We start from the raw sequence: 144,179 nt of genomic DNA on the forward strand, positions 1-144,179 counted from the left end.
GTTTTGTTTTGTTCGCGACAGGGTCTCACTCTGTCACCCAGGCTGGAGTGCAGTCTCACAATCACAGCTCGCTGGAGCTTTGAACTCCTGTCGTCAAGCAATCTTCCCCCTCAGTCTCCCAAAATGTTGGGATTACAGGCGTGAGCCACCGTGCCAGGTCTAAGGTTTTCAGAGGTATTGTTGCCTCTGCAGAGGAACAGGGTCCTTTTTTCAACAGATTCTACATCTTTTTACGCCGGGAAATGAAACCTCACTCTCCTAGTTTTTCCCTGACTGTCTCATTCCTTGAGTCTCCCATTCATCACCTTGCACTTGGTTCTCACAGAGCCTTTACCTGAGAGGAAAGGGGACACTGGTCAGAAGAGGGTAGTTTGGGGTTCCAAGTGGGCACCAAGTTTCCATCCACAAATTTGGAGGCTCAAGGTTGGCTTAGGCATGGTGGTGGAAACAGGAGGTGTCCGAATGCATAAAGAAGATTTTTTAAAATTATATATAATTTTTTATTTTTAATTTGAAAGGTAAATTAACATTTAAAATTTTTAAACTTATCTCCAAAGTAAAAATATTAACCCATATTGGAAAATAATTTCTTTTTGGTACACAATACTTGTGTATAGCCTTCTTTCAAATGCTGAAAGGGCACCCAATTTTCTGGATTAAAAATAAAATATTACTTTTTGGTGGAGGGTAGGCAGGTGATTTTTATCTTAAGGCCTAAATATGGAAGGGCAATATAATGTAGGCACAATGAAAACCCAGAGATTTGTTAGTGTACAGTATGTCTTTTGTTTCTGCTTATAAAACTCTAATAAAACAGAGATAAGAAATTAAATGTCAGTTTTCTCAATCTATATGTGAAATCACCAGGAACAAAGTAATTTGATGAGAATCAAATTATAGCAGGTCTTCTGTGAATTTATTTTCTAGCAGTATCTATATAAATGTAGTAAACTTTTATACTTTCTTGGAGGACAACATTACTAATCTGACTTCCATCAAAATACAATTTTAGGTATTGTATTCCTTATTTTTTTCTTCAGTTTTTGATTGTTTATGAGTTTATGAGTTTACAATAGACTTGGACCAAAACACAACTTCCCTCCATGTGAGTTAAGATGGAAAAAAATAAAAGCAACTTAAGAATTTTTTTTTTCAAGTCTCAGTGGAAAATGTATCTAACCTGGCCTGGATCTGCAGGAATGTATTGATTAAATGTTAGTTATATCATGCCCGTAATCCCAGCACTTTGGGAGGCCGAGGTGGGTGGATCACGTGAGGTCAGGAGTTCAAGACCAGCCTGGCCAACATGGTGAAACCCTATCTGTACTAAAAATATAAAAAATTAGACAGGCATGGTGGCATTTGCCTGTAGTCCCATCTACTTGGGAGACTGAGGCAGGAAAATAATTTGAGCCCAGGAGGCGGAGTTTGCAGTGAGCCAAGATAGCTCCTCTGCACTCCAGCCTGGGCAACAGAGCAAAACTTCATCTCAAAAAAAAAAAATTGTTATAGAACTGTATGAAAAACAAAAAGTAATAAAAATGATGTTTTAATCTATGTCTCATGAAGTTAATCAAAAATTGGTATAAGATTCTTTTTTATATTTTTATATTTTTTAAAATTAAAAACAATGGATACATGGTACCCCAATTATAGAGAGTGACAGCACTTGTAAAATGCAGTAAATATCACTGAGAAAAATAATAAGAATGTCAGAGGGAAGATGAAATGAAGCCAAGTGCTAATAAGTACAATATAGCTTAAATTAAAAGAAAAGATTAACCGGAGAAAAATTTCAAATGATAATTTTCTAGGAAAAGGAAATAACTCAGTTCTTGTCAGATTAATTTACAAAATGATGAGGTTCAGTGGAAAAAAAAAAACAAAAAAAAACAAATTCAGGGGGCAGAAAAGCCCAGTGATTAAGTTCACAAATTCTAAGTTAAAAATACCTGGGCTGTAATTCTAGATCCGCTACCTATTTAACAGAAGTGTAGGCTTGAACAGCACACTCAACTCCTCTTAACCTCATTTTTTCTGTCCTATATAAATGACAATAATAGTATCCCATAGAGTTGAAGAATCAAAAGTGTGTGTGCATGCCTTTGTCTGGGTGTTAGGGTGGAAGAGGGTCTGGAGAAAGAGCACTCAGAATAGCGTTTGGTCCAGAGTAGCTATTATGATTGAATGTAACAGTTTACTGTTATTAGAACAGGGGTAAAATTCTACATAATTATACTTTTTCGTATCTTATTATGTAAAGGTGCATCATTTCTCGGCACTACTATATTATAGTGTCTACATAGTTTGGAGTAAACTTCCTGGAAAATACATATTTATGTAACATATGAATTCCTCATCCCATGTTTTACTAAATGAGTGAGCTCGTTTCCAGAAATGTAAAATTGGTAGGATTGCTTTGGGGTTTGTTTGAGCTGAACACAAGTACACTCAGAAGCAGAGACTAAAACATACAGCAGGTCCTCGGTCATTACGTTTAACGTCACTTTGTTATAACATTGATGGAAAAAATCGATTTCTAGCAGGGGCCAATGTCGAGGTGGAATTGGCACGTTCTTTCCATGTCTGTGTGGGTCTTTTCTGGGTACTCCCATTTGCCTCCACTTCTCAATGCTCTCTGTGTTGGGTGAATTGGCGTGTCGTGTCTACATAGGCCCTGTCTGAGTGATTGTGGTTGGGTGTGTGAGTGCGCCCTGTAGTGGGATGGCTTCCCGTAGAGAGCTGATTTACACCTCATGCCCTGAGCGGCTGGGATGGCCACCTGTGACACTGAACTGGAGTAAGGAGGTAAATATCTTGTTTTCATTAATCTTGATTCAATATATGTATAGTTTATTTAAACGTTTAATATTAGAAGTATTTGGTCTTGTTTTAGAAGTTGGCGATGTTTTTGTAACCAGAAATATGGTATGGTAATTTAACTCATGTTGATATCAATTCATCTGTAGTAAAACTGGTTTCATTGTATGTTGTTTCACTTTACATCGCAGTTTTCAATAACCTGTGGACAACGTTGAGGACTCACCTGTACGTGACTGTAAGTGTGGACAAGTAATGAAAACTGATCAGCTGAGGGAGGAAAAAGATAAAAGTGGATGACCAAAACGAAGGTGAGGTGAGAAACAACATGTGAAAATAATAGAGAAACAGAGAAAAGCACCCATATGCATGCACACACACACACACAAAGAGACAGAGACAGAGACAGACAGAGAGACAGAAAGAAAGATACGCTAATTCCTGATGACTTTCCATTCAACAGCTCCAGAATCTTTTGGGGACTGCCTATGTTTCCTGTCTTGGAGTTCCCTGAAATACCCCCAATACACTGCCTATAAGTTAAGGTTAAGTTACTTTGAATTTGTTTTGCTGTTGTTTACAACCAAAAAAATACTGTCTAAAACTGTTTGAAAATATAAACTGTATAAATTATTAAATATTTGGTTGTGCTTATGCATTTGCCAGAAGAAATAGAAAAATGCACTTGAGATTTGTATTGAGACATTACAGTGGTTTATTTAGAAGGAAATGGATTTGTCATTTGACCATGATAGAAGCTATCCAATCAAAAAGTTTCAGGGAAGAGTATGGTGTGTTCATTGCAGAATGAAAGAAAATCAGCAGTTAAGCTGATTTTGTTATGATAAGCTCAATACATTTCACAAGAAGATGATTCAGTGCTAGAAAGTCTGGAATACCATTGGCTTTTCTTTCCAAGTAGCCATGACCACCTATAAATGATTAATAATTTCATTGTAGACAGTTACAGAGATTGTAACTGAAAATAGCTACAAAAAAGACAAAGATTCAGTGGTACTGAAGCCCAGTAATATTTGCCAAATGCACCCCATCTCTAATTGTCATTCATAGGCTGAACTTCCTCTCTTATAGTTTCTTTCCTTTCTCTGCATTTAAAATTTCCTTCTTTTTAAAAGTTGAAAATGAATAAGAAAAAGCTGAATAGGAATGAAGAGAGAACCAATTTTGTTTCATTAAACATAGTAATAAAGAAAAACAGTTGATAGTTGAAAAGCGGATGCCCTAAAATCTGCATTATAAAAATGTTTTACCTGAAAAATGATCTGCTTCATACAGATCAAGAATTAGGGGGAAAAATGTAATTTTTAAAGGAAAGGAATTAAAGCAAATCACTTATTTAGTTGTCCCTAGAAAGCCCCTTTAAACTTGGTTCCTCTTTTAGTCTTCCCTGTTTGGGAAAATGACACTATTGAGTATCCCTCATCACCAGCTAGGAAAAAGGCATGAGGCTCCTCCCTTCTCTCTCATTCATGACTCCTCCTTTGTATTCACTCCATGAATAAGAAGTCCAAAGAAATCTCACACTCACCTGTTGCTCTGTGTCTTCTCTGCTACTCTGCTGGTCAAGCCTCCCCCATAACTTACGTGGATTACTGCAGAAAATACCATATTTTTTCTCTGAACTTCACTCAGGCCCCATCCAATCTACATCTCTGCCATATAATACCGGGATAAGCTTTCAAGTTGTAAATCACACCATGTCCCTGCCCTAAAACCTTTCACTGGCCTCCCAAAGATAATGGGTAAAAATACCAGAAGACTGTGCAACAGCTAGCCCCTGCCTACCTGTTCAAACTCAAATGCATTGCTTTTCTCCCACTCCCACTCTCCCTCCTCAGCTCTCACATGTGCTATACTTCAACTCACTAGCCTTGTGAACATTTCTAAAAGTTCCTAAAAGAAGGCAACCATTGCCCCTGGCAGGACTGATTGTTTATCCTACAGGTCTCAGCTGAAGTTCACCTCCCAAACACCCTGTTTAAATTGGCATCTTACCCCAGGTCATTCTCTAGCGTTACGCTGTTTCCATTTTAGAACTTAAACTAAATATTTAATCTGTATCTTTGCTTATTATCTGTTCGTCGTCGTCGTCGTCGTCGTTGTTGTTGTTGTTGTTTTACTAGAATATAAGGTCCATACAGATAGTGGTCATGGTTCTTTTACTCACCTTGCAGCATCCCTGACATGAACGAATCTAAGATTAGTATTTTTAAGGATAGAGTTCTAACAACGTCCACATTAAAAGAAGAAATGAAATTCTGACTCTAATTTTACTGTACTTTAAATTTAATATCAATTCAACAGAAACACCCCAATTGACTTGGTTAAAAAATAAGTATTCAGGCTACATTTACTATCTTAGATGGTGGTTCTCAGTCCTTCAAACACTATGTTAGATTCTGATTGCCATTTTAACTAATTACCACAAATTTTGTAGCTTCGAACAACACTATTTTTCACTTGTTTATCATATTACCTTATATGTCTGGAAGTCAGAAGTATGAAATGGGTTTCTTCTTTCTTTATTTTATTGATTGTCATTTATTTTCTGTTTTATTATTTCCTACTTTTATTTTTTCTCAGCATTGAGGTGTAATTGATGAATAAAAATTGTTTATATTTATGTTGTTTGACTAATATCTCCTCATTTGTACAACGTGACATTTCTATAAACATGTACATTGTGAAATGACTACAGAATCAAATTAATTAACATATCCATTACCTCACATAGTGAACCTTTGTGTGGGATGGGAACACTTAAGATCTACTTTCTGGCCGGGCGCGGTGGCTCAAGCCTGTAATCCCAGCACTTTGGGAGGCCGAGACGGGCGGATCACGAGGTCAGGAGATCGAGACCATCCTGGCTAACACGGTGAAACCCCATCTCTACTAAAAAATACAAAAAACTAGCCAGGCGAGGTGGCGGGCGCCTGTAGTCCCAGCTACTCGGGAGGCTGAGGCTGGAGAATGGCGTAAACCGGGAGGCGGAGCTTGCAGTGAGCTGAGATCTGGCCACTGCACTCCAGCCCGGGCGACAGAGCGAGAATCCGTCTCAAAAAAAAAAAAAAAAAAAAAAAAAAAAATCTACTTTCTTAGCAAATTGTAAGTATACAATATAGTATGTTAGTATATTATAGTATATTAACTATAGTCACTATGCTCCCCGGAATTTATTCATCCTGTGTAACTGAAGCTTTGTACCCTTTGACTAACAGATTAGCATTTCCTCCACCCCGAAACCCCTAGCAACGATTATTCTACACTCTGCTTCTGAGTTTGACTGATGTTTTTAGATTCTACATATAAGTGAGATCATGCAGTGTATTTTTTCTCTGCTTGACTTATTTCACTTAGCATAATGTCTTCTGGGTTCATTCATGTTGTCATGAATAATAGGATTTCCTTCTTTGTTAAGGCTGAATAATATTTCACTGTATATATATATATGTATATGTAAATATATATGTATATACACATATTTTTTAAATTTATTCTTCTGTTGATGGATACAGGTTAATTCTGTATCTTCACTATTCTGAATAATGCTGCAATTAACAGGGGAGTACAAATATCTCTTTAAGATACTGATTTCATTTCTTTTGGTTATATACCCAGTAGTGAGATTGCTGGATCATGTATTTTTAATTTTTTGAGGAACCTCCATGCTGTTTTTTATAATGACTACACCAATTTAAATTCCAATCAATAGTATACAAGGGCTTTCTTTTCTCTACATTCTTGCCAACACGTTTTATATTTTGTCTTTTTGATGACAGTCTTTCTAACTGATGTGAGGGCAAATCTTATTGTGAACTGGATTTGCCTTTCCCTCATGATTACTGATGTTGGGCATTTTTTCATATATATATATTGGCCATTCGGATGTCATCATTTGAGAAATGTCTATCCAGATCCTTTGCCCATTTTTTAAATTGGGTTATTTCTTGTATTGCTATTGAATTCCTTATGTTTAATATATTTTAGATATTAACCCCTTATCAGATGAGTGCTTGCAAATATTTTCTCTTTTTTTTAGGTTGATTCTTTGACAATTGTTTCCTTTGCTGTACAGAAGCTTTTTAGTTCAATGCAATCTCATTTGTCTGTTTTTGCTTTTTATGCCTTTGCAAAAATGAGCAAATTACTTCTTGAAGTCATAGGCAAAATATTGTTGCTCAGACCAAGTGAAATAAGCCAGACACAAAAAGAAAAATACTGTATGATCTCACTTATATGTCATATCTTAAAAAAATAAAGAGATAGAGAATAAAAACAGTTGTTATTAGGGGCAGAGGAGAGGGGAGCATAAGGAGATGTGCAGATCAAAGAATACAAAGTTGCAGATATGTAGGATGAACAAGTGTATGGATCTAATGTACAACATAAGTACTGTTGTTAATAATACTGATGGCTTCAGGATTTTTGTTAAAAGAGTAGATTTTAAGTGCCCTTGCCAAAATAAAATAAAATAAAATAAAAATAAAAAGCTAACCTTGGGCCGGGCACGGTGGCTCATGTCTGTAATCCCAGCACTTTGGGAGGCTGAGGTGGGTGGATCATGAGGTCAGGAGATCAAAACCATCCTAGATAACATGGTGAAACCCCGTCTTTACTAAAAATACAAAAATTAGCTGCACATGGTGGCAGGCACCTGTAATCCCAGCTACTAGGGAGGCTGAGGCAGGAGAATCACTTGAACCTGGGAGGCAGAGGTTGCAGTAAGCGGAGACTGTACCACTGCACTCCAGCCTGGGAGACAGAGCGAGACTCTGTCTCAAAAAAAAGTAACCTTCTGAGATGATGAATGTGTTAAATTGCTTAATTATAGTAACCATTTCACTATGTATATGCATATATAAACATCGTGTTGTACACCTTAAATATATACAATAAGAAAGAAACTTTTCCTCTATGTTTTCTTCTATTAGTTTAAGGTCTTAAATGTCTTAAATCTTTAATTCATTTTGAGTTGATTTTGTGTATAGTGTGAGACAAGGGTCCAATTTCATTCTTCTTCATGTGGATATTCAGTTTTCCCAACATCATTTATTAAGGCACTATACCTTCCCGTTGGTATTCTTGAGACCTTTGTCAAAGATGAAGTGACTGTAAATGGATTTATTTCTGGGTGGTCTATTCTGTTCCAATGGTCTATATGTCTGTTTCTATGCTAATAGCATACTGTTTTGAATACTATAGCTTTATAATGTATTTTGAAAGTAAGCAGTGTGATGCTTCCAGTTTTGTTCTTCTTGCTCAAGATTCCTTTGGCTATTGGGAGTTTTTTGTGGTTCCATATACATTTTAGAATTGCTTTTTTTCTATTTCTGTGAAAAATACAATTGGAATTTTGATAGGGATTGCATTGAATCTGTAGATTGCTTTGGGTATTATGAATATTTTTTAAATATTAATTTTTCTAATTCATGAACATGGTATATCTTCACATTTATTTCTGTCTTCTTTAATTTCTTTCATCAATATTTTATAGTTCTAAGCATACAAATATTTCACATCCTTGATTAAATTTATTTCTAAGTATTTTATTTTTTGATGCTATTGTAAATGGGATTTTTAAAATTTTTTTTCATACTTTGTTGATGAATAGAAACACAACTGATTTTTGTATGTTAATTTTATATCTTGCAATTTTATGGAATTCATTTATTAGTTCTAACAGTTTAGTAGAGGCTTTGGGTGTTTTTATATAAAATGTGTCATCTGCAAACAGATAATTTTACTTCTTCCTTTTTTATTTGGATGCATTTTATTTCTTTTTCTTAATTGTTTTGGTTATCAATACAATATTGCATATAAATGATTGAAGTCAGTTTCACTGGGCTAAAATCAAGGTGTTAACATGCCTGTATTTCTTCTGAAGGTTCCAGGGAACAAATTCCTTTCTTTGTCTTTTCCAGCTTCTAGAGGCCTCCTGCTTTCCTTGGTTCATAGCCCCTTCCTTCATCTTTAAAATCAGCTACATAGTATTTTCTCTCCTCCCTGACCTCTGTTTTATTCCTTAAATCACTCTTGGATTCTGATCCTCCTTTCTCTGTCTTATAAGGAAACTTGGGTTTGTACTGTGCTCACTTGGATAACCCAGGATAATCTTCCCATCTCACGTCGGCAAAGTTCCTTTACCATGTAAAATAATGTATTCACAAATTCCTGGAATTTACACCTTGACATATTGGGGGCTAGGAGGTTGTTATTTGGTCTATCACAGCTGGGATTTCAACACCTCAGCTATCTACCACAAACACATTAAGGTACTAGTATTTAGCTAGCCCAAAAAGTAGAAACATAAGTTTTACTTATCAGGAAAAAATTAATAGAAATCTTTAATGCATTGTTTTCACATCAGCAAAAGAAGAGAATTGTACTATATTATTGCAATCGGCTCTTATTATTATAAAATTGGAGAATTTGAATGTGGAAAAATAAACCCGATGATACCAAATGTTTTGCAGAACACTAAAAAATTACTTTTCAGATGTTCTGTTTTTGACATTTTTATTTAATAAAAGCAATTTTTAAATGGCTATCTTAAAGAAATTAACTTATTTCAACTTAGTATTTTCCAGATTGTGATTTTAAAATGAGATTGGAATACTAAAGTTCCTTTGAATGTTGATGGAAAAGATGTATATTTCGCTTTCAACAGCCATGTCTATATATACTAGAAAGTAACACAGTTTGCATCTGAAGTATATATTAGAAAATGCCTTTGAAATCAAAGTTTCTGGCTAGTAAGTGTCATGGCTTTATTTGAATGTTATTTACTCTTTTACAAGCCTTAAATAAAACATTGCAGCAGGTGGTAAAGCTATGTGACATTTCTGTTTTGTTTATATTATTTATGTAATCATCACTTTCTAAATCACAAAGCATTTTGAATCTCATAATTATAACTTGTAATATAATGGATAGTTTGCAACTAGAAATGGATAGTTATAGTTCCAAAACAATCTCATAAATATGAGCATATTTAATTTTGTCCTGCTGACCCAAAAACCCACCCTAATTCAGTTTGAAATGAGCCAGACATTTCAGAATATACAATCTCATTTTTTAAAAGTTCTGTTGAGATGTAGTTTACATAAAATAAAATTTACCTGTTTTTGGTGTATTACTCAATGAATTTTAGTATACTTACAGAGCTGACCACACATGACCAGAGTTTAATTTTAGAACATTTTTGGCTGGGCCTGGTGGCTCACGCCTGTAATCCTAGCACTTTGGGAGACAGAGGTGGGCATATCGCTTGAGCCCAAGAGTTCGAGATCAGCCTGGGCAACATGACAAAACTCTGCTTCTACAAAAAATACAAAAATTAGCGGGCATGGTGCCATGTGTCTGTAGTCCCAGCTAGTTGGGAGGCTGAGGTTACAGCAAGCCCAAATTGTGCCACTGCACTCAAGCCCAGGCAACAAAGCAAGAGCCTGTCTCAAAAGAAAAAAAAAAAAAAAAAGGAACATTTTTAGCACTAAAAATAAACCTCATGCCAACTTGTAATTACTCTCCATTCTAACCTCCAATCCTAGGCAACAAATAATCTTTCTCTATATATTGGCCTTTTTTTTGAACATTCCTTATAGATGAATCATACATGTTCTTTTGTGTCTGACTTCGTTCACTTTTTGAGTTTGTCTATGATTTATTAGTGCTTTATTCCTTTTTATTGGTAAGTAATATTTTGCTGTATGGTTAGATCACATTTTGTTTATTCATTCATTAGTCAATGAAAATGTTGGGTTCTTTCTACTTTTTGGTCATTATGAATAATGCTTGTTCGGGTGAGGGAGAACGGACAAAATGGAGGAAGGTGAACAAGATGGAGCATTACCTGTTGTTTCCAGGTTCTTCATCGCCAACTTACCCGTGAGCGGGAAAATGCAGCCCATGCAGGGGAAAATGCAGATCAACTGAGCATGTGCCGCATGACCTCAATCTGAGGAAACTGAAACTTACCCGGCCATGCCTATGGAGACACCCCTATCACGCCCTTATCCAGCCCACTGCCCTCCCCCTTCCAGTACCAATGCATAAAGTCCACTGCCGGCAGGAGCTGGCATGACTTCTTTGGCCCCCAGCACTTGTGGACCGAAGAACCTCACCAGAGAGCGCCGGCGCGACTTCCCTAGCCCCATACCTGAGGACCGGGGAACCTCACCCGAGAGTGTGTGCATATTTGCAATAAAGGGCTGCCGCTTTCTTATGTACTTTGGCCTCATGTTTAATTACTTAGCTCTCCTAAATTAAGTTATATTAAATTAAATTAAGACAATGCTGACATGAATGTAAGTCTTTGTGTGAACCTATATGTTTATTATTTTGGGTAGATTTCTAGAAGTGAAGTGGTGGTGTCTTATGAAAAATCTTTGCTTGATTGTTTAAGAAACTTCCAGCCAGGTGTGGTGGCTCATGCCTGTTATCTCATCACTTTGGGAGGCCTAGGCAGGCGGATCACTTGAGGTCAGCAGCTTGAGACCAGTCTGGCCAACATGGTGAAACCCTGTCTCTACTAAAAGTATAAAAATTAGCCGGGCATGATGGCACATGCCTGTAGTTCCAGCTACTTGGGAGGCTGAGGCAGGAGAATCACTTGAACCTGAGTGATGGAGGTTGCAGTGAGCCCAGATCACACCACTGCACTCCAGCCTGGGTGACAGAGCAAGACTCCATCTCAAAAAAACAAAAACAAAAACAGAAAACTTCCATACTGTACTGCAAACAAACTTGTTTTAATACAGAAAAATGTTTTGCATATCATACATTTGTTCTCAGCTTGTAAGTATTCTTTTCCAAAATAAAATTCTTCAGAAATGATTTTATTAAAACATTAGGTAGTTTTTTCCCCCATGATTTAAATTTGAAACTGTGTTAGCCACAATGTTATATTAAGTTTTTGTGTTTTTTGTTTTTTTTTAAGACGGAGTCTCTTTCTGTCACCCAGGCTGGAGTCCAGTGGCATATCGCCACTCACTGCAAGCTCCGCCTCCCAGGTTCACGCCATTCTCCTGCCTCAGCCTCCCAAGTCGCTGGAACTACAGGCGCCCACCACCACACCCAGCTAACTTTTTTGTGTTTTTAGTAGAGACGGGGTTTCACCATGTTAGCCAGGATGGTCTCGATCTCCTGACCTCGTGATCTGCCTGCCTCGGCCTCCCAAAGTGCTGGAATTACAGGCGTGAGCCACTGCACCTGGGCTATATTAAGTATTTTTTTAAAAAACTGATTACCTCAAAAATATCAATGCACTCCATTTGATGTTTTTTGTTTTCTTTGTTTTTTTAATTGTTTGATACATAATAGATGTATATATTTGGAGTACATATGATATTTTGACATGTCATATAATGTATAATAAATCAGGGTAATTAGGGTATCCATTACTTTAAATATATATCTGTCTTTTTGCTGGGAATATACTGGTATTATTCTCTACTAGCTATTTTGAGTAGGTTATTGTTAACTATAATCACTCTATTTAATTTGTCAAACACTAGATACACTCTTCTCTCTGCCTGCGTGTTTCGTTTTTGTTTTTGTTTTTTCCAGACAGAATCTCCCTCTGTCACCCAGGTTGAAGTGAAGTGGCACAAATTCAGCTCACTGCAGCCTCTGCCTCCCAGGTTCAAGCAATTATCCTGTCTCAGTCTCCTGGGTAGCTGGGATTACACTGTCTGCCTGCATTTTTGTATCCATTAATCAACCCCTCTTTATTCACTCCCCTCCTCTAACCTTTCTCAGCCTCCGGTAACCACAAAAATATCCTCTATCTTCATGAGATCCACTTTCTTAGCTCTCAGGTATTAGTGAGAAAATACGATAGTTGTCTTTATGTTATTTCATTTGACATAATGACCTCCAGTTCTATCCATGTTGCTACAACTGACAAGATTTTATTCTTTTTCTGGCTGAATAGTACTCCATCATGTATATATACCACATTTTCTTTATTTATTCATCCAGTGATGGGTAATTTAGGTCGATTCCAAATATTAGCTGTTGTGAATTTTTGGCTACAATAAACATGAGAGTAAAAATATCTCTTCAATATATAAACTTCCTTTCTTTGGCATGTATATCCAGTAGTGGGCTTGCTGAATCATATGGAAGTTCTGCTTTTAGCTTTCTGAGGAATTTGTATCCTGTTTCCCATAGTGATTATACTAATTTACATTTCCAACAACAGTATATGAGTTCTCCTTTTATCTCCATTCTTGCTGGTATTTCTTATTTTTTTTCTCTCTGATAGTAGCCATTCTTATCGAGGTGAGATGATATCTCAATTTTTTAAATTTACATTTCTTTGATGATTAGCATTGTTGAGCATTTTTTCATATTCCTGTGGGCCATCTGTATGTCTTGAGAATGTCTACTCAGAGGTTTTTTTTCTCATTTTTTAATCAGACTTTGGCATTTTTTTGATGTTGAGTTCCTTACATTTTCTGGTTATTAACCTTTTGTCAGATGGATACTTTGCAAATATTTTCTCTCATTCTGTAGGTTTTCTCTTCACTTTGTTGTTTCCTTTGCTATGCAGAAGATTTTTAGCTTGATGTAATCAAGCATTTTTCCTATTTTTCTATTTTTCCTTAGCTTGCCTGGGCTTTTGAGGTCTTACTTCTAGTTTTCTCTTTCCTTAGCTTGCCTGGACTTTTGAGGTCTTACTTAAAAAATATTTATCCAGAGCATTGTCCTTAAGTATTTTATCAATGTTTTCTGCTAGTAGTTTTATAGTTTCAAGTCTTAGATTTAAGTATTTAATCCATTTTTGTTTCATTTTTGTATATGGTAGGAGATAAGGGTCTAGTTTCATTCTTCTGCATATGGCTATTCAGTTTTCCCAATACCATTTATCAAAGAGATTATCCTCTCCCCAATGCATGCTCTTGGCGCCTTTGTCAAAAATGGGTGGAATATAATGTAAATGTATGGATTTTTTTCTGGGTTCTCCATTCTGTTTCATTGGTTTATGTATCTGTTTTAATGCCAGTATCATACTGTTTTTGTTACTATAGCTTTGTAGTATCTTTTGAAGTCAGGTAGTGTGATGTCTCCCACTTTGTTCTTTATGTTCAGGATTGCTTTGGCTATCTGGGGTCTTCTGTGGTTCCATTTGATAGTACATGAAATAAAGTTAAGTAAAATATCTTAAAGATTTCTGTTTGTGTAAAATATGAATGATGTATTTTGAAGTTAATCTCTGAAATATTCTAAAACTCTTATCATAAATATTCCACCTGAATATCTTGCCAAAATTACTGAAATTTCTGTTTTTCTACATGAATGACTTGCCTATTAGCAACTCTTTTCAGACTTCTCATACTGCTTATAACACTAAATGGAAAACCAAAGACTTTAGTATATTTAATTAAATTCCTGGATTTCCTAATATTTTATGCATATATGTGAATTCTCATGAGATGAAAAAAAATTACTGGACTGGCAAACCTGAATTCAAGATTGGGATCTAGTACTTTAAAATCTAGATAACTTTAGGTAAGTTATTTAACAACTCATAAAATTTACTTCTTGATTAGTAAAGTAAGGCTCATAACCAGTTAATACCAAAATAGAGAAGTGTTCAAGATTATCTAATTGATGGCCATACTCACCTCTGTAATAAAATTTTGAATCTAATATTGTGAATCTGTTGACCCTGCGTGATGCACAGGAAGGGATTTGGCATTAAAATTCTACCCAATGAAAGGCTTTAAGACAGATACTGATTCTCTGAACCCAATATGTCCTCACATTTGGAGGATTTGAAATCTCAACATGAAAAGTCACCTTCCAGGACCCCATTGACCCCAGGACACAATGTGAGGAAGTTCAGTGCAGTGGTTACAGTCATGAGTCCTGAAATCAGATTGTTTTGTTTTGATAGCTGGCTCTGTCACTTTTCACCCAGGTAACTCTGGACAAGATACTTGATTTACATTTGACTTCTTTATTTATGTGTAAAGTAGTTAATAACAGTATTTGTCTAATAAATGTATGTTGTGGATTAAACCAAACAATACACATGAAGTTGTAGCGTGTACAGTATGAGGAACTTGTAGAATACATGCTGAAGCTTTTGTTATTGTCTATCATGTACCTATCAATGAAAACCCATTAACTCAGTATATATTTTCATTGTAGCCTGAAGAAAATGAAATTATAAGAAATTTTCGAGGGAACGGAGCAAGATGGCCGAATAGGAACAGCTCCAGTCTCCAACTCCCAGCGCAAGCGACACAGAAGACCGGTGATTTCTGCATTTTCAACTGAGGTACTGGGGTCTTCTCACTAGGGAGTGCCGGACAATCGGTGCTGGTCAGCTGCTGCAGCCCGACCAGCAAGAGCTGAAGCAGGGCGAGGCATCGCTTCACCTGGGAAGCGCAAGGGGGAAGGGAATCCCTTTTCCTAGCCAGGCGAACTGAGAAACACAACACCTGGAAAATCGGGTAACTCCCACCCCAATATTGCGCTTTAAGCAAACGGGCACACCAGGAGAATATATCCCACACCTGGCCAGGAGGGTCCCACGGCCATGGAGCCTCCCTCATTGCTAACACAGCAGTCTGCGATCTAACCACAAGATAGCAGCGAGGCTGGGGGAGGGGCGCCCACTACTGCTGAGGCTTAAGTAGGTAAACAAAGCTGCTGGGAAGCTCGAACTGGGTGGAGCTCACAGCAGTTCAAGGAAACCTGCCTGTCTCTGTAGACTACACCTCTGGGGACAGGGCACAGCTAAAAAAAAAAACAACAACAAAAAGGCAGCAGAACCTCTGTAGACGCAAACATCTCTGTCTGACAGCTTTGAAGAGAGCAGTGCATCTCCCAACACAGAGGTTGAGATCTGAGAACGGACAGACTGCCTGCTCAAGTGGGTCCCTGACCCCTGAGTAGCCTAACTGGGAGACATCCCCCACTAGGGGCAGTCTGACACCCCACACCTCACAGGGTGGAGTACACCCATGGGAGTAAGCTTCCAAAGTAAGAATCAGACAGGTACACTCGCTGTTCAGCAATATTCTATCTTCTGCAACCTCTGCTGCTGATACCCAGGCAAACAGGGTCTGGAGTGGACCTCAAGCAATCTCCAACAGACCTACAGCTGAGGGTCCTGACTGTCAGAAGGAAAATTATCAAACAGGAAGGACACCTATACCAAAACCCCATCAGTACGTCACCATCATCAAAGACCAGAGACAGATAAAACCACAAAAATGGGGAAAAAGCAGGGCAGAAAAGCTGGAAATTCAAAAAATCAGAGTGCAAAGGAGCACAGCCCATCGCCAGCAACGCATCAAAGCTGGTCAGAGAATGACTTTGACGAGAGGAGAGAAGAAGGCTTCAGTCCATCAAACTTCTCAGAGCTAAAGGAGGAATTACGTACCCAGCACAAAGAAACTAAAAATCTTGAAAAAAGAGTGGAAGAATTGACAGCTAGACTAATTAATGCAGAGAAGGTCATAAACGAAATGACAGAGATGAAAACCATGACACGAGAAATACGTGACAAATGCACAAGCTTCAGTAACCGACTTGATCAACTGGAAGAAAGAGTATCAGTGATTGAGGATCAAATGAATGAAATGAAGCGAGAAGAGAAACCAAAAGAAAAAAGAAGAAAAAGAAATGAACAAAGCCTGCAAGAAGTATGGGATTATGTAAAAAGACCAAATCTATGTCTGAGTGGGGTGCCTGAAAGTGAGGGGGAAAATGGAACCAAGTTGGAAAACACTCTTCAGGATATCATCGAGGAGAAATTCCCCAACCTAGTAGGGCAGGCCAACATTCAAATGCAGGAAATACAGAGAACGCCACAAAGATACTCCTCCAGAAGAGCAACTCCAAGACACATAATTGCCAGATTCACCAAAGTTGAAATGAAGGAAAAAATCTTAAGGGCAGCCAGAGAGAAAGGTCGGGTTACCCACAAAGGGAAGCCCATCAGACTAATAGCAGATCTCTCGGCAGAAACTCTACAAGCCAGAAGAGAGTGGGGGCCAATATTCAATGTTCTTAAAGAAAAGAATTTTAAACGCAGAATTTCATATCCAGCCAAACTAAGTTTCATAAGTGAAGGAGAAATAAAATCCTTTACAGATAAGCAAATGCTTAGAGATTTTGTCACCACCAGGCCTGCCTTACAAAAGACCCTGAAGGAAGCCCTAAACATGGAAAGGAACAACCGGTACCAGCCATTGCAAAAACATGCCAAAATGTAAAGACCATCGAGGCTAGGAAGAAACTGCATCAACTAATGAGCAAAATAACCGGTTAATATCATAATGGCAGGATCAAGTTCACACATAAAATATTAACCGTAAACGTAAATGGACTAAATGCTCCAATTAAAAGACACAGACTGGCAAACTGGATAAAGAGTCAGACCCATCAGTCTGCTGTATTCAGAGACCCATCTCACATGCAGAGACATACATAGGCTCAAAATAAAGGGATGGAGGAAGATCTACCAAGCAAATGGAGAACAAAAAAAAGCAGGGATTGCAATCCTAGTCTCTGATAAAACAGACTTTAAACCATCAAAGATCAAAAGAGACAAAGACGGCCATTACATAATGGTAAAGGGATCAATTCAACAGGAAGAACTAACTATCCTAAATATATATGCACCCAATACAGGAGCACCCATTCATAAAGCAAGCCCTTAGAGACTTACAAAGAGACTTAGACTCCCATACAATAATAATGGAGACTTCAACACTCCACTGTCAACATTAGACAGATCAACAAGACAGAAAGTTAACAAGGATATCCAGGAATTGAACTCATCTCTGCACCAAGCGGACCTAATAGACATCTATAGAACTCTCCACCCCAAATCAACAGAATATACATTCTTCTCAGCACCACATCACACTTATTCCAAAATTGACCACATAATTGGAAGTAAAGCACTCCTCACCAAATGTAAAAGAACAGAAATTATAACAAACTGTCTCTCAGACCACAGTGCAATCAAACTAGAACTCAGGACTAAGAAACTCAAGCAAAACCACTCAACTACATGGAAACTGAACAACCTGCTCCTGAATGACTACTGGGTACATAACAAAATGAAAGCAGAAATAAAGATGTTCTTTGAAACCAATGAGAACAAAGATACAACATACCAGAATCTCTGGGACACATTTAAGCAGTGTGTAGAGGGAAATTTATAGCACTAAATGCCCCAAGAGAAAGCAGGAAAGATCTAAAATTGACACTCTAACATCACAATTAAAAGAACTAGAGAGGCAAGAGCAAACACATTCAAAAGCTAGCAGAAGGCAAGAAATAACTAAGATCAGAGCAGAACTGAAGGAGATAGAGACACAAAAAACCCTCCAAAAAATCAATGGATCCAGGAGTTGTTTTTTTGAAAAAATCAACAAAATTGACAGACCGCTAGCAAGACTAACAAAGAAGAAAAGAGAGAGGAATCAAATAGACGCAATAAAAAATGATAAAGGGGATATCACCACCGACCCCACAGAAATACAAACTACCATCAGAGAATACTATAAACACCTCTACGCAAATCAACTAGAAAATCTAGAAGAAATGGATAATTTCCTGGACACTTACACTCTCCCAAGACTAAACCAGGAAGAAGTTGAATCCCTGAATAGACCAATAGCAGGCTCTGAAATTGAGGCAATAATTAATAGCCTACCCATGAAAAAAAGTCCAGGACCAGATGGATTCACAGCTGAATTCTACCAGAGGTACAAGGAGGAGCTGGTACCATTCCTTCTGAAACTATTCCAATCAATAGAAAAAGAGGGAATCCTCTCGAACTCATTTTATGAGGCCAACATCATCCTGATACCAAAGCCTGGCAGAGACACAATAAAAAAAGAGAATTTTAGACCAATATCCCTGATGAACATCGATGCAAAAATCCTCAATAAAATACTGGCAAACCGGATTCAGCAGCACATCAAAAAGCTTATCCATCATGATCAAGTGGGCTTCATCCCTGGGATGCAAGGCTGGTTCAACATTTGCAAATCAATAAACGTAATCCAGCATATAAACAGAACCAAAGACAAGAACCACATGATTATCTCAATAGATGCAGAAAAGGCTTTTGACAAAATTCAACAGCCCTTCATGCTAAAAACGCTCAATAAATTCCGTATTGATGGAACGTACCTCAAATAATAAGAGCTATTTATGACAAACCCACAGCTAATATCATACTGAATGGGCAAAAACTGGAAAAATTCCCTTTGAAAACTGGCACAAGACAGGGATGCCCTCTCTCACCACTCCTATTCAACATAGTCTTGGAAGTTCTGGCTAGGGCAATCAGGCAAGAGAAAGAAATCAAGGGTATTCAGTTAGGAAAAGAAGAAGTTAAATTGTCCCTGTTTACAGATGACATGATTGTATATTTAGAAAACCCCATCATCTCAGCCCAAAATCTCCTTAAGCTGATAAGCAACTTCAGCAAAGTCTCAGGATACAAAATTAATGTGCAAAAATCACAAGCATTCTTATACACCAGTAACAGACAAGCAGAGAGCTAAATCAGGAATGAACTTCCATTCACAATTGCTTCAAAGAGAATAAAATACCTAGGAATCCAACTTACAAGGGATGTCAAGGACCTCTTTAAGGAGAACTACAAACCACTGCTCAGTGAAATCAAAGAGGACACCAACAAATGGAAGAACATACCATGCTCATGGATAGGAAGAATCAATATCGTGAAAATGGCCATACTGCCCAAGGTGATTTATAGATTCAATGCCATCCCCATCAAGCTACCAATGACTTTCTTCACAGAATTGGAAAAAACTGCTTTAAAGTTCATATGGAAACAAAAAAGAGCCTGCATTGCCAAGACAATCCTAAGTCAAAAGGACAAAGGTGGGGGCGTCACATGACCTGACTTCAAACTATACTACAAGGCTACAGTAACCAAAACAGCATGGTACTGGTACCAAAACAGAGATATAGACCAATGGAACAGAACAGAGTCCTCAGAAATAATACCACACATCTACAGCCATCTGATCTTTGACAAACCTGAGAGAAACAAGAAATGGGGAAAGGATTCCCTATTTAATAAATGATGCTGGGAAAATTGGCTAGCCATAAGTAGAAAGCTGAAACTGGATCCTTTCCTTACTCCTTATATGAAGATTGATTCCAGGTGGATTAGAGACTTAAATGTTAGACCTAATACCATAAAAACCCTAGAAGAAAATCTAGGTGGTACCATTCAGGACATAGGCATGGGCAAGGACTTCATGTCTAAAACACCAAAAGCAGCGGCAGCAAAAGCCAAAATTGACAAATGGGATCTCATTAAACTAAAGAGCTTCTGCACAGCAAAAGAAACTACCATCAAAGTGAACAGGCAACCTACAGAATGGGAGAAAATTTTTGCAATCTACTCATCTGACAAAGGGCTAATATCCAGAATCTACAAAGAACTCAAACAAATATACAAGAAAAAAACAACAACCCCATCAAAAAGTGGGGAAAGGATATGAACAGACATTTCTCAAAAGAAGACATTCATACAGCCAACAGACACATGAAAAAATGCTCATCATCACTCACCATCAGAGAAATGCAAATCAAAACCACAATGAGATACCATCTCACACCAGTTAGAATGGCAATCATTAAAAGTCAGGAAACAACAGGTGTTGGAGAGGATGTGGAGAAATAGGAACACTTTTACACTGTTGGTGGGATTGTAAACTAGTTCAACCATTATGGAAAACAGTATGGCAATTCCTCAAGGATCTAGAACTAGATGTACCATATGACCCAGCCATCCCACTACTGGGTATATACCCAAAGGATTAGAAATTATTCTACTACAAAGATACATGCACACATATGTTTATTGCGGCACTCTTCACAATAGCAAAGACTTGGAATCAACCCAAATGTCCATCAGTGACAGACTGGATTAAGAAAATGTGGCACATATACACCATGGAATACTATGCAGCCATAAAAAAGGATGAGTTTGTGTCCTTTGTAGGGACATGGATGCAGCTGGAAACCATCATTCTTAGCAAACTATCACAAGAACAGAAAACCAAACACCGCATGTTCTCACTCATAGGTGGGAACTGAACAATGAGATCACTTGGACTCAGGAAGGGGAACATCACACACTGGGCCTATCATGGGGAGGGGGGAAGGATTGCATTGGGAGTTATACATGATATAAATGATGAATTGATGGGTGCTGACGAGTTGATGGGTGCAGCACACCAACATGGCATAAGTATACATATGTAACAAACCTGCACGTTATGCACATGTACCCTAGAACTTAAAGTATAATAAAAAAAAAAAAAAGAAAAAAAATACAAAAATTAGGTGGGTGTGGTGGCGAGTGCCATAATCCCAGCTACTTGGGAGGCTGAGGCAGGAGAATTGCTTGAGCCTGGGAAGTGGAGGTTGCAGTGAGCAGAGATCCCACCACTGCACTCCAAAAGAAACAACAAACAAAAAAATTCAAGAGTCGCACTGAAAATCTTAACAACCTGCTTCTACTACTCATTGTTGTTTTAATTTTTATTTTGACCTGATTTTAGACTGATAGTAAAATGCACAAATAACACAAAGTGCCCCCTATGTCTCTCACCCTACTTCCCCAATGCTAAATTTTCAGAGCCATCCTTGTTTTCTCTATAAAAGAGCAGAATTCTCCTTTTAGAGATTTGGAAATATTATTAAACGTTAGAAAATTCAGTACCTGGCATGTATAAAATATTAAATAAATATTAGCCATGCTTAATTATTTTAAGTCCATATGACTCAAGTTTTGGTAGAAATATAGGCTAGAAAAAAAAAAAAAAACAGAAAGCAGGTCTCTGTGATTCGACTTGGGCTTATAGAACAGACTGTACTAGTCTGTTCTCATGCTGCTAATAAAGTCATACCCAAGACTAGGTAATTTATAAAGGAAAGAGGTTTAAAGAACTCACAGTTCCACATGGCTGGGAAGGCATCACAATCATGGCAGAAGGCAAAAAAGAAGCAAAGGCACATCTTAAATGGTAGCAGAGTAGAAAGCCTGTATAGGGAAACTCCCTTTTAAAACCATCAGCTCTCCTGAGGCTTACTCACTACCACGAGAACAGGATGGGAGAAGCCAGCCCCATGATTCAATTCTCTCCACCTGGCTCCATCCTGGACATGTGGGAATAATTACAACTCAGGGTGAGAGTTGGGTGGAGACACAGCCGAATCATATCAATGACTAATCAGGGTTATGCCGAGAACCTAATGAAAACCTGTCTGAGGCCAAGTTCCCTGGAAAGCAGATTTGAGAGAGACATTTGTGTAGAGAACATTTATTGGGTAACTTCCTAGGAACCAACGACTGTGGGGGAAAGGCTGAATTGGATAAAGGGAGTTGAGATATGAGGCAGTCACAACAAATACCTCAGCTAATCTCAAAGGGGAGCTGAGAAGCTGGGGTGACCCTTCAGAGTTGCCCTAAGTTGAGGCAGGAATATGGAGTTTTAATACCTTTCATTGGCCATTCTTCAGATATGAGTTGTCCCCAAGGAGAGACATCAGCTTGACAAGTTATTAATTCATTCTCCTGAGAATAAATTCTAGAGAGAATCAGCTGAGAGGCATGATCTGCCAACACTCCCAATAGCTAGGCAAACTTCAGTTTTGAGGGAGGATTTGGGTCACACACAATAGTCTCCACAACCAATTATTCATGAGAAATTTTATGTAGGCAGAGCTAATTCATGGCCAGTGAATCAAAAATACATAATCTATTTGGTTAAGCAACAGAAACTAAAAACCCTCATTCTGAGCAAACTATCACAAGGACAGAAAAGCAAACACCACCTGTTCTCACTCATAGGTGGGAATTGAACAATGAGAACAGTTGGACACAGGTTGGGGAACATCACACACCGGGGCCTGTCATGGGGTGGGGGGAGCAGGGAGGGATAGCATTAGGAGATATACCTAATGTAAATGACAAGTTAATGGGTGCAGCACACCAACATGGAACATGTATACATACGTAACAAACCTGCATGTTGTGCACATGTACCCTAGAACTTAAAGTATAATAATAAAAAAGATAAAATTTAAAAAAAAAAGAAATTTTCACGAAACTTAGAGATGGCATATGGCCTTTACAAATTCTCTCACTCTTTCTTCTCTCTCTCACTCTCGCTGTCATTCTCTGTTTTTTTCTCTGTCTCTGTTTCTGTCTCTCCTGTTTTCTCCTACTCACCTCTTATAATTTAGCCAATACATCACCTTATGCTCTCTACCTTGTTACATTGATGCCCAGGTGTAAATGTGACATTAAGCATGATATGAAAGTTACTAATATCTGAAAAATGAAAATATACTGGTACCTATGATTGGTGTGGTGTAAAAATTAAATACAATTATAAATACATACAACATATATTTATGTATAATATTTAGCATAATGCCTGTCAAATACTGAATGGTTGACAGAGATACTTTCTGTGTGTCTCTGTATTATTTACAAGCACAGTGACTGAAACATCCTGTTCAGTTGTTTGTGACAGAGCAAATATACCAACTAGAATATGAAATCTAAATGGTCATAATCACCATGCTAGTCGTCATTTAGCCCTAGCAAGTCTAAATACTTAGTGCTCAACAGAGCCAGAACCATTGATCTATGAGTATTGCCCAACTTTTTCTCTATGTTTGGCAAACTTTTTCTCCAAAGGACCAGATAGTAAATATTTTAAGCTCTGTAGTCTCTGTTGGGACTATTTTACTCTGTCATTGTACAGGAAACACAATCATAGCAAATACATAAATGACTGGGTATGGCTGTTACAACAAAACTATTCTCAAAAACAGACAGCAGTCAATTTGACCATAGTTTGCAGATCCTGCATGGATCCCTAAAAGATTACATGTATTGTTATCTACTTGCCTTCCATCGCAAATTTTCTTCCTTAATTTCCAAATATATTTTTTTAATTGAAACTCATTTCAAACCTAGCTAATATTGTGTTTTCTAAGCTGCCTAATAAAAATAGAAAAAAATCTGTATCTGAATCCAAGTTACCTATTTTAGAGCTGGAAAAGTCATCTAGATTAATTTTAAGATTAGGAATAATCTACGTAAAGAAAAGTGTATGTATCAAAGGCTTTGCCAGCTCTGCAGAAACAAGTTTGAAAAATGGCTGGAGGGTAGGATGGATATTTAGATGTCCTCAGAGGCAAGTTGGGAGACAAATGTGTGGCAATGGTTTGGTGCAAAGCAGCTGGGAGAGGTGGGGACTATGGCATGAAGAATGCATTGGCCATGTAAAGGGAACAGCTGCTACCACCTGCTGATTGTTGTACTGACAAAATTTGGGTTTATTTTGCCAGATAATCTTTTTTTATAAAAGCCAAAACATTTTTTCTTTTTGAATTTTAATGTTTCACATTTGTGAAAAACTCCAATTGTGAATTAGTTCAAAACAAAGAAAAAAGAAATGTTCAGACCTAAGAAGCAACTCTAGGGAGCAGCTGCCAATTAGCAACCTCTGCTCAAGATCAAAGTCCTCATGTTATTGGTAAGAGATGAAAGAACACAAATTGTCATTTATTTCTGCTGTTGTTATTGTTGCTTTCTATTTCAATAGGTTTTTGAGTAACAGATGGTGTTTGGTTACATGAATAAATTATCTAGTGGTGATTTCTGAGATGTTGGTGCACCCATCACCTGATAAGTGTACACTGTAACCAATGTGTAGTGTTTTTTCTCTCATTCCCTCCCACCCTTTCCCCCAAGTCCCCAAAAATCCATTGTATCATTCTTATACCATTGTATCCTCATAGCTTAGCTCCCACTTATGAGTGAGAACATGCAATGTTTGGTTTTCCATTCCTGAGTTACTTCACTTAGAATAATGGTCTCCAAATAAATTGTCATTTCTTAAGTAAGGCTGCGATTTGATCTCTGACCCCACTGTCGAAATGCACTGTCACTAGCACATTGTCTTTGATTTTGGAAGAAAACTGGGCTGATTATGTAGCAATTATGGGTGCTGACTTTGCGTTGGACAGACCTCATCTGGAAATGTCAACTCCGGACCCTGTTATGTCTCAGCTTCCTCACTTGTAACATAAGATAAATGAATGCAAACCTCATAGGGCAGTGGTAAGGATTAAATGGAATAGTGAAGGAAAAGCATTTAGCCCAGTTCCTGGCATAAGGTAATCACCTGATAAATAGAGCTACTGTTAAATGTTAGTTTGGAATTAAATGTTGATATGAGGTAGGGAGAAAACTGCAGGTCTAATTAGCTTCAATGGATAAGTGTGACTATGCACATATATGTATTTTGTCTTTCTAAGTCTATAAAATAAATATCTCCAAAAATTTTTACATAGAACTGTTTCTAAAATTTTTTAGCTTGCAATCAAGAAAAAATAACAATATGAGTTTCTGTAGAAGTGTCCAAGGACAAGATTGTAGCTCTCCATGTCCAAGGACAAGATTGTAGCTCTCCATGTGAAATCAAATCATATAGGAGTGCTTCTCTACCAGGTAAGCATTAAACATTGTGTATCTCAGTTTCACCTTTAATATTCTGACACAACCTGGATGAGGAAGAAACTATAACTCAAAATAAGCAAAGAGACAAACATAATTTACTATAAAATGAAACCAAACAAAATTGTCATGTTGAGGAAACATGCAGGTTCTTGTAAATTGTCATGTTGAACAACAGCTTTAATGATAGACTTCAAATAAAATGAAGCCTTTGAGAAGACCTCTTTCTTCTCTTTTGACTACCAAAGAAAATTCCTAGTCTTGCACTAGGGAACTGAGTTTCCTGTTCATTATATTTTCAGAACCAGAAATTGTTTCTATTGAATAATAGTTTCAACTCCAGGCTGCCATGAAAAAGCATATGTCACTAACACACTATAATAAAAAGATTTTGTAGATGATAGAGGATATTATCTGAATTAAATGAAGAAAGGTTTCAAAAGAATATAAATTATTATGTTCAGGTTTCATTTCTTAAAATCAAATGTATAGCACACTATATAGAGGCAGGATATGAACAAGAAGATTCCTGGCAGTACTAGCAGAAAAAAAAAATCTTTTTACTAGTTCTCTTTAAACCTCAATTTCAAACAGTGATCATTTCTTATAAATCAATATGACCTATTTCTAATGATAATCTCTAAAAGCAATAGAGTAGGTGCCAAATTGGACACACAAATTTTTACCCCTCTTAATTGCATTAAAATTTCAAATAAATTGAAATTTTTTAATATTTTATTTAAATACTTATGCAGGCCATGATTTGTTCAGTACTGTAACTGAGACAGAGATGATAATGTATGAGTCACTCAAAAATAGTGAGAAAGCTGTGTTAGTCAAAGTTCTTGCAGGAAACAAACACTGTGATATTATAAGTAGAAAGGGATTTAATAGAATGATTGGATGATCATGAAGTTATTGCAAAGGCTAAGAAACATAATGTAGTCTGGGTCCCAGGCATTTCAGAGCACAAAGATCTGACCTGATATGAGAGCTACTACCTCTGCCCTTGTCAGGAATGTGGCTCACACAGTTCTCAGTGGCTGCAACGTTGGTGAATGGAAAATGGAACAGAATCTGGCCACCACCCTTACTAAAATGCCCCTAGACATACATGAGACTGAAGAAGGGGCACTGGAATGGAGCACTGCTACAGAAAACCTACTTTTCTGTAGTCTTTTCTGTGTGGAGACATAAATGAAGCAACAAGATGAACATGGCTTCACATGTGCCTCTCAAATTCCACACGAGTAAGTCAAATGGTAGGAATCCAATTTGCACCTGGAATACTACCTAGACCAGGTAGTAGACGCAAAGCATTTCATTGTTTCAGCTGCTGTGGTACAAGAAAGGAGAATAACAGGAAGTGGGAATGAAAGTTGAATACCATCTGACAATATCCAAGACAAAGTTAAGGAGCCAGCTAATCCCAAGAACAAAATATTAGCCATACCCAATAATCCTTCAGTTGCCCCCACCTTATTTCATTTGTCTCTTTGTTCCTTCTGATAATTAATCCTTTTTTTTTCCTCAGCAATGTTTTCTGTGTCCTCAGTAACCCCATATTATAATAGAGGTCATTTACCCTCAAATTCTTCATTGAATCCTTACTCTACCTTCTTGTCTTGTCTCTGTATGGCCACACTGCTTATGAGGAAAGCGCTCCGTGTTGCAGTTCTAAGGAAAGCATTCATTAGTCCAAGTTTGAAAAGTTACAGTGTCAGCATTCCCTTGAATTTTCAATGTCTCTCTCATTCCATTTTTCCTTTAAAATATCCTGATTCCCAACTCTGATGATAATGAGATCTAAACACACTTTTTACCCCCTCTCATTACTGACCTTCTGCCTACTTACATTTGTTGAGGACTTCAGCATCTGGACCATAGGTTTCTATCCTTGAATCTGAAATATCTCTGAGTTATTTACATAGATTGTGAATGACATTTCTTATATTGCTGAATTCATCATCTTTTCATTCTCCAACTTTAGTGACTCACCACCACTCTATTTCAACACATTCCAATATCAAATTCCTTCTTGATGAGTTGACATTTTAATCAATACATAATATCTTTCTTTGTAGCTTGTAACGTATTTTTGTTTTATAACCATTTTGTCTGATACGGCTCCATTGTTTGGGGAAACACTCAGGTTTCACACCAAGAAAATTAGCAATATGAACACAGGTGGAGTGGATTAAGGAGTAGAAAGTTTAATAGGCAAGAAAGAAGAGAACAGCTCCCCTGTACAGAGGGAGGAGGGCTCTGAATGGAATAACCCTGCCTGCCAGCAGAAAGCTGGTGGTTTTATTGGGAGGCTGGAGAAGGTGGTGTCTGATTTGCATAGGGCCCAGGGGATTGATTTGACCAGGTGTGTCATTCACATAGCCAGCAAAAAAACTGACCCTCCCACTCTAACCTTTTAATATGTAAATGTGGTTACCTGGCTGGTCGCCATGATACCCATACACGTGGCCTCTACTTGGCTGGCCACCATGATGTCCGCACCCTTGACAACAAAGAAAAAGTAGCGGAACCACCACATTGGATGGACCTGGCTCTTAGCCACTTGCATTTACCTGTTTTTCCAGGCTGCTTTCTGTTAGAAAAGAATTGTTTTGGGGACTGATATTTTTATTAAAAGAAAAAGCCTTACAGAGGACTCTTTTTACCCTTTTTAGCTGCCTAAAATAATTTCTTAGTATTCCTGTAATAATAGGATACCCACTCCAGATCTCTTTTGGTTACTAATTGCATGAAACATCTTTTTAACATACTTTCACTTTCAACCTATTTGTTTCTTTGAATGTAAAAATGAGTCACGTGTAGATAGCATAAAATTACTACCATTTTAAAATTCACTCCATCAATCTCTGCTTTTTATAACAGAGTTTAATCTTTTTACATTTAAAGTAATTACTGATAAGGAGAAAATTAATTCTGATATTTTGCTATTTGTTTTCCATTTATTTAATATGCTAAATTCCCCCCATTACCACCTACTTGTTGTATTTAACTGCTTTTTTTTTTTTTTAGCATACTGTTGTGACTTTCTTGCTAATTTTTTATATATTTGAAATTATTTTCTTAGTGACTACCCTGGAAATTACAATTAAATTCCTAAACTTATAAAAATCTATTCTTAATTAATACCAACTAAGTTTCAATAGTACACAAAATTCTGCCTCTATACAGTCCATTTCTCCTCTTTTGTGTAGTTGTTACAATTACACTTTTATAGATTGTCTGCCAATTTGCAAATGTATAATTATTATTTTATGCGTTTTAAAACATACAAAAAGAAGGGAGTTACAAACCAAAATTACAAAACATTATCTTTGGTATTTATCTATATAGTTACCTTTACTAGTGTTTTTTATTTCTTTGTGTTGCTTTTTTGCTGTCTGGTATTCTTCCATTTCCACTGAAAGGACTCCCTTTAGTGTTTTTTATAGGGTAAGTCTACTACTGACATACTCCAACTTTTGTTTTTGGCAATGACTGAATTTTCCATCATTTTTGAAAGGTATTTTGCCAGATGTAGGATCATTGGTTAATTTTTTTTTCTTTCAGCACTTTGAATAAGTTTGCCACTGCCTATGGCCTCCATAATTTCTGCTGACAAATTCGCTATTAACCTTATTGAGGATCTCTCGTACATGATGAATTGCTTCTGTCTTGCTGCTTTCAAGATTGTTTACCTGTGTCTTTGGGCAATTTAATTACAATATGTTGTAGTTTAGATCTCTGTGTTCATCATTCTTGGAGTTGATTGAGCCTCTTGGATGTATAGATTCGTATCTGTCATCAAATTTGGAAAGTTTGGCCAATATTTTTTCAAATATTATTTTTGCCTCTTTCTCTCCCCTCTCTTTCTGATATTCCCATCATTTTTATGTTGGTGCATTCAATGGTATCCCAAAAGTATCTTAGGCTCAACAGTTTTTCTTCATTTTACATCTATTTCTAATACTATATAATTTTAATTTGCCTATCATCAAGTCTACTGATTATTTGTTCTGCCTACTGACATCTGTAATTCAAACTCTGTAGTGAACTTTTTTATTTCAGTTATTTTATTTTAATCCCAGAATGTCTCTTTGGTCCTTCTTCAGAAATTTTGGTCTCCTTATTAATATTCTCATTTTCTTTATAAATTATTTTTTCAATTTTTTTATTATAATTTAAGTTCTAGGGTACATGTGCACAACATGCAGATTTGTTACATATGTTGTGTTGGATTGCTGCACCCATCAACTAGTCATTTACATTAGGTATTTCTCCTAATGCTATACCTTCCCCAGCCCCCCAGCCCCCAACAGGTCCTTGTGTGTGATATTCCTCACCCTGTGTCCAAGCATCCTCATTGTTCAATTCCCACCTATGAGTGAGAACATGCAGTGTTTGGTCTTCTGTCCTTGCGATAGTTTGCTCAGCATGATGGTTTCCAGCTTCACCCACGTCCCTGCAAAGGACATGAACTCATTCTTTTTTATGACTGCATAGTATTCCATGGTGTATATGTGCCACATTTTTTTAATCTGGTCTATCATTGATGGACACGTGGGTTGGTTCCAAGTCTTTGCTATTGTGAATAGTGCTGCAATAAACATATGTGTGCATGTGTCTTTATAGTAGCATGATTTATAATCCTTTGGGTACACACCCAGTAATGGGATCGCTGAGTCAAATGGTATTTCTAGTTCTATATCCTTGAGGAATCACCACACTGTCTTCCACAATGGTTGAACTAATTTAAACTCCCACCTACAGTGTAAAAGTGTTCCTATTTTTCCACAACTTCACCAGCATCTGTTGTTTCCTAACTTTTTAATGACTGCCATTCTAATTGGTGTGAGATGGTATCTCATTGTGGTTTTGATTTGCATTTCTCTGATGACCAGTGATGATGAGCATTTTTTCATATGTCTGTTGCCTGCATAAATGTCTTCTTTTGAGAAGTGTCTGTTCATATCGTTTACCCACTTTTTAATGGAGTTGTTTGTTTCTTGTAAATTTGTTTGAGTTCTTTGTAGATTCTGGATAGTAGCCCTTTGTGAGATGGATAGATTGCAAAGATTTTCTCCCATTCTGTAGGTCACCTGTTCACTCTGATGGTAGTTTCTTTTGCCGTGCAGAAGCTCTTTGGTTTAATTAGATCCTGTGTGCCTATTCTGGCTTTTGTTACCATTGCTTTTGGTATTTTAGTCATGAAGTCCTTGCCCATGCCTATATCCTGAATAGTATTGCCTAGGTTTTCTTCTAGGGTTTTTGTGGGTTTAGGTCTAACATTTAAGTCTTTCATCTATCTTGAATTAATTTTTGTATAAGGTGTTAGGAAGGAATCCAGTTTCAGCTTTCTACATATGACTAGCCAGTTTACCCAGTACCATTTATTAAACAGGGAATCCTTTCCCCACTTCTTGTTTTTGTCAGGTTTGTCAAAGATCAGATGGTTGTACATGTGTGGTGTTATTTCTGAGGCTTCTGTTTTGTTCCATTGGTCTATTTATCTGTTTTGGTATCAGTACCATGCTATTTTGGTTACTGTAGCCTTGTAGTATAGTTTTTTTATTTGGTTTTTGTTTTTTGTTTTTTGAGATGGAGTCTTGCTCTGTCACCCAGGCTGGAGTTCAGTGGTGTGATCGTGGCTCACTGCAAGCTCCGCCTCCCAGGTTGACACCATTCTCCTGCCTCAGCCTCCCGAGTAACTGGGACCACAGGTGCTTGCCACCATGCCCAGCTAATTTTTTGTATTTTTAGTAGAGATGGAGTTTCACCATGTTAGCCAGGATGGTCTCAATCTCCTGACCTTGTGATCTGCCCGCCTCAGCCTCCCAAAGTGCTGGGATTACAGGCATGAGCCACCAAGCCCAACCACCTGGTAGTATAGTTTGAAGTCAGGTAGTGTGATGCCTCCAGCTTTGTTCTTTTGGCTTAGGATTGTCTTGGCAATGTGGGTTCCTTTTTGGTTCCATATGAACTTTAGTTTTTTCCAATTCTGTGAAGAAAGTCTTTCTCCTGCCTGATTGCCCTGGCCAGAACTTCAAACACTATGTTGAATAGCAGTGGTGAGAGAGGGCATCCTTGTCTTGTGCTCGTTTTCAAAGGGAATGCATGCAATTTTTGCCCCATTCAGTATGATATTGGCTGTGGGTTTGTCGTAAATAGCTCTTATTATTTTGAGATATGTTCCATCAATACCGAATTCATTGAGAGTTTTTATCATGAAGGGCTGTTGAATTTTGTCAAAGGCCTTTTCTGCATCTATTGAGATAATCATGTGGTTTTTGTCATTGGTTCTGTTTGTGAGATGGATTACGTTTACTGATTTGCATATGTTGAACCAGCCTTGCATCCCAGGGATGAAGCCGACTTGATCATGATAGATAAACTTTTTGATGTGCTGCTGGATTCGCTTTGCCAGTATTTTATTGAGGATTTTTGCATCGATGTTCATCAGAGATATTGGTCTAAAATTCTCGTTTTTGTTGTTGTATCTCTGCCAGGCTTGGTATCAGGATGATGCTGGCCTCATAAAATGAGTTAGGAAGGATTCCCTCTTTTTCTATTGATTGGAATCGTTTCAGAAGGAATGGTACCAGCTCCTCTTTGTATCTCTGATAGAATTCAGCTGTGAATCTATCTGGTCTTGGACTTTTTTTGGTTGATAGGCTATTAATTATTGCCTCAATTTCAGAGCCTGTTATTGGTCTATTCAGAGATTCAACTTCCTGGTTTAGTCTTAGGAGGGTGTATGTGTCCAGGAATTGATCCATTTCTTCTAGATTTTCTAGTTTATTTGTGTAGAGGTGTTTATAGTATTCTCTGATGGTAGTTTGTACTTCTATGGGATCAGTGGTGATATCCCCTTTATCATTTTTTATTATGTCTACTTGATTCTTATGTCTTCTGCTTCTTTATTAGTCTGGCTAGTGGTCTATCTATTTTGTTGATCTTTTCAAAAAACTAGCTCCTGGATTCATTGATTTTTTGGAGGGTTTTTTGTGTCTCTATCTCCTTCAGTTTTACTCTGATCTTAGTTATTTCTTGCCTTCTGCTAGCTTTTGAATTTGTTTGCTCTTGCTTTTCTGGTTCTTTTAATTGTGATGTTAGGGTGTCGATTTTAGATTTTTTCCTGCTTTCTTTTGTGGGCATTTAGTGCTATAAATTTCCCTCTACACACTGTTGTAAAAGTGTCCCAAAGATTCTGGTATGTTGTATCTTTATTCTCATTGGTTTCAAAGAACATCTTTATTTCTGCCTTCATTTCATTATGCACCCAGTAGTCATTTAGGAGCAGGTTGTTCAGTTTCCATGTAGTTATGCAGTTTTGAGGGAGTTTTTTAATCCTGAGTTCTAATTTGATTGCACTGTAGTCTGAGAGACAGTTTGTTGTGATTTCTGTTCTTTTACATTTGCTGAGGAGTGCTTTACTTCCAATTATGTGGTCAATTTCAGAATAAGAGCAATGAGGTGCTGAGAGGAACGTACATTTTGTTGATTTGGGGTAGAGAGTTCTGTAGATGTCTGTTGGGTCAGCTTGGTGCAGAGCTGAGTTCAAGTCCTGGATATCCTCGTTAACCTTCTGTCTCATTGATCCGTCTAATAATGACAGTGGGGTGTTAAAGTCTCCCATTACTATTGTGTGGGAATCTAAGTGTCTTTGTAGGTATCTAAGGACTTGCTTTATGAATCTGAGTGCTCCAGTATTGGGTGCATACATATTTAGGATAGTTAGCTCTTCTTGTTGAATTGATCCCTTTACCATTACGTAATGGCCTGCTTTGTCTCTTTTGATCTTTGTTGGTTTAAAGTCTGTTTTATCAGAGACTAGAATTGCAACCCCTGCTTTTTTTTTTTTGCTTTCCATTCACTTGGTAGATCTTCCTCAGTCCCTTTATTTTGAGCCTATATGTGTCTGTACATGAGCTGGGTCTCCTGAATACAGCACATTGATGGGTCTTGATTCTTTATCCAATTTGCCAGTCTGTGTCTTTTAATTAGGCCATTTAGCCCATTTACATTTAAGGTTAATATAGCTATGTGTGAATTTGATCCTGTCATGATGATGTTCACCAGGTATTTTGCCCATTGATTGATGCAGTTTCTTCATAGCATCGATGGTCTACAATTTGGCATGTTTTTGCAGTGGCTGGTACTGATTGTTCCTTTCCATGTTTAGTACCTCCTTCAGGAGTTCATGTAAGGCAGGCCTGGTGGTGACAAAATCTCTTAGCATTTGCTTGTCTGTAAAGGATTTTATTTCTCCTTCACTTATGAAGCTTACTTTGGCTGGATAGGAAATTCTGGGTTGAAAATTCTTTTCTTTAAGAAGGTTGAATATTGGCCCCCACTGTATTCTGGCTTGTAGGGTTTTTGCAGAGAGATCTGCTGTTAGTCTGATGAGCTTCCCTTTGTGGGTAACCTGATCTTTCTCTCTGGCTGCCCTTAACATTTTTTCCTTCATTTCAAGCTTGGTGAATCTAACAATTATGTGTCTTGGGGTTGCTCTTTTCGAGGAGTATCTTTGTGGTGTTCTCTGTATTTCCTGAATTTGAATGTTGTCCTGTCTTACTAGGTTGGGGAAGTTCTCCTGGATAATATCCTGAAGAGTGTTTTCCAACTTGGTTCCATTCTCCCAGTCACTTTCAGGTACACAAATCAAACATAGATTTAGTCTTTTCACATAGTCCCATATTTCTTGGAGGCTTTGTTCATTTCTTTTCACACTTTTTTCTCTAATTTTGTCTTCTTGCTTTATTTCATTAATTTGATCTTCCATCACAGATACCCTTTCTTCCACTTGATCAAATCAGCTATTGAAGCTTGTGCATGCATCATGAAGTTCTCATGCCATGGTTTTCAGCTCCATCAGGTCATTTAAGGTCTTCTCTACACTGTTTATTCTAGTTAGCCATTCATCTAACCTTTTTTCAAGGTTTTTAGCTTTATTGTGATGGGTTAGAACATGCTCCTTTAGCTCGGAGAAGTTTGTTATTACCAACCTTCTGAAGCCTGCTTCTGTCAACTGGTCAAAGTCATTCTCCGTCCAGCTTTGCTCTGTTGCTGGCGAGGAGCTGTAATCCTTTGGACGATAAGAGGCACTCCGGTTTTTAGACTTTTCACAGCTTTTCTCCTCATGTTTCTCCCCATCTTTGTGGTTTTATCTACCTTTGGTCTTTGATGTTGGTGACCTACAGATGGGGTTTTGGTGTGGATATCCTTTTTGTTGATGTTGGTGCTATTCCTTTTTGTTTGTTAGTTTTCCTTCTAACACATTCCCTTAGCTGCAGGTCTGTTGGAGTTTACTGGAGGTCCACTCCAGACCCTGTTTGCCTGGGTACCACCAGTGGAGGCTGCAGAACAGCAAATATTGCAGAACAGCAATATTGCTGCCTGATTCTTCCTCTGGAAGCTTCATCCCAGAGAGGCCCCCACCTGTATGAGGTGTCTGTTGGCTCCTAATGGGAGGTGTCTCCCAGTTAGGCTACACAGGGGTCAGGGACCCACTTGAGCAGGTAATCTGTCCATTCTCAGTGCTCAAATGCTATTCTGGGAGAACCACTGCTCTCTTCAGAGCTGTCAAACAGGGACATTTAAATCTGCAGAAGTTTCTGCTGCCTTTTGTTCAGTTGTGCCCTGCCCATAGTTGTGGAGTCTATAAAGGCAGTAGGCCTTGCTGAATTGTGGTGGGCTCCGCCCATTTTGAGCTTCCTGACCCCTTTGTTTACTTACTCAGGCCTCAGCAATGGTGGACGCCCCTCCCCCAGCCAGGCTGCAGCCTCGCAGTTTGATCCTACACTGCTGTGCTAACAATGAGCAAGGCTCTGTGGGTGTGGAACTTGGTAAGACAGGCACGGGAGAGAAAATCCTGGTCTGCTGCTTGCTGAGACCATGGTAAAAGTGCAACATTTGGGCAGAAGTGTCCCATTTTTCCATTTACAGTCTACCATGGCTTCTCTTGGCTAAGAAAGGGACATCCACCTACCATTTGTGATTCCCAGGTGAGGTGACACCCTGCCCTGCTTTGGCTCACTCTCTGTGGGCTGCACCCACTGTCCAACCAGTCCCAGTGAGATGAACCAGGTAATGCAGTTGGAAATGCAGAAATCACCTGTCTTCTATGTTGAACATGCTGGGAGCTGCAGACCGGAGCAGTTCCTATTTGGCCACCTTGGAACAGAACCCTGATTTCTTTATATATGGTTTTCTTTAGCAATTTTAGCACATTTAAGACAGTTTATTTAAAGTTTTTGTCAAGTAAGTCCAATGTCTGTGCTTCATCAGGGATAGAAATTAGATTCTTTCTAATTTCTCCAATTTGTGGGCCATATATTCTTATTTCTTTGTCTTCTTTATAAATTTTTGTGGAAAACTAGACATTTTGAATATTACAATGTGTTAATTATAGAAATCAGTTTCTTTCTATTCCTCATGTTGGATATGTAGTTTTCTGAGAGTTGTGATTATTCATCTAGTGACTTTTCTGTACTGTTTTTGTACAGTTTATATTCTTTGTTATGTATGGTTTCAGGAATCTCTGTTCCTTTTGCCTGTGGTTAGCTAGTGTTTTTAAGACATTTTCCTGAAATCCTAGAATTAAAAAAAAAGAAGAAGAAGAAGGACAAAACAAGATAAAAGGAAGAAAGAAAATGAAGGAAAAAAATTCTTCCAGGCTTTATAGATTGGCTCTGTGTTGGGGCAATGCTTCAGTGGTTGGCCAGGCCTTCACAATGCTTCCTTATCTTTTACTTCTTGCTTGCTCTGAGACTAAATTTCAGCCAGAGGTGAAGGTCTTCTCGGGTCTCTTCTGAGTATCCTTTTTCCTTGGGAATGTATGTAGCTTTATAAACTCCACAGTATACTGCCACTTTTCAATGCCCTAATTTTCTCCAAATAACTCTTTCCACATTTTCCCCCCAAGCTTTTAGAGTCTCTATTATTTGTGTCAACTGAACTCTCTCACCCCAGATGGCATGAAGTTTTTTCATTTGATTTATAATGTTTTGGAGAAATGTACTCTGCTCAGCCATTTTTCTGCCCTAATAAGAGAGTTCTGAGTTGTACAAAACAAAGGTGAGTACCTTGAGTCTGTTCTCCAGGAAGCTACATGACAGGTCAAAACTACCAAACAAAGTAATAATATTTATGTTTAAGAATAAGTTGTATTATTCTCCCCTTTCCAGAACCAGGAACCAGGGTCTTTTATTGAGAATGCAGGCTGCTGGCTTCAAACCTGCTATTGAGTCAGGGTAGGTGGGAGGCAAGGGCAAGTAAAAATAATGCAAAGCTTTTGTGCTTTTTTTAAGTAGGCTTTTTCTAGAATCAGCATTTGCTAGGTTGCTGTAAAACAAGAAACCATATGTTTTAATACACTTTTTTAAAGAGTTCTGTGACACAGTTATAATAATTAAGAAGTGCAACTCAGTTTCCTTAGTTTCTCCTAATTTTCCTTTACCTAAACTTTGTCTTTATATTATCGTATGCTCCATTCACTCTCAAATGTATCTATTATTCATATCCACCGGCTCATAACGTATGTGTCTCCTCCAGTCCTGACCTTTTTCCTGAGCTTCATATTCATACCATCAACAAATGAACCCAAAATGACCAAGATTCAACTCATAGCATACCACCTGTAATCTACACACCTGGCCATTATCTGGGCTGTGTCTAAGCTGTAGCCTCCACTCCTAATACTTCCTGCTTTACACATCTGCATCATGAAATCTAAACTTTACTCTTGTCTCAATACATTTGTTTTTATTTCATCATGCTGAAATTTTATCTGTTTATCTCATCCAATATACTATAAGCCATTCATATGTGATTACCCAGTACCTAACTCAATATTCAATATTGATAATAAATTGATGAACTGTATTAACTACTGAAAATTGTAATACTCCAGTCATATCCATAGGTGGCAGTAAGTTCCTAAAATTATGAGGAAAGTGGTCTGTGTCTAGACATAATTAATCACAGAAGTTAAAATGTTAAAATGAACTGTTCTAATTTATATTTTGGTCTTTTCATGCATAGTAACTCCATAAGGTTTCACTTTTCAGAAATATTAAGCAAGGAGAAGAGAATACAATCCATTAAACTAGGAGCTCTTTGAAATGTTTTTCTACCTTAATTTCTCAGTTTTCAGACTCACCTACAACACTACCTCACTCTTTTCAGCCTTCTCATTTTAGTATAAACTCAGTGCCAATTTTATCTAGAAGAAACTGATATAAAGAGTTTTCAACCAACATTTACAGCAAAATACAAGTTCAGTTTAAGTAATTTGAATTTCTATTTTTCCCAATTCTTTGTATATTCTATAAAAAGTGTACAAAGCAATATGGGATTTTTAAAGATAACCTTGTTTTGATAATGAACAAGTTATTTTAATGTAAACACAGCAGTTTCCTCAGGAATCCACTTTGCTACAAAATTACAAGTATGCCTATATAGATATACCCTGTAAGTAACAACTAGTTTATAAAATGAAATGTCATATCACCAAATCTGAGACTGTATTTTTCCACTTAAATTATCAAATAACAATATGGCATCCATATTCCATCTGGGTTTACTAATTTATCAAGGCCTACTGAAAATTTCTATTTCTGAAAAAAATCTTCCTATAGACTTTAAAACTAATATTCTTTGGACCTCAAACTTATTTTCCATAGAGTGGGCTTTGTTATCCACTCACAGATACACTCTGAGATTAGTGTATCTGTTGAAGATGATTTTTCTCATAAAAGATTTTATGTATAGGTTCTGGATGTGGTTTCTATATATTTGGTAGTTCATGAGCAAATCTGTGAGGTTGGTTTAATATATTTTTGGTATCTTAGCTCTTTATGTTGACAAGGGAAACTCTGCCTACCCCTTATGTGTTATAGGGCTTTTCCTTAAGTATGCCTTAATTAATTTCTAAGAAGTTATTTATTATACCACTAATGTATCATATCATAATCAAGAATAATTTAAAATTAATAACAAAAATGAACACAAGATTTCTATCTCTCTTGTTTCCCATGTGTATTAGTCTGTTTTCACACTGCTATAAAAAACTATCTGAAACTGGGTACTTTATAAAGAAAAAAAGGGGCTGGTACAGTGGCTCACGCCTGTAATCCCAACATTTTGAGAGGCCGAGGCGGGTGGATCACCTGGGGTTAGGAGTTCAAGACCAGCCTGGCCAACATAAATCCCATCTCTACCAAAAATACAAAAAAATTAGCGGGGCACAGTGGCAGACACCTGTAATCTCAGCTACTTGGGAGGCTGAGGCAGGAGAACTGCTTGGACCAGGGAGGTGGAGGTTGCAGTAAGCTGAGATCGCACCATTGCACTGCAGCCTGGGCAACAGGAGCGAAACTCCATCTCAAAAAAAAAATAGTTTAATTGACTCACAGATCCACATGGCTGGGGAGGCCTCAGGAAACTAACAATCATGGTGGAAGATGAAAGGAAAGCAAGGCATGTCTTACATGGTGGCAGGAGAGAGAGAGAGTGAAGGGGGGAACTGCCAAACACTTTTGGCACCCACTATCACGAGAACAGCAAGGGGAAAACTGCCTCCACGAGCCAATAACCTCCCACCAGGTCCCTCCCTTGACATGTGGAGATTACAATTCAAGATGAGATTTGGGTGGGGACACAGAGCCAAACCATATCACCAGGTAACCAATTATTGCCGCATGATATAATTTGCCTTCTATTCTCAGACGCTGATTTGCCAGGGAAGGTGATCACACTTCCCAAAACACTCTCCTGTCACCTTAGGCCTCAGGGAAGAAAGATAGGAGAAGGAAATAAATATTTATATTGCAACAACAGGATCTCTTTTCCTCTGCCTCTATGACAGGTTTCAGAAATGGAAGACAGAGAAGAACACTTTATAAAAACACATGTGGTTAATAATCATCTATATACGGGTGATTGCAAAAGCTTGTTCAGTGCTAACCACTACCCTGAGTCAAGACCTATAAGTCCAAATGCTCACTGGGCAGCTGCCCCATAAACCTCAGGAAACCAATGTGTTCCATCAGGACTTCTACACCATTCACACACCCACTTCAACATTTCTCTTCATGATTTTGTATTTGAGAGATCATTCCTTTATCTCCACTGAAACAGGAGCCTGGAAGACATCTTCTGCCCTCTCTACTTCACCCCTGTAGCCATTCAGCTTTTGAAACGTGTCCTTTTCCCTAATATCACTCCAATCTATTCACTTGTTTGCCTTCTCTGATAATACATTATCGTATATCACTATTGCATCTCACCAGGTTGATGAGGACACTAACTCACCTTCTCTTCATTTGTGCTCTCACACCTCTTTAAGCTCTTTCAGTGGCTCCACAGATAACCTACAGGAGTCTACAGCATTGGCTACTCTTTAACCTTATTTCTCTTTAAGTCTCCTACTCCAGTACAGCCCTCCAGTCACAATAAACAACGTGAGATTATGGACACTGACCAATCCCTCCGCATTTCCTCACAGTATTGGATCTCTGGTCTCAAGTATTTATCTTCTTCACCTTTACCTGGCTTTCTCCTACCTAAGCTTAAGCCTCAGCTGTAACATCTTGTTCTCCTCAGAATTTTCTTGACCCACTAAGAAGGATTTTCATGGCATCTATCCTTAACATTCTCACAGCTCTTTTACCCACTGCATTAAAAATCTCCCTTTCCCTGTCTAATCCCCAAGCTGCGTGGTCTGTGAAGATGACTGTTTCTGAGTCAACGTTATCCCCAGGGTTGGCTGAGTGCCTGAGACACCACTGATACTCGACACAAACTTGCCTGATTTAATTGAATCTAGCAAAACTATGAATTTTACTGATGTGGAATGATAGGTCCGTGTCTTCAGTGGACGAAATTATTCAGCAGATTCAAAAGACAGCTAGGAATAAAGTCCAGGCCAGAGCTCCAGCAGTCAGAGCTGCCTGTGGGGCACCAGCTGCGAGACCTGGCTTCAGATGCATGAGGGCGCCAAACTGCCTGCTAAAAAGCGGAACTGCTTTGTCCTCTCAGTTAAATTGTTCCTTTCAAATACTTACTAAACAAAGAGAAAATCTAGTTAATGCATATGATCTTTCCAAATTGGCTCTAATTGCCTCTAGGCACTGTTAGGCATAGAAAATTTTCTATAGTTAAATGCATTTTCAAGAGTCTGGTTGTTTCAAGTCACGGTGTAGTCTATTCCAGACTACATTTTCTCAGCATTGCACTATTTCAGTAATACCACCTGGTCATGTAAAACTTCAATTATGGTTTCAGTAGCAGTGGAAAAATTAATTACATTAAAATACTTAGATGATCTAATTCTGAAGGGTTCAGTTAGAGCTTAAGTATACATGAATATATGAAGAAGAGTTGAAGTAAATATCAAGGTATGATGTTTTGTGGGAATAAAGCAACATTTTAAAGTCACTTTCCTATAATCTATAAAATTTGTGCTAATTAAATCTTAATAAGTTTGCTATCGTGTGGGTGGGGTGTACTGAACATGCTAGATGGTTAAATATATCAAAAATATGAAAGAAATATTTCAAAATAATGGAGGGCAGCTATTCCCATGAGCTTACAAATTATATTATAAAGCAAGAATTACTTTAAAATTAGGTGTAAATAACCTTAAATACATAGGGGAATTTGGAAAGCAAGAAATAAAGCTTCTCAAATAATTGGAAATATGAATTATCTCATAAACTATATCAGGATAAATGGCTTAACATTTGAGAAGAAAATAATGCTGAATTTCTAATTTATTTCTTACACAAAATAGAGCAAGATCAAAACCTCAAATATAAAAAAGTAAAATAACCAAAATAACACAAAGAAATTTTTTTTAATTCTTAAATTCAGAAGATGTTTCCAAGTCAAAAATTAAGCCCGAGCCAGGCACAGGTGGTCACACATATAATCCCAAAACTTTGGGAGGCAGAGATGGGAGGCTTGCTTGAGGCCAGGAGTTCCAAGAACAGCCTAGGCAACACAGTGAAACTTCATCTCTTCAAAAAGCAAAGCAAAACAAAAAATTAGCCAGGTGTGATGGTGCACTCTTGTAGTTGCAGCTATTTAGGAGGGTGAGATAGGAGGATGGCTTGAGCCTGGGAAGTTAAGGCTGCAGTGAGCTGAGATTGTGCCACTGCACTTCAACCTGCACATCAGAGTGAGATCCTGTCTAAAACATAAAGAAATAAAATAAAGTCCAAAGTTCAAAAGAGAATATTGTCACTGCAAAATTTGGAAACATTTAAATATCAAACAATATCATAACTAATATTACAAAGGCCACAAACAAAAAACAAAGAAACAAATGCTTTCAAAATGTCTATTCCCCAAAATTTACCTATGAATTTAGAGCTAATCTAATAAAAATACTAGTAAGTTCAACTGAGGATGTATTTATAGTTTTTTTGTTTGTTTGTGATTTTTGTGTGTGTTGTGTATTGTTTTGAAGCCAATCAATATTGAGGTAAATATGAAGTTACTTTAATAGATTGCTTATTGCAATTCATGGCATATAGAAACTGTTTCTAATGTTTTAGTTGTCTCCACCTGGTCATGTAAAACTTCAATTATGGTTTAAACAGTAGTGGGTTTATTAAATTAAATAAATTTAATAATTAAATTTATTAATTAAATTAAAATACAATACTTACATGATTTAATTCTAATAAGTTCCAGGAATTAATATTATATATTTAAAAATTAGATTAAAACTATCTATATTTTGGAAAGTATTTTAGGAATTAAAATAATATAAAATTTCAAATGCACCATCAAGTAACACATTTAACTAAAAGACATGAATCAGAATTATTTTAAAGAGAAACACATCAGATGTCCTGTTCTACCTGTGGATGTTCAGAGGTTTGCTGCTTTAAACATAAATCAGGCCGGGCGCGGTGGCTCAAGCCTGTAATCCCAGCACTTTGGGAGGCCGAGGCGGGTGGATCACGAGGTCAGGAGATCGAGACCATCCTGGCTAACACGGTGAAACCCCATCTCTACTAAAAAAAATACAAAAAACTAGCCGGGCGAGGTGGCGGACGCCTGTAGTCCCAGCTGCTCCGGAGGCTGAGGCAGGAGAATGGCTTAAACCCGGGAGGCGGAGCTTGCAGTGAGCTGAGATCTGGCCACTGCACTCCAGCCTGGGCGGCAGAGCGAGACTCCATCTCAAAAAATAAATAAATAAATAAACGTAAATCAAACCTGCACATCTCCCTGTATCCCTGAGCCCTCACAACTCACCCCTCCTACTGCCTTGGGGTTTTGAGGATCCAGGGGATGGCTAGACCCTCTAGGGCCACTGCCCTGGGCTGCATACAGAATAGTAGGCTCTAAGAGGTCACCTACAAAAAGCTGGATTTCAGACTCTAACTCAGCCATTTTTACTTATTGTGATCATTTGATTTTCTTAGATCATTGAGCTTTCTCTCAGTTGACAGAGTTTCCAATCAACTCTCTTGAGCTATTTTTTCAGCTTTGATGAAGGAAATGGTGTTTTCCAATTGTTTCTCCAAGTCTTTGGCCGTCATTCTGCAGAAGTCAATGTTTAGATATTTGCATATACCTCGGGGCGTTTCTATTTCTAAGCAGTTAATTCCCTTCTCTATTGATTTTCTGCAAAGTTGCATTTCGTGTTCTTGATGTGGTTCAAGCAGTGTCTGGTGTTTTAGCTAAAGCTTTTGAATCTAGTTTTCAAACTGTGCACTGTCACACTGTGTTTACTCTGCTTAGAGAATTTTGACTTGAACTACAATTGCTTCCTACATTTGATTTTATTCACATAACCTTTTAAATATTCTTTTTTTCTCTCAAGTTTCTTTTAAATGAAACATTTAACAGTATTGATGAGTTTCTTCATATTAACTTGAGACTGATACTCTTGTTCTTCATTTTATGACTTACTGTTTTAGTCTGGTTCCTTTTGTCTCATTTATATAATCTTCGCTTCACACTTTGGCACAGTTTAGACAGAGGTTTTAAGTAGCTCTATTTATCATTTACAACCTGTTCTCTTATGTGCTAAAGTTTGCAAGCATTTCTTTCTGCTCCTTCAGTTCTTACACTCTTTCTTGTTATTCACATGCAGGGAATAAGCACCTTTATAGGCTTTCCTAAAACTGTTCATTTTCATCAAAGTTATTAGTTACACCCCTCTGATGTTGTTCTACATACAAGCTTCGGAGATGCATATATTGTTGGCCTCAATCATGGGACTGGTGGAATTTTGATGTCTCCTTGAGTGACTATATCTGTCCTTGAAAATGAGCCATCATCACTCTATAAATGACATTTTAGAGACCTTTCCTGCCTGTTCTTTGTCAAGGTCTACTGTATCTTCCAGTGAAAATGTGGACCTGTTCACATCTTTAATAAAGCAGTTAATATGTGCTGACAAACACAAAATTTCAAAAGTTCAGAGGACTGGTCTCCATTGCAGGTGACTTGAGGGCTTCAAAGGCATGTATATTCAGTCTAATCTTTAAGCTAACATGACTGTATTCTGCAACATGGGCAGAAAATGTTTTAGCTAGCTTGTATTCCCTCAGTGTACATCAGCAATATACTATAAAAACATCCAAAGTTGCACGTACCAAGATTTCCAAGGGAAGATTAATCCAGACAACATCATCAGAACACTGCAGATGCTCCAGGACTAGCCAGAAAGACATTGTTATGGTGACGGTAGGTCCTCTCCATGGCTCTGTGTGGGCACTGCAGTTCTGCCTCTGACCAACAACTGGTGAACTATAACTGCCTGTCTGGAATATTGTGAGCATTCTACCTCAACCCAAGCCAAGTACCTGACACCAGTGCTGACCATCAGTGGAGCTGAAATTAAAAAGAAGCTTGTGGTATAAACTAGTGCTCATGAATTTTGGTCCAGTTACTGCCAAAATAGAAAGGGTTATTATTTGTATAGTACATTGTGTGGATGGAAAGAGCTGAATACAGCTAGAACAGATTGAACAGATTAGCCCATGAGCTGTGACCAGAGGCTACACCTGATCCTACAGAACCCAAGGGATCCAATCAACAATGTCACAGCCCATGCTCCATACATGAGCTTTTCAAGGTATAATTGTAGGGCAGCCTGCAGTAGTAGATTCATGTGCCCATGTCCCTGGGTAAGGCTCTTTCTTCTCTGGATTTGAAAGTTCCTTCTACAAGATGTAGATGGCTTATCCATCTTGTTTACTAAGATCATAGCAATTTCCCTCCTCTGGGAGGAATCACCTTCCTTCCTTTGTGTTTTGTCAGACACTGAGGAATTAAAGCCTTCAGCAAAAGTATTACTTTGCTTGGGTTTCAATTGTAAGAATTTGAGAGAAATCAGCCAGCCCTGAAATGTCTTCACATTTCATGGATTTCCAGTGTTGCAGCGTGTCTCAGTATAATCCAGCAGTTCAGAGTGTGGGAGACTCTTATGTTTGACCCAGTGACTCAAGCTCCTTCCATCATTTGAATCTATCATCTTCAGCAATGGCTATGTAAATCTCAGAGTGACCTGGGGATAGTTTCCAAATCACCTAGCCATCTTCAGATTTGGGGCTGCCTTTGGGGAGGAAGCAATCTTATTTTCTTTCTTTCAGTCGCAGTCCCCAATTCCCTTTGGCCATCACTTGTGACTTTGCTATAAATAACTCCATTCTTTTTTTTTGCCATGAACAACTCCATTCTGCTTTTTTTCTTGAGAAACAAAAACAAACAAACAAACAAAAAACAGGCTCTTCTTTTGTTTTTCCTCTTTTGTTTTTCCTTTTCTTGTAATAGGTTTTATATTTTAAAGCCATAACTGTTTTTAAAAGTTAAAGAACAAAAACATTGTTCAGGCCAAGAAAACAGCACTATAAGACAACTGCCAGTCAGCAACTTCTGCTGAAGAGGTTCTAGATGAGGGAATGGTGGATCAGAAATCTTCATGACTTTGGTAAGTCTGGCATAGGTTCTGTGACTTCAGTGTCCAAATGATAGTTCAATAATACAATGATTTCTGATTTGAGATGTCTGATCTGATTGTGTGAAAATTCAGAGCTTAGATTTTATGGCTGGGAGGACCTTTCCAGAGTCCTAGCTGTGGGTCCCATTGTGTCTCTGCTCCCTTATTTCTAACATAAGGGTATAAATATGTATGTCCTAGGGTTATGGTGAGGGTGAAATGGGATTGCAAAAGAAAACCACTATCCCCATTCCTGCATGTAGTAATCACTTGATAAACTGAGCTATTACTAAATTTTAGACAGGAATGAAAATTTAAATGTGAGCTAGTGGGAAAAGAAAGTACAGGCCTAATCAGCTTCATTGGATAAGCATGACTAGGCACTACATGCTTTTCTTTTCTCCATGGGCCTAAAGAAGAAACCTCTCCAGTTTTATGGCATGAATCAGAAATATGTGCTTCGGCATTATTTTGCAATAAACACAAATAAACAAACAAGGCCATGGATTTATACAGATCTTTCAAAAGAGCGGTAGGATAAGACTAGCTCACCACATGGTTAACACGGAGCATCCAAGTGCACAAAGTCATACAGGAGGGTGTCTTTGTCAGTTGACAAGTGAAACATTACACATCTCGGTTTACCCAAAAAGTCTGATGTTTGCCTCATGTAGAACAGGAAGAAACTGCAGTTCAAAATCAGAAAACAAATGAATGTAATATACTACAGAAGTAAACAAAACAATGTACACATCAAGGAAACAAGGACTTTTTACAAATGATCTCATGTTAAGCAGGATTTTAATGGCTTTCAATAGAATTAAGCTTTTCAGTGGCTAAATTATCAAAGACCAAAGTTGTTTTTCACTAAAGGTATCATATGATAACATGATATCCAAATTTTATCTGGGTTTCCTAATTTTGAAGGTTTACTGAAAGTACCTATTTTTTGCCAAAATCTTCTTACACGGTTTAAAAGTAATTTTTTCAAAATTATTATTTACCAAACAAAATTTGTTGCCACCCTGATAACATATAAGCTTTATGAATTACTGTGTCATAGCAGAGCATTTCTCCTTATAAAAAGCTGTATGTACAGATTCTGGTACTGGACTCTACAAATGGTGACCCCTGAGCAAAATTGTAAAGTTTGGTTAAATATTATTTTTGGTAACTTATCTCCTTCCCTTGACAACAAAGCCTCCCTCTCTGGCTAGCCCTGAAGGATTTATCATCCATTCCAAATGGGTTTTCCTAAAGTATTCATCAATTAGTTTCTGATAAGATATAAATTATCTCCTCTAAAGTGTCATAATACAGAAAGTCTTGAAAAATAACTACTGCTGTGAATGCAGGCCTCATTTCATTGCACTTTTCTTCTCTCTGGGATCTTTGTCCTTCAAATCCAGTTTGCCTAGCTGTACTATGATGCCTCAAACAGCTATTGATTTTGGTTTTTATTGTTGTTCTGAGAAGAAATTGTAGTTTAATATAAGCTATTTCATATAGCCAAAGAGAAAAGTCAAGAGCATTCTTAATAACAGACTTCCAAAATACATAGAAAGATAGAGATTTATATATCTAGCTAAATAAATAGCTATCGATATAGGTATAGGTATAGATAGATACATACATTTATTTTTGCAGGAATGAAGAAAGAAGTGACCTAGCATCAGCAGCCCATTATCTAATCTCCTATTCCTTTTAATGAAGGCACAGCATGATTATGATCCAGGTGCTCTTTTTGATGTTGATTGTTGAAAACACAGTATTACTATGCCCTGCTGAGCCATGCTTTTGTTTGTACTGGGAACCCATAGCAATTCATTTGTTCAAAGAGAAATGCAATATTTTGCCAGGTGTTGTGATTCATGTCCATAATCCCAGCTACTCAGGAGGCTGAGGTGGGAGGATAGTTTGAGCCTAGGAGTTCATGATCACCTGTGAGATATAGCAAGACTCCATCTCAAAAAATAATAAAAAAGCAATGTTTTGAATCAGGTATTTATATACAATCTAAATAAATGTGATATGCAGTAGAATTGCCCCAGTCGATGCCTGAGGATCGGTCATCTGTCATGTACCCAAGGTCTGTTCTCACCATCAGAAGGTGAGAGGGAAGGTACCCTACAGGGGCGTATCTACCCCAGAGTAGTTATCCCAAAACTTATTCTCTGTTTCCCATTGATTCAAAACCACCTCAGTCATTGGTAGTAGGGACCTAATTTCCATTGGCAAATATACTTAATCATCTTTGTAGGTCTAGAAATAGACCTTTGTATAACCAATGACAAGCAGTCACATTGTTGCTTTTCTTTCCATTACAGCTGTATTTCATAAAGAATGTAAATGCTTTTTGTTCTAAGTCCCCAAAGCAAAGTGATTAAAAGTATAAAAGTATAAGAAATCTACAAAATTTACAGAATAGGCAGTCAAGTAGAAAACAAAGAGTTTACTTAAAGTAAATACCAAAAGATAATAATGAAGTTTGATGGTAATAACTAAATGGTGATCATCATGGCAAAAATCAATTTGTCTGCTAAAATTTCATATACATTATTTGTGTGCTCAAGTTTTTTGTACTTGCCATAATATCTAAATTATAACTATATACTGGATACTTAGTATGTTTCACAAATTATCAAGTTAAGTGTGTACTCAGTCAACAAATAATTGAGTTTACTGGAGTTGTAAGATTCTAGCCACACTAACATCAACACAATACACTACATGAATTTGAGAAATTGTGTTTGCTTACAATTATTTCATAAACTTCCCCCAACTCTTCTCACACTTGAATGAGTAACTAGGCTCTGCAATAACATTACACCAATATTAAAAATAACAGCAACAGCAGGAGCAGAAGCAACAACAAATGAACTGCTACCCTATCCTTTTCCCTCTCTGAACACTAACTTAAGACTAGAGGTAAAGGTTACCATCCTTGCCTTGATCCTGATCTTAGGGGGACGCTTTCAATATTTCACCATCATGTTATCTGTAGGGTTTTCATAGAGGTTCATAATCAAGTTGAGGACATTTTCTTCTATTCATAGTTTGCTATGAGTTTTAGCAGAAACAGATTTTGAATTTTGCAAATGCTTTTACTCAGTCTATTGAGATGATCATTTACTTTTGTTTCTTTTTTAATTAGTAAATATTTGAGTCATATTGATTTATTTTGTAATTAAAAATTTTTGCTATCATGGCATAAGCCACACTTGGTCATAATATTCTATCATTTTGTTATATTCCTGGTTTTAATTTGATAAAATTATTTTAATAATTTTTGCATCTGTACTCATGAGGGATATTTATGGTGAAGAAGAGGCAGGGTCAGCACTGGGCTTCAGATGCTGGGGGCTGAACAGAAAACTGAGGTGCTAGAGATTTACAACTTGGTATTCATGGCTCATAGTTCAGGACCTTTTCAATGTTGCTACAGGATGTACAAACAAAGACAGCGTAGAATTGGCCGAAGGACCTTACTTTGCCAAACCCTGTTCTGTAATAACAATCAAATACATTTAAAATTTATCTAAATTGAATAGATTGAAGAATGCACATTAATAATCTTCAAACTACTTATTAACATAAGCAATTATTAAAATCATATATGTTCTTTTACATGTGTCCTTCATGAAGATGAGCCCTTTCTTGAAAACAAATACTAAACACTTGGAGAACTTAAATTTCTTTTTCTTTTTCAAATTCATTTTATATATATTATACATCCTTTTGGAAATATAAACCTAGCACACAACACGTTTAGTAAATATTGTTGAATGAAGAAATGGATTTTTATTCATTATTTGAGATGGCAGAAAGACAAAAGACATAAATCTAAATACCTAAGTGGGTATGCAAAACATGAAGAGCACCATCAAGCACTACAAACCAGCAAAAAGGACACAAAATCTTGTTATTTACAAAAAGTAACCAGTTCAAAACTCCAAACAGATTAAGGACAAGATGATAGACAAAATTGTATCCAAACAGTTTTTAAATAGTGGTTTTCTTTTCATGCTGTAGATAGTTGTACATAGGAGAGACTCCGATCTCAAAAATAAGGATGCTCGGAAGATAAGAACAAGCCACATTTGTTTAATATCCCTACCTGTAAGAACACAAGAGCTGGAAGGATGAGCTAATGAATGTTGTTTGGTTTTCATTTAAAAAAAAATTACACTGTATTTCAGACTTTATTATTGATTAATAATGATAAATTGATTGCCATAGATTTTATAAGTTGGAGGGCTAGTTTCTAGGGAGGGATCTCTTTTACAGTAGCAAAAAGATGCATGAATAGTATCCCACCTACAACACTATTGACTTACAGGGATTACAATGTCCAATTAACAATTCCAACAGAACAAGTGCAGTTTGAAACCGAACTCATTTCGAGTAATGAGAAAACACGTGCGATATTCTACGAAGTAACTATCGCAGTCATTGACTCCATTATTAGCTGCATTCACTATAAGATGTTTGCCAATATCACATCTCAAAGATAAAATTCCTTTTTTTTTTTTTTTTCTTTGAGACAGAGTCTCCCTCGGTCACCAGGATGGAGTGCAGTGGGCTCACTGCAACCTCTGCCTCTCAGGTCCAAGCAATTCTCCTGCCTCAGAATCACGAGTAGCTGGGATTACAGGCGCGTCCAGCTAATTTTTGTATTTTTAGTAGAGATGGGGTTTCACCATGTTGGTCAGGATAGTCTGGATCTCTTGACCTCATGAACCACATGCCTCGGCCTCCCAAAGTGCTGGGATTACAGGCGTGAGCCACCATGCCCAGCCAGATTAAACTTCTTATATTACTGCAGTTAGTGACTTGTAAATAATGTATCTCAACTGAAGTTATCTTTCAGTTTAATTAAATGAGGATTCAAGCTAAAGATTTTAATGCCCTTGTGATGCTTCCTAAACATAGCATTCAGTAACCAAAAATTTCTTCTCACTTCCCATCGTATATCTATTCAATTAAACATATAGAAATTATTCTGTTACCTTTGTAGGAGCTTAGAACCTGGCGACACTCTTTGCCTTAATTAGAAATATACCAGGACTATTTATGTTAAAGCTAAAAAGAAGCGTACAAGTGGTCTATAGTAAAAAATGAAGTGTTTTTCTTTTTAAATTTTGGTTAAGTCTTTTTAAAAATTTTGTCTAACTGTACTAAATGCATCTGTACGATATTATATGGATATATTTTTTAAATATATTTGAGAAAACATGGTAGGTCTTCATGTAGAAAAAACTGAAGTATCTTTTCTGCTGAAATTGTGCTCATATTTTTGCAAAATATTTTAGCTAATTGTAATAGATGCATATTTTGTATATAATATGCATCAATCTTTAGAAGTTGTTTTGTGAAGACATGGCATTTCTATCAGAAAAAAAGAAAGCTACTCAATACTCTTGAGTGATTTTCTATGATATGACTTCATAACTTGGGTCTAGTATTCTTTTTAAAATGGTTTGATGGGTGGGAGGGTAGCACTCCATTTTTACAAATTAAATGAACCATAATAAAATAGATTAAGATTAACTGGATAATTAAAAAGGTAATATCACATCCTAAACAGTTAAGCATTGCACTTAATTTTTTTTAAGTTGCAGATATACAGACAGATTAAGTTTTTGCAAAACATAATATGTGGAAAATAAGAGCAAACCACTTTTCATTTAATATTCCAGTCAGTGTAAAATACTGAACAGTAAGTACAGATGCCTAAGGAACACGTGTGTGTGTGTGTGCATGTGTGTGTGTGTATGTGAACTGAATTGTATATTAAGCTATGTTTTCTTTGACTAGATTGAAGGAGTTGAGAAGGGGTTTCTCTATAGAGATAAAAGTAGCAATCCCCTTTAAGTAGCAAAAGGGATTGTAAAAGAGTCAGTGTCTGATTATCCTTTCTACTAGTTAGAATTCCCTTGCTGCTTGGAAGCCTAACAGGGTCCATTAGAAGTTTCTGATAGCCGACTGAAGGAACCGTAAGACACCGATAATCAGCAGGAAAAAAAAAAAAAAAATGGACCAAGGAGAGGACTACACAGCTGTCTGCATGCAAAGGAAAACTAAAGACCAGTGGAGAAAAGTGACCATTGCAAAAACAGGAATAGGGCAAGGCAGCCATCGGCCAGAGTCAGTCATTAGATCTAGACATAAAGATGGACAGGGACATTCTACACAACATGTGAAAGTCACAGCCTCCCACTTCCACCCCAGGCAGCGCCCCTCTCCCCACAGCTCCTACCCTCCAATCCCACCAGCCTTTGCCTCAAAGCCAGAGGCATCTGCACCAGCGCCCAGGCTCCTCCAGTCACCACTGCTGCCCTGGTGAGAGTCAAAGAGGTCACAGTGCCAGGGCTGCCAGGACAAGGAGGATGGGCCACTAAAGCCCCCTCAATCTGTTTCCCTGACATTTCATCTTGTTCTTGCTACCCTGTGGCTAATAACTCTTCGGCTCAGCTGGCCCTTCCCATGGACAGCGACATAGCCTTTGTGCTGCCCCTTCCTGACTCCTCCCTCTCGCCTCCCTCCCTCCCCAAGCCTCAGCAGCCCACGCACCCTGTCCCTCCTGGAGTTGATTCCAGCATTAGGTCCGACTGGCCGTGCACAACCAGAGAGAACACTCACAGGATGTACCTTGGCACCTCTGAGCTCGGAAAATAACAAGTGTTTGGAGAAGAGTTGGTGAGTTGGTTGTTACAGAAACTGCAGAGGTGGGCTCCCCATAGACGAAGGCTGACAGGGATCAGTTGGAAGGGACAGTGCTCCCATCATCCCTGCCCACACATCATTAACTGTCTTATCTCCAGTGTTTGATTGTCCATGAAAATGATCGTGATTCTCAGAAGGTGCACCAGCTACCTTTGGTCTCAGTGAGAAAGGTGGGAGGGAGAAGACATTAATGTTGCAATAGCTGCATCCTTCTTTGTCTGCAGCATTCACAGGATTTTAGAAATGAAAGGAGCAACTTGACTCTATCCAACTTGTGTAATCAGTCACCATTTATATGATGATGTTTCCAGAGCTCTCAGCTCAAACTTCTCTCCTAACTTCATACTCATAGATTGGAATGCTTATTGAACAACTGCCTTCTAGTCTCTCAGACCACAATATGTCCAAACCTGGGCATATGTCCAACCCTGCACCATTCGCACACCTGCTTGAAAAACTTCCCTTCATAATTTTCCATTGCAGGAATAAATCCCTCATTGCTCTTAAACTGGAAACCTTCAGGTCATCCTTGCCTCTTTTCATTGCAGCTCTCACTGCCTGGCAAACCCCAAAACCACTGTGCTCCCTTAATATCATTCAATTCCATTCATTTTCTTCCCTTCTGATACTGCATGGTTAGGCCACCATAGCATCTTATTTAGTTTACAAACAGTCTAAATTCTCTTCTTGCTTTTGTCCACATTCCTGTTGACAAGCTACCAATTCATCCTCATTGCCCTTTGCATAAGCCCCATGTCCAAAAACTACAAGACACTTCAGAGTGGGCCCATCTCCATTTTTGTCATTTTTTCCCACAAGAATATACCACTTTTCTCACACTCAACAACTTTCAGTTCTCTAATCTGGTCCAGCTCTTCTTCATATCTTTTATATAGTGCTTCCCAGGCCAGAAGGCTTTCTGTTCCTTACCTTTTACCTCACTATCACCTACTCAGGCTTAACTCTCAGCTGAGATACTAGTTTCTCCACTCTTTTCTTGACCCACCAACAAGGACTCCCATAGCACCAAATACCTAACATTTTCAGCTCTTACCTCTAATGACTGCATGAAAATTCCCCATTTCCCAAGGTCTTCATTCCACTGAATAATGAGAAGTTCTTGAAGATAAAGATTATGTTTAGTCAAGATGTTATTCCCAGGGAATGGCTCAGTAACTGAGACATTGATGACCCTAAAAAAAAAATAATAATTGGTTTGATAAAATTTAATCTGGTAAAACTCTGAATTGTGTTGATAAGGAATACAAGGGTGTGAGTGGATACAGTTATTCAGTAGGTTGTGGTGGAGTTAGAAATAAGGCCTATGATTGGTCTTAGGAGACAGAGTTGCTTCTGCAACCCCCTGTGCTGAGAGAACAAGCTTAAAAACTCAGCCACTTTGTTCTCCAATTTTTCTCTCAAATGTTTAAAACAAACAAGAGTTGGTGGTGATGAATACATTTATGAAATAGATTTTGGTCATGGTTTCACAGATGTATACATACCTCTAAATTAATCAAGTCATACACATTTTTTTAAAAATCCAGTTTTTTGCATGCTAATCGAAACTCATACATCAACAAAATGGCGTTGAAAAAGGAGAAAACCTAAGTTGATATACAGTTATTGCCAAATGAATCAATTAAAAAATAATAACTAAACAAGTTCTCAAGAATTTGTCTGTTGTTTTCCAACTCACACTACAATCTATTGCAGATTAAACTTGCTTAGCAGCACATAACTCAGTAGTATTATGTCTACATTATAGAATATCAAATGCTAAAAAGATGTTATAGACCATTCACCTTAATTCATTCACTTGACAGATTAGAGAACTGTGATTCATTCATACTCCTTTCTGTAATTGCAATGTATTGCACTGTGAGATCAAATGTATCAGATGTCCTCATACTGCTGTTTCTTTGTTTATCCTATTTCCTCTTCCTAAGATAACTTTCCCAGGATTCCTTACTGACAAGACCCTTTAATGAATCAACAGAAATAAATCCAGTGTTGAAGAAGTTATAAATTCCATGCCAAAAGAAGTGGTCTCAACAGAGTCACATTCATTGCTCTCTATGCCCCCTCATTGTTGGACCCATTAATCTTCATTCATGCTTGCACGGTGATTGTCAAGCTGTATTTTAATAAACTTTAACGTGACTCTCTCCAACATAAAAAATGATTTGTTTCTTGCAAATATATAAAAGTAATACTGACAACATGTGTTCAAAAAGAAATGCTGTTGAACAGACAGCCCTAGAGCTATAAAGCAAATATGGCACGTTTATAAGGATTAATCTCAGTTGTACTCTGCTAAGTGAAACTAGACAAACTCAAATGGCTACATGCTGTTTGATTCTATTTCTGGGTCATTGTTGCAGTGGCAATACTATCTGGTCAGAGAACAGATAATTAGTTGCCAGGAGCTGGGAGTAGGGGATATGTTGAGTCCAAATGGGCAAAGAGGGACATTTTGGGGTAATATATGTATATCTTATTTGCAGAGTTAAGTACACACTGTTTATGTTTATGAACACTCTCAGAACTATATACCAAGAGGATATATTTACTGTATGGAAATTATTGTATGTTAAAAGAAAAAATAAAAATAAATAGACAACAGCCACGTTGATGATTCATACCCATAAACCAGAATCTTATTTCTATTTAAACTATCCAGCCCTGCAAGGGTGAGGGCATTGGAGAAATTTGCTACCAATACTCTTTCTTTTGACTATGTTGCTGTAACAGAGAGATCTCTGTGCACTCAAATAGGCATTGTATAATTCTGCTGTATTTCTTTTTATGTATGTAGGTAATAATCTATGATATGGAAAGGTTTAAGTAAAAAAATCTAACTCACGAATAACCTTATTCTTTTTTTTTTGAGACAGAGTCTCACTCTGTGGCCCAGGCTGGAGTGCAGTGGCGTGATCTCGGCTCACTGCAAGCTCCGCCTCCCGGGTTCACGCCATTCTCCTGCCTCAGCCTCACAAGTAGCTGGGACTACAGGCGCCTGCCACCACACCCAGCTAATGTTTTGTACTTTTAGTAGAGACGGGGTTTCAAAGTGGTCTCAATCTCCAGACCTCATGATCCGCCTGCCTCGGCCTCCCAAAGTACTGGGATTACAGGCATGAGCCACCACACCTGGACACGAATAACCTTATTCTTAAATCTCAGACTATTAAAAAAAATCCAAAATCTCTAGAGACATAGATCAAATAAATGGTAAATTCTGAGATAACGCGTAACTCTAAAATTTGAGACACTCACAGAATTAAGTAAAATTAGAGAGCAGAGGCCGGGCGCGGTGGCTCAAGCCTGTAATCCCAGCACTTTGGGAGGCCGAGACGGGCGGATCACGAGGTCAGGAGATCGAGACCATCCTGGCTAACACGGTGGAACCCCGTCTCTACTAAAAAATACAGAAACTAGCCGGGCGAGGTGGCGGGCGCCTGTAGTCCCAGCTACTAGGGAGGCTGAGGCAGGAGAATGGCATAAACCCGGGAGGCGGAGTTTGCAGTGAGCTGAGATCCGGCCACTGCACTCCAGCCTGGGCGACAGAGCAAAACTCCGTCTCAAAAAAAAAAAAAAAAAAAAAAAAAAAAAATTAGAGAGCAGCAACTGAAATGTCAATATGTTATTTACCATCTGAAATAGCAAAGTGAGAAATGTAGTACCATGCTTTTATTTCTAATGAGTACACAAAAGATCAGAAATAGGGGGAGGGCACTAAAATTAAAAGAAATATGTTGTTACTATAATAAAATAATATAAAAACGTGAATATTGTATGAATATATTTGTGTGTTTGTATGCGTGTGTGTGTTTGACATAGGAGTTTGTGGAACACAGAAGAGTGCTTGGTTTTTGTGGACATAGTGCTTTAGTATTTTCTAAGTACTGAGGACTCTATTTAGTCACCAGGCTTTGTCAGGGCGTGGGGCTCTGCTCTTCTTGTCTTGGTCATCATGGATGTGTATACCCCCTAAGTCTAGGTAGAAATGCAATATCACCTTTGAGTAATGTATCCAGTGCCCCACTTGCTGCTACTTTATAGTCATATGGGGCACTGGATACATTACTAAAAGGTGATATTATTGTGTTTCTGTCTAGACTTACCCTACATTCACTCTTTAAAACACTCTGACCCTATATCTATCTTTTTCTTCCTCTGTAATTCTAAAGGAATCTGCTTTAGGTATGTCCATGTATCTTTGTGTTTGTGTCAGGTGACAAGCAAAGGGGGATTTACTGTTCTCGTTATCTTTCTCCCAAAAGTATTTTTATTTGCCCTCCAATTTTTCTGTCTCATCCAGGATTTAATATTTCCAAAGTAAAGAGATAGCATATACTAAAAAAAGTCTGTTCTCATTCTTTTAAAAGTCATTTTATCAGGGATTATACAAACAGCCTAAAGAAAGGCAAGATAGGGAGAAAAGAAAACAAGAATAGCTTAGATTATCAAAATATTGTGTTTTTAGAATTATGACAAAATGTCTAAAAACAAGCCTAAAAATAAATGTATGGTACATGAAGAAAATTCTAATGAATATAGAAAAGCCTTAATCAAAATAATTTATTTATAATATATATTATAATACATATATTTGAATATTATAATATTCATTATTATAATATATTATGATACATATTTGAATATTGCAACAAATATATAAACATATATACATTTGAACAATATATAAATATATTATATATTATGTGTCATAATACATAATATATGATATATAATATATAAGTATGATATGTATTATATAAAATATATATGCAAATGTGTATTATAAATATAAATGCATGTACAAAAAGTAAATAAGGAAAAGAATAATGAAGACAAACTATATGACATATAGGACATAATGACATGACCAAATACTCAAATTTTGGGAGATTTAGAAAGAGAAGAGATGATTAAAGGCATAGAAAATCTCTTTATCAAAATAGAAAAACAGGTTTTTGAGGGCGGAGCAAGATGGCCGAATAGGAACAGCTCCATTCTCCAACTCCCAGCACGAGCGACACAGAAGACCGGTGATTTCTGCATTTTCAACTGAGGTACTGGGGTCATCTCACTGGAGAGTGCCGGACAATCGGTGCTGGTCAGCTGCTGCAGCCCGACCAGCGAGAGCTGAAGCAGGGCGAGGCATTGCCTCACCTGGGAAGCGCAAGGGGGAAGGGAATCCCTTTTCCTAGCCAGGCGAACTGAGACACACAACACCTGGAAAATCGGGTAATTCCCACCCCAATACTGCGCTTTAAGCAAACAGGCACACCAAGAGATTATATGCACACCTGGCCGGGAGGGTCCCACACCCACGGAGCCTCCCTCATTGCTAGCACAGCAGTCTGCGATCTAACCACAAGGCAGCAGTGAGGCTGGGGGAGGGGCGCCCACTATTGCTGAGGCTTAAGTAGGTAAACAAAGCTGCTGGGAAGCTCGAACTGGGTGGAGCTCACAGCAGCTCAAGGAAACCTGCCTGTCTCTGTAGATTACACCTCTGGGGACAGGGCACAGCTAAAAAACAACAGGGGAAGCAGCAGAGGCCTGTGCAGACCCGAACGACTCTGTCTGACAGCTTTGAAGAGAGCAGTGGATCTCCCAACACAGAGGTTGAGATCTGAGAACGGACAGACTGCCTGCTCAAGTGGGTCCCTGACCCCTGAGTAGCCTAACTGGGAGACATCCCCCACTAGGGGCAGTCTGACACCCCACACCTCACAGGGTGGAGTACACCCCTGAGAGGAAGCTTCCAAAGTAAGAATCAGACAGGTACACTCGATGTTCAGCAATATTCTATCTTCTGCAACCTCTGCTGCTGATACCCAGGCAAACAGGGTCTGGAGTGGACCTCAAGCAATCTCCAACAGACTTGCAGTGGAGGGTCCTGACTATTAGAAGGAAAACTATCAAACAGGAAGAACACCTATATCAAAACCCCATCAGTACATCACCATCATCAAAGACCAGAGGCAGATAAAACCACAAAGATAGGGAAGAAGCAGGGCAGAAAAGCTGGAAACTCAAAAAATAAGAGCTCATCTCCCCCTGCAAAGGAGCGCAGCTCATCGCCAGCAATGGATCAAAGCTGGTCGGAGAATGACTTTGACGAGATGAGAGAAGAAGGCTTCAGTCCATCAAACTTCTCAGAGCTAAAGGAGGAATTACGTACCCAGCACAAAGAAACTAAAAATCTTGAAAAAAGAGTGGAAGAATTAATAGCTAGAATAATTAATGCAGAGAAGGTCATAAATGAAATGACAGAGATGAAAACCATGACACGAGAAATACGTGACAAATCCACAAGCTTCAGTAACCGACTCGATCAACTGGAAGAAAGAGTATCAGCGATTGAGGATCAAATGAATGAAATGAAGTGAGAAGAGAAACCAAAAGAAAAAAGAAGAAAAAGAAGTAAACAAAGCCTGCAAGAAGTATGGGATTATGTAAAAAGACCAAATCTACGTCTGATTGGGGTGCCTGAAAATGAGGGGGAAAACGGAACCAAGCTGGAAAACACTCTTCAGGATATCATCCAGGAGAACTTCCCCAACCTAGTAGGGCAGGCCAACATTCAAATTCAGGAAATACAGAGAACGCCACAAAGATACTCCTCCAGAAGAGCAACTCCAAGACACATAATTGCCAGATTCACCAAAGTTGAAATGAAGGAAAAAATCTTAAGGGCAGCCAGAGAGAAAGGTCAGTTTACCCACAAAGGGAAGCCCATCAGACTAACAGCAGACCTCTTGGCAGAAACTCTACAAGCCAGAAGAGTGGGGGCCAATATTAAACATTCTTAAAGAAAAGAATTTTAAACCCAGAATTTCATATCTAGCCAAACTAAGTTTCATAAGTGAAGGAGAAATAAAATCCTTTACAGATAAGCAAAGGCTTAGAGATTTTGTCACCACCAGGCCTGCCTTACAAGAGACCCTGAAGGAAGCTCTAAACATGGAAAGGAAAACCCGGTAACAGCCATTGCAAAAACATGCGAAAATGTAAAGACCATCGAGGCTAGGAAGAAACTGCATCAACTAACGAGCAAAATCACCAGTTAATATCATAATGGCAGGATCAAGTTCACACATAACAATATTAACCTTAAATGTTAATGGACTAAATGCTCCAATTAAAAGACACAGACTGGCAAACTGGATAAGGAGTCAGGACCCATCAATCTGCTGTATTCAGGAGACCCATCTCACATGCAGAGACATACATAGGCTCAAAATAAAGGGATGGAGGAGATCTACCAAGCAAATGGAGAACAAAAAAGCAGGGGTTGCAATCCTAGTCTCTGATAAAACAGACTTTAAACCATCAAAGATCAAAAGAGACAAAGAAGGCCATTACATAATGGTAAAGGGATCAATTCAACAGGAAGAGCTAACTCTCCTAAATATATATGCACCCAATACAGGAGCACCCAGATTCATAAAGCAAGTCCTTAGAGACTTACAAAGAGACTTAGACTCCCATACAATAATAATGGGAGACTTCAACACTCCACTGTCAACATTAGACAGATCAACGAGACAGAAAGTTAAGAAGGATATCCAGGAATTGACTCATCTCTTCACCAAGTGGACCTAATAGACATCTACAGAACTCTCCACCCCAAATCAACAGAATATACATTCTCTCAGCACCACATCGCACTTATTCCAAAATTGACCACATAATTGGAAGTAAAGCACACCTTAGCAAATGTAAAAGAACAGAAATTATAACAAACTGTCTCTCAGACCACAGTGCAATCAAATTAGAACTCAGGACTAAGAAACTCAAGCAAAACCGCTCTACATGGAAACTGAACAACCTGCTCCTGAATGACTACTGGGTACATAACAAAACGAAGGCAGAAATAAAGATGTTCTTTGAAACCAATGAGAACAAAGATACAACATACCAGAATCTCTGGGACATATTTAAAGCAGTGTGTAGAGGGAAATGTGTAGCACTAAATGCCCACAAGAGAAAGCTGGAAAGATCTAAAATTGACACTCTAACATCACAATTAAAAGAACTAGAGAGGCAAGAGCAAACACATTCAAAAGCTAGCAGAAGGCAAGAAATAACTAAGATCAGAGCAGAACTGAAGGAGATAGAGACAGAAAAAAACCCTCCAAAAAATCAATGGATCCAGGAGTTGGTTTTTTGAAAAAATCAATAAAATTGACAGACCGCTAGCAAGACTAATAAAGAAGAAAAGAGAGAAGAATCAAATAGATGCAATAAAAAATGATAAAGGGGATATGACCACGGACCCCACAGAAATACAAACTACCATCGGAGAATACTATAAACACCTCTACGCACATCAACTAGAAAATCTAGAAGAAATGGATAATTTCCTGGACACTTACACTCTTCCAAGACTAAACTAGGAAGAAGTTGAATCCCTGAATAGACCAATTGCAGGCTCTGAAATTGAGGCAATAATTAATAGCCTACCAACCAAAAAAAGTCCAGAACCAGATGGATTCACAGCTGAATTCTACCAGAAGTACAAAGAGGAGCTCGTACCATTCCTTCTGAAACTATTCCAATCAATTGAAAAAGAGGGAATCCTCCCTAACTCGTTTTATGAGGCCAACATCATCCTGATACCAAAGCCTGGCAGAGACACAACAAAAAAAGAAAATTTTAGACCAATATCCCTGATGAACATCGATGCAAAAATCCTCAATAAAATACTGGCAAACCGGATTCAGCAGCACATCAAAAAGCTTATCCACTATGATCAAGTGGGCTTCATCCCTGGGATGCAAGGCTGGTTCAACATTCACAAATCAATAAATGTAATCCAGCATATAAACAGAACCAAAGACAAGAACCACATGATTATCTCAATAGATGCAGAAAAGGCTTTTGACAAAATTCAACAGCCCTTCATGCTAAAAACGCACAATAAATTCGGTATTGATGGAACGTACCTCTAAATAATAAGAGCTATTTATGACAAACCCACAGCCAATATCATACTGAATGGGCAAAAACTGGAAAAATTCCCTTTGAAAACTGGCACAAGACAGGGATGCCCTCTCTCACCACTCCTATTCAACATAGTGTTGGAAGTTCTGGCTAGGGCAATCAGGCAAGAGAAAGAAATCAAGGGTATTCAGTTAGGAAAAGAAGCAGTTAAATTGTCCCTGTTTGCAGATGACATGATTGTATATTTAGAAAACCCCATTGTCTCAGCCCAAAATCTCCTTAAGCTGATAAGCAACTTCAGCAAAGTCTCAGGATACAAAATCAATGTGCAAAAATCACAAGCATTCTTATACACCAGTAACAGACAGACAGAGAGCCAAATCAGGAATGAACTTCCATTCACAATTGCTTCAAAGAGAATAAAATACCTAGGAATCCAACTTACAAGGGATGTCAAGGACCTCTTCAAGGAGAACTACAAACCACTGCTCAGTGAAATCAAAGAGGACACAAACAAATGGAAGAACATACCATGCTCATGGATAGGAAGAATCAATATCGTGAAAATGGCCATACTGCCCAAGGTAATTTATAGATTCAATGCCATCCCCATCAAGCTACCAATGACTTTCTTCAGAGAACTGGAAAAAACGGCTTTAAAGTTCATATGGAACCAAAAAAGAGCCCGCATTGCCAAGACAATCCTAAGTCAAAAGAACAAAGCTGGAGGCATCACGCTACCTGACTTCAAACTATACTACAAGGCTACAGTAACCAAGACAGCATGGTACTGGTACCAAAATAGAGATATAGACCAATGGAACAGAACAGAGTCCTCAGAAATAATACCACACATCTACAGCCATCTGATCTTTGACAAACCTGAGAGAAACAAGAAATGGGGAAAGGATTCCCTATTTAATAAATGGTGCTGGGAAAATTGGCTAGCCATAAGTAGAAAGCTGAAACTGGATCCTTTCCTTTCGCCTTATACGAAGATTGATTCCAGGTGGATTAGAGACTTAAATGTTAGACCTAATACCATAAAAACCCTAGAAGAAAATCTAGGTAGTACCATTCAGGACACAGGCATGGGCAAGGACTTCATGTCTAAAACACCAAAAGCAACGGCAGCAAAAGCCAAAATTGACAAATGGGATACGATTAAACTAAAGAGCTTCTGCACAGCAAAAGAAACTACCATCAGAGTGAACAGGCAACCTACAGAACGGGAAAAATATTTTGCAATCTACTCATCTGACAAAGGACTAATATCCAGAATCTATAAAGAACTCAAACAAATTTACAAGAAAAAGACAAACAACCCCATCAAAAAGTGGGGAAAGGATATGAACAGACATTTCTCAAAAGAAGACATTCATACAGCCAACAGACACATGAAAAAATGCTCATCATCACTCGCCATCAGAGAAATGCAAATCAAAACCACAATGAGATACCATCTCACACCAGTTAGAATGGCAATCATTAAAAAGTCAGGAAACAACAGGTGCTTGAGAGGATGTGGAGAAATAGGAACACTTTTACACTGTTGGTGGGATTGTAAACTAGTTCAACCATTATGGAAAACAGTATGGCAATTCCTCAAGGATCTAGAACTAGATGTACCATATGACCCAGCCATCCCACTACTGGGTGTATACCCAAAGGATTAGAAATCATGCTGCTATAAAGACACATGCACACATGTGTTTATTGCGGCACTATTCACAATAGCAAAGACTTGGAATCAACCCAAATGTCCATCTGTGACAGACTGGATTAAGAAAATGTGGCACATATGCACCATGGAATATTATGCAGCCTAAAAAGGATGAGTTTGCATCCTTTGTAGGGACATGGATGCAGCTGGAAACCATCATTCTTAGCAAACTATCACAAGAACAGAAAACCAAACACCGCATGTTCTCACTCATAGGTGGGAACTGAACAATGAGATCACTTGGACTCGGGAAGGGGAACATCACACACTGGGGCCTATCATGGGGAGGAGGGAGGGGGGAGGGATTGCATTGGGAGTTATACCTGATATAAATGACGAATTGATGGGTGCTGACGAGTTGATGGGTGCAGCACACCAACATGGCACAAGTATACATATGTAACAAACCAGCACGTTATGCACATGTACCCTAGAACTTAAAGTATAATAATAAAAAAAAAATTTAAAAAAAAATAGAAAAACATGCTCCTGAATAAACATTGAGTCAATGGAGAAATTAAAATGGAAATCAAAAGTATTTTGGAACAAATGAAAATGAAAACATGACATACTAAATTCTGTGGAATACAACAAAAGTAGTATTAAAAGAAAAGTTTATAGCAATAAATGCCTACATCAAAAGAGTGGAAAGATTTTTAAATAAGCGACCTAACAATGCAAGAACGAATCACACCTAAAATTAGTTTAAGAAGATAAATAATAAAGGTAAGAGGAGAACTGAATGGAATAGAGACTGAACAAATTTACCAAGAAGTATAGTTTTTAAAAATTGACTTTTGGGAAGAACATAGCGGTGGCGGACCTCGTTCACATTCCTGATGTGGACATCGACTCCGACGGCGTCTTCAAGTATGTGCTGATCCGAGTCCACTCAGCTCCGCGCTCCGGGCTCTGGCTGCGGAGAGCAAGGAGATCGTGCGAGGCTACAACTGGGCCGAGTACCATGCGGACATCTACGACAAAGTGTCGGGCGACATGCAGAAGCAGGGCTGTGACTGTAAGTGTCTGGGCGGCGGGTGCATCTCCCACCAGAGCCAGGACAAGAAGATTCACGTGTACGGCTACTCCATGGCCTATGGTCCTGCCCAGCACGCCATTTCAACTGAGAAAATTAAAGCCCAGTACCCCGACTACGAGGTTACCTAGGCTAAGGATGGCTACTGAGCACTCCCAGTCTGGGGCCTGCTACCTCCAGCAGCCTTGTCGGAGCCCCCGCCTTTGACTGCACCCCTTTAGGGGTTGGTCCTGCCTGCTTCTGCGGCAGCCCCTGGTGACGTGCTGTCTGCCAGGCTTTGCAGACAGGCTAGCTTGGCCACAGAATTAAACATGTTGCCACGCCAAAAAAAAAAAAAAAAATTGACTTTTGGAAAAGATAAGCAAAAACAATAAACCATTAGCTATAAAAAACAAACAAACAAACAAACAAAACAACAACAAGAAAACAAGAGAAATGATCCAAATAAATGAATTCAGAAACTATAAAAGGAGACTTTACAACTGATACCCCAGAAATACAAAGTATTACTGGAGACTATTATGAACAGTTATATACTAACAAATAGAAAAACCTAGAGGAAATTAATAAATTCCTAGAATATGCAACTTAGAAAGGTTGAACCATTAAGAAATAGAAACCCTGAATGGACCAATAACGAGTAACAAGGATTCAATCAGTAATAAAAATCTCCCAACAAAGAAAAGCCCTGGATAGCTTTCCTGTTCAATTTTACCAACATATGAGGAAGAATTAACACCAATTCTCAAACTTTTTTAAAAAAATGGAATAGGTGGAAGTTTTTTCTAACTCATTCTATAAGGCCAGCACTACCCTGATACCAAACCAGGCAAAAACATCACAACAATAGTAACAAAACCACAGGCGAATATCCCTAATAAACATAGATGCAAAAGTCCTCAAAAAAGAATACTAGCAAGCCAAATCTAACAACACATCAAAAAGATAACATGTAATTATCAAGTGGGGATTTATTCTGAGGATGCCAGGATGGTTCAATATATGCAAATCAATAAATGTCATACATCACATCAACAGAGTGAAGGACAAAAACTATATGAGCATCTCAATAGATACATAAAAAGTATGTTAAAATTTAACATTCTTCATGATGAAAACTCTCAACAAATTAGGCATAGGAGACATTTACCTCAACATAAGGAAGGCCTTGTATGACAAACAAACAGTTAACCTTGTACTGAATGAGGAAGAGCTGAAAGGCATTTTTCTAAGAACTAGAACAAGAGACGGATGCCTACTTTTACCAATCTTAATCAACAAAGTACTACGAGTCCTAGCCAGAGCAATTAGGCCAGGGAAATACAGGGCATCCAAATAGGAAAAGAGGAAGTCAAGTTGCCCCACTTTGCAGATGACAGATCTTGTATTCTGAAAAACCTAAAGACTCCACCACAAAATTCTTAGAACTTTTAATGAAATAAGAAAAGTTTCAGGATAGAAAATCAACATACAAAATTCCATAGGATTTCTATACATGAACAACAAACTAGCTGGAAAAACAAAAACAAAAAAAAACAAGAAAGTGATTCCATCTAAAATAACTACAAAAGTATAAAATACCTAGAATAAATTTAACCAAGGTGGTGAAAGAGTTCTACAATGAAATCTACAAAACATCGATGAAGGAAATTAAATGCTGAGCAAACAAATGATAAGGCAACTCATGCTCACGGGTTATAATAACTGATAAAGTTAAAATGACCATACTACCTAACACAATCTACAGATTCAATGTAATCCTTGTCAAAATACCAGTGACACTCCTCACAGAAATAGAAAACAAAAATCCTAATATATGTATGGAATCACAAAAAGACCCCAAATTGCCAAACTAATACTGCTCAAAAAGAACAAATCTGGAGGCATCACACTACGTGACTTTAAAATATACTGTAAAGCTGTAGTAACCAAAATATCATGGTATTGGTATAAAAGCAGATACATCAACCAATAGAACAGAATAGAGAACCCAGAAGTCAAACCACATGTTTATAGCCAACTGATTTTCAACAAAGGCACTGAGAACATACATTAGAGAAAGAAATCCTCTTCAATAAATGGTGCTGGAAAACTGGACAACCTTATACAGAAGGATGAAATGAACTCTATCTCTCACAATATACAAAAATCTACTCAAAATGAATTGAGAACCTAAATACAAAACCCAAAACTATAAAACTACTAAAAGAAAACTTAGAGAAAATGCTTCAGGACATTGGTCTGGGCAGAAATTTTATGGATAAGACCTCAAAATTACAGGCAACAAAAGCAAAAATAGACAAATGTAATATATCAAACAAAAAAGCTCTGCAAAGCAAAGGAAACAATCAACAGAGTGAAGAGACAATCTGTAGAATGAAAGAAAATATTTGCAAACTATTTATCTAACAAGGGACTGATATCCAGAATATACGAGGACTCAACTCAACAGAAATAAACAAACAAATAAAACCAAAACACAGATAATCTCACTAAAAAATGGGCAAATGATTAGTGACATGGTTTGGATGTTTGCCCCCTCCAAATCTCACAATGAAATGTGATTCTCAATGTAAGAATGGGGCCTGGGGAGGTGATTGGCTCATAAGGGTGGATTCCTCATGAATGGCTTAGCATCATCCTCTTGATGGTACGTGAGTTCTTGTCCAGTTAGTTCACATGAGATCTGGTTGTTTAAAAGAGTGTGCCACTTTTCCTTCACTCTCTTTTGCTCCCACTCTCACCATGTGACACACTGGCTCTCCTTCACCTTCTGCCATGATTATAAGCTTCCTAAAGCACTCACTGGAAGCAGATGCAGGCACTATTCTTTATGTACAGCCTGAAGAACCATGAGCCAATTAAACTTCTTTTCTTTATAAATTACCAAGTCTCGGGTATTTCTTTAGAGCAATCCAAGAATGGACTAATACAGAAAATTGGTACTGAGGAGTGGGGCATTGCTATAAAGACAGGTCAAGATATGGAGGTGGCTGGGAAACTGGGTAATGAGCAGAGGTTATGAGAGTTTCAGGGTCTCAGAAGACAGGAAGATGGGGGAAAGTTTGAGACTTCTTAGAGACCGGTTAAATAATTGTAACCAAAATGCTGACAGAGATATATGGACAGTGAAGTCCAGGCTAACAAGGTCTCAGGTGGAAATGAAGAAGTTTTGGGGAACTGGAGTAAAGGTCACTTGTGTTACATGCTAGCAAATAACTTAGCTGCACTGTGTTCATGTCCTAGGTGAGAGACAGGACTAGCTGGATTTCCTAGGCCAACTAAGAATCCCTAAGCCTAGCTGGGGAGGTGACCACATCCACCTTTAAACACAGGACTTGCAACTTTGTCCACAACTGACCAATCAGAGACCTCATTAAAATGCTAATTAGGCAAAAAACAGGAAGTAAAGAAATAGCCAATCATCTATTGCCTGAGAGCACAGTGGGAGGGACAAGGATCAGGATATAAACTCAAGCATTCCAGCAGGCAACCGCAACCCCCTTTGGGTCCCCTCCCCTTATATGGGAACTCTGTTTTCACTCTATTTCACTCTATTAAATCTTGCAACTGCACTCTTCTGGTCCGTGTTTTGTTATGGCTTGAGCTGAGCTTTTGCTCCCCGTCTACTACTGCTGTTTGCCGCCCTCACAGACCCGCCACTGACTTCTATCCCTCCAGATCCAGCAGGGTGTCCGCTGTGCTCATGATCCAGCGAGGCGCCCACTGCCACTCCTGATCGGGCTAAAGCCTTGCCATTGTTCCTGCACTGCTAAGTTCCTGGGTTCATCCTAATAGAACTGAACACTAGTCACTGGGTTCCACAGTTCTCTTCCGTGACCTATGGCGTCTCATAGAGCTGTAACACTCACTGCATGGCCCAACATTCCATTCCTTGGAATCTGTGAGGCCAAGAACCCCAGGTCAGAGAACACGAGGCTTACCACCATCTTGGGAATGGCCTGCTGCCATTTTGGAAGCGGCCTGCCACCATCTTGGCAGCTCTGGGAGCAAGGACCCCTGGTAACATAGGGATCTGTGGAACTTTGAAGCTGTGACTGATTACTTAGGGTATCTGGTGGAAGAAATTTCTAAGCAGCACAGCATTAAAGAGGCACCCTGTCTGCTTCTAACGGCCTAGGATCAGATATAGGAGCAAATAAATGACTTAAGGTTGGAACTTATATTTAATAGGGAAACAGAGTGTAAAATTTGGAAAATTTGCAGTATGACCCTGTGGTAGAGAAAGAATCCAAGCAGGCTGTGGAGAACCTCTTGCTAGAGAGATTAGCATAACTAAAAAGGAGCCAGCTGTGAATATCCAAGATAATGGAGGAAAGTCCCAAAGGCATTTTAGAAATCACTGAGGCAGCCCCTCCCATGATAGTCCCAGAGGCCTAGAGGCAAATAATTGTTTGGGGGGCCAGGTTTAAGACTCTGCTTCCCTGCACAGCCTTGAGACACTGCTCCCTATATCCCAGCTGCTCTGGCTGCAGCATCAGCTCATAGGGGCCCAGGTACAGCTGTGACATAGGAGTCACAGCTCTGGACAATGCAAACCATAAGTCTTGGTGGTTTCCATGTAGTGTTAAGTCTGCAGATGCTCAGAATGCAAGCATGAAAGAGGCCTGGCAACCTAGTACATACTCTACTAGGGTAGTGCTGGGGGAAATGTGGAGTTGGAGCCCTCACACAAAGTCCCCACTGGAGCACTGCCTAGTGGAGCTGTAAGAAGGGAGCCACTGCCCTCCAGACCCCATAATGGTAGATCCACTGGCAGCTTGTATCCTGCACCTGGAAAAACCACAGAAATTCAATTCCAATCCATGAGAGTAGCTATGAGCTGCTATGAACAGTGCCCAGGGAAGCCAAAGGTGATTTAATGACTGCCTTGGTAGGTTTCATACTGCATGGAGCCTATTGCTCCTTTCTTTTGGCCTATTTATTACTTTTGGAATGGACATGCATACCCAATTCCTGTGCAACCACTGTATCTTTGAAGTAAATAAGTTGCTTTTTACTTCACAGGCTCCTAGGTAGAAGGAACTTGGTCTTGAGTCTCAGACAAGACTTTGGACTTTGGACTTTGAGTTGATGCTGGAATGAGTTAAGACTTTGGAGGACTCTTGGGAAGGGATGATTGTAATTTACAGTGTGAGAAGGACATGAGATTTGGGGTGTCAGAGGTGGAATGATATGGTTTGAATGATTGTCCCTTCCAAATGTCTTGTTGAAATGTGACCTCCAATGTTGAAGGTGGGGTCTAGTTAGATCATGGAGGCGGATGCCTCATGAATGGATTGATACCCTCTGCATTGTAATGAGTGAGTTCCTGCTCCGTTAGCTCGCATGAGTGCTGGTTGTTTAAAGGAGCCTGGCTCCTCTTCCTCGTTGTCTCTTGTTCCTGCTGTCTTCATGTGACATGCCTGTTCCCACTTTGCCTTTCACCATGATTGCAAGCCTCTTGAGGCCCTCATCAGAAGTACATGCCAGTGCTGTGCTTCTTTTTCAGCCTGCCAATTAAACTTTTCTGTTTATAAATTATCCAGCCTAAGATATTTCTTTATGGCAATGCAAGTAGACTAATACATTCAGAAATTTCTCAAAAGAAGACATACAAATAGCCAACAGATATATTTTTAAAATGCTCAACCTCAGTAATCATCAGGGAAATGCAAATCAAAATCACAAGGAGCTATCATCTTACTCTAGCTAGAATGGCTATTATCAAAAGGACAAAAAAATTCTGTTGAGGATGCAGAGAAAATGGAATCCTTATACATTGTTTTTGGGAATGTAAATTACTATAACCACTAGGGAAAACAGTATGAAAATTTACCAAATAATTTAAAATAGAACTACTATATTATCCACCAATATCACTACTGAGAATTTATTCGTAAGAAAGGAAATCAGTTTATCAATAGGATATCTGCACCCCCATGATTATTGCAGCACAACTCACAGTAGTCAAGATATGGGACCAACCTAAGTGCCAATCAATGGATAAACAGATAAAGAAAATGTAGCGTATAAACACAATAGAATACTATTCAGCCATAAAAAGTATGGTATCTTGCCATGTGCAGCTGTGTGAAAGGAATTGGAGGTCATTATGTTAACTGAAATGAACCAGGCATGGAAAAATAAATATTGTTTGTTTTCACTCATATGTGGAGCTAAAAAAGTTGATCTCACTGAGATAAAGAGTAGAAAGATATTTACCAGAGTCTGGGAAGAGTGGAGGGGATGAAAAGATATTGGTTAATGGGTACCAATGTACAGTTAGATGGAAGGAATAAGTTCTAGTGCTTGATAGAACAGTCAAGTGACTAAAGTTAACAATTTATTATGTACTTCAAAATAGCAGAAGAGAAAATGTGACATGTTCCCAACACAAAGTAATGTAAGTGTTTAAGGTGATGAATATCTTAAATACCCTGGTTTCATCATTATGCATTGTATGTATGTATCAAAATATCATCTGAATCCCTATTAATATGTACAATTATGTATCAGTAAAAAATTAAAAAACAAATATACGTGTATGCTTTTGAATGGAGATGAAGGAACTTTTTAAATTATACTTTAAGTTCTAGGGTACATGTGCACACCATGCAGTTTGTTACATATGTATACATGTGCCATGTTGGTGTGCTGTACCCATTAACTCCTCACTTACATTAGGTATTTCTCCTAATGCTATCCCTCTCCCCTGCTCCCACCCCATGACAGGTCCCAGTGTGTGATGTTCCCCACCCTGTGTCTAAGTGTTCTCATTGTTCAATTCCCACCTATGAGTGAGAACATGCGGTGTTTGGTTTTCTGTCCTCGCGATAGTTTGTTCAGAATGATGGTTTCCAGAGAAGCATCATTTTAAAACGTTAACTCCCTTAAGTTGATCTGTAATATTATTACCAAGCCAGTAAAATATCTTATAAAGAGGTTTTGCTATGACTAGAAGGAAAACTCAACCAAATGATATTGATTCATCTGCAAAATTAAGCATGTCCAAAAAAAGATGACAAAAATTCTTAAAGGGAATGAAAAATAACTAGTAATAAGCATTTTTAAAACAATGAGGCATAGATAATTTTTCAAATATAATGGAAATAAGCCCAAACACATATGGAGTTTAGTAAATGATAAATGAGACATTTAAAATCTCTGGGAAAATAAATTATGCTTGATTTCAAAGCCATTTCTTATTGAAAACAGTAAGGACATCAATTTTTCTATTTTTAAATAGAAAAATAATGAAACTATGAAAACACTAGAAAAGAAGCAGTTTTTTAAAAATTCTTAAATTCAGGAGTTTTTGAGAAACAAAATTTAGAATATATCAGAGAAACATATTGTACTGCAAAAAAATAGTAATGTTATGCCACTAAGCACATCATGAGCAAATAACAAAGATTAATAAGAAAACAAACTGAAAAGAAGAATTGCAAAATATCAGTACCTAAAAATAAATTTAGGATGAAATGAATACAAAAGTGTAAGTTTAGACAGGGGTTTTGTTTTTTGCTTTTGTGGGTTTTTACTGTTATTTTTAGATCCAATCATTAACCACTGAAGTAAATATTGTTAGACAGAATTCTTAGTGTATTTCATAGGACATAGAAATAGACATTAATGTTTCAAATATTTCCAGCTGGTCAAGTCAAATTTCGATTTGCCTAAAGTAATAATGGAGTAACTTATTCATTTAAAATATTGGGCTGGGCACAGTGGCTCATGTCTGTAATCCCAGCACTTTGGGAGGCTGAGGCGCGTGGATCATGAGGTCAGGAGATTGAGACCATCCTGGCTAACACGGTGAAACCACATCTCTACTAAAAAACACAAAAAATCAGCTGGGCATGGTGGTGGGCACCTGTAGTCCCAGCTACTCGGGAGGCTGAGGTAGAAGAACGGCTTGAACCCGGGAGGCCAAGCTTGAAGTGAGCCGAGATCGCACAACTGCACTCCAGCCTAGGTGACAGAGCGAGACTCTGTCTCAAAAAAAAAAAAAATATATATATATATATGTATAATACTCACCCAATATAATTCTAGGGAGTCCAGTAGTAGAAAATTATCTATAAATATTTATTATATTACAACCATCTATATTCTGGAATCACTCTTTTAGGAATTATAATTAAAACTTTGATAAGAGAAAATAAAACATTAATTTAGGAACAGTAGTTATAGTAGAAAGAAACAAATCAAAGCCACTTAAAGAGAAAAAAACACATGAGATATCTTTCTCTGTGTGTGGACATTGGGGGTTTGGCTGCTGAAAAATCTGAGTCAGTACACATCACCCTGCAACCCAGAGCCCTCCCAAGTCCCCTCCCTCTTTCCTTGGGTCTTGGGCATGCAGGGGATACCCTGACTCTGACTGTTGCCATGGGCTGTAAGTGGAATAGCTGATACAAAAGGGCCTCTTGGCAAATGCTGGATTCTGAGCTCTGATTCAGCCAATTTTTGCCTGTTTTCACCATTTTCTTTCTTTTGGCTCACTTTCTTTTCTTTCACCATTTGGCTCATAGAGGTGGATCACTCATGGGGTTCACTGAATTTTCCCTCAGTCATTGAACTTTCTAGATCATTGAGCTTTCTATTGATAGAGTCAAGCAACTTCCTTCAGGTTTTTTCTGATAGAAGAAAATCCACCTTTGACAGAAGTGGTACTATCCAATTCTTTCTACAGGTCTTTATCTGTCTTACTATAGTTATCAAGCTTTTGATGTATAAGGCTGATCTTTTCATAAACTTTGTGACGTTTCTGTTTCTTTTATTTTAAGCCAAAAGAAATTTATTCTATCATAGATCTGAAAGCCAGAAGTCAGAGATTAGGATTATTGAACCAAAATCAAGGTTCCTACAAGGCCTCACCTCCTTCCGAGACTCTAGGGTAAATTCCTTCACTGCCTCTTCTAGATTCTGGTGGCTGCAGGTATTCCTTGGCTGTGGCTACATTATTCCTATCAATGCTTTTGTTCAATTAGCAGAAATCTTTTGCCTCGCTCTTTTTCCCTCAACCCAGTTTTTTAATGAAAAACACAATCAAAGCAGCATATTCCAGAATTCCGTAGGGAAATCTAAACAGACTTGAGCCATGTGCCTGTAATTCAGACCCATCCATCAGAGTACCACACAGATGCTCAGGATTAGCTAGAAGGACATGTGGCCATCAGCAGGTCCTCCCTGGCTCCAAAAGGCACCACAGCTCTGCCTCTGACTAGTGTTTATCACTACAAGGCTTGACTGGTACTCTGTGAGTGTTTTACATCAAAGCCAAACAGTCTCTGGCAACCAGGATAGATCATTAGTGGGCCTGGTGGAGGAGGGCAAGATTTTATAAACTAGTGCTCTCTGACTATGTTCTGGTACTACCAAGTAGAAAGAGCTGTTATTTGTACAGTACATTGGGAAAAGTGAAAATGAAAAGGCTGATTACAGGGACAACACAGTAGCCCAGGAACTGTGAATACTCTAGGCCCACCTGGCCCCATAGGAAACCAAGGGGATACAATCAATACCTTAGACCATTCTCCACACATGAACATTTCATGGTATAATTGCAGAGCAGGCTGAAAAGTGGAAAACTTGGTTGGATTCTTTGTTTTTCAGATTTTTCTTTTTTGCAGTCAGGAAGACTGATCCTATCTACAAAGGTCAGGGACATATTATCAACCTAGGAGTAGGAGTAACCTCCCCCATATGTGTAGTTAGACTAAATTATTAGACTCAGAGAAGAGAAGGGACACAACAAAGATATTACCTCACAAATCTAGATGTCAATGGCAAGAACTTGAGAGAAATCAATCAGACCCAGTGTATATTCACACTTCATGGTTTTCCAGTGGAGCCAATGTGTTTCATTGCAATCCTAGCAACCTTAGATAGAAGGGATTCTCCTCTAGTTGTGACCCAGTGAACCAGAAACCTTCAATCATGTGGGTCTTCTACTTCGGCACAAGAACACAGACACCAAGGTTTTCCTGGGAGTGGTCTGCAGTTCATCATGTTGTCTTCAGAAGTGTGTGTGTGTGCGTCTAAAGAGAAAGTGAATCTTTCTTTCAATTAATTCAGCACCTTTCATATTTTTCAATATAATCTCATTGACCTAGCTTTTCTTCGTGCTATCACAAAAAGTACCACAGACTAGATAATGTATTAAAAACCAAAATTTATACTTTCATGGGTCTGGAGACTAAGAAGTCCAAAATCTAGTGTCTGGTGAGGACCTTCTTGCTGTGTTCATTTTTGTTAATCATACAAAAGAGTATGTGCTTGTTATAAATATTTTGGTAAAGAGAAAAGTAAGGAGACAAAATTAACATGGCTTTAAACTATATTAATATTTCAGCACCATTAAAATGATTGAAATGATTTTTTATCATTTTCCAATTTAATTAAGCTTACATAAAAGCATTAGTTAAAACGTTATATAGAATTATTTGGATAGAAATGCTAGTATTTATTTAACATTCTCCTATTAATGAATGTTTAATTCTTTTCAACTGTTTACTATTACAAATGTAGGAATGTTAAATATATTTGTACATAAAACTGTGTACATCTCTGATATGACTTGCTATATTTCTAAAAATGGATTTAGCAGATTATATTTATTAATATTTTCAAAGTTTACATGATGGCAGACAGTTTTCTAAAAAAAAATACCAAATTGCACCTTTGTTACACAGATAAGAAGCATCAGTAAGTACACATCCTCAATTAGCACTGAGCATTATACATTTCCAATAATTTGATGGCTAATGATAGTTATTAGAAAGGATGATTTAGTGTTTCCAGAATGCAGGACTCTCCTCTGAAACCCTTAGGTACATTCAAGGAACTTGAAGAATAGAGAATAGATATACTTTTGGGTATGTTACATAGTATTAAGATATGCACTTATTTAATATTTATTTTCTTTGGATACATATCTAGAATTATTGGGTCCAAGGTATGCCCTTATTTTTTAAAACACATGCTTAGAATAATTATAGATATACAGATACATTGTAAAGTTAAGACAAAGTAGTCCTGTATACCCCACACTTAATTTCCTCTATCATTAGTGTCTTACATTTGTATGGTGCATATGCCCAAATTTATAAACCGATATTGACACATTATTATAAACAATAGTACATATATTAATCATATTTTCTTTGTCCTAATCTATAATGTCCTTTGTCTGTTAGAAGATGCTATCTGGGTTACCACATTATATTTACATTACATTTTTTCATCATATCTCCTTAAGCTTCTCCTAGCTGTGATAGTTTTTCAGCTTTCTTTTTTTCCCTTGTTTTTGTTTTTGTTTTTGTTTTGAAGGCTGTAACAGTTTTGTCGTGTACTGGTCAAGTATTTTGCAGAATATCTCTCAGTTGGGATTTATTTGATGGTTTTCTCATGATTAGATTGGAGTCATGGGTTTGGGAGAAAAAGATTCCATAGGCAAAGAGAAACAAATGCTTTGTTGTACTTAAGTAAAGTCCTGGAATTTGTGATATTTTTGGCATTAGGGTATTAAATTTTGTGCATATGTATATAAGGTATCATATAAAGAAGAAAGAACACGTGTTATCAGTTTCAATCAACTTTGAATCAAGTTTGGGATCTTATACTTTACAAGCTGGATAATTTTGGACATGTTATTAATAGTGCACAACCTTTTCTTCTGGATTTTTGAAATGAGGCTCATAGTCCAATGACTTCTAGCTAGAGAGGCTTTCAAAATTCTCTAATTTATTGCCACATTCACTTTGTGACTTCCAAATTGTTTTAAACCCATTGACACTGGTTGTATCTGATGGGACCAGGAATCCTCGACTGGTTCATGTGAAGAGACCTGGCACCACAATTCCGCCCCATGGTGTGTATTAGTCAGCTCAGACTGCCATAGCAATATGCCATCACCTGGGTGGCTTAAGCAACAAAAATATATGTTCTCCCAGTTCTGGAGGCTGAAAGTTCAAGATCAGGGTGCTGACATGGTTGGGTTCTTTGGAAGGCTCTCTTTCTGGCTTCCAGAAGGCCACTTTCTTCTATGTCCTCATATGGCAGAGATTCATATTCTCTCTCTCTCTTTTTCTCTCTCTCCCCTCCCTCCCCCCCCTCTCTCTCTGTTCCTCTTCTTATAAGGCCTGTCCTATCAGCTTGGGGTCCACCCTTATTTCACTCACCTAACCTTAATTACCTACTAAAGACTCTACTTTAGGTAGAGTAACATTAGGGGTTAGGGCTTCAACTTATGAATTTTGGAGGAACACAGTTCAGTTCATGGACAGTTTCAAGACAGATTCTGATTCTCTAAACCCATTATGTCCTCACCTTTGAATGATTTGAATTCAAAAAACAGAAAGTCAGCTGATTGAGGGATGAGTTTCAACCATGTCTCTATTGCACTGAGAGCCATAGCATTATACTCAAGAAGGAACAACATGAGGCAGTTCTGTGCAGTGGTTAAGGCCACAGGTCCTGGAATCAAAATGACTTGTTTTAAAAATTGGCTCTGCCACTTACCAACTAGGTAATTCTAGGCAAGTTACTTAACTTGTCTTTGCCTCTGTCTCTGTCTCTGTAAAATGGGGATAATAATAGTATTGCCTCATAAAGCTGTTGTGTGGATGAAATAGACAACACATGTGCAGCTTTAGCAAACCTGGCATGTAAAATGTGCTCAATAAAGAGTTGAGGCTTTTGTTATTGTTAGTATTGTTATTCCTCATGTGGTCTATCAGTGGAATCTCATTAACTGAGCAAATTCATTTAGTGCAGCCAGAAATGAATTACACATTACTCTGTGAAATAGTCACGGAGTAAGAAACTGCCTATGGCCTTTGTATACCCACCCTTTCTGTTGTTTTTCATTTTTGTTTTTCTGGTTAACTCTTCTTCACCCACCACGAGTTATTTAATATATCACATCTAACAAACTTACCTGTCCTCAATGGCTTCCATTGCTCCCTAATTTCAGTATTAAGAACCAAGGCTCTTGACATTGTTTGTGTTAGTTTTAACGTGACTTTAAGCATGTTACACAAAGTACCCAAGCACCTTTTTCTCCTTCAGAAAACAGGAATAATATACAATTGTCTGTCACTGAGGCAGTGTAAAATTTAAATAAATAATGTACATAAATACAACGAGCACGACACCTAGTGAGTACTCAATAATTAGCAGAGATTCTTAGATTAAACACTAGTCTTGCTGTGTCATTGTTACCTGCACAATGATTGAAATATTCTATTCATTTGTTGGTGACACAGTAAATATGTGAATTAGAATATAAGATCTAAGATGGCAAACTACATCATCTTAGCTAAGGATCTGTAAATCTGAACTTCCCCAACTGAGCTAGAAGCATTTTGCTCTATAGGTTCTGCCTGGCTTTTGCTCTAGGCTTGTCAGTTTTTTTCTATAAATGGTCACACAGTAAACATTTTTGATGTCACTAGCCAGTCTTTTGCAGAGAATATTTCTCTCTGCAATGTGAAGCCAAAGCAGCTATAGGCAATCTGTGACCAAATGGGTACAGCTGTGTCCCAATACAACCTTATTTACATACATAGAACACTGTTGTATTTGGCATGCCAGCCATAGTTTGCTGACAGATTTCTTGCAGATTACACTATAATTATCTATGACTGTTTTCCCTCATTTTCAACTCTATGAGCTTATTTTTCACTATATTGAAACTCCTGCCACATCTCTATTTTAGAACTTCTGTGTGCTCTAATCTATACAACAATAAACTAGAGTAATATAATATTCCAATTATAACTGAATAAAAAGTGAGTTTTTGTTAGAGCTGGAGATATCTTCTCAGTGATTCTGAAGCTTTTTTAATATAAAAAAAATTCCAAGAAAAGTGGGTCTACTCGTTTTGTTGAAGATGCAATGAGAGTCCTGGAGTCCCACTCCCAGATTCTGGGACAGATGCCAATGGCAATCATACCCAGTAAGTAGGGCTGACTTCGCCAAAGAAGGTATTTCCTGGTAAAAACAGGCAATTACGTGAAACTTATAGAGCTTAGAATCTTTGAAGAATCTGATGGTGCATTGTCCTTGCCTACACTTCTCTGGCCTGGCAGTCCTCATAGTTTATTTCCTATATGTAGTTGTGTCATTTTGTCAGTGAAGCTTTCAGCACTTGACACCAAATTTAAAACCAAAATGTTAAATTTATTTTATACCAGATGTGACGTTCATTTTGTACATAAAACTCTACTTTGTAAACTGAGATTCAATAGTAATATCCTATTCAAAAAAACATGCTTTTGGCTGGGCGTGATGACTCATGCCTATAATCCCAACATTTTCAGAAGCCCAGCAAGATGGATCACCTGAGGCCAGGAGTTCAAGAGCAGCCTGGCCAACATGACAAAACTCTGTCTCTACTAAAAAAATAAAAACAAAAAAAAAAGATACAAAAATTAGTGGGGCAAGGTGGCTCCTGCCTGTAGTCCCAGATACTTGGGAGACTGGGGCAGAAGAATCACTTCAACCTGAGAGGCAGAGAGTGCAGTGAGCAGAGATCATGCTGCTGCACTCTAGCACTCCATCTCAAACAAAACCAAACAAACAAAAAAAATGTTTTTTTCTTACTTGCAGGTTTTATTTCTATAATTGAAAAAATAAAACTCTAGGGGGAAGGCATAAATAACAGGTAATACTGATCTTATATTCTACAATAGATTGTATGAGGCATATTAACTCCCACAACTTAATACTATGCTCATTATACTACTATTAGTTAATGTTATGTATTCTATTGAATATGTTATTTTTACATATTCTATATTTTAAGTTTAGTGGAAATCGAAAAACCTGATGCATTGTTTTATGCTGGTATTTTGTCTTTTTCTCCATAAGCACCTAGGTGATTTTATTACATTCATCTTCTTTTTTTATTTTTTTATTTTTGAGATGGAGTCTCCCTCTGTCACCCAGGCTGGATGGAGTACAGTGGTACAATCTCAACTCACTGCAACTTCCTCCTTCCAGGTTCAAGCAATTCTCCTGCCTCAGCTTCCCAAGTAACTGGGACTACAGGCATGTGCTACCATGCCCAGCTAATTTTTGTATTTTTAGTAGAGACAGGGTTTCATCACGTTGGTCAGGCTGGTCTCGAACTCCTGACCTCAAGTGATCCGCCCACCTTGGCCTCCCAAAGTGTTGGGATCACAGGCGTGAGCCACCACGGCCAGCCTAAATTCTTTTTCTTATGGATCCTGAGACCCAGGAACAAATAATTTAAAATTTCTGCTCAGTGCCCTTAAGATCTCTTGTGTTACCCTTATAAACCATTTTCTGGTAGATTTCTTGCTCATTTGACTCCTAATTAATATGCTGTTAACCTCTCTGTCCATTGCTCTTTTTTCATTTCGTCTACATCTTTTCTTGCATGATCCATTGTCTCCCATGGCCTATCTATTATTCTTACCCATCAAATCATAAATGTGTATCCCCAGTCCTGATCTTCTAACTGAACCTAAGATCCATATAACCAACCTCTGACCTCAGCACGTCCAGGACTTCACATATACCGTCCACAGCACACACAGTTTTCTATGATTTGAGCTTTGTAAATTCTCAGATTCTACTCCTCACATTTCCTATTTCACATTTATATATCATTAAAACTGAACTCCACTCCTGCCTCATTATACATTTGTGTTACCTTCAGGGTATTAAAATTATATCCAACTTTATCTTACCTACTAAGTTGTGAACTCGTTGAGTTCAATAATTCATTAACTCTAAAGCTTTATTTATTTATGAAGACCCAATACATAACTTGGTGTTTAATAATGATAATGAATATTGTTTGAGTTGAACCAAACTAAAATACATCAAACTCAAGCCTCCTCTGATATACAGTCATCTAGCTCCCTGGTGGATTTTAGGGTGTGTTGGTGCAAATTGTAATACTCTATTCTTATCCATAGGTTGCAGCAAGCCCTTAAAATTAGGGGGGAAAATGGTCTGCGCATAGATAGGAGGATACCTATATCTATCCAAAACTACTAAGTGAAGGGAAGAAAATACAATCTATTTACTTGGGAGCTCCTTAAGTGAGTGTTTCTGTCTTAGTCACTCAATATCCCCAGGGTCCCTACAAGACCTCATTGTCTCACTCCTTCCAGGCTTTTCTAAGTGCCATTGTGTTGGTCTTTACATCTGTTTGTTGGTAGCTGAGAAAAACAATGAAGTTGATTAAATTTGGTTTTGGCAAATTTAATTTTTCTCTGGACAAACCTCTCTCTGGCTGTTCCTGAAGTATCTATCACCCATTCTCTATGACTTTTCCTGAATTATTTTTCAATTCTAATAAATGTTAATTATTTTTTACGTATTATTACATAGGATGTATTATCTATATATGTCCTGTGAAGTATGTGTACCATAATACAGAATAATCTGTAAAAAATAATAACAAAAGTTACCAAATTCTTTCCATTCTTCTATTTGCTAGGTAACCAATCATTACCACATGGCATGCATCCTTCTCCATATTTATACACACTCATAAAAAGGGCACACACACACACAGGAATGTGAAGTGGTTTTGGTTCATTTTTTAAAAAATGAGGTAGTGTTGTCTTAATTTGTGTAAAATAGTTTTCTACCTTAAAACAGATACTATACATTCCTCCGGGTTCATATGTGTACATCTAACTTATTTTTAATAGATGCAAAGTATTCCAGAATGTGAACATACCACAATCTAATCAACATTTTATTCTTTATAGATAAACAAGTTAATATCAGTTTCTGAGAGCCTCCTCCCTCAGAGTTTCATTACACAGATATTTTACAATTTATCCGGAGAAACTGTCTTTAAAGAAAAGAAATGGTCTTTTTCTGTCTGTGGAAATCATCTATAAACATAGCCTCCAAAGCATTTTCTATTTTTAATTGTGTTGCTATTGCCAAATAAGTTTCTGGAATGCAGTAATAATTAATATTCCCATGAACATGATAAGGAGTAAACCCACAGCTAACATCATACTCAATGGGGAAAGACTGAAAACTTTCTCCATAACCCATTTATGCCAGAGGTTGCAACTTTTTGAATTTTTGCAATCAGACCTTGACAATAACCTTGAGCAGTTGAATATAAATTATTCCCATATGCTTAACATCTCAATAATGGAACACTAGGCATAAGTGGGTTTAAACTCAAGAACAGAACAAGAATGTCTGCTTTCACCATTGCTATTCATTATTGTACTAGTAGTTCTAGCCAGTACAATTAGATAAGAAAAGGCATCCAAATTGGAAAGGATTAAGTAAAACTATCTCTATTTACATATAACATGACCCTGCATATAGAAAATCCCCCAAAATATCACAAGAATGCTATTAGAGCTAAAAAATGTGGTTAGCAATGTTGAATGCTGCACAATATCAACACACAAAAATCAATTGTGTTCCTATAATATTTGCAGTGAACAATGCAAAAAGGAAATTAATAAGGCAATTTCATTTACAGTAGCATTTAAAGAATAATATACATATCTAGGAAAGAAATTTAACCAAAATGTGCAAAACTTGTACTTGAAAACTATAAAGTATTGTTGAAACACATTTTGAAAAAACTGAATAAATGGAGCCACAACTCATGCTCATAGGTAAGAAGACTTAATATTGTTAAAACATTAACTCTATCCGAAGAGATCTATAGGTTCAATGCAACCCCCGTTCAAATTTCCACAGCTTTTTAGCAGAAATGGAAAAGATGATCCTCAAATTCATATGAATTGCAAGAGACTTTGAACAGCCAAAACGTTTGTTAAACACAAAACCGTAGTTGACTCACACTACCTGCTTGTTATGGACTGCAGGTTTGTGTCCACCTAAAACATTTTTTGCTGAAACCTAACCCTCAATGGTACGAAATTAAGAAGTGGGGACTTTGGAAGGTAATTCGATTTAGATGAGATCTGCTTTTAAAGAGAGAAAGAGCGCCAGGCATGGTGGTTCATGCCTGTAATCCCAGCACTTTGGGAGGCCAATGCGGGCAAATCACCAGGTCAGGAGTTCGAGACCAGTCTGGTCAATGTGGTGAAACCTCTTCTCTAGTAAAAGCACAAAAATTAGCCAGGCATGGTGGTGTATGCCTGTAGTCCCTGCTACTCAGGAGGCTGAGGCAGAAGAGTCACTTGAACCCGGGAGGAGGAGTTTGCCATGAGCCGAGATGATGCCACCACACTCCAGCCTGGGTGACAGAGCGAGACTCCATCTAAAAAAAAAGAGAGAGAAAGAGACTAGAGTTCACTTTCTGTCTACCACATGAAAATATAGCAAGAGGATAACTATCTATAAGCCAGGAAGAGATCCCTCATCAGTACCCAGCCATTCTGGCACTTTAATTTTGGACTTCTCAGCATCCAGAAGTCTGAGAAATAAATTTCTGTTGTTAAAGTCACTCAGTCTATGGTATTTTTTGTCATAGCAGCCTGAATGACTAAACACTGCCCAAACTGATTAAAATGCTGGTTTTATTACAAAACTAAATAATCAAAACAGTGTGGTACTGGCATAAGGATAGATACATAAATGAATGAAATAGAATTCAGAATCCAAAAGTAAACTCATACATCTATGGTCAATTGATTTTTAACAAAGTCCACACATCTACAACCATCTGATCTTTGACAAACGTGACAAAAACATGCAATGGGGAAAGGACCTCCTATTCGATAAACGGTGCTGGGGAAACTGGCTAGCCATATGCAGAAAACTGAAAATTGACCCCTTTATTACATCTTATACATAAATTAACTCAAGATGGATTAAATACTTAAATGTAAAACCCAAAACCATAAAAACCCTACAAGAAAACCTAGGCAATAGCATTCAGGACATAGGCATAGGCAAAGACTTCATGATCAAAATGCCAAAAGCAATTGCAACAAAATTCAAAATTGACAGAAGGGATCTAAGTAAACTGAAGAGCTTCTGCACAGCAAAACAAACTATTATCAGAGTGAACAGGCAACCTCCAGAATGGGAGAAAATTTTTACAATCTACCCACCTGATAAAGGTCTAATATCCATGACTTACTATAAAGACAAATGCACACATATGTTTATTGCAGCACTATTTACAATAGCAAAGTCACTATCCAAATGCCCATCAATGACAGACTGGATAAAGGAAATGTTGTACATATATACCATGGAATACTATGCAGTCATAAAAAGGAATGAGTTCATGTCCTTTGCAGGGACATGGATGAAACTGGAAGTCATCATCCTCAGCAAACTAACATAGGACATAAAACCAAACACCGCATGTTTTCACTCATAAGTACAAGTTGAACAATGAGAACATATGGACACAGGGAGGGGAACAATACACACCAGGGTCTGTTGGGGACTGGGGGACAAGAGCAGGAAATTTAGAGGACAGCTCAATAGGTGCAGCAACGACCATGGCACACATATACCTGTGTAACAAACCTGCAAATTCTGTGCATGTATCCCAGAACTTAAAATAAATAAACAAATAAACAAACAAACCAAGACACCAAGTCTAGTCAATAGGAGAATAGTCACTTCAAGAAATGGTGCTGGGCAATTGGATTTCTATGTTCCGAGGAATAAAGTTGAACCCCTTTCCTCATATTGTGTGCAAAAGTTAACTAAAAAGTGGATTAAGGACCTAAATATAAGAGCTAAAGCTACAAAACTCATAGAATAAAATTTGGATTTGACAATGAGTCCTTAGATATGACACCAAAAAACACAAGTAACAACAACAACAGAAAAGATAGGATGGACTTCATCAGTATTAAAAACTTTGTGACTCAATGAATATTATAAACAAAGTGAACAATCTACAGAATGGGAAAATACATTTGGAAATTATATATATGATGAGCTTAATATCAAAATATACAAAGAACTTCTACAACTCAACAACAAAAAGATAACCTAATTACAAAATGTGAAAAAGCTGAAATAAACATTGTTCCAAAGAAGTTATACAAATGGCCAATAAGCACATAAAAAGATCCTCACCCTTGTTAGTTATTACGAAAACACCAATCAAAAGGGTAATTATATATAGAGAGAGACATAATAGCAACCCTAGCTATATCACTTATTTATCATCTACCTTTCTGTAACTATGAAATTGCTTATACCTCATATTCTATATAAATGAAGAGCTTCAATTGCTTTTTATGGCTGAATAACATTCCATTAGTGTGTACATATTACATTTTTAATTTAATTTTTTTATTTCCAATAGCTTTTGGGGTACAAGTGGTTTTGGGTTACATAGATGAATTACAGGATGGGAAATTCTGAGGCTGAGATTTTAGTGCATCCATCACCCATCCCACTGTAGCCAATACGTAGTTTTTTATCCCTCACCAACTCTCCTCCATCCCCCTTCTGAGTCTCCAAAGTTCATTATATCACCCTGTATGCCATTGCATATTCATAGCTCAGCTGTCACTTATAAGTGAGAATATACGATGTTTAGTTTTCCATTACTGAGTCACTTCACTTTAAATAATGACCTACAGCACATCTAAGCTGCTGCAAAAGATATTATTTCATTGCTTTTTATAGCCGAGTAGTATTCCATGGTGTATATGTACCACATTTTCTCTATCCAGTCATTGGTCAATAGGGATTTAGGTTGGTTCCATATCTTTGCAGTTACAAATTGAGCTGCAGTAAACATACATGTGCATGTGTCTTTTTCATACCATGACTTCCTTTCTTTTGGGTAAATATCCAATTGGGGGAACGCCAGATTGAATGACAGGTCTACTTTTAGTTCTTTAAGGAATCGCCATACTGTTTTTCATAGAGGTTGTACTAATTTACATTCCCACCAGCAATGTATAAGTGTCACCCTTTCACTGCATCCACACCAATATCTATTGGTTTTCAAATTTTTAATAGTGGCCATTCTTGAAGGAGTAAGATGGTATCTTATTGTGTTTTAATTTGCATTTCCCTGATCATTAGTGATGTTGAGCATTTTTTCATGTGTTTGTTGGCCATTTGTATATCTTCTTTTGAAAATGTCTATTCATCTCATTTGCCCACTGCTTAATGAGATTATTTGTTTTATTTTCATGATTTGCTTGAGTTTCTTATAGATTCTGGATACTAGTCCCTTGCCAGATGCATAATTTGCAAATGATTTCCTCCCATTCTGTGGCTTGCCTATTTACTCTGATGATTTTTTTTTTAATTTTCCCTGTGTAGAAGCTTTTTAATTAATCAGGTCTCATTTATTTATTTTGTTTTAGTTGCATTTGCTTTTGAGATCTTAGTCATGAATTCTTTGCTCAAGCCAATGTTCAGAAGGTTATATTCTAGAATTTTTATGGTTTCAGGTCTTAGGTGGTAAGTCTTTCATCCATCTTGTGTTGATTTTTGAATAAAGTGAGAGATAGGGATCCAGTTTTATTCTTCTACATGTAGCCAGTTTTTCCAGCACCATTTATTAAATAGGTTGTCTGTTCCTCAACTTATGTTTTTTTATGCTTTGTCAAAGATCAGTTGGTTGTAAGTATTTGGCTTTACTTCTGGGTTCTGTATTCTGTTTCATTGGTCCATGTGCCTGCTTTTATATGAGTACCATGCTGTTTTGGTGGCAGCCTGCAGCATTAAGGTAGGAGGCAAGACTTGACCCAGGAGGCAGGGCTCAGATACCAGACCAAAATTGAGGACTAGATAAAACAAGGCTGGAGCAGAAGCAGTTTTTCATAACACAGGTCCGTCAGTGTGCCATGTCAGTTTACCATTGCCACAGCAACACCTGGAAGTTACTGCCCCTTTCCACAGCAACAACACAACAAACCAGAAGTTCCCATCTTTTCCTAGAAATTTCTGTATAAACCATCCTTTAATTTTCATATAAGTAAAACCGGTTATAAATATGAGTGCAGAACTGCCTCTGAGCTGCTATTCTGAGCATACTGTCAATGGGGTAGCCCTGCTCCCCAAGGAGCAGTACCTCTGCTGCTGCTGTACACTACCACTTCAATAAAAGTTCAACACCATTGGCTCGCCCTTGAATTCTTCCCTTGGAGAAGCCAAGAACCCTCCCAGGCTAATCCCCAGTTCTAGGGGTTGCCTGTCCTGCATCAGTATAATTTGAAGTCCAGTAATGTGAAGCCTCAAGATTTGTCCTTTTTGCTTATAATTGCTTTGGCTATTCGAGCTTTTTCTTGGTGCCATTTGAATTTTATGATTGTTTTCTCAAATTCTCTGAAAAATAATGTTAGTATTCTGATGGGAATTGCACTGAATCTGTAGATTGCTTTGGAAAGCATGGTCATTTTCACAATACTGAGTCATCCAATCCATGAACTTGGGGTGTGTTTCCATTTGTTTGTGTCATCTATGATTTCTTTCAATAGTGTTTTACAGTTTCCCTTTGTAGAGACCTTTCACTTCCTTAGATACACATATTCCTAGGTATTTTATTTTCTTTTTGCAGCTGTTGTAAAAGGTTGAGTTCTTGATTTGATTCTCAGCTTGGGCATTGTTAGTATTCCTAATGGAATAATATTTTATTAATGTATACATATTACATTTTGTTCATTCATCTGTTGATGGAAACTTGGAATGTTTCCATCTTTTGACTAATTTGAATAGTGCTATAATGTACACTGGCATACAAGAATGTATATCAATATATTCATCTACCTATCTATCTAATTTGGATTCAATGAGAAAATAAGGTATGTGTGGCATGAACAACCCCTCTCCCTAATCTTATACTTCTTTTGCTAGAGGCAACTCATTTTTTATGATCCAAGCTCTCTTTTGAGCTTGACTGGTGATAATAATGTTATAGATCCCTCCTTGATCATGTCTTTGACTACCTCAGGGCACTTTGCTTTAGCTCACAGCTTACTTAGAAAGCTAAATTTGTGAGTTGCATTATCTAATAAATGTTGTGTTCAACACAGCTGTCCTACTCAGTTCCATATCAGTCTTTTCCCCAAGCTCCCAAGTCTATTCCCATCACCAGAAGCAAAAAGCTAGTCTTCACTGAGGCATGTTCCACAAAATTGTTATACCAAAAGTTGGGTCTGATTTCTAATTGATTCAACAACATTTCAGTTGTTTAACAGTTTGCCAAATTGTTGTCAAAGCTACTTGTTAGTAATTCAAGGAATTAAATTTTTGTGTAATCAGGCCACAAGTGCCCATCCTGTTACTTTTGATTTATTTTCTTTATAGGTGCAGTCTATAAAAAAATCTTGGTGCCTGTCCTTTTTTTTTTTCCTAAGCTTCCCACAAAATCACAAAGCATAAAGAATTTCTCATAATAAGTAGTCTCCACAACCTAGAGAGTAAAGCAGTCAGGCAGAAGAAAAAAGGAGTTGACTAAAGGTGAAGTTCAAGGATAATGATGGAGTTTGAGAATTACAGTAATAAGATGTTAATGAGCATGTGTCTTCTCTAAAGGAAGAGAGAAACATTTTATGCTGTTAAAAATCAAATAAAATCTTGTTTATATCTGCCAGTGTCTACAGTAATAATGCCTATATATCATTCATTATATTATGTCAAAGCATCCATTTTAATTTAATTCAGTCAGTAAACATTTACTGAGACTATGGTATCCTAGGATCTTATGAATTTGAGAAATTTATGGTCTATAAGACTATGCCATAAGTTTCTTCCAGCTCCTTTTATACTTGAAAGTATAATGAGGTTCAGTAATAACATAGTATCAACATTAAGAGCAACAGCCATAGCAATGACAAAACAATTCTCAGCAAGACTTTTCCTTAGACTATTTGGAAAAACAAATTAGAAAATTTTTTATTTTATTAAATCAGCATTAGGTTCTTGTTTCTAATATATGCCTCAGCATTGCCAAACATTTTACTAAGAAATAAATACCTAATGCAGTGATATTACCTTTCACGGGTTTACATATATAATTTGAATAGTCATAATTTTATTTCATTATTTAATGGCATTACTGTATTAGTATTGTTTATGCCATAAAATCAAAATGTTATTACTAAAACATACAAAAAATTCCAAGAACTTTAAATTATACTGAATAAGAAGAAAATAGGTTTGTGTTTGTGTGTGTACATTTGTATGTGTGCCACTGTCAGTTTACAGCTGTAAATGCTTTTTAAAAAGACAAAGCATGTAACTTATAGATCTGACATCTGATTCTCAAGTGATTCACTCTGATTTATTGTGTGCCATATGGCTTATTTCACCATATTTTTAATTCTGGCATGCTATGAAACACCTTTATTAATTATATTACTCACAGACAAACAGTCCCTCACTCATGTGAAAATATTTTGTTTTGTCTACAGACCCCACAAAAAGACTAATATTTCAATGAATAATTTTAATCTCTTCCCATCCTTTAGGTAGAAATAATAAACTTAGTCTATCCTTGGACTTCCAAATTTTTTCCTCTTTTTAGTTAATAACTATATATTTAGAGAACAAGGAGGGAAATATTTTAAAATAACAACTTATTAAAGTTTAATATATCAAGAATAACATGATTTTTTTGTCTGTCTTTATATTTGGTTTTGATAATAATGTCAATACATGCTTTGAAATAAGTGTTTTGGGAAGTCTGATATAAAATTCTAAAAAACTGGAAAATATGACCAGTAGTCAGAGCAGCCAGATACTACTCTTAACATTTTCTGTTTTTATTCACCCTCTTTTTAATATTTTTGTTTGTTACATCATACTTGATCCCTCAGCATAAAAAAAAATTTGTGAACAGTAATGTTTTGGGTTTGGGGGTTCTTTGCTTGTTTGTTTGTTTGAATGTGATAGATTCAGAGTAAGCAGGCTTCTTACTAGGTAGCTGGCTCATCCCAGAGCAAGCATCCCAAGAGAACGATGTGGAAGCCGAATGGCCTTTTCTGAAATCACACAGTATTTCTTTCACTGTGTTCTACTGATGGAACTGGTCATAAACTTGTTCAGATTCAAGGGCAAGTACAAAGACTTCCTCCTCTCAATAGAAAGAGAGTCGAAGAACGTTGGTCTATGTTTTAGAACCACTATAATATGGTCAGACAAACTAAAACCCAAAGTCATAAATGACACTAATTTAATAGAAAAAATCTATAAACATTTCCACAGTGAAGATGTCTGTGCTGTTTCTTACCCTGTTACTCTAAAAGAGCTCATATGATATCTTTCTTACATTTAAGTATGTGGGAATATTCATAAACTTCTCCAATAAAATTAAGTTCCACAATAGGAAATAGATTTTACAGGTATTTTAGGAGTAAAATAGGAAAGAGATTTTAGAGGTATTTTAGGGGTAAAAATTTGGAATCCTGTCCCTCATAATTACTATGAATAACAACTAAAATTACTGATAACTTGCTTTGTGTCATGCAATGTGCAAATATATTAGTATTATCTATGTAGTTTTCATAAGATATTTTAAAACACTTATACTGAAAGTTATATTGTGAAATACTCTGCAATAAAGTGAATTGGATCTAATATATATTAATTTGTAGAAAAGTCCATCATATACCAAGTGAAAAAGGAAGTCTCAGAGTGCATTATATAAATATTTATTTGTTTGCAATTATAAATTAAAATATTCATGTCTGTCTTTCTAAATGATGGTATTAGCTTAGAAAAATGTCTAGAGGAATACTTATCAAATTGCTATAGTTGGTATCTTAAGGAGTTGGAAATGGAGTAGGAAAGGGCATTTTAACGTTTGCATAGACTTCAAATTGTTAGAATGCATATATGTGTCTATATATTGCTTCTGCAGTAACAAAACAAATTAATATAAAATTTTTTTGAAGGAAAAGAATTGGGCCAAAAGAGAACTGAGAGTAGGAAGCATAAAACAAAGCCAGGATCCTAATCAGGAAGATGGGCAAGATTTCCAAACCATGTAATAAGTGCTGTAGGAACCCGAAGTGTCCATCAACAGATGACTGGATAAAGAAAATGTGGTAAACATATAAATGGAATGCTATTCAGCCACACAAAAGAATGCAATCATGTCTTCTGCAGCAACATGGATGCAACTGGAAGCCATGATCTTAAATGAAACAACTCAGAAACAGAAAAACAAATTACACATTTTCTCACTTATGAATGGGGGCTAGAGTGTACACATGCGCATAGAGGGTGGAATAATAGTCGCTGGAGGTTCAGAAAGATGGGTTGGTCAGGAGGATGAGGGGTGAGAAATTACTTAATGGGTACAATGTTCACTATTTGGGTGATGGTTACCTAAAAGCCCAGACTTCACTAACATATAATACATCCATATTACAAAACTGCACTTGTATCCCTTAAATTTATACAAAATAATACAACGTTTTATTTGTCATTTTTAAGGTTAAGAAGAGCTATTTCATGTTTGTAATTTAATGGTTATGGTTTGGTACTTAGTTTGAAGACTGTTAGAGCTTGATTATAATTTGTTAAAAATAGCTTAAAATATTATTACAAGCAGAAAACCCTACTCAGCCATTGGCAAGTGTATTTGGTAGTAAATTTTTTGACTATTTTCAAAGGAGAAAATTATTTATCAGAATCATTTTGAGCTTAAAATTTTTGACTTAGATTTTGGTCTAGACATGTTTAAGGATAATGCATGCTAATTAAGCTAACAGAAATAAATTTTAGTATAGTGTGTATTGTTTACAACATATGCATCCAAAATGTCAATAGATTTGACTTTTAAACATCTGTTGATAATATGAAAAACAGTTCATAAGAAAAAATTATTCAAATTCTAAGATACACATTCAGTTAAATAACATCTTTGTTATATGTATTAAATGCACTGTATGTCATTCTCTCTCTCTTTTTTTTTTAATGATAGCCACTAAGGGTCATATGACAAATACATAAAGTCACTTCAACCTTTTTTATTTTGGTATTTGAAAAAACTGCCTTTTGGCGAAAATACTAGCAGATCTAGCGCCCTGAAATACAGACAGTACTTTGTGTTTATTCTGGGAAGGACCCCTGTGGAAGGGCCCGTTGGTAGGAGTTACTTCCTCATTGCTTCTGGGGAATCATACTGCAGTGAAATGTTCCAAAGCAGATGTTTCAGACCAAGAGACAAATATTAAATCAAATGAAAGAACAGTCCATATGCTAACAATAATCCTTTTCCCCCAGGAGATATCCTTAGAGATGCATTTTTCTCATAATCTATCAGGAGCCATCTTTCCTCCAGCCTAGACTGGAGGAAAAACAGTTCAGCAGGGGCAGAACTGGACTTGAAACAGTAGGCAACGTAGGCTGGACTGGGCATGCTACATTAATCATTGTGCGTGTGTGTGTATGTATTTGAGTACACATAAGCCAGGCTTAGTCAAATGTATACCATATACTTTGACAGTCTTTTCTGGGTCACAGAGCAGATTCTTCCCTGTGGTGGTGGTAGAGGTACCCACCTGAAGAAAAGGCATCTGTTTTTACTGTTAAGAAACCCAGTAAGGGCCAGGTGTGGTGGCTCATGCTTGTAATCCCACCACTTTGGGAGGCTGAGGCAGGCGGATCACTTGAGTTTGAGACCAGCCTGGCCAACATGGCGAAACCTCGTCTCTACCAAAAATATGAAAATTAGCTGGGCGTGGTGGGGCACTCCTGTAATCCCAGCTACTTGGGAGGCTGAGACAGGAGAATCGCTTGACCCCAGGAGACAGAGGTTGCAGTGAACTGAGATGGCACCACTGCACTCCAGCCTGGGCGACAAAGTGAGACTCCATCTCAAAAAAAAAAAAAAAAAAAAAAAAAAGAGAAAGAACCCATTAAAAAAGAATGTAAGTGTGAGATGGGAAACGAGCAAGGTTCTGGCCTTGAGAGATAAGCATTCGCTTTATCCTTGGGGAATAGGAGGGAATCAGGCCTAGACTCTGAGGTGAGAAAATATCTGGAGCATTCAGTGGTGGGTGAACTGCCTTCTGTCTCAGAGAATGGTGAATAGCTAGGTAGACAGCCTGCCTCTGAAGACTGAGGCAGGTGGAATTCACCCTCTAAATTGTGTTTCTGTTTTAATCTAACACTCCAACAAATTCTAGATGTTAAAAGTCCCAGTCCCTTCTCAGCTGTGCTGTGAAAAATATGAGCACTCAGAGTCCTCCCTATACCAGGGTCTACGTGGCCATCAGCAGTGGTGTCTCTAGAAGAACAGCTGTGGGCACTGCTCTGGATTAAACATGAGGCAATAACCTGGAACACTGAAAAAGCTAGGAGAATACTGAGGGCTGATTTCCAGTGGGGTTTAGAGCTGCAGTAATTATAATATAAATAAGCATTACCTTACCTTGTATCAGAGACCACAGTGGCCATTATAGAAATAAGGGTTCAAGTATTCCAATAATGCACTTTCATACCATTTGTTAAAAATTCTCACCAAAGAGAAGCTACAAAAGGGCCCGCTTTGCTGGTGCGCACTGGCACGTTTCCGTTCCTTGCTGCCTCTCGCGGTGTCCGTTAGCCCCTCGCCTTCCTCACGCTCAGGCTGAGCGCAGCGTGGGCCGCAGCCGGAGGCGGCATAGCGGAGAGGGAGCGGGTGGCGACGAGGCTGCCCCTGCGAGGAATGCGACACCCTGGGGTTCCCCACACGTGGCTGGTGCCCAGGCAGTTCTGCGGTTGCTTTGAGACGGGACTATGACTGCCCCCATCCCCATTACATCCTTTCGGTTTTTTACCTCCATCGCGTTCTAGTCTCACCGAAGGCTTGTGGCCATCTCTCAGCCACAATCACTGAAAATGGTGATAATGAAAAGATGGCTGCCCTGGAGGCCAAAATCTGTCAACAAATTGAGTATTATTTTGGAGACTTCAGGTTGCCACGGGACAAGTTTTTAAAGGAAACGATATAACTGGATGAAGTCTGAGTACCTTTGGAGATAATGAAAATTCAACAGGTTGAATCGTCTAACAACAGACTTTAACGTAATTGTGGAAGCGTTGAGCAAATCCAAGGCAGAACTCATGGAAATCAGTGAAGATAAAACTAAAATCAGAAGGTCTCCAAGCAAACCCCTACGTGAAGTGACTGATGAGTATTAAAATGATGTAAAAAACAGGTCTGTTTATATTAAAGGCTTCCCAACTGATGCAAATCTTGATGGCATGAAAGAATGGTTAGAAGATAAAGATCAAGTACTAAATATTCAGATGAGAAGAACAGTGCATAAAGCATTTAAGGATCAATTTTTGTTGTGTTTGATAGCATTGAATCTGCTAAGAAGTTTGTAGAGACCCCTGGCCAGAAGTACAAAGACACAGACCTGATAATACTTTTCAAGGACGATCACTTTGCCAAAAAAATAAATGAAGAAAGAAAACAAAATAAAGTGGAAGCTAAATTAAGAGCTAAACAAGAGCAAGAAGCAAAACAAAAGTTAGAAGATGCTGAAATGAAATCTCTAGAAGAAAAGATGGGATGCTTGCTGAAATTTTCGGTGATTTAGATGATCAGACCTGTAGAGAAGAGTTACACATCCTTTTCTCAAATCATGGTGAAATAAAATGGATAGACTTCATTAGAGGAGCAAAAGAGGGGATAATTCTATTCAAAGAAAAAGTCAAGGAAACATTGGATAAAGCCAAAGATGCAAATAATGGTAACCTACAATTAAGGAACAAAGAAGTGACTTGGGAAGTACTAGAAGGAGAGGTGGCAAAAGAAGCACTGAAAAAAATAATAGAAGACCAACAAGAATTCCTAAACAAATGGAAGTCTAAAGGTTGCAGATTTAAAGGAAAAGGAAAGGGTAATAAAGCTGCCCAGGCTGGGTCTGGTAAAGGAAAAGTACAGTTTCAGAGCAAGAAAACAAAGTTTGCTAGTGATGATGCACATGATGAAAATGGTGCAGTTGGACCTATGAAAAGAGCGAGAGAAGAAACAGACAAAGAAGAACCTGCATCCAAACAACCGAAAACAGAAAATGGTGCTGGAGACCAGTAACTTAGTAAACCAATTTTTTATTCATTTTAAATAGGTTTAAAATTACTTTTGTTTGTGGGGGCTTTTAATAGGAAAACCGAATTAGGTCCACTTCAATGTCCACCTGTGAGAAAGGAAAAGTTTTTTTGTTGTTTAACTTGTCTTTTTTTGCTATCTAACTGAGAATTTTTTTGAATGTATAGTTCTGTTTGTGTTATTTCACACGATTCAAATATCAGAAGGAAGATTCTTCCACTAAATTGCTTTTGTAATATGAGAATGTATTAGTACAAACTAATATATACTACATGAAAAGAAAAAAACAATTCTCACCAAAAATAGAAACCTACCCAGGAAAGTTATATGAATTAGTGTCCTCATTTTACAGATGAACAAATGACTTCGAAAATGGAAATTACTTGTCAAATATATACCACAAATAAACAACATAAAGAGCTTAAAACCCCTAAATTGCCGGCCATAAAGTCCATGTCCATGCTACAATAAAACAGCTATCTTTGTATTTTCCGTATTTCTCTGTACGCTTCCTTGCAGTCTTATTAAAATATTCCATATTTTATTAATTTTCTTCACTCCTTTATTCTCCACACTGTTATCTCATATATCCAGGATGTCAGCTCCCCTGCTGTCCTGCATCCAGGCACTTACTGGAACCAGGCCTCAGTTCTTGTTCTAACCTCTCTCCCAAAAGGAATCCAGAGGAATCAGGTCTGCACATCAAGCCAAAGACTTTTCTTAACATTCTCACACAGGAGCAAAAAGAGGGAACCTATATTGTATATTTCATAAGAAGAAACTAATAATATATATATATATTTTTTTTTTAGATAGTCTCACTTGGTCATCCAGGCTCCAGCACAGTGGCATGAATACAGCCCACTGCAGCCTCAACCTCTGGGCTCAAGGGATCTTCCTGCTTCAGCCTCCCAAGTAGCTGGGACTACAGGCACCAACATGCCCAGCTAATTTTTTTATTTTTGGTAGAGACAGAATCTTACCATATTGCCCAGACTGCTCTGGAATTCTTGAACTCAAGTGATTCACGACTTCAGCCTCCCAAAGTGCTGAGATTACAAGTGTGAGCCATTGCGCCTGGCCCCAGAAATTCTTATTAGTTATTTTGGTTCCTCCCTCCATCTTCCAACTCCTTCCGTTTTCTCTCAAAGTTTCAGCCCTGTTCATTCTTCCTTTTTCTAGAGTTCCCTTTTGGAAGGCACTTTTCTCTTTCTAAAAGCTCTCTTCGTAAAAGCTTAAAAGTGAGGCAAGGTAGGCCGGGGGCGGTGGCTCAAGCCTGTAATCCCAGCACTTTGGGAGGCTGAGACGGGCGGATCACGAGGTCAGAAGATTGAGACCATCCTGGCTAACACGGTGAAACCCCGTCTCTACTAAAAAATACAAAAAAATAGCCGGATGAGGTGGCGGGCGCCTGTAGTCCCAGCTACTCGGGAGGCTGAGGCAGGAGAATGGCGTAAACCCGGGAGGCGGAGCTTGCAGTGAGCTGAGATCTGGCCACTGCACTCCAGCCTGGGCGACAGAGCGAGACTCCGTCTCAAAAAAAAAAAAAAAAAAGTGAGGCAAAGTAGACCCGTGCAGACTCAGTTTGAACTCCAGCACCGCCTTACTAAATCATCTCCACAAGAACAGAGAAGCTCTCTCTTAAAGGAGTCTCTCACCAACAGTTTTGAGAGTGAAATTTTCTTCCTAGACGTGAATGAGAATTATCTCCCTGTGAAAAAAACATCAGTATGCCTGTAAAGAGAGAAAACAAACAAACAAAAAAAAGAGATGGAGTCAGGAGGTGCTTCTTTTGTGTCTGGAAGGTTGGTTGTGTTTTGTGGAGATTTGGAGCAAGGTGAGATTGGCAGCCCTCTCCAGAGACTTTCATCCCTCATTGGTTTCTACAGAGGCCCCTGTGGACAAGGAGGGGCCAGAGAAGGAAGTGGGGAAGGGCGGATTCCAGAGATAATCAATCAAATTTCTCTCCACAGATTACTCCGACAGGATAGGAGATGCAAGATATTAATAGCTTGCAATAAATAGGTTGTGCTTCCCTCAGAAAAGGATGTTCTATAAACTTGAATATTTAGCATCTATCATATGATTTTTGTTCACCTTCCTCTTATTTTTTCACACATTTAAAAACTAAAATTGTAATTAATTATGTAGGTAATTCTAGGGCCTCTCATGTAGTAAAAAGGCAATAATATAAACTTAAAATCTATTTGAACTGTGCTAATGGGAACCACTCTCACCTTGTCCATGTTTGAGCCAAGTTCTTTAAAATAATAACTTTAATTTTTTAAATAAAAGCAATATTTTTTGATGTAGAAAAATAATGTCAAGAGAATATATATTTTTAAAACTACTAATAATCTTGCAATAAAGATGACTGATTGAAACAATTTTGATGCACTTCTGTAGGGGAGATGTAGATATTTAAATAAAGAGAAAGAAACCTATTCCCCTGCAGGCTGACCTTGGTGACGGTGTCAAGAATCAAGTTAGAAAGCCATAAGAAAAAAGGCCATTGGACAGTTTCTTCTTCCTTCCTCTCTGAACTTTCACTGGCTAGCATTCTTCTTTGCAAAGTTCTCAAGTAAGGGGCAAAGCCATGATTTATGAGGTCCGAAGCTTAGATTATCTGGACTCTCCTCATAAAAAAGAATGCAAAATTATTCATACAGAATCAGATACAATAGTGAATGTCATTTAGAAATAGAAAAATCACAACATATTGCATAATTTTAAAAGCTGACAAATATCTACAGTACAAAATATAAGCAAAATGTTTATTTTTATTAATACACACTTCTATAATACTTTTTCCTGTTTTTTTGGCTGTATACTTTTTGAGTATCTCCTCACATGACAAAAGTGTTGTGACATTTTCTATAAAGAGAATAGGAAGATAAAATTCATGCTTCTGGCATAGTTGATAGAAAATTTTTATTAATAATAATTTAGAAAAATTAAGTTTCATAGCTCATCACTAGTACTATTGTGTAAATTTTTAAGGTTATTGTTTTCTTCTTTTATAAGCTGTAGGATATGGATGAATTTCCAAAGACTAGCTTTTGCGTATTTCAAGACCAAGTTTTTTGTCATCAGACATATGTTTCCACTGTCTGATACTGTTGGGCATGTTTATATAGTGACATGCCTCTGAGTCGGATGTTGACATCCTTGTGACCCGACAACACCTCAACTGGAAAGGAGGATAATAGAAAGTCATTCCTACACAGTGAAAGCTAGTAATGACATAGGAATATCCACGGAAGAGACTGTGAACCACATAAATACACCATAGTATACTCAATCTCAATGCATCTTCAGCTTCCTTTTAGCCAGATCTCAAAAATGACTGCAATCACTCCGATTACTATAGTGTACTTCCCATGAGAAAAGTATAAAGAAACTAAAGTGAAGAGAGAGCTGTCTTAACTGATTTCATAGAAAACACTGTATTTTGGGGAATGTTACACAAGCAAATACTCAGACATTCCTAAGGCCCCTTGCAAGGACTTGGAAGTAAGGGGTCAGTAGGACGTTGTAAGAGGCCTCAAAGCTTGTGCTTCATTGGTTTCCTGGTAAATCCATCTCTGCCTAGAGAGCTATGTTTTGTTTTACTAGACGCTTATCTGCTGAATTCCTCTCTCACCCACAATCGATAGCTCTTCGTGGACATCAACAGAGCTATGTGGCACAAAGCGTCCATGTAGTTTCATGATTAACCCAGCTGAGCAGGTCTTTTCACACCAAAGACTATTTCAGTTATTTTAGTGAATTGCACTAATAAATTCAATCATGGTTTTAAATGTTGATCATTTGTTTACATCATAAAAGCAAACAATAATAATAGTTAACTCACATATGATGTTCCCTTATGGTTAGATGATGTTTTTAGCTTTTCAATGTACTTTTCTATAGAGCACTATGGCTATTAACTAGATTCACTGTCACCAGTAAAAATCCAGACAATACATGTAAATATGGATTAGTAAAAAGACCCATCGTCTCACTTATTTACATAGAACAAAACCTGCATTTACCTACAGTATGATGGTTTAATGTATAAGCACACACAGCAGGAACTACGACGCCTCCCCATGTAAATACTGGCCATTCTGTATACACAAACTACTTCTATAACAACATGAAGATTCAATAAATAGAATTGAAAAGCATAGTGCACTATTTTATCTTTATAAATATGTCATCTAAGCACTTTCAAACATTCTAAAGAGCATTGTTATTACAAAGTTTTATTTCCAATAAAATATATACAAAAAATGAAAATAAGAATATAAGTAGAAACGCACAAAATAGGCATGGCATTCTGCTTTTTGTTTAAGTGATAATTCATCCCAATAGATCAATAGCATGTTACACAAACCAGAAAAAAAAAAAAAAGTCCGAATACCACCTTAACTAAGGGAACACCACATTATCTGTGACAAACTGCTTCTTGAACCTGAATCCATGTTCTGAACCCACATTATATGACACCAAAAAGCTGTTTTTTCTAAGCAAATGGTGGTGATGATTGACTCCGGGAAAAACTGACTTGAAAAGGTATTCCATAAAAACCAGTTTGATTCCTTTTTAAAGCAAAGACTTTCTTTGACTACACCAAACAAAATGTTATGATCATCTCTCATTCAACTAACACTAAATTAAAGTCTCACAAATTTATTTAAAATTAAAATTAACCTTGAAAATAAGTAAATGTAGTTCTGACCAAAAGAGTTTTTTATTTATCATTGGTAATTTTAAAAAGGTAAAACCCATAGATTAAAATAGATTAAATAACCAAAGATCTTTTTATTACCATGCCCCCAATATCTCAAAATTCCAGCTGTTTTAAAATTTAGCTGTTATGACCTCCTAATATGTATATCATTTTTTTTCTTAGGACAAAGATATTAATCTTGGTTCTGTAATTTATGAATCAACCTCAGATTCTATGAAGTCTCTGAAATTATAGCCATAATTTTCTCTGAAGAAAAATACTGTTAAAGGAAGGTGGTTCATAGTGTTCATCAGAATCTCAAATGGACTGTGACCCACAAGGCCTCAGTACCTAACTGGCATCACTGTCAGCTGGAGTGCAAGAAAGCAAAACACTAGAATCTAAGAAAGGCACCAGTGCCCCAGGAGACCATGTTTGAGTGTCTGTCTTCAAATGAATTTTTTATATTGATGAGTCAACTTTATATATAATTTTATTTGTTTCACCCAAGGTAGATTTCCCTCTTCCTTCACTGGGAACCAGTCATGTATCACAGAAAATACTTAAATGAAGAAATAGAACTCTTTCATTTAGGGTTTCTGAAAATTACTAAAATCTAAAGCTACATATTTTTCTCTTAGTTTCAAATAATTTGTAATAAGCATTGCAATTTCTGTTCCAAGTAAATAAAATAAGGTCTCAAAATGGTTGGCTCATTTTTTAAACTTAACATAATAGGCTAGTCTAAAAAATGAGAAATAAGCACTGCTTTTTGGTTCTTGTGCTGTGTGTGTCATTTGCTAGAGAGAAGCCTTAATATATATAGTCCATACTCATTTTTTCCACTTAACATTTCATCACTCTGTTTCTCACTTTCTAAAAAGCTCTTATTATTTGCTTGCCATTCCTTTTAGGCATATTAATTGTTCATATCCACTGATATTCACCTTGTTAAAAACTGATAGTTGAAAAGCCATCAATATATGCAGTCAGGATTTCATATTTTAAGATATGACTTCTAGAAATTCATTTTAATGCAGTAAACCTTCTGTGTTGTGTTTTGATTTCCCTAAATTAGGAAGGTACTTCTCTTCACATTTTCATTGTTGTTTTTGTTTTGCTTTATTTGCTTTTTTAATTTTTTTTTAGACAGAGTCTTGCTCTGTTGCCCAGGCTGGAGTGCAGTGGTGTCTCTGCTCACCGCAACCTCCGCCTTCCAAGTTCAAGCAATTCTCCTGTCTCAGCCTCCCGAGTAGCTGGGACTATAGGTGCATGCCACCACACCCAGCGAATTTTTTATATTTTTAGTAGAGACAGGGTTTCACCATGTTAGCTACAATGGTCTCAATCTCCGGACCTTCTGATCCACCTGCCTCAGCCTCCCAAAGTGCTGCGATTACAAGAGTCAACCATCGTGCTCAGCCCATTTGCTATTCTTAAATGTGTAGGACACTGTGTTTATTTTTTTCCCCATGGGATTGCATTTGGCTTCCAAGTAGTTTGATATTTGATCCAGAGTTGTAATATATTTAGTTTCTTAAGAAAACAAAATGTCTTTTATTGATATCACCATTATTATTAATTTTTGCAATTACATTATTATATCCAGAGTTCAGAGTGCAAAGATAGAATAATCCTCTTGTTTCTGAACAACATAATAGCCTATTGGGTCTTCCAGGCCCTTCTGTGCTAGTAACATCATTCTTATCAAGTGGTTTTGTTCATCAATTACTCACTTTCAGGGAAAGGTATAATTCATTTGAGATCAAAAAAAATAAGAGCTTTTTAAAAAAGTTATTGACTATATTAAAAGTTCTTAAAAATTAATCTCATAAGATACTGAAACATCTACAGAAAAATAATAGAAAGTCTTTGATATTTAATATTAATAGCCGTGATTTTGAGATTGTTTTTAAGTTTGAATGATAAATTTGCTTGTTATAAAATATATATACACTTCAACCAAGAAGAAACAATTACAAAGCAAATTTATTGGGAAACAAAAAGCAGTTTTTTAATCATGTTGAACAATATTGATTTTAATGTTGTAAAATCCTCTGAACTCTGCTATGTGAGAGGACTAATTAAAATCACTTGAAATAGCTAAAGCATCTTATAATTTCTGTATGTTATTCATAAATCCACTGCCAGAAGCAAGTAGAAGATATACAGATGGCTTAATTCAGCAAGTTCCTAATGTGAGATGTTTCAAAAGCTCACAGAAGAGTTTCTTATTAATGTACTTTCGTATTAATGAAATCCACAGAAAAGCAGGAATATATTTGGAAATTTTTGAAAAATGGATTTGTAACATGTTTTGCATGTAAGATATTTTTCTCACTCCATTTCTATTCATATATATGTAGATGACTTAACTGCTTCCTCCCAAGATTTTGATTTTATCATTGTGACTGACGCTAAACCTGGTTTTCCCACTGGCACCAGAAGAGAGTCTTTTCTTGGAATCTAGAGTCTCAGCTTTGCAGTTCTACAGGAGAAATCTTTCCTTCACCCTTCATAACACACACACTATAGACAGACAGGTCCTATACAAGAGGGGTGTGTGTGTGTGTGTGTGTGTGTGTACATACATTTTTAATTCAAAATAAATTTTAAAAACTGTTCCATTATAAAAAGATTTGATTAAATGTACTCTTTTCACCTAGCTATGGTAAACCATCAATTTAATGTGAGAGAAATCTTATGAAATCTATACATAATTCATGAAACCTTATTTTAGATACTAACTTTAATACATTTCCTTACCCAGGGGACCAAGAGTGCAGGGGGTAAAAATTAATTGATCATAATTTCATCTTCTTTTTTATCCCTATTCTTTATAGAGTTACTGACAAACAGTGAAATAAACATGAGGTAACTGGATGAAGCACTGTTTATACCATCAGTCGACGATGCTCTTTATCAATGTAGCCCAGATAAGCAACTAGGAGCTGAAACCCTTGGCAGAGTACTTTACCAATTGTACCTCTCATACTTACCGGGTGATTTCCAATGTATTCTGAGCTCCATCTGAAGATGGTGTTTTAAAAGGTATTGCAACATTAAAAAGCAAAGCATAATAGCTAAATTAAAGAATTCCTATTAGAACTTCTTTTTATAAAAAGTGTAACAAGTTTACCTGCCCCCAAATAAATATGCAGTGACATTTAGTTACATATAAAGAATTAAGTTTGCCTTTCTAATTTGGAAACTGTTAAAAGCATAAAGACCAAAAGAAGTAGTCAGGCACTGTGGCCATGCCTATAATCCCAGTGCTTTGATAAACTGAAGCAGAAGGATTGCTTGAGGCCGGGAGTTCAAGATCAGCCTGGGCAACATAATGAAATCCACCCCATCTCTTAAAAAAACTGAAAATAAAAAACAGGCAGCAGATATAAAGATATGATTCACAAAAAAGAAAATTTCAGTGGATAATACATGTATCTAAAAAAATTCAACCACATTTGCCATAAAAATGCAAATAAAATTAAATTGAGTGTTATTTTCTCTATCAAATTGGAAAATGTCTTTGAAAGATTCTTCAAAATGCTGCTAGATGTAGAGTAAGACAGAAATGTTCATATTCTGCTAATGGGATATAAACTGTTACAATTTCTCTTGAAACAGTGGAGCAGTATATATACTGAACTTAAAACACAGTTATGTATTTTTATTCTCTCCTCCAACCCAGTCTAGGAGATAATCAGAAATGCAATCAAACACTTGTATGCAAAGATATTCTATTTAATATTCAATAATCAAAAAGAAGCAACTTGAATGTCTAACAAATTTAAAATATTATACTAATTATTGTATAACTGTATTATGAAATTGTATTTACCCACTGGAGATAAGGTTTTGGTAGAATATTTTACACCAGGAGAAAATGCTTACTCTATAATGGTAAGAGAAATAAGTTATATCAATGAGTCGGTTGTCTATTAATGTATGACATATATGCATAGAACCCCTTTTATAGTAAATAGCAAATAAGTATAGAATGATTATGACAACTGTTTGTTTAAATAAAAACAATGTAAAAGTATTGAAAGTCTATACAACTGTAATTCTAAACCTAGATTTATTATTAATCTATATTTAAGCCAAAAATATTTATCAATTATAATGCTTACATTCTTAGAACTATGATTAGCCTTGACTGAAATTTTTAGTTTTTATTTGGAATATTGACAGCTAGGAAAATAAAAAAATGTGCTTTTAACCATACCAAAATACTGAGAAGTCTTATTTCTGTGTTATCTGTCAATTCTAGTGACTGGTAAGCAGACAGGAGGGAGATGGGGAATCTGGTTGCACTCTAGAAAGCAGTAAGCGACGCTGGCTGTGACAGTCACACAGGAAGTCAGATACTATGGTAATAGTTTTTTCATATAACAGATAATTGCAACTTTTTTCTAGAAGTTAAAAAAGAAGTAAAATATTTATTTAACTGATCACAGGTAACCAAACAATCATGAATACATTATTATGCAAAGTTTAAGGTGAATGGATAAATACTCTTTTTAATCATAAGAGAGCTGCCACAGCAGAAATACTTCAAGGAAATTCTCAAGATTTTTACTCATTTTCCTCTATCTATTACCAGCAACCATAAAATGTTAGAAAAATCAGAATATATGTGTTTAAAACAAGCAACCTGCATCTAATCCAAATGAAAAAAATATCAGTCCCAGAAAGCTAGTCTTCATGATTGAACGTCAATCAGAGTCTGTTTCCTAGAATCCGTATTGTATTACCAAGAGGCAGAATGGTACTAAGTACACATATTTTGATGCACACCACACTAAAATGTATTGTGCGTGTCATCTTGGAAGAAGAAACATTTCTACTGTATTCACTAGTTTCTAGATGTCACAGTCACAAATATACCAGCTTGATATTTTCAATTCGAAAGAAATATGTCCCTTATAAATGCTGGCATTTGTATGTGGATACTTTCTGAGAAGATCAATTTATGCACAGTACTGTGAATGTAACCTGATAAATTTCCCTCGGATGTAACACAGAAGGCCTGCTTGACCAACTCTGTATGAAAATCAAGGAAGGGTGGTACCACTTTTTCTCCACTTGTGGATGGACGGATCATCATATGAACTAAAAGTTTCATATACTGCAACTTCTACTCACCAGTTCTGAAATGTCACCAGAGTTGGGCATGGAGCTTTTCATTTTCTACAAAGGTTTTCTCGAGACAACATCAGTTAGATTTGAGACCAGGAAAAACACACTTTGATTAAGGCTTTGAAATTTCTCAAAGACAAAGAACAGAAGTCGATCTCATATTATGCACAGTCCAAATTATCATACTAAAGCTAAAGAAGAGAAATGGTGTTAGTGTTTTAACTCATTGCTGATTGGTTTCTAGCTGCTAAAATCTTTCATTTTAAGAATATCTCGGGCCAGGCGCGGTGGCTTACTCCTGTAATCCCAGCATTTTGGGAGGCCAAGACGGGTGGATCACGAGGTCAGCAGTTCGAGACCAGCCTGATCAACATGGTGAAACCCCGTCTCTACTAAAAATACAAAAAAAAAGAAAGCTGAGCGTGGTGGCGGGCACCTGTAACCTCAGTGACTTGGGAGGCTGAGGCAGGAGAATCACTTGAAACCGGAAGGCAGAGGTTGCAGTGAGCCGAGATTGTGCCACTGCACTCTAGCCTGGGCAGTAAGAGCAAAACTCCGTCTCAAAAAAAAAAAAAAAAAAAAAGAATATCTCCATGAGAGAACCAGAAAAATGACAATGGACATATATTTCTCCAACAAATTGTTGTATGTTTCTCTTACTATTTTGAATCTGGAGTGTCTCTAGAAGAAATACAAAGGTAAAGGTCGATCTTATGTTGGAATGTGGCCACCTTGTATATGGAATGGATATTGAAAAATAGATGTTGAAAATAAGCTCTGAAAAAGGGATGGATAACTATAAAAATACTTAAACACTGTATATTTATTCAAACTTATTGAAGCAATTTGGTTTTCAAATTGGACTAAGTAACAACAACCTTTCATGATTTTTAAAATAGATTGCCCTTAGTTGTGTTCTGAACCATGATTTGAAGTTGTATTCTTTTTATATTTCAAAATATGAGATGGCTCAATTATGGAGGAAATGTGACTCAGTACATCTAAAAAGTATTCATTTGTGTATATGGAGATCAAAACATTTCTGCTTCTATCATGTACTTTCTGATTAAATTTACATAAGTTACCTAACATCTCCGCTAGTTTTCTATCTCTGCAACAGAGATAACACTTCTGTCTACAAATAACAGAAAATTCAAAGAATTTAAATAAACTCTCTGTCGTCATTATTTTAGTAGAAAATGTATTATTTAATTGTACTCTATTTGCTTATTTTCTTATAATGTCTCAATTTGTATGTGTAATGTATAACATATACATTTATATATTATGCTATTACCATATATTCTGCTGTCAGTCACTTTCTGTGATTACATGCATGCTGTCATGGAATGTCATATATCTGGAAGTGGGCTACAGTCTATTTCAGGTTGGAGGTGTAATAGAATAGAATGCATATTGTGCTTTTATTAGTACAGCATTCTAAATACTTTTTTCTGATTCTTTGGACTAAAGTTTTCTTCTTTTGTCTGCTTCTTTCATATGACTTAGCATTTACTCAGTTGCAATAATTTTTTTTTTTAATTTAAATGCTCCTCCCCTAAATTTGCCTCTATTCTATCATCTTAGGTAAATATCTGCTCTCTTCGATTAGTTCATAGCAACTAATTTATATTTTGAATCTTTGTGTGACTTTCAAAAGTATTGCATTCTTAATTTTTTCTTGGATTAAACTGTCCAAAGGAATAAAAAAGATGAATTTTTGAAACTAAGCTTTTCTGTATGCCATCATTCACGGATTGCCTAAGATCTAAATTATAATTTGCACATAATAAGGCCTCTAAAGTTGAATTTCAGTAGACATTATGCTAACAGCTGGGTTGGAAGGAGTTGAGAAAGGGGTTGACTCATAAGGAGATACATCCAATACAGTCATCACTAAATCATGAAATCCTATTTTTTACCACTCCTAGATGAGATATAGCTCATGAAAAGGTATCTCCACTGATTCAAGGTTTTAGCAGATGAGTCTGAAAATGCTGACAAAATCAAAACTAAGTGTTCATGTTTTTCTTCTACACATTTGTTTTGCCTAGAAGGAAATGTAACCCCAGAAAATTCAAGTTGCCTGTACAAGTTCAGCCAGGATTGACTTAAATAATCTTGAATAAGTTACTTAACCTTTAAGATTCCAACATAGCTTTCTCTATTGAATAGGAATAGTTGTGGTGGACTATAACTCCATTCCTTCTAGCGTTAAAATTTGTATGAGTCCTAGAAGCTCCATGGTTCATATAAAGTTCTATAAATCCTATAAGTCCTGTAAGTTCATATGAATTTAGTCATATCTCATTTTCCACACACTATTCATTCAACAATATTTATTAAATATCTAATAGGTTTTATTTGCTGTTTGGTGCCTTAGTTCTGTAGCATCTAGGTGCAGTCTGATATGTTAACAATACAAGGTCAATATTTTATAGTTTCACCATTTTGTGAATAATCTCCTAGACAATGTATTAAATTTATTTTTTCCTATTTCTGTGTATAGGGAAGGAAAAGATTATAGCCATTAAATTGTGATTTTTTTCCATTGATTTTACAATTTTAAAACTATTTTGATGGAGCAAAGTATTTCAATCCAATATACTGTATAGTATTTTAGTCAACATTGTGGTCTCTGGATAGAATCAGACCACCTGTATTCAAATTTGTACTTGCACTCTCCTTCAGCTTAATTCTCTGTACTTCATTATCTTCTGCAAATCAGATAATACTGTAATTCTGCAGTAAGAATTAAATGATAGTTGTTTGTAGAATAATTTCTTGAATATTTTAAGAATAAAACTACTCTTTTCTGATATTATGGCAAATAAACTGATAAATTATTGTCAAATCAAAATATAATTATCAAGCATCCTTAATTTTTATAATTTAATTTATACACCTACTTTTTCTCAGAGACTAACTTCATGAGTGCAATTTAACATATCTCTAAGAAGTATCCATTTGCATATATGGAGATCAAAACATTTCTGCCTCTGTCATGTATTTTCTGATTAAATTTAGGTACGTTACCTAACATCTCGAGACTAGTTTCCTATCTCTGCAACAGAGATAACTTTTTTCTATAAATAACAGAAAATTCAAAAAATTAAGTGAAGTAATTTTGGGAATAATTTTGACAACTTGGAATATGAGCCTGATGATCACTCTATTTGGATTTTTCATCCACCTGATATTTAATGTTGTTATTCTAGAAACTTGGGAAGACAACTCAGGGACTAAATTTTACAAGTCTGTCTTTGAGATCAAAATCCGTAAAGACAACCTATTAGAACACTGAAATAAACTCAAATAAAAGTAAGACTGCATTGATCCTTCAGAAAAATGAAGACACCGTTCATGGCCTTCAAAATGCAGTTTCTCCAGTGCCTGGTGTCTGGCCTCAGCAATGAGACAGTAAACTAATATGTGACCAGTGTGTCTTTTAAAACCATGTAAACTCCTCCTTTTATTTCCTGTGACCACATAATAACAACAAAACAGAATGTCAGTGAAATTTTGGGTCAGTTCTTTACAGAAAGTTGAAAAATATTTTGAGTGCTTTTCAAGGAATTAAACTGACCCAGCAGATTAATTTAGACCAATAGAGGCTTCACTCTTTAAAGTCAATTCTCTCTGCAAAACTTCAATAGCAAAGCCAGGGTAGTGGAAAAATTGCAAACAAAAATATTTTCAACTGAAAATATGAAAACAGATTCAGTCTCCTTTAAGTGATCTATAAAGTACTTAGCCTCATCATTGGCATGTAGAACAAGTCAATGTACTTGTTTAAAATTTTTAAATATTTGTACAGTTATAACCAATAAGAACCAAACAAGCAGCTCTCTAGCATGGGAAACACCAGGTCATAATATCAATATTTAAAGTGTATCCTAATTTGCCAACTAATTTATGGACATTATCCCATCATTTAGAATCAGAAAACTCTGTTACCACATTTTTCAAAGCAGACACAAAAAAACTCTCTACTGGAAGTATGCCAATTCTCAAGTATCATGTGAGCATTTAGAAGAATACATATTGATTGGAAGGTGACTAAGCTGAAATTAGTTTAATGAATTATAAATATTCAGTGTCCCTGATAGATATTATTTTTCTTTGAAAAGAAATATGTTATTTTTGTAAAACTTTCAAACATTGCTTAATTTGAAAACCATCTATCTTCATTTGGCCGCTGCCTTTCCCAAATCTCTAACAAGACTATGAATTAGTAACTTCAAGACAGTATAACTCACCATTAAATTTCCTATATCTGAGAAAGAGCTCTTCATTAAAACTCTGCTTCCAAAATGAGATTCAATCATGGCAAATGCAAAACAGTCCACATATGACAGGAAAATCACAAATGGAAATACAAACTAAATTGTAGCTTACTATGAATTATACCTTTAGAATAGTTCTTGGAAAAGTCAAGCTTTTTCTTCAATTAAATGATGTATATAGGGAGACAAATGAGAGCCAGAATCTAGGATTTCAGAATGAAACAAGTTCTAGATAAATTCAAATCTCATTGCATTTAGCCAACAGCCCATATGGCCAGCTGCACCTTTATGAATGTGACAAAGCAGAGTGGTTTGAAACAGCTCAGCAAAAAAAAATATAAAGCACTTGGACATTCAATGGGGATAAATTATAGCTTATAAATTTTGTATTTATCTAAGAAATGAAATTCAAAAAGAATTGCTTAAAAGTTATATTCATAGCACATATGCATTCTGAGGTAGCTGTTGTAAGAAAGGGCAATTTTAACAATGAAATGTTTCTTGTATTATTTTCAGAGAAATTAATCTTAATTAAATCAATATGTGGGGTTTTCTTTTTTTTTTTTTTTGGCTATGTAGAGTTTCCATATATTTGACTACTACCTTTTATTGTACTAGTTTGCTCTGGAAATTTGAAAGAAAAGACCATAAAAAAGGAATACCCAAATACTGGTTATTATGGTGAAGATATTTGCAATATAAAAGGATTCTCATTGTTGTGCTAGAATAAGAAGTGTTGGGGCATATTAAAATATCATTTTCATAATGGCTTGTAAGAGTGTAGACAAAAAGCAAGGGACATCTGTCATGAAAAAGATTACCCCAATAGTCAGTATACATTTCAAGATTTCAAGATTTTTAGTCACATTACGTTATTACTAATAATCTGGCATGTATATATCATCTGAATGGTTATTTATATGCCATTGTTGTCCCTCATTTGCTCAAGTGTCTTTAATTCAGCAAGTTTATTTAATGAAACACATTCATAATAAAACATTAATGGAAACAGAATTTTTAAAAAATGGAAGACTGAGATTGATTGAACTTTTATTTTAACTAAGAAGCAGAATTCTGTATAGGTATACAGTATTTGAAAACTCAGCAGATCCTTTTAAATGTAAACACTTAATATATATATAACCTAGTCTCAGAGAGGTAACTTAGGACATTAAGTTATAAACTATGCAGATCCCACTTATTTTTCATTCACCCCATGGTCATGACACTGGTCTAGGGCTTGGATTGGAGCCAAAGTTTCTTCACCTGTATCTAGAAATGGGAATGCCTTCAGGAGGCTAGAGGGCAAGACAAATACCATTTACTGGGCAAAGTCAGGGTTTATTAACAAGAAAAGCCAAGATCAAAAAACCACAGGCAAAATTGCTATGTAGGTCATAAAACCAGAATTTTAGAAGAGACATGGATAGGATCAATATTGCTGCATTTTGGACAGCAGTGTTGTGTAGAAGATGGGTGGGGAAATAATGGAGTTGGCAGGAGAAAGTGACAGGTGGCATCAACATTTGCTTTCAATAGCTAGTGCATATACATTCCATGGAAGACCCTGTGTTCTCTAAAAGCCACGACTGGTGTAGCCAGTGGGAGGTAAGTCCAGTTCTTTCATTTTTGAAATTTTCCATACTATCACAGTCTTATATTTAGCCTTTTTCTTGAAAATATTTCTATATAGAATTGTTATTTTCTTGCTGTGGTAAGCACAATATGAGGACAGACATTTAATAATATTAATAGCTAACATTTGTTGAATGGTTAGTATCACCAACCAGGAACTTAGCACTTTGAACAACATACCTTATTTTACAAAGTAGTAGTCTATTTACATTTTAGTTCTGATGTAACTAAAGTTCAACAAGGTTGTATGATTACCTGTTTGTAATCATAACAAAGGGATGATGCTCACTTTAACATGATAATTATGCCCTCTGCTGGTAGTTAATAGTTTCTATACCATCTACTTTTTGAAATGATGCTTGTAAACAAGAGCCCAGGACGATGTCATCATGTGAATTAATTATGCACTACTTTTATAACTCTGGTTTGCTATTCATAAGGTCAACATTGTATGAAGAAGGCCATGAAAACAGGATATATTTCAGAGGAAGGAAGATTTTTATTAAAAAGTTATATTCCAGGAACTGATTTTCAAGTCTGGAAAGGAAATTGCCTTTAGTAGGGGTAGGACATGAAGAGGGGAAATTTTATTAAAGTGTTTGAAATTATTATAAGTCAAAAAGTGTGCCAGGGAAAGAGCTAACTTTGAGACTGGATATTTGTGGCAGTAATAGGAAATAAGTATCTGTCTTCAGGATGCAGCATTTAGCATTAGGAAAAAATAAAAGACACAAACAAAATATCAATAACCAAAACAAAACATACTTGTAATCAGATGTATTTTATTTATTTATTTATTTATTTATTTAGCAAAATTGAGCAAGAGTGAGAACGGAATGGTGCCAAGGGGGCAATTTTTCTCAGGATGTAATTGGAAGACCTAGCCATCATTCAAATCTTCAGATTTGCATTGCTCCAGTTTCATCTGAAGAGCACCAGATTCAGAAAGCAGCCTCTGATTTTCTTCCTTGGAGGAAGAGCTAGTGTAAGGCTCTATCCATGACACAGAAGCTGCAGAAGTTAAGATTTCTCAGTGCTGTATGTTCCCATTTGCAAGATCATCTGGAGGAAGTATTTAGGACCATCTACAAGGAAAAACTAAGACTTGTCCTAGAAAACATGGCCTTCTCTTTTTCAACTATTCTTCATATTATCGTCATGTCAGCAGAATTCTTCACAGGGATCACAGTAAATGGGTTTCTTATCATTGTTAACTGTTATGAATTGATCAAACATAGAAAGCTAATGCCAATTCAAATCCTCTTAATGTGCATAGGGATGTCTCGATTGGGTCTGCAGATGGTGTTAATGGTACAAAGTTTTTTCTCTGTGTTCTTTCCACTCTTTTATGTCGAAAAACTTCATGGTGCAGTGATGATGTTCCTTTGGATGTTTTTTAGCTCTATCAGCCTCTGGTTTGCCACCTGCCTTTCTGTATTTTATTGCCTCAAGATTTCAGGCTTCACTCAGTCCTGTTTTCTTTGGTTGAGATTCAGGATGCCAAAGTTAATATCTTGGCTGCTTCTGGGAAGTCTTCTGGCCTCTGTGAGCATTGCATCTCTGTGTATCGAGGTAGATTACCCTAAAACTGAGGAAGAGGACGCCCTCAGAAACACCACACTTTATTTTGCACACAGAACAAAGATAAAGAAAATTAGTGAAGTGCTTCTTGTCAACTTGGCATTATTATTTCCTCTAGCCATATTTGTGATGTGCACTTCTATGTTACTCATCTCTCTTTACAAGCACAATCGTCGGATGCAACATGGATCTCATGGCTTTAGAAACGCCAGCACAGAAGCCCATATAAATGCATTAAAAACAGTGATAACATTCTTCTGCTTCTTTATTTCTTATTTTGCTGCCTTCATGACAAATATGACATTTAGTTCACCTTACAGAAGTCACCAGTTCTTTATGCTGAAGGACATAATGGCAGCATATCCCTCTGGCCACTCAGTTATAATAATCTTGAGTAATTCTAAGTTCCGACAATCATTTAGAAGAATTTTCTGCCTCAAGAAGAAACTATGAAGAAGAAGAACAGTGTGAACTATTTCTTTCCTTGATATAGATTCAATGGACTTACTTGGGTTTTGTGTGCTGACTCTCCCTCTCTCTGGTAATTTTCTGCCAGTGTCTGATCCCCAAGACAAGTGAGGCACTAATTTTGATGTTGGACGGGTGGGATGTGTCTTTTTTTCACGACTTACATACTTAAAACTATTGTGATGGTAATACATTTAAGTAACAATACTTGCACTGGAGTAGAGTTACATTTTAGAAATTAAAAAAATACTAAGACTTCATTCGGCTGAGCAAGGTAGTTCTTTTAATCTCTCTACCCAAGTCATCGGGAAGCACCTGGTTTAAACAAGAAAAAGTATCTTGATTTAGTTCAAGAATTGAAACAATAAAATAATTTGGCTTTAGGGACATTTAAGTATTTTTCAAAGAGATTCAAATTTTATGTTGAAACTGTCTGTCATAACATGTCCTCAGCAATACTAGTTATGGTCTTATATTGCTTTTGATTTCGGATTGGAAGATGATAAGATGCAAATTGAGTTGGCATGCCTATGCATACGTAAACACAATCCAAAGTCTCAATTATGTTACAAAGCAGAAATCTTTTCCAACTCTCAGGAGTACTAAACCCACTCCCAGAGAGAATGTGGAGGAGGTTGCTGATAGCCGGATCCCAGGGAACAAATGTTCAACACCAGGTATCTTAACTTCTTTCCAACTGAGAATTTTGTCTGGAGTATGGCAGCATCAAATGCTTTGAAGGTCTAAAGTAAAACAGATCTCTGTTTACTCTTGAAATCTATTGCTAGATTTGAATTGATTCTGCTCTTTAAGGATCTCGAATAGTCTTACTTTAGGAAAGAAAAATATGTTTTGCAATATCTGACATCACTTAGGATATCTGTTTAAATCTACAAAATCCACGCCGGATGCAGTGGCTCATGCCTATAATCCCAGCACTTTGGGAGGCCAAGGTGGGTGGATAACTTGAACCCAGGAGTTTGAAACCAGCCTGGGCAACATGGCAAAAACCCATCTCTACAAAAAAATACAAAAACTAGCCAGACATCGTGGTGCATGCCTGTAATCCCAGCTACTTGGGGCTTGAGGTGAGGGAATTGCTTGATCCCACGAGGTGGAGGTTGGAGAGAGCTGAGATTGTGCTACTGCACTCTAGCCTGGGTGACAGAGCAAGACCCTGTCAAATAAGTAAGTAAATAAATCTATAAAATCCTTATTGGCTCTTGAAGATGAAAGATACATTTTAGTATTTTAATTGTAAATAAATTGCTATTAAAGTAGATTAAAAGTTGCTGGGATGAGGGAAAAAACTAAATATGTGTAGGAATATGTGCAATTATTTGCTACCAGGTAAAAAAAAAATTAGAATCTTTATTAGTATTTCCCTGACTATACTCTGAGAGAGAGGTTCTCAAATTTGACCAGACATCGGAATCCTCTGGAAGGCTTGTTAAAACACAGATTACTGGGCACCACCTCCAAAATTTCTGACTCAGCAGGTTTGAGATAGGACCTAAGCTTAGCATTTCTTATGAGTTTCCAATGATACTCATGCTCTTGGTCACACTTTGAGAACTGATTTAGAGTCACTGTACTACAGAGATTAAGAACCTGGCCTCAGGCCAAACTGGATGGGTTTGCCTCTTGACCCAGCTGCTTATTAGATGTATAATCTTGGGCAAGATGTTAGACTATCTTTCTCCATTTTTTCATCTGTAAAATGAGATAATAAAAGTAACTACTCCCAAAGATTGCTGTGAGATTTTGCTGGCAAGTGTAAAATACCTAGAACAGTACCTGGTCCACAGCAAAGATCAGTTAAGACCAAATATTGCTTTAAGTCAATAAAAATGTTCAATTGCCACTATCAGGAAGGCATGGATATTATTTCTTAAACTTTTCTAGTGTTTGAAATTGGGCAAATAAAACTAAAATTCTACATTACTACTTGAGAAAAAGTGGTGAAGTCTACTTCAGTTTAGAATGGTAAATAGGGTTAGTATTGGATGAGTCATAAAAGAGAATAAATCAGTATTTTGGAATGCTGTAAAAAGCAATAGGCTAAATAGGGTGGTGAAACAGGAATTATAAACTGCTGGAGGATGACAAATAGACAATAAGCATCTTAGGGTGGGGGTAGAAGAAGGGACCAAGAGGCTGAAAGGTGAGGTAAAAGAGAGGAGAGAAGGCAATATTGACCATTTTGCCCGGGTCCTTTGGAAAAGCTGCTGATGGTGGGATCCACACTGGTCTCAGCTGTGGTGCACTGTGGTGTACATGGTGCATGATGGATGCTTGATCTGGTAAGTAAATATGGAACAAGATAATTCCTTCTTTGAAGTATCACTGCCCCTTAGTCAAGGGAGCATATTTTAATCTGTATGACTGGAACATAGATAACTGAGGAAGGAGGTGTCTAACCATAATAAATTTAAGAGGCTCCTTAGAAAAAAGGGGGGGAAAACACAAATTAACAAGCAAACTTTGAACATCAGAAGCGCTGACACAGAAAACCTCAAACTTGAAAGGCAGCCAAATTTACTATAGGCACAATATGATAGCATCATACATTATTAGGTGTCTTTTACTCATGCATAGCCCTACTTTGTAAATAAATCTACCATATATTGATCTCTATTTCTGAAAGTGATCAAAAGGCCCACTTTCCTACAGCAATCACTGATCCTCTGTTTAGAAATACATACTCTAAAATTTATTGAGGTTCTGTGGTGCAATAAGCATGACTGTCCTAAAATGACTTTGAGAGCTCACCGTTGGTGGTCTGGACACTGAGAAAATTAGAATTTGGGGCTGCTACCAACTCCTAGTGCTAAGGCTGTTTTCAAACTCAACCTATCACTGAATTGTTAGCCCTTTCCCCTGAAAAAGAGGAATGCAACTTCACACAGGTTCCCAAAGTCACCAGGTACCAATAGACAACTTTCCCAAACAACACCTCCACAAACAGCTGGTATCCAAACTCAGTAAAGATGGTGCCCAGATAACCTGTTAGTCAGTCTGTTCTGCCTGTCTTCTTCCATTGATAAAATTGCTCTCAGGCTTGCTCTGTGATAAAGGAGAATGACAAGAGGAGGAATTCTTACCACCCAAAATGTTCACCCACTATGTGTCCAACAGAGTGTCCTGGGCCTGGTCATTTACTCAGGGGATATTAAAAGGATTGGACCTCACAAATGCACTTATTTTTTTCCTTATCTTTCGTTGTAAATTTGTTACCCATGAAAGTCTATTCCCTATCCATACTGTGTGACATGACAGATGGTGGCCACAAAGTGGCTGCTTTGCACAGCTGTTTCAAGGATAAACTCAGGCATGTCCAATCTCCAGTGTCCAGTCTTAAAGCCCCTCACCTTCCCAACAGGTTTCCAAAACGTGCCAGCTCATTTCCCACTGCCAGTTCTCTTATTGTGCTGATATGTGATTAATATGGCTTTATGGATCTGAATTTATGTAAATATGTTATTTTATTATCCTCTCACCTTTCTTATGCTTCAATTCTTACCTAGTTGTGTTGGTTATTTCCAGTTTGGAAATCCTCTTTGGTAGAGAAAGAGACAAAATAGGAGTTAGACTGTTTAGCTACATTATGGCATTAGTTGATATTATTTATTCTTCCCAAGTAAAGAAAGTCTCTTGTTTTTATTTTCTTTTTCTGAACATTATTTAAAGCCTATATTACTTCTTTTTCAACTTATAGAAAAAAGTTGCAATTATCTGTTATATGAAAAAATTATTACCATAGTAAATTTTAAGTTATTTCATTTGTACAAATATATGTAATTTAAATAACTTACTCAAAAGCGTTCATGTTCCTTAATGCCTAGAAATACAGAAATCAGAGTGTTGAGGTTTTCATTTGCCACAACTTGTTGCGTTTCCAAATATGTGGAGCTGAGAAACTCAAAATTTCTAACTCTAAACTTCTAATTTGGAAATTCAGAAATACACATTCAGAATTACCTACCAAAGAGGAAAGTTTTGGATGGTTCTACATATAATTGAAGTCAGTTGACTACAAAATAATGTTTCCATATAAGAAAATTCCAAGAATGCATTCATGAGAGCATTAAAGAAAATTCCAGAATGTTGCTAATGCTGTTCATCTATCCAAACTCCTTTACCTTCTTCTTCCCTTTTATTAAGTACTCTACTGTCATCAAGGGTTAGTAATGATCTCAGATGCTCTAAGAAATATTTGAAGACATTCTCAAGCTTCAGAGACCTTCCTCTCACTAATTTCTCATGGGAGTAACTGTCAGGACAAATCACTTGGCATTTAGCACCTTATCTCCTGATGTATTCTTATAGGTTTGTATCTTTTCTAGCCAATTACTTATAATTTACTTGAAATCTGGAGTCATAATCTATTTTTGTACCCCAAACAACTAACAATAGTGAACTAAACATAAGTAGCTATTTGTATATATGCTTTTGATAAAGAAACATATGTATCTCTACGCAAAAAACAATGAGGCATAAATCAGATAGCATAAAGATAGGTTAACTTTATTTCCAAAACTATAAGAGATTTGGTCAATTCAACGTTACTGATGTTTTCATTAGAAAAAAAAAAAAAAAAACCTTAAAATTGAACATCAAGGAAAATAATACAGAAAAAATGTATTTTGGCTTCTCAGTTTATAAACTAGGACAAAATTATAAGTAATGCACTGCCACCTGGTGGCAAACATTCGCTTTAAATAACATGAACAGTTAAAGGAAAGACTCCAGTCATTATGGATCTTTGTCTAGGAAATTTTATATTCCGTTAGAAAAATATTAGAAGAGAAATTAACACCCATATCTTAGGAGATTTTGGACCAAAGAAGAGTAAATAACTAGCCCAAATCAAATAAACTGTAAAAAAAAAAAAGTCAAAATTATTTATGGGATTTATGAGATAATTGGAAACTTGAATTGTGGATATTCAATAATACCAATGAATTGATGTTCATTTTTTTAGAAGTCATAATGGTGCTATGTTTTAAAAATAAAAGTGTTCTTATCTTTTGGGGGTAACATTCTGATGTAATTACTGATAAAATATTGTGATGCTTCAAAACAATATGGGAAGGGAGAAAAGTTGGAGATATATTTGAGGCAAGTGTGTGAAACAGGATTAGCTATAAAAGGTAATTTTTTAAACTGGATGATGGTTACATGGGGGATTCATTACCAATGTCTACTTTTGTATATATTTGAATTTTTCTATTTTAAAAAGTCTTTTTTTAACTTACCAAGAGATATGTATCTATTGAGTGTAGGATTTGATTAACAAAAAGAAGGAGGAATTTTCCCCATAAATTATGTAGCAGAGGCTGAGTGTGGCAGCTCACACCTGTAATCCCACCAATTTGGGAGGCCAAGGTGAGAGGATTTCTTGAAGCCAGGTGTTTGAGACCAGCCTGGGTGACAGAGCATGACTGTGTTTCTGAAAAAAAGTAAAAGGAAACAAAAAGAAAATTGTGTTACAGAAATCTGTAGGTTGAGCCACAGATTACAAAGAACTTGTAATCTTTGTTTGTTTTAAGAAATATCCTTTGAAGAAATTAAGTCAACCTTCTTAAGCCCCAGGTGAAAACTGCCTCTCAGAATCACATAATATATCAAATATCAAACTCATATAGCTTTATAAAGCCGATAATTAAACAGTTACGAAAGGTGAGTTGTCAAGACTTACTTAGTAAAACTGAATTGGAGTTCAGTTATTCATATGCTCTCTTTCTGTGTATTTATTGAGTATTGAGCTTGTTGTGCTGATTTTCAAACTTTGGAAATAAAAGCGTGAGATTTATTGCTTTGTTGCTAGGTTTTAGGCAACAACCAGAGGCCCTAGTTTTACTTTTCTTTTTCTACTCTGACTTGAGTCTGGTAGAAAACTAATTCCGTTTCTTAGCAACCCAGATGAGCAAAACTTAAATGAACTTTGGCTTCTTTTGTAAAGCAAAGGATAATGTTTCCCTTAAAAACTGTTAGTCTCTCTTGGCTTTACAGAAAAGATTTGCTGAGATATATTACTCTAAAACTTTTATGAAAAGCTATCTTTCAAACGGTAAGTGAAGTAACTGGTTTTCTAATGAATGCTCCTACCTTTTGTTTTTATTTTGAATTCTTCTTGTTTGTCAAACTGACTAGCTCTTTTGAGCCTATATGTTTTACATGTTAAGATATATAAGATGAATTCACTTATGAGAAAAGCAATTCTTTTATCCATGATATAATAAATGAATAAGAAATTATGAAAATTATATTAAGAAAGAGAAAGCCCTGCTAAAAGACAGTGTTGAATTTCCCTTCATACAAGTTTACAAATGAGCATGAATTTGTGGTCTAAAAAGTTTACCGTGATCATGATAGCAGATTATATTACTTTTTTTGTATTGACAATTCATTAAGTTATCAAGTGTATCTGTATCTATTTATTTACCTGTCTATATCTACCTGTCTACCTCCCAGATTTAATGTTATAAAATTAAGCTCAGATATGTAGGCAAAGGAACTTTAAATTTGCATATATTTACTAACTAAAGAAATGTATTTATTTTTCTATTAGCAAATTTAAAAGCAGATAACAAAAATATTTAGTGACTTTCCTGGAGAAAATATTTGAGGAAGAAATTCAAATGAATGTTTTTTGCATTGTCACTATTATGGTGAAGTTTTTCATTATTTAGAAAAAAAATATTTTTAGACGTTTGGATTTTACATACAGTTTTCAAAACGTGAATGTAATTTTCACAATTTGGCAAACATAGTTATTATGATTGAATATATAAAATTTGCATTTTTGTAAGGTTGAAAATGGTTGAATAGCAATTTCACACAACTCAATCTAAAACATGCAGAATTATGCATAGAATTTGTAGAGACAGAAATCCTTGTCTTAATGATTTTATAATCTAATTAGGAGTTGACATAAATAAATTGTCCAGGTACAAGTCAAAATGAAGATTTGAATTCATTGTTGTATTCAGAAACAGAAAACATAAATCCTGATACAGAGATTTGGAAATGCTTTGATTGGAGGCAGCGTTTAAACTGATCCTTGAGGTATAAATATACTATCTTAGGTATAGAATAAATCTGCTTATTGAATGCAGATAAAGTCATTCTTTTATTTTCAATGAAACTTCTTGGACAACATATAGCTTTTTAAAAGCAACATTTACTATTAAATCTTTAAATAAGAATATTACTAATTTATTTTTTCCTTAATTTTTCATATTTCATAACTTTGTATTTCTCTAATCTTTAGTTTTTTCCATAAAAAATGAAAACTATGGTGCACTATTCCATTACAGTCTTCAATTATTCAACTAGACCTCCAGTTGATTTATTTCTGCTTAGGAACTACAAAGACATATGTGATTTTGTGATTTATATGTAATAGAAGCTTAATTTTACATACATATTATTCAAAAGGATAATATGTTATAATAAATGTGTAATATGAGGACAAAATAAGGTATCATACAGAAGTGAAATAAATGTATTCTCTTTTAAAATGTGGCATAGTACATTGAGGCCTTGAATATACTTGCTTCACTTCAGAACACAATGCAACAAGCTCAGAAACAGAGATCACTATCAAAACCACAATGAGATACCATCTCACACCAGCTAGAATGGCTATCATTAACAAGTCAGGAAACAACAGATGCTGGAGAGGTTGTGGAAAAATAGGAACGCTTTTACACTGTTGGTGGGGGTGTAAATTAGTTCAACCATTGTGGAAGACAGTGTGGCGATTCCTCAAGGGTCTAGAACTAGAAATACCATGTGACCCAGTGATCCTATTTCTGGTTATATACCCGAAGGATTATAAATCGTGCTACTATAAATACACATGCACATATACGTTTATTATGGCACTATTCACGATAGCAAAGCCTTGGAACCAACCCAAATGTCCATCAATGATAGACTGGATTAAGAAAAGGTGGCACATATACACCATGAAATACTATGCAGCCATAAAAAAGGATGAGTTCGTATCCTTTGCAGGGACATGGATGAAGCTGGAAACCATCATTCTCAGCAAACTATCACAAGGACAGAAAACCAAACACTACATGTTCTCACTCATAGGTCGGAGTTCAACAATGAGAACACATGGACACAGGGTGGGGAACATCACACACTGGGGCCTGTCAGGGGGTGGGAGGCTGGGGGAGGGATAGCATTAGGAGAAATACCTAATGTAAATGTCCAGTTGATGGGTACAGCAAACCAACATGGCACATGTATACCTATGCGACAAACCTGCATATTGTGAACATGTACCCTAGAACTTAAAGTAAAAATAAAAAGAAACAGAGATGACTACTGCACTGAAAAACTACAGCAATTCCAAGTTTGTCAGTTTATCGTGGAAAAGTCTACAATGTTGTATAACAAGTTTAAGAACATGCTTTTGGTTGGTGAAGGAGATTCCATGATCACACAAAGTGCTGAATAAATTTCTTGCTGAACAAAGACAACATGAGGAAGCAAATAAAACCAAAGATTAAGGGAAGAAAGGGCCAAACAAAAGCTAGAAAAGGGCTGGGTGTGGTGTCTCACTCCTGTAATTCCAGCACTTTGGGAAGCTGAGACGGGCATTTCATGAGGTCAAGAGATCGAGACCATCCTGGCCAACACGATGAAACCCCGTCTCTACTAAAAACACAAAAAATTAACTGGGCGTGGTGGCACACACCTGTAGTCCCAGCTACTCAGGAGGCTGAGGCAGGAGAATCGCTTGAACCCAGGAGGCGGAGGTTGCAGTGAGCTGAGATCGTGCCACTGCACCACTCCAGCCTGGTGACAGAATGAGATTCCATCTAAAAAAAAAAAAAAAAAAGTCTAGAAAAGAAACAGATACAAGGACTCTAAGTGGAGGATCTGATGCTCGAGACAGTAATTAACCACAACACAATGGAGAGAGCAATGAAGAAAGCACACAACCATGAGGCCAGCACTAAGAAACAGCCATCCAGTGATGAGAGAAAGACGGAAATATCTCTGATGGATTCTACTAGGTTGATATACCTGGAATGTAGAGAGCACTTGAGAAGTTTGTAAAGTTTTCATTTAACATATTTAGACAGCTGAAAGTTTAAAAATTTTTATAAGCATAGGTTGTGATGTTGAAAACTCGTTTTGAGGGAAAAATCCCTGTGTCTTTGTTTAAAGGTAATTAAATAGTATCACTAACTGTTCCTGTGCAGTAGTAACAGCCACCTCATATAGTAAATGTTGGGCAAAATCCATTTAGAAAGTGTTAAACTGCATTTCCAGACATGGTTGTAGTGTATTTATAATTAGTGCATGTGTATTAATGTATAATTGCTAGTAGAACAAAGTTATATTTTTAAAACTGTGACTTGTAGAAACCTTTCCAGTTTTCCCAAATACCATGGGTTTTGTGTATAGTTTATACAAATCTTTAATTTTCCAGACTGTCTTTTCAGTTTGTGGGTTTTGTGAAATTTAAGCATTCTTATGTTAGACAAAATGTTACAAAAAGTACTCACTCTCTTCTTTTATCAAAAGTTAATTTTAATCTCAGTCTACATCATGCTACATTCTCCGGCTTCTTTGAAATAATGTGTGGTCTGTATGCCTTTTTATATGACAACTATTAAAAGATAACCAACTGGCATGAACTGACTGAGAATTCTAAGTATAAAACTCAAGTTAATTTTTGAGGGTCATTTAGTTTTGCGACAGGGCATTCGGTGAAGTCTTGTGACTTCCCTGCAGACAACAGGTTGAGTATATATAGGAATGAATCTGGCTTTAGGTCTCAGTTATTTGAGATCTTTTATTGGTAGCCACAAGTAACTAAAACTGAAAACTAAGCTTATTTTTGAGAAATGGCTCAAGTTTCTGGTTTTTTCTTTTTTTAAGTTGTATTCATTAAGGAAGTCACTAGATAGCATTTCATTGGGAAAAAAAATCAATCCATGATGCTTGTGTGGTAAATATAAGAAAATGCTATGTAAGGAAACTAATCTATTTGAAAACATAGTTCTATTAGAAGAAAAATTTTATTTTAATTTATATTTCATACACATGGAAGAATTGCAAAAATATAAGCATGAGTTTCTCCAATGTACTTTGATAGTTTGTATATTGGCATCTATGGACTAAATCAGGGTGAAACCAATGTTAATACAAAATTTAAGAGTATGTTAACTAAAGCAGGGGCCCCCAATCCAAACCAGGCCACACAACAGGAGGTGAACAGTGGGCCAGAGAGCAAAGCTTCATCAGTATTTACAGTCACTCCCCATTGTTTCCATTACCGTCTGAGCTCTGCCTCCTGTCAGATCAGTGGTGGCTTTAGAGTCTTACAGGAGCGTGAACCCTATTGTGAGCTGCACATGTGCTCCTTATGAGAATCAAATGCCTGATGATCTGTCACTGTCTCCCATCACCCCCAGATGGAACAGTCTGGTTGAAGGAAAACAAGCTCAAGACTCCCACTAATTCTACATTATGGTGACTTGTATACTTATTTCATTACACATTGCAATGTAATAGCAATAGAAATAAAGTGCACAGTAAGTGTAATGCACTTAAATCACTCTGAAACCACCTCCCCATCCTTCCTCAGTCTGTGGAAAAGTTGTCTCCCACGAAATCACTCCCTGGTGCCAAAAAGATTGGGGACTGCTGAACTAAAGGATGGTATTTCTAAGATATTTTGACTATTAAGTCGTTTAATACTTTTCAATAAGTAGGATATTTACCATGTTTTGAAACTATATGAATGTGGGAAAATGACTTAAGACTAACGTTCAGGTGTGACATTGTATGGTTTGACCCTCTAGGATAATTGTTTTTCTCTAAAGATTATAATTTTTGAATTATTTCAGTAATTAGGTTTTTGCTTTGGAAAGATCTTACGATGGAACTAGGAATTACTGCTTTGAGAGAACCTGCGTATATACTGGTCATTATCTGTTTCATCCTTAGTACAATTTTAACTTGTACAGATTTATTCTAATTAACCCATAAGGGTCAATGTGTAAACTTGTTTTGATTAATTATACTAAATGTTGTTGCTAAGTATAGTTAACCTAATCTGCTATGAAACATTAGAATTGATTTCTTCCATCCTACTGTATGTTTTTACCAATTAACCAACTTGTTCTCATAACCCCCTCTTACCCACCCACTCTTCCCAGTCTGTGATATTCATCATTCTATTCTCTATGTCCATGTGATCAAGTTTTTTTAACTCCCACATATGAGTGAGAACATACAGTGTTTGTCTTTCTGGCCTGATTTATTTCGCTTAACATAATGACTTCTATCTCCATCCATGTTACTGCAAAAGACCAGGATTTTGTCCAGGCGCAGTGGCTCTATAATCCCAGTACTTTGGGAGGCCAAGGTGGGTGGATTGCCTGAGGTCAGAACAAAAATAAGCCAGGCGTGGTGGCAGGTGCCTGTAATCCCAGCTACTTGGGAGGCTGAGGCATGAGAATCACCTGAACCCGGGAGGCAGAGGTTGCAGTGAGCTGAGACCATGCCATTGCACTCTGGCCTGGGCAACAAGGCCAAAACTCCATCTCAAAACAAAACAAAACGAAAGACAGGATTTCATTCTTTATTTTATGGTTGACTGGTATTCTACTGTGTGTGTATATACCACATTTTTTAAATCTTGTGTTCAATTGGTGGATATGGCTGGATTTTATATCTTTGCTAATTCGGGAGTTTTTGTTTTTGTTTTGTTTTTTGTTTTTTGTTTTTTTTGTGTGACAGGATCTTACTCTGTCACCCAGGCAGGATCATGATTCAGCAGTGGCATGATCATGGCTCACTGCAGCCCCAAACTCCTCAGACTCAGGAGATCTTCCTACCTCAGCCTCCCGAGTAGCTGGGACGACAGGCACATGCCATCAAGCCTGGCTAATGTAGAGACAGGGTCTCACCATGTTGCCCAGGATTGTCTGAAACTTCTTTTCTTTTGGAAAAATATTCCACAGTGGGATTTCTGTATATTATGGTAGTTCTGTTTTTACTTTTTTGAGAAATCTCCATACTGTAGTGATTGTACTAATTTACATTCTCACCAACAGTGTATACATAGTTTCCTTTTTTCTACACCCTTGCCAGCATATGTTATTTTTTGTCTTGGAAAATAGCCATTCTAACTGTGGTGGTTTTGATTTGCATTTCTATGTGATTAGTGATTTAGAGCAATTTTTCATATATCTGTTGGTCTTTTGTATGCCTTCTCTTGAGAACTGTTTATTCTTGTGCTTTGTCCACTTTTTACTAGGATTGTTTGCGGTTTTTGCTGTTGAGCTGTTTAAGTTCCTTGTATATGTTGGATATTAGTTCTCTGATGGATGATTAGTTGGAACATATTCTCTTCTATTCCACAGATTGTCCCATCACTCTGTTGTTTATTTTGCTGTGCAGTCTTTTAGTTGAACATAGTCCCATTTGTCTATTTTTGTTTTTATTGGTTATGCTTTTGAGGTTTTAGCTATAAAATCTTTGCCTAAACCAATGTCCTGAGGAGCTTTCCCTATGTTTTTTTGTAGTAGTTTTATAATATCAGGTTTTATGTTAAAGTCTTTAATCCATCTTGAGTTGTTTTTTGTATATGGTGAGAAATAGGGTTCCAATTTCATTCTCCTGCATGTGGTTATCCAGTTATATGGTTATATGGTTATATATATATATATATATGGGATCTTTTTGCTCAGTATCATATATATAATATATATTATATTATATATATTATATATTATATATTATATATATTATATATTACATATAGTATATATTATATATTGGGATCTTTTTGCCCATATATAACCATATATATTATTACATATAAACATATATATTATTATATGTATTATATACAACCATATATATTATATATATATAAAAAACCATAAAAGATCCCAAATTGCCAAAGTACTACTGAGCAAAAAGGACAAAGTTGTAAACATCACACTACCTATCTTCAAAACATATTGCAAATCTAGAGTAATCAAAACAGCATGGTATTGGTATAAAAATTAATGCATATACCACAGGTACAGAATAGAGAATCCAGAAATAAATCCACATATTTACATTTAACTTATCTTCCTCAAAGCCACCAAGAACCTACATTGGGGAAGAAAAACCCTCTTCAATACATAGTTGAAAAACTGGATAACCACATGCAAAGTTTTTCTCTGCTATGTTTCAGAAACAATGAACACTGACTGATACACATGTCAAAGTCTTCAAAGCGCATTAAGTTCAATCTTAAAGTGGAAGTTTTAATTAAGGGCAGGCTGAAAAGGTTAGACATACCATCAGCCAAATACACCAGTGGTCACTGACCTCTTAAACTTTCCAGTCTTGCACTGATCGTCACCTCCACAGCAAATATCTGACGAAATCTTTTCTTATCCAAGTGTAAAGACTTATTTTTTAGCCCAGCATCTTATTTTTGTTATTTAGTTTTCCACAATATTTAGATGAGCATTTATGTGAATGACTGAATAGATTTGCACTGTGTCATTATCTAAACATGAAAACAGGATCAGTAACTTTTCTTGGATTTGGGCTTACTATTGATAAACCCTCTAGAATACACAGTTTTAAGCATTGTCTATGCAGGTGATTGGCAATAGTTAGATGAATTTATGAGGAATACTGCAGAAAGAGTCTCTGAATTCTCTGATTGAACTCAGGCCTCCTTGATCCCACAATTAAAATATTAGCATAAGCATGGTATTGTCATTTTTGCTTAAATTTTATTCTCATTTTTTATGTAAAATTATATTGTCTTGGAGATAGCAAGGATAAGCAATAATCCTCCATTTAAGTGTCCATAAAATTATAAATTTAATCCTGCAAAACCAACTAAAATGCATTTCATTTGCATTGGACTTTTCCTACCACCATTCCAAGGATTAGTGTCATGCTCATACTGAAGAAAATAAAATAATTTGCAGTTATTTATTGATTTCTCATCATTTATGTCATGTTGTCCTGAGGTTGGATCTAAACTTTGAGTTCCTAATCATTGCTCAGATTGTGTGGCCTCATAAGATAGTGTATAGTAAGTAAACAAGCATGTGTACACTTGTTAACTTGACGAGTTTCTGTATGTCACACTTTAAGCCTTTTTAAAAATAAAGTGCTGGGCTATGCTTGGTGGCTCATGCCTGTAATCTAAGCACTTTGGGAGGCTGAGGCAGGAGGTTGGCTGGAACCCAGAAATTCGAAATCAGCCTGGGAAACATAGAGACCTCATCTCTTTCAAAAAATTTAAGAAATAGTAATTATATGGAAAAAAAATTTAAGTGCTGGTCTTTTTTGTTAATGTTAAACATTTACCAGAGTCACTTGCACACAGATATTTCTTCAACTTAAAAAAAAGCAACCAGTCAAAATTCCATGAACATGTTGATTGCTTTAATATATTAATATGCTGATGGATAATATGCTGATATTTATTAATATATTTTACTCATGTTATCCTATTAACTAAAACTATTGGTGAGCAAAATTTGAGCACCAAGAAAGTAGAAATGTACTTTTGCATGATATTAAAATATGACGGTAAAAACAAACAAACAATGAAAATGACATTAAATATATTTGACCAGAACTCACAAAGGCAGTTAGGAAATCCAAGTGTCTAGAGATGATGGCTGTGTAAGAACCTAGATAATCTTCATATAGAAAATGCAAAGATTTCTACAATGTGGCTGAGTTTACTGATGGTGCTGGTAACTTTGCTGGCCATCTGAGAACTGCCAAGGAAGGCTCTTGCCTCTTTAAGTGTTTTTGAAAAGGGAAGGTTTTATTAAGTCATCACCTCCACAGAGTACCTTCCAATTGTCATGAGAGCTTTGTGTAACACATGAGAAAATAGGCTTCACTTGCACCAGCATGATTTCCATAGAGGCATGAAGAACCGGACCACTGTTATTCTTCTAGGGGCAGAGAACTGAACCTCTGTCTCATTCTGTCTCTGAGGAAGCCACAGTGATAAAGAGATTGAGATTAAAGCAAGAACAGAAAATGTCTTTGTAACTGAAAGGATACATATGTTATCTAAAGTAATATCCTGGGACCACGTGGCAATCACAACTACCACAATATGTGAATTTGTTAGAGTTTCATGAATATTTATGCTATTACTTCCCCAGACATTCAGAAAATACTTGGGAAATGCAATGATCCATGCCTAGGTTTGTTTGGCAGTAAAATAAAACCTTGATGTGAATTCCTGCAGTCTTTTCTTTTAGTGTAGTCTGTTTTCCCAAATACCCAGAAGCGGGTGGGAGAACAAACTTGAATTCCAATGTTTTAATTATTATATCATTTTAGATAGAAACTCAGAACCTCTATTTTTGAGCACCAATGTGTAGATGTTGGAGATTTGTTTTAAATAATCTCTGGAGCTCATTGACCTGTCTAGAAGAAGAATGGATAAGGCATAAGGTTTGAGCAAAATTTACTTTTGAAAATTTTACTTTTTTCTTTGACAATGTCTGATCCTGCCCTTTGGGAAGGATAAAGCTCTGTAAAAGCACAGGGCCAGCTCCTGTTTTCCGAATCCTTTCTATGGATGGGGATGAATCTATGCATTCCACTTATCAGAGTAGGTTTACCCTCATGGATTACATTTGAGGTCCCACATCTGAGTGGTTGACATATTGTGCCAATATAGCTAGCCTAGGTGTCCCTGTATTAGCACTGGCTTGTTTAATAAGTTATCAGCTGGTGGAAGGACCTAGGAGACTGTATATATAAGCTGAGAGAGAGGCATCAGTGATACAGGGATCTGTGCCTATACACTAAGCCTGCTTTTGTCTTTCGCATTTTCTCTTGCCCTAATGAATCCTATCCTGCATTCATTATAGGATAGATGGTTGCTGTGACCATTCGTTTTATGACTTGGTAGGTCTAATAGCACTTCAGCTTAAGCTGGACAACTCTGGATTTATACTTACTTGACATGCCTTTCTCACTAAGCTTAATACTTTCTAGGTTTCATTTAATGACATTCACTTTAACATTTAGATGACATTGTAGGGTGATTAATTGGCTTAATTTCAATATTGTTGTGTCTCAGGGACTAGGGAGGCCAGAAGAGGAAGAGAGAGAGGGAAATGACCCATCGGTGGAGCAGTCAGTACACACACATTTATCAATTAAGTTTGCTGTCTTATGTGGACGTGCTCATGCTGCCCTAAAACGATTACAATAGTAACATCAAAGATCACTGATCACAGACCATCATAACAGACATAATAATAATAAACCAGTTTAAAACACTGTACAAATCATTAAAATTTGACCTAGGATACAAAATGAGAGCATGCTGTTGGGAAAATGGTGCAGATAGACTTGCTTGAGGCAGGTTAGCCACAAAATTTCAACACAATGGAAATGCAGTATCTATGAAGCACAATAAATTGCAGAACGATAAAATGAGTTATGCCTGTATATAGAAAGAGAACTAATTTGATTGTGTTTATCTTAAATTCTGTGACCTTAATGGACTCATTTCTTAATTTTAGGAGGTTTCTAAAATAGATTTGTTTGGATTTCTATGTAGACAGTCATGTCTGTTGTAAATAGGGACTATTCTCTTTTTTCCATCCTGATCTGTATGTCCTTTAATTATTTTCTTGTCTTATTGCACAGTGTATAACTTCCAGCACTGTTTTGCATAAGGGTGATAAAAGCAGATATAGTTCCTTTATTCTTGATTTAGAGAGAAACCATTCGGTTTTTCACCACTAAATATGATGTTAGTATAGCTATGTCCTACATAACACTTTGGTCACTGATGGACGGCATATATGAGAGTGGTCCCACGAGACTATAATGGGAGTGAAAAAATCATATTGCCAACTGATGTCTTAGCCATGATAATGTTGTAGCACAATGCATTACTTACATGTTTGTGGGATTGCTGCTGTAAACAATCCTACTGTACTCCCAGTGTGGTATAAGAGCAAACAACTATGCATTTTACTATACATTTACTACATTTTACTAAAATTTTTGTCATTATTTTATTTTATTTTATTTTGGAATGGAGTCTTGCTCTGTTGCTCAGGCTGGAGTGCAGTGGTGCAATCTCAGCTCACTGCAACCTCTGCCTCCTGGGTTCAAGTGATTCTTGTGTCTCAGCCTTACAAGTAGGTGAGATTACAGGTGTGAAGCACCATGCTTGGCCAATTTTTTATATTTTTGGTAGAGATGGGGTTTCACCATTTTGGTCAGGTTTTTCTTGAACTCCTGACTGCAAATGATGTGCCTACCTCAGCCTCCCAAAGTACTGAGATTACAGGTGTGAGCCACTGTACCTGGCCTTTGTCATTATTTTAGAGTGTACTCCTTTTACTTATAAAAATGTTAAGTCCTAAACAGTCTCAGGCAAGTCCATCAAGAGGTATTCCAGAAGAAGGCATTGCTATCATAGGAGACGACATCTTCATGCATGCTGTTACCTGTGAAGACCTTTCAGTGGGACAAGATGTGCAGGTGGAAGACTGATATCGATGATCTTGATACTAGGTAGACTTAGGCTGATGTATTTGTGTCTTAGTTTTCAATAACAAAATTTTTAAAAGTAAATAATAAAAGTAAACAGTTTCACAAGTAGAAAAATGTCTGTAGAATAAAGATATAAAAAAAGAAAATCTTTTGTGCAGCTTCATATTTGTTTTAAGTGATGTTATTACAAAGTAGAATCAAATTATTATTAAAAATTAAAAAGTTTATAAAGTAAAAGTTATAGTAAGCTACAGCTAATTTATTGTTGAAGAAAGAAAAATGCTTTAATGAATTCCGTGTAGCCTAAGTGTACAGTGTTTATAAAGTCTACAGTATCATACAGTAATGTCCTAGGCCTTCGTATTCACTCACCACTCACTCACTCACTCACCCAGGCAACTTCCAGTCCTGTAAGCTCCATTTATGGTAAGTGCCCTATACAGGTATACCATTTACAAAATCTTTTATGTTATATTTTTTTACGTGCATTGTATGTATTTAGATATGCTTAGATACATAAATACCATAGTTGGTGAGTGTTACCAAACTGTTACCATAAATGTAACACTTACTGTGTTATAATAGCCTACAGTATTCAGTACAGTCTTATGCTGTACAGGTTTGTCATCTAAGAGGGATGAGCTATTCCATATAGCCTAGGTGTATAGTGGCTACTATATATACCATCTAGATCTGTGTAAGTACACTCTAGGACATTCGCACAATGGCAAAATCACTTGACAGAACATTTCTCAGAATGTAGCCACATCATTAAACAACACATGACTGTCTAATGTTAGCTTTTTGTAGATGCTTTTTATCAAGTCGATAAAGTTTCCTCTATTCCCGCTTTATGGAGAGCTTTTATCATGAATGGATATCGAAATGTGTTAAATGTTTATTATGCATCAACTGATATAACGTAACTTTCCTTCTTTTGTTTGTTAACATGGTGGATTATTTTGATTGACTTTGTGTGATTTAATCAGGCTTATTTTTCTGGAAACAATCCCCCACTGGACGTGGGTAAATTTTGAAAAATATACTGTAGAAGTCCATTTGTTAAGTAAGTTATACATATCTTTATATATATATGTATATATGTGTGTGTGTGTGTGTATATATATATACACACACGCTCTCTCTCTCCTGGTTTTAGTATCAGTGTAATAATAGCTTCAAAAAAAATTGGAAAATGTTCTTTTTCTGTTTTCTGGAAAAAATAGTGTAAAATTGGTGTTAACTTTTTTTAAAACACGTTAGAATTCTCCAGTGAAACCATCTAAACCTAGATCTTTCTTTTTTAGTAGTTTTAAAATTATGAATTCTATTTTCTTAATGGTTATAGAGTCATTCACATGATCTATTCCTGCGTGGTGAGTGGAGTTAGTTTGTGTTGCAGCAGGAACACTGCATTTTGTCCATTTTGTCTAAGTTGTCTAATTTATGTGTGTGGAGTGGTTTGAAATATTCCTTCATTGTCCTTTGTAATGTGTGGTGTCTGTAGTGATATTGCCTGTTTCATTATGATATTTAAAATTTGTGTCTTTTCCTTTTAATTTCTGCTTGAGTTTGCTAAATTTCATTAATCTTTTAACAGAGCTATCTCTTTGTTTCATTGATTTAACTATTGTTTTTCTCTTTTAAATGTGTTTTCTGTTCTTATCTTCATTAATCCCCACCCTCTACTTGTTTTCAGTTTATTCTGCTCTTCTTTTTCTAGGTTCCTGAGGTGGAAATCTATTGCTCACTCGAGACTTTTCCTCTTTACTAATGCATGCATTTACTGCTATAAGTTTCCTTCTCAGTACTTTGATATGTCACAGCTTCATGTTTATCCAGTTCAGCATATTTTTTAAATTTTTCCTTGAGACCTCTTCTTTGACTGAGAGATTATTTAGAAGTGTGTTTTTAAATTTCCAAGCGTTTGGGAATTTTCGTATCTTTCTTATGCTGATTTCCAATTGGATTCCCTACAATGATTTCTGGTTTTCACCTGCTCTGGTTGATTACTATCTCTTTTAAATTTGTTGTGGTGAGTTTTAGGGCCTAGGATAGTTCTATCTTGCCGTGTGTTTTGTCAGCATTCGAAAAAATACGTGTATTCTGCTGTTGCGTGGAATATTCTGTAAATGCCAAATAGATTCTTTTGGTTAATGGCATTTTGAGTTGTTTTATATTCTTGATTTTTTTCCCTCTTTTTAAAAATATGAAATGCTTCACAAAATTTTGTGTAATCTATGTGCAGGAGCCGTGTTAATCTTGTCTGCATCATTCTAATTTTAGAAAGTGCTGCCAAAGCCAACACTCCTTGCTGATTTTCTGTCTAGTTCTATCAATTATTGAAAAAGGCATGAGGAAATTTCTAACTATAATTGTGGATTCATCTATATCTCCTTTCAGTTCTGGCAGTTTTCTTTTTAAAAAAAATCAAAAAAAATTATTTAATTAAGCATAAAGTTACTTTCACCTTTATCTACAACCACAGTGAATGTAGTTCTTGGCATGAAGACACAGCCTTTAGAATTTAAAGCCTCCCCACCTGTGAGATTACATATATAAAACTTCCACTATTGTTTCCATAGTAGTGGATTAGTTCCCGAGATTAAAAGTTATACGATCTAGAATATACTAAAATGGAAATGATTTACTCATAGATTTGTATTTAAATCATCTTTATTTACAAAATACTATCCTAAGAACTATAATGACATTAAACTTCAGTTTGAGAAAAGTGTAATCACTTAAGTAACAGCAGTTACTTAAACTGAAAATGAGATCAGTCTAAATTATTTTTGAAGAGAGCAAAAATATTGTCAGGTTTCTTGCTGTGGTTCTGGATGTTCAGTAGCAGGCTTCTTTGAAAGCAGAATCAACCTGAAGGAACTCGCTTCTACCTTCAGAATGTGGGGGTGGGGTAAAATCCAGGTCTTGAGTGAAGGTAAGGAGGAAAACCCCTCGGTGGATAGATGTTTCTCATCGCAAATGGAGCATGTGGTGGACCTGGGAAATCCTTTGGTGGATAGTAACCACGAGAAACTCCGAACATGGTTCCTGGAGGAGGTAGGGGGAAAGGAGGTCCTCTTCTCATGAACGGGCCCCTTGTATTCACTGGAAACAATGGACCTCTGATTGGAGCTAGAGGTGGAGGAACAAAGCTGGTACCAGTTGCTTCATTTTCAGCAGCGAGAGATGAATCAGGCACATTTAAATTACCAGGATCATCTTTGGCATCATTTCTACTGGATTCCATTTCGGAAGGCATTGACCCATCCATTGTATCCAAAGAAGGCATATTAACACTTCTGAGTTCTGCTGGCCCAGACAGCCTATCAGAATTAGAATAAAATCTGTCTTCCCTTTGTGGAGGAGGAGCTGAATCAGGATATGATCGTCCTGGTGGAGCAAACATCATCCTACGGTCCTGTTCCCACGGAGATGACAGGGACCCAGTGTCAGAAGGAGCCCTGTGAGGATCGGTTAACGTATCATAGCTTGGATCTCCTCTTTCATTGGTAATCTGATGGTCCAGAGGATTCCCTGGGCCTCTTGGGCCTCTTCCTCCTCCCTCGGGAAGCACAGGTGAGAGTCTGAGTGGACCCTCCAACAAAGTTTTAGGAGAGAGAAAAGCTCTCGTTTCAGATGAAGGCTGACCCAATGGTGAGGGACCATATGGGGAATGCTCTTTGCCAAATGCTGTTTTTGAAACATCAGGTGCACAAGGATCTTTTTCTAAAAGTTCAAATTTAAACTCTTTTTCAGTTAATTTTTGTCTGTTGTGAGCATTTTCTTTCCTTAAATCATTGAGGTTTCTTTCAGCAGTCTGAGCTGCCAACCAATTATCATGTCCTTTTTTCTCATAGGAAACAATCTGCCTTTGATAAAAATTAATAGTTCTCTCCAATTCTTCTTCAAGATCTTTGGCTAGCTTTCTATAGGTCTCCAGTCCTTCAGTGGTATGGCTGATCTTTTTTTCCACTTTACAAAGTTTCTCTTCTTCCTCTATCCAGTAATTTTCCTCTACTGTCAATTTCTTGTGGAGTTTCATTTCATTTTCTTGATATAATTCAGTCATTATTTTAAGTTTCTGTTGAAGCTTCTGATTCTCACTTTCAAAATACATGTTTTCTGACTGCAAAGATGCGTGTTGAGTCTGAAGATTTTTTTTTTCAGTAGACAATGATGTCGTTTATTTAAAATGTTTACTCCAAGAAATATATATATATAAAAAATAATAAGACAATTACAGCACTAAACCAGGCACCTTCAACCAAATCACAACCTCCTCTTTGATTCCCCTTCACGCTAAGCCTCTTTCAAATTCTTTTTCCTGAGCTGGAAGACCAGTCAGATGCCCGTAGGGTCAGCGCCAAGCACGTTCCCAGCCGGGCAATTGTGTACCTTTCTCTAGGAGTGCACGACACCCTTCCCCCCCAACTCCTTATTTCAAAGGATTTAACCCATTAGGAAGCCCATTTTTCCATCGAAGCCGGAAGAAGTGCGGGACAAGGCAGTCTTCGCTTCGAAGGTCCTTTCCTGCTCCAGTCCCTGGGCTAGGGTTCTAGAAGAGGCTGGCTGCCGGCTTTATATGAGGCCACCGAAGATCTAAGTCCAGCTCCGCCCAGGGCGGCTCCTGCAAAGGCTGGGACCTCGGGTGCTGCGTTCTCAACCCTCTCGGTGGCCACGACTCAAAGGAGAGACCTCAAAGGTGCCAGGAGCACAGGTGCCTGGGCTGCGTTCCAGGAAAGAGACCTGTCCAGGGAAACGGATCAGGCTGTCTCATGGAAGCTTGAGTCAGAGATGGTGGTTCTGGGGTGATTTGGACAAATTAGGTTAGTTTAGCAAAGCTCTGAAGTGGCAGAAGCTTCTCCCCTGGACTACTGATTGAACACAGAACAAGAGATGCGCGTGGCGTCAGACTAAGTCTTGGAGAGATGCAGGCCAGTCTCCTCCCACAGGGCCTTGGGACTGGCAGGACAGACACTGCTACGTGCACTCCAAGGCCAGGAGTCACGGTAAGGAGCGACTAGGGTGGAAAATAGGGAAAAAAGCAACAACTAGATCATTTTTGGCATTTTAACATGGAGACGGTGACAAGTGGTAACAATAGCAAAAGAGAAAAAAAAAAAAAAACTTGAAGAGACCAATATTTAACTTTCCCATCCACCCAAGTCTCACATTTAAGTTCTAGTCCCATCTCCCCCATAAGCACCACTGAACTAAATATCTATTTTAAAGCACCCAACCAGTCCAGACCCTCTGGAAACCAAGAGCCCCAGCCGCAGCTGTCGCCTCTCTTGGGTCCAGGCGAGAGGAGGGTTCCGGGAAAGGCACCTCATAACTCACTCAGCGCAGTGCACACAGCAGCGAGCTCGGGCACGGGCACTTGACAGGGACGCAGGTGGCAGTCACAGCATCCGTGCTGACACGCGAGGAAGGGGACTCTTCGGTAATCCCAACTATTTGGTACCAGAGCCAAGCAAACGTGACTAAAGGGAGCTGGGTCAGCAGAACGGTACCCCGAGTCTCAGCAACAGGATGGCCCGCGCGAGGCAGGATCCAGGCGGGGGAGAAAAGGAGACCAAAGCACAAGGCGATCGAGGCTGGTACAGAAAGGGCTGATCCTTCTTGCAAGGACTGGAGAATGCACTTGACTGCTGGCTGATCAATCTCTAATTGGCGAGTGCACGTGACAAGGCTCAGCCCTGGCTCCACAGGGAGCCACGAAGCTAACTCAACTGATAGAAATGTTCCCACCTCTGCCCCACCCGCAAGTCCCCCATGGTTCCACCATCACCTGATTTTCATTTGGACTTCTTTAACAGCTAAAGTAGATATAAATGGCTAAACACAGATCCCCAATCCCCCACCAGGGGGGACACGGCCGATTCTCTAATGTCGCAGCCAGAAGGCTGTGGGCGTACAGGCAGCCAAGGGGAGAAACAGAATCAACGCCGGCCTAGGCCGATCTGCAAGAAAAAGCAGGAAAGGAGTGACCCGGATGCTTCCGAAGCATGCGAGCGTGATTTGGGATGGAGGCGGGCCGGCGACTTTGCCTAGCTGCTGCCGGTTCCTGTAAGGGACATTTTCTCCGAGTAAATGGCGATTCCTCTTCCATGTAGCATCCGCTTGGATCACGATGCTAATTATAACTGGAAAGGGGTGTTTTGGGGAGTGTATTCAGGAGAGGAAGAAAGAAAAAGCTTAAAAAAAAAACCTAGATTGCTCAAAGTTTCTGCCTCTTTTGTAGGAATGGTAAGTCAACTATGAGCAAGTGTTTTAATTCGACATGAAGGGGAAAAGGGACTTTGGAAAGCATACAGAAAAAAAGGTAGTTAACGTTGGATCATTTATAAAACGGAACCTCAGGGAGTCTAAACAAAAATGCACCTTCGGTCAACTTTTGCCTTTTTAAATTCCTCGTTTGACTTCCCGTCCCAGTGCACATGGAAATGACAGCTGCCGCGAGAGGTGTGGAGTCGGAGAGTCTCCGGGAGAATCAGAGGGTTCGCGGGTTGTATTCTGGCAGTTTCTTGATCTTCTCTTTCTCAGTCTCACTTTCGTCTCTTGCTATCACCAAGGAGTGTGAGGAGCCCATGGCGACCTGCTCTGAGAAAATGCCATCCAGAGTCTTCACCTCCTGGGCTGCAGTGGAAGACTTGGGCTTGTGGTCCCCATAGCCCAGTTCCCCAAAGGTCGGTGATGGCCCCAGCTGATGGTGCTCTCGTCGGCGGCCACAATGATGCTGCTCTTCCCACAAGCCAGGCTCCGGATTCTCCAGCCGCAGAGGTCCTGCACTGCTTTTGGGTACATGGTAGATTCACGGGAGGTGTTGGTGGCCCCCCAGAAAAACAGACCACCCACTTCACTGACGGCAAAGGAGCAGGTGTAACCAGCATAGATCTGGGAAGCTCCACGTCCAGGGAAGTCAAACAGCTTCACCAGGCGGGGGACCATCTCATCCTTCTGCTCTGCGTGGCCTAGTCGGCCATAGCCACCGAAGCCCCAGGAGAAGACTCGCTTCTGGGAGTCCAGGACCAGCGTGTGGTTAGCGCCACAGGCCACGTCTCGCACAACCACGTTTGGTACAGGCAGAATCTGTCCATCTTTCGTCTTCTCAATGAAGATGGCCACTCGCCGGGGAACTAGTTCTCAGTCATACTCTATCCGCTGTGCCCAGGCGATGAACTTCCCATCTGAGTTGTGTCCCAGCTGACCATATTCAGGGCACCCAAAGGAATAGAGGTTTCCTTTGCAGTCCATTATCATACTGAATTCAGCCCCACAGGCCATTTTGGTAATTGGCTGGCCGTTGTACATTATCTGCGCGGGGCTGGGGACAGCGTCTGTCTGGTTGCCAAGGCCCAGCTGCCCCATCTTGTTTTCCCCAAAAGCAAACACGGAACCCGTTTCCGTCAAGGCCAAGGTGTGGTTCCGCCCACATGCTGCAGACACAATCACTTCGTGGCTGAGACCCTCGATGAGTCTGGGGGCTTCTACTCTCTTGGTGTCACCATGTCCCAGCTGCCCCTTCTCATTTCGACCCCAGCTCCACAGCTTCCCTTCCGTGGTGATGAGGAGGCTGTGTGCAGCACAGGAGCCCGAGACCACTGTCCGTACCCGGACCCCCGCCAGGCACCCATACCTATGGGGCCCCCACAAATTCTGACCGAGATTGCAGTAAGCAGCTTGCTGCTTAGGCACTTCTTTTCGACCAATCAAGTCCCAGTTGGTTGCCCCAAAAATCAAAAGCTGCCCTTTGCACTTTGACCCTTCAAGTTTGACGCGCTCCTTGGTGTGCTCGGGCTCGCCCGCGCGCTTGCCCCGCCGGGGTCCCGTCGAGCTCCAGGCCGTCTTCGTCGCCGCTGCTGCCGCCGCCGCTGCTGCTACTGCAGCGCTCGGGCCGCTCGCGCTTCCTGCCCGCCGGGCCGCCGCGTTTCCTGGGCCCGGCGCGGGCAGTGCCATTGCCCGAGCTCGGCTCCTCCCAGGCCGCCGCCGCCGCCTTCTTCCTGGGCATGGTCGCGGCTGGAGGGAGACACGGAGTCTGAAGATTTTTAATATGCTCTGTAAGCTCTTCCTTTGTTTTGTCAACTTCAGATAACTGAATAATAATGTGGTTTCTTTCTCCTTCTGAGGTTTTTAAAGAAACATTTAACTTAGTAGCATGAATCAGTTTCTTCAAAGCTCCTTTTGGAGGATCATCTAAGTAAACACCATTTTCCAATTTGCCGTTCACTTCTAATTCCAAGTTATCGTCATCCGTTATGTCCTCTCCAAGCACAGCAGCCGGATCTTTCATCTTTAGCAAGCATCCAGTCAGAGTCTTGATGTGATTTTCTTTATCATTTAGAACTTGTTCTGCGTGTACTTTGGAGTCTTCAAATGTTATTTTCTGTTTATTAAGTTCACTCACTTGTTCTTTCCATACTTCAGCTTCTTGCAAAAACTGCTTCTGGCTTTCCTGAAGTTGAGAATTTTCATTCAAAGCATCTTTTATTGCGATCTCCTGTCGTTCTTCATTCATGATCAATATCTTGCAGATGATTTTGGCTTCAGCTATTTGTGATTTGAGGGATTTTGACTCATCTTCTAGAGACCGTATCCTTTTTAAAATATCTGCCATCAATTCATCTTGTTGAGAATGTTTAGATTTCTCTTCTTTGAACTCTTTCTCTAGACAGAGGATTTCATCCTTAAGTTCAGAATTGGACCTGTTCAGCTTTTCACAGGCTGCCTCCAAACTTCGTGCTTCTGCTGCAGCCTTCTCAAAGCTGGCATCCTCTAAAGATGACTCTACTTCACAGCCTTCATACTCTTTTTGAATAAGGTTAAATTTTTCAAGTATTTTACATTTTTCTTCAATTAGTCCAGAAAGCTTTGCTGCAAGTTTTTTTTCTCTTCCCACATAAAGCCGACTCCTAACTGATCTAAAACTTCTCCACAAAAAAAGGAGAACAGCAAAAAATCCAACAACAGCTGCACATACCACCAAGTCCCATGGAAAACCATAAGGATTCGAATCTGGTCTCCTACTTTCAGGCAGTGCTGCCACAAGGCTGCGTAGCTCCTCCAGTACCAGCCCCAAATAGGGCTGAGGAGTAGCGTCTGGCTCCTTCATAGAGCCAAGGCTGCTCTGGGGTCACCGCAGTAACACTGGCCACAACAAGCGGTGGAGAACACGCAGCCTTGGTTCTGGAACCCGAATCCGCACGCGGCAACCAAGCGGAGCGGACCACTGCAGAGCCAGCTGCAGGGGGAGTTGGGGAACGCGGGCACCCCACAGGCCTCACAGCCCCATGCTGCCCCTCCCCACCCACCCCCAGCCCCTTGTTACACTTTACATCCTGAGACAGCGCAGGTCGGAGCCTGACCCGCCTCGCTTCTGGCAGTTTTCACATCCCATATTTTGAAGCTCGATTGTTTGGTGAATATACTTTTAAAATTGCTGTCTTCTTCATGGATTAAACCTTTGATCATTATATAATCTCTCTGTTTCTGGCAATTTTCTTTGCTTTGGCTGATATACATACAGGCACTCTTGCTTTCCTTGCATTAATGTTTGTGTAATATATCTTTTTTCATCCTTTTAATTTGGCCTGCCCTATATTGGTAAATTTCAAGTGAGTTTCTTACACACAGCATACAAGAAACATATACGAAAGGGTCATACTTTTAAATACCCTCTTCTACTATCTGTCTCTTGGTAAACCATTCGTAATTCACCTAATTATGGATATTTTAGTCCTTAAGCCTGACATTTTTTGTTTTCTGTATCAATTCTTGTTTCTCTGCTTATTTTTCATGACTTCCTGTGGGTTGTTTGAATATTTGTTTTAGAATTCCATTTTGTTATTCATAGTATTTATAGTGTATCTTCTTTTTGATAGTTTTTTTGGTTGTATTTTATAGCTTAGTATATATTCCTTTATGTATACACTATCACACTAAATTGGTGTCATCTGTATTGCAGTTTGAGTGAAGTATAACAACCCTCTGTCATATTATGTCTCTTTACCCTCTCAAATTTGTAGTATAATTGTCTTACATACATTTAGAATAACACTAGACAATGCTATGATTTTTGCTTGAAACATCAAACGTAATTTAGGAAATTAGAATCTATGAAAATAAAGTGAGCATTTTAGAGCTGCCAGAAAGAAATCTGACACAACCTGTTTTATCTTTCTTTTTTTCTTTCTTTCCTTTATATTGATCATAGATATTATGATGCCCTATCTATTAACTCCAATATCTGGATTATCTATTAATTTGTTTTTAATAACTGATTTATTTCTCATCAGTCTGCTTTTTTTTTGCTTTTTTGTATATTTGGTACTTTTTTAAAAGTATGCTGAATTTATGGATAATTTGATATAGAAATACTCAAGAATTTTGCTTTTTTTTTTTCTGGGCAGAAGTTGTAATTACTTGTAGATTGTCTTGCTGCTCTCAAGACCTAGTTTTAAGTTGTGTTATGGTAATTATATTTTATTTTCCTCTTAGAACATATGCCTCACCCCTAGGATACTGCGCCTCTCCTAAGAGAATTTTTAGAGTCCAAATGAGTTTCTCGGTTGTTTACCAACATTTCCCCATCTGGCTGGATCTGAACTCCAGTAGCTTTCCAGGAAATTTTCATTCCCTGGTGATCTCTTCTGCTTTCTCTATGCCAGCCATTGCTTTCTACTGGGTCTCCTCTGTTCTTAACCAACTGTCACATAGCTAAGCAGTCACAGAAGGACCAAAATGGCATTTACACACCCATTTCTAGGTTCTTTCTCTCTCCCATATGGTACATTGACCCCCAATTCCAAGCCAGTTTAGCAGCTTTGAATTCTATTCATTGCTTCTTTTGGTTCCCAAGACCACTAACCCTTGGTTGGGTCACATTTTCCCATACTAACGTCAGGAAGATGCCTTTCTGGAAAATCCTGGCAAATGTGGTACTAATCTCATGTTCCTCACCTTCCTTAAAGATCTCATACGTGACTTGCTACAACAATGTTCTTCAATGCCTGCTGATATGGTTTGGCTGTGACCCTACCCAGATCCCATCTTGAATTGTGGCTCCTATGATTCCCACATGTAGCCTTGCCCACCTGAACCATGTTTAGGACCTGGTGAGAGGTAATTGAATCATGGGGGCGGGTCTTTCCCATGCTGTTCTTGTGACAGTGAGTAAGTCTCACGAGATCGGATGGTTTTACAAAGGGGAGCTCCCCTGCATATGCCGTCTCTCTTGTCTGCCATGTAAGATGTGCCTTTGCTTTTCCTTTGCCTTCCATCATGATTGTGAGGTCTCCCCAGCCATGTGGAACTGTGAGTCCACTAAATCTCTTTCTCTTATATACTACCCAGTCTTGAGTATGTCTTTATTAGCAGCATGAGAACAGACTAAGGCACCTGCCAAGAATTTTTTTCTATATTTTGTCCAGATTGTATTTTTTTTTTATGGTGGGAGGGTGAATCTGATACAACTCATATCAAACATTGTTGATAGATTTTTTTTCAAGATGGCTATTAGAGGCTTTTAGCATGCCAAAGCCACTTGGAAATAGCAAGGCAGTGCATAAAGATAAATACTGTGAGTTTTAATTCAAGAAGGAAAATGGGGATCCACTGTGATTGGGAAGGACACTCCAGATCCCGAGGAGGAGAATGCTGGCAAACAGCCACCATAATGCTGTCCAGCTGATAAAAGTGAATGAAGTCCCAGCACATGAGAGGTAGAAGTTTCCCTCTGTGACTCACGTTTGCACTGAGGATCAGAGCAAGCCAGGCTGAGAGAGAGCACTTTGCTTCTCTCAAATCCGGGAGCTAACTTAGCGAGAGACTTGGCTGACAGAGACAGACACTGGAAAAAGCTACAGGCATTTTCCCAGCCCCAGAACAGAGAACAGGACACCATTTTTAATTTGGGTGCATTTAAAGTCAGCCGTTCTTTGGCAACCCAGCAGCGTGGCCATGCAGGCATTTTAGTATTAGGGCAGAGATTGGAGCACCTGCTCTGGATCAGGGTAGGGTCCTCCACAGCCAGAACCATGGAAAACATCTCAACAGTAGGCACTGGAAGTGTACTTTCCCCAGTCACAGGCCTTGGGCGAGAGGAGAGCTGCTACAACTGTGGTTTCTCCTGGGCAATGAGACTTTCAGCCAGGGCCAGCTTGATGAACTAGAACTGGTCTGTGTGTGTTATTGCTGAGTGTCCTAGCCTACTTTCCTGAGACTGTGGTGTAACAGGGCCTTCTTCATTCTACACATAAGCAGATCTCCAAGCATTTAAAGCACTTGCTCGCATGGGCTAGCAGCCTGGGTTTCCCCATCCTTCCTGTGCAGAGATCCTTGTGTAAGGGGACTATCTCCACTCCATGACCAGGCAGATATCCAGGGATTCAGAGTGCCATTAGCATGAATCAGCAGTCTGAGCTGCTCCATTCTTCCGATGCAGAGAAGAATTGCAGTGCAGTGGGGCCCTCTCTGCTCCACAGATTTCCAGGTATTTGGAGCACCTCCTCGCCTGGAGCAGTAGACTGAGCCACCCCGTCCTTCCTGTGCAGGGATACTGGTGCAAGAAGACCCTCTCCACTCCACAGTGAGGCAGATCTCCAGGCATTTGGAGCAGCCACTCTCCTGGATTAACAGATGAGGCTGCCTCTGGCACCCCAAGCAGAGAACTTGGGGCCAAGTTCCATGCCGAGGCACACCTCTGGACACTTGGTGGCTGCCCACTGGACTCTCCCTCAGAGCTGGTGCTAGTGCTTATCGTTGGGGGACCTGTAGATGGACTTGCCAGGTCTAGCCCCACCCAGTGTTTTCCTGGTAAATAAGAATCGAGTATATACCCAGCCCCATTGGCTGCAAGCTGCTGTTACCCATAAGTGCTATCTACTGGCTTGTAGGTCAAAGTACCCAGCCCAATATAAAACCTGAGGACAGAAGTGTATATGGTTGTGGAAGCAAAGCCAAAAGACCTACCCAGCATTGTCCTCAGTCACATCCTGTAGGGAGAGGAGGAAAAGGAAGGGGAAAGAAAAAGAAAAATATATATAGGGAAAGGAAGAAAGATAAAAAAATCCTACCTACACAAAAATAATTATAAAAACTAGAAGTGTCAGCATCTTCAGATAAGAATGAATCAGTGTAAGAATGCTAGCACCATGAAAGATCTGAATTAACATTCACATCATGTTAGCTCTCCATCAATGGCCCTTAACCAAAATGGAAACTCGTAACTGACAGATAAGGAATTCAAGGCATGGACTGCAAAGAAGTTCAATGAGATCAAAGAAAAGGTTAGAAATCGAGGCAAAGAAACTTCTCAAGCAATCTAGAAAATGAAGAAGCAGATAACAATGTTAAAAAGAAATCAGAGCTTCTGAAACTGAAAAACTCAAGGAATTTCAAAATACAATTGAAAGCATTATTAATAGCTGGGCCAAGCAGCAGAAAGAATTTCAGAGCTTGAAGATGAGTCTTTTGAACTAACTCAGTCAGAGAAAAATAAATCTAAAATAATTTTAAAAAATGAATAGAGTTTTTGAGAAATATGGCATTATGTAAAGTGACCAAAACTATGAATTATTGGCATTCCTTAGAGAGAGGGAGAAAAGCAAACAATCTGAAACACTTATTTGATAGAATAATTCAAGAAAATTTTCCTAATCTTGCCAGGAACTTAGACACCAAGCTACAAAAAATCCAGAAAACACCTGCGAGATACTATACAAAGTGAACATCACCAACACATATAGTCATCAGAATGTCCAAGGTCAAAGCTAAAGAAAAAAAATCTTAAAGGCAACTACAGTAAAAGGTCAGATTACATACAAAGGCAACTCCATCAGGCTGACAGCGAACTTCTCAGCAGAAATTCTATAAGCCAGGAAAGATTAGGTAATCATTTTCAGCATTCTTAAAGAAAAGAAATTCCAACCAAGAATTTCATATCCTGTCAAACTAAGCTTCACAAATGAAGGAAAAATAAAATCTTTCCCAGACAAGCAAGTGCTAAGGGAATGTGTTACCACTAGACCAGGGTTACAAGAGACCCTTAAGGGAGATCTAAACATGGAAACAAAAGAATGATGTATTCTACCATGTAAACACACTTAAGTACATAGCCTACAGATTCTATAAAGCAACCACACAATAGAAACCACAAAGCAACCAGTTAACATCTTCATGATAGGATCAAATTCTCACATACCAATATTAACTGTGGATGTAAATAGTCTAAATGCCTGCATAAACGGCACAGAGTGGTAAGTTGGATTTAAAAAATAAGACCCGTCTGTCTACCATCTTCAGGAGACTCATCTCACACATAACACCACCCATAGGCTCAAAGTAAAGGGTTGGAGAAGGATCTAGCAGATTGCCACATATCTATTACAGGACATCATTGCCTCAATTAGGCACTCTGTGTGAGCAAAAATCAAATACAAAAATATCTGCTTTATCCATAGAACAAAGTTGTTTTTTTTTTTTTTTCTTTTCTGGTTCATTTGGTTCACCTGCCTCTTTGGAACATTGTTGGAAGCATAATACATGTCATCGATGGCCAGGTGTGAGAGGAAAATGTATATGAGGGTGTATAGTCTGTCATCTCTGTCACCCAGATAGGTGAGCCTCATGTTCATGCCATTCCTCAGTAGACTGAAGGCATAAAATCGCGAGAAGATGCAAGAGAGAAACATCTCCATCTCTGCACAGAGTTGGAATTCCATCAGGATGAATTCTGTGACCCAGGGCTGGTTGCATCCCATTTCTTAATAACAGTTTGTGAAGGACTGAAGTATGAATGAAAAGGTCACAACTGGAGAATCAATAAAAATGGAAGTTATTTAATTCAAAATAATTTAGAGGAAACATGTGGTAGTCTCTACTATGTTTAAGTTATTTTCAGTCCTAATCTAGCAATTATTTAAAAACCACATTTAGAAAGGACGGTCATCTTATTTAGCGTAGAATTAAAATAGTATCACGGGATAATAGATTTCTAAAATCAATTTTATTCTAGAATACCTACATCGA

The 144,179-nt window shown here is 37.5% G+C and overlaps 2 protein-coding genes, 1 non-coding gene and 4 pseudogenes across 6 annotated transcripts; 4 read left to right on the plus strand and 3 right to left on the minus strand.

Annotated features, from left to right (window-relative positions):
* Window positions 1–25,321: 25,321 nt before the first annotated feature.
* LOC117072156 lies at window positions 25,322–64,140 on the plus strand (annotated as a pseudogene). Its single transcript, XR_004432719.1, has 2 exons — window positions 25,322–25,387; window positions 63,569–64,140. The product of XR_004432719.1 is annotated as a 14 kDa phosphohistidine phosphatase-like (transcript).
* Window positions 64,141–91,903: 27,763 nt separating this feature from the next.
* Window positions 91,904–94,054, plus strand: LOC117072157 (annotated as a pseudogene). The gene is made up of 2 exons (XR_004432720.1): window positions 91,904–91,975; window positions 92,341–94,054. The product of XR_004432720.1 is annotated as a lupus La protein-like (transcript).
* Window positions 94,055–110,622: 16,568 nt separating this feature from the next.
* On the plus strand, window positions 110,623–111,584 carry LOC117072819 (taste receptor type 2 member 7-like). Its single transcript, XM_033193231.1, has one exon. The coding sequence runs from the start codon at window positions 110,670–110,672 to the stop codon at window positions 111,582–111,584; it is 915 nt and encodes a 304-aa protein (XP_033049122.1). The 5' UTR covers window positions 110,623–110,669.
* Window positions 111,585–113,890: 2,306 nt separating this feature from the next.
* On the plus strand, window positions 113,891–120,683 carry LOC117072158 (annotated as a pseudogene).
* A 10,666-nt stretch (window positions 120,684–131,349) lies between these two features.
* LOC117073823 lies at window positions 131,350–131,452 on the minus strand. Its single transcript, XR_004433385.1, has one exon. It is a non-coding gene; the product is annotated as a U6 spliceosomal RNA (small nuclear RNA).
* A 362-nt stretch (window positions 131,453–131,814) lies between these two features.
* On the minus strand, window positions 131,815–138,299 carry LOC117072328 (annotated as a pseudogene). The gene is made up of 2 exons (XR_004432750.1): window positions 137,204–138,299; window positions 131,815–133,312 (listed from the first exon to the last, which is right to left on the minus strand). The product of XR_004432750.1 is annotated as a cTAGE family member 8-like (transcript).
* Window positions 133,317–137,163, minus strand: LOC117072327 (protein RCC2-like). Its single transcript, XM_033192345.1, is given in 3 exon segments — window positions 133,317–135,854; window positions 135,857–136,971; window positions 136,973–137,163. Coding segments are annotated over 3 exon segments (1,515 nt in total). The 3' UTR covers window positions 133,317–135,645.
* Window positions 138,300–144,179: the final 5,880 nt, after the last annotated feature.

The sequence above is a fragment of the Trachypithecus francoisi genome, unplaced genomic scaffold (assembly GCF_009764315.1).
Source record: "Trachypithecus francoisi isolate TF-2019V2 unplaced genomic scaffold, Tfra_2.0 Lachesis_group4, whole genome shotgun sequence".
Taxonomy (NCBI): domain Eukaryota; kingdom Metazoa; phylum Chordata; class Mammalia; order Primates; family Cercopithecidae; genus Trachypithecus; species Trachypithecus francoisi.

Excerpts from the sequence above, each read along its gene's own strand:
- LOC117072819 (XM_033193231.1), top strand. The coding sequence starts at position 110,670 with ATGGCCTTCTCTTTTTCAACTATTCTTCATATTATCGTCATGTCAGCA.